Here is a 128,065-nt window from a genome sequence, read left to right on the forward strand (position 1 = left end):
GGATTAGGGATTGCCGTCAGCAGAGTTCCCACGTCCCAGAGCTCGTCCTTATTATCAGTAATTATCAGGTCATTCCGTGTGCTCTTAACCACCAGGTCCATTATTGTCCTGACCCCCAGGTCATAACAGTACAGGTGGCCCAAAGTACTAATGCATCTCAATAGAGGGATAAGAGAAGTTCTGAGACCATTTTTTTTTTCTTTGCAGTGTGTTTTGTCTCTCTTTTCCCCTTTACCTCTGGGTGGTTCAGGACACTGGTGTAAACATGGACATTCAAGGTCTGTCCTCTTGGATGGATAATCTCACTACAAGGATACAAAACATTCAAGATTTTGTGGTTCAGAATCCGATGTCAGAGCCTAGGATTCCAATTCCTGATTTGCTTTTTGGTGATAGATCTAAGTTCTTGAATTTCAAAAATAATTGTAAATAGTTTCTTGCCTTGAAACCTCGCTCCTCAGGTGACCCTGTTCAACAAGTAAAGATCATTATTTCTTTGTTACGTGGTGACCCTCAAGACTGGGCATTTTCCCTTGCGCCAGGAGATCCGGCATTGCGTGATGTTGATGCGTTTTTCCTGGCGCTTGGATTGCTTTATGACGAACCTAATTCAGTGGATCAGGCAGAGAAAATCTTGCTGGCTCTGTGTCAGGGTCAGGATGAAGCGGAGATATATTGTCAGAAGTTTAGAAAGTGGTCTGTGCTCACTCAGTGGAATAAATGTGCCCTGGCAGCAATCTTCAGAAAGGGTCTCTCTGAAGCCCTTAAGGATGTCATGGTCGGGTTTCCCATGCCTGCTGGTCTGAATGAGTCTATGTCCTTGGCCATTCAGATCGATCGACGCTTGCGTGAGCGTAAAGCTGTGCACCATTTGGCGGTACTATCTGAGCATGGGCCTGAGCCTATGCAATGTGATAGGACTTTGACCAGAGCTGAACGGCAAGAACACAGACGTCGGAATGGGCTGTGTTTTTACTGTGGTGATTCCACTCATGCTATCTCCGATTGTCCTAAGCGCACTAAGCGGTTCGCTAGGTCTGCCACCATTGGTACAGTACAGTCTAAATTTCTATTGTCTGTTACTCTGATTTGCTCTTTGTCATCCTATTCTGTTATGGCATTTGTGGATTCAGGCGCTGCCCTGAATTTGATGGACTTGGAGTATGCTAGGCGCTGTGGTTTTTTCTTGGAGCCCTTGCAGTATCCTATTCCATTGAGAGGAATTGATGCTACGCCTTTGGCCAAGAATAAGCCTCAGTATTGGACCCAATTGACCATGTGCATGGCTCCTGCACATCAGGAGAATATTCGCTTTCTGGTGTTGCATAATCTGCATGATGTGGTCGTTTTGGGGTTGCCATGGCTACAGCTTCATAATCCAGTATTGGACTGGAAATCTATGTCTGTGTCCAGCTGGGGTTGCCAGGGGGTACATGGTGATGTTCCATTTTTGTCTATTTCGACTTCCACTCCTTCTGAAGTTCCAGAGTTTTTCTCGGATTATCGGGATGTATTTGATGAGCCCAAAGCCAGTGCCCTACCTCCTCATAGGGATTGCGATTGTGCAATTGATTTGATTCCTGGTAGTAAGTTTCCTAAGGGCCGATTGTTCAATTTATCTGTGCCAGAACACGCCGCTATGCGGAGTTATATAAAGGAATTCTTGGAGAAAGGCCATATTCGCCCGTCGTCATCACCGTTAGGAGCAGGGTTCTTTTTTGTGGCCAAGAAGGATGGTTCTTTGAGACCTTGTATTGATTACCGCCTTCTTAATAAAATTACAGTCAAATTTCAATATCTTTTGCCGTTGCTGTCTGATTTGTTTGCTCGTATTAAAGGGGCTAGTTGGTTCACCAAGATAGATCTTCGAGGGGCGTATAATCTTGTGCGTATTAAACAAGGCAATGAATGGAAAACAGCATTTAATACGCCCGAGGGCCATTTTGAGTACCTGGTTATGCCATTCGGGCTTTCCAATGCTCCATCAGTATTTCAGTCCTTTATGCATGACATCTTCCGAGAGTACCTGGATAAATTCCTGATTGTGTATTTGGATGATATTTTGGTCTTTTCGGATGATTGGGAGTCTCATGTGAAGCAGGTCAGAATGGTGTTCCAGGTCCTTCCTGCGAATTCCTTGTTTGTGAAGGGGTCAAAGTGTCTCTTTGGAGTTCAGAAGGTTTCATTTTTGGGGTTCATTTTTTCCCCTTCTACTATCGAGATGGACCCTGTTAAAGTCCAGGCCATTTACGATTGGACTCAGCCGACATCTGTGAAGAGCCTGCAAAAGTTCCTGGGCTTTGCTTGTTTTTATCGGCGCTTCATTCCTAATTTTTCTACTGTTGCTAAACCGTTGACTGATTTGACCAAGAAGGGTGCTGATGTGGTCAATTGGTCTTCTGCGGCTGTAGAGGCTTTTCAGGAGTTGAAGCGTAGTTTTTCTTCTGCCCCTGTGTTGTGCCAGCCAGATGTTTCGCTTCCGTTTCAGGTTGAGGTTGATGCTTCTGAGATTGGAGCAGGGGCTGTTTTGTCGCAAAGAAGTTCTGATGGCTCGGTGATGAAGCCATGTGCTTTCTTTTCTATAAAGTTTTCGCCTGCTGAGCGTAACTATGATGTTGGTAATCGTGAATTGTTGGCCATGAAGTGGGCATTCGAGGAGTGGCGTCATTGGCTGGAAGGAGCCAAGCATCGCGTGGTGGTCTTGACAGATCACAAGAATTTGACTTATCTTGAGTCTGCCAAACGGTTGAATCCGAGACAGGCTCGATGGTCGTTATTTTTCTCCCGTTTTGATTTTGTGGTTTCGTACCTTCCGGGCTCTAAGAATGTGAAGGCTGATGCCCTGTCAAGGAGTTTTGTTCCTGACTCTCCGGGTGTTCCCGAGCCGGCGGGTATTCTCAAAGAAGGGGTAATTTTGTCTGCCATCTCCCCTGATTTGCGGCGGGTGCTGCAAAAATTTCAGGCTGATAGACCTGACCGTTGCCCAGCGGAGAAACTGTTTGTCCCTGATAGATGGACTGGTAGAGTTATCTCTGAGATTCATTGTTCAGTGTTGGCTGGGCATCCTGGAATCTTTGGTACCAGAGATTTGGTGGCTAGATCCTTCTGGTGGCCGTCTTTGTCGCGGGATGTGCGTTCTTTTGTGCAGTCCTGTGGGACTTGTGCTCGGGCTAAGCCCTGCTGTTCTCGTGCCAGTGGGTTGCTTTTGCCCTTGCCGGTCCCGAAGAGGCCCTGGACGCATATTTCTATGGATTTTATTTCGGATCTCCCCGTCTCTCAAAAGATGTCGGTCATTTGGGTGGTTTGTGATCGCTTTTCTAAGATGGTCCATTTGGTACCTTTGTCTAAATTGCCTTCCTCCTCTGATTTGGTGCCATTATTTTTCCAGCATGTGGTTCGTTTACATGGTATCCCGGAGAACATCGTTTCTGACAGAGGTTCCCAGTTTGTTTCAAGGTTTTGGCGATCCTTTTGTGCTAGGATGGGCATTGATTTGTCTTTTTCCTCGGCTTTCCATCCTCAGACAAATGGCCAAACCGAACGAACTAATCAAACTTTGGAAACATATCTGAGATGCTTTGTTTCTGCTGATCTGGATGATTGGGTGTCCTTTTTGCCGTTGGCTGAGTTCGCCCTTAATAATCGGGTCAGCTTGGCTACTTTGGTTTCGCCGTTTTTCTGCAATTCTGGTTTCCATCCTCGTTTCTCTTCAGGGCAGGTTGAGTCTTCAGACTGTCCTGGTGTAGATACTGTGGTGGATAGGTTACAGCAGATTTGGACTCATGTGGTGGACAATTTGACATTGTCCCAGGAGAAGGCGCAACGTTTCGCTAACCGCCGGCGCTGTATGGGTCCCCGACTTCGTGTTGGGGATTTGGTTTGGTTGTCGTCTCGTTATGTTCCTATGAAGGTTTCCTCTCCTAAGTTTAAGCTTCGTTTCATTGGTCCGTATAAGATTTCTGAGGTTATCAATCCTGTGTCATTTCGTTTGGCCCTTCCTGCTTCTTTTGCCATCCATAATGTGTTCCATAGGTCGTTATTGCGGAGATACGTGGCGCCTGTGGCTCCATCCGTTGATCCTCCTGCCCCGGTGTTAGTTGAGGGGGAGTTGGAGTATGTGGTGAAGATTTTGGATTCTCGTGTTTCGAGACGGAAACTCCAGTACCTGGTCAAGTGGAAGGGTTATGGTCAGGAAGATAATTCCTGGGTTTTTGCCTCTGATGTTCATGCTGCCGATCTGGTTCGTGCTTTTCATTTGGCTCATCCTGGTCGGCCTGGGGGCTCTGGTGAGGGTTCGGTGACCCCTCCTCAAGGGGGGGTACTGTTGTGAGTTCTGTTGTCGGGCTCCCTCCTGTGGTCATGAATGGTATTTCGGCTGGTTCTGTCCATGGACTTCCTCTGGTGGGTGTTTCTGAGTTTCCTTCCACAGGTGACGAGGTTAATTCGTTAGCTGCTGCTCTATTTAACTCCACTTAGATCTTTGCTCCATGCCACCTGTCAATGTTCCAGTATTGGTCTAGTTCACTCCTGGATCGTTCTTGTGACCTGTCTTCCCATCAGAAGCCAAGTTCCAGCTAGTATTTCTTTGGTTTGCTATTTTTCTGTCCAGCTTGCTATTTAATTTGTTGTCTTGCTTGCTGGAAGCTCTGGGACGCAGAGGGAGCGCCTCCGCACCGTGAGTCGGTGCGGAGGGTCTTTTTGCGCCCTCTGCGTGGTCTTTTTGTAGGTTTTTTGCTGACCGCAAAGTAACCTTTCCTATCCTCGGTCTGTTCAGTAAGTCGGGCCTCACTTAGCTAAATCTATTTCATCTCTGTGTTTGTATTTTCATCTTTACTCACAGTCATTATATGTGGGGGGCTGCCTTTTCCTTTGGGGAATTTCTCTGAGGCAAGGTAGGCTTTATTTTTCTATCTTCAGGGCTAGCTAGTTTCTTAGGCTGTGCCGAGTTGCATAGGGAGCGTTAGGCGCAATCCACGGCTATTTCTAGTGTGTTTGATAGGTTTAGGGATTGCGGTCAGCAGAGTTCCTGTTGTGAATTCTGTGGCTGAATTCACTCCTGTGGTCACAAGTGGTACTGCAGCTTCTGAGCTTCCTCCCTCAGGTGTTCTGGTGAGCTCGTTGGCTGCTTTGTTATTTAACTCCGCCTGATTCTGTCTTCCTTGCTCCTTGTCAATGTTCCAGTGTTGGATCTGAGCTTCTGGATCTTTCCTGTGGCCTGCTGCTCTGCTTAGATAAGTGCTTCTTTGCTTTTGTTGCTACTTTTTCTGTCCAGCTTGTCTATTCGTTTTGCTGGAAGCTCTGAGACGCAAAGGGTGTACCGCCGTGCCGTTAGTTCGGCACGGTGGGTCTTTTTGCCCCCTTTGCGTGGTTTTTTGCTTTAGGGTTTTTTGTAGACTGCAAAGTTCTCTTTGCTATCCTCGCTCTATCTAGAATATCGGGCCTCACTTTGCTGAATCTATTTCATCCCTACGTTTGTCTTTTCATCTTGCTAACAGTCATTATATGTGGGGGGCTGCCTTTTCCTTTGGGGTATTTCTCTGAGGCAAGTCAGGCTTGTTTTTCTATCTTCAGGCTAGTCAGCTCCTCAGGCTGTGCCGAGTTGCATAGGTAGTGTCAGGCGCAATCCACAGCTGCCTTTAGTTGTGTTTAGGATAGGTTCAGGTATTGCAGTCTACAGAGATTCCACGTCTCAGAGCTCGTTCTATTGTTTTTGGGTTATTGTCAGATCACTGTATGTGCTCTGATTGCTGGCACACTGTGTCACTGGATTGCCTACATAACAGTACAAGGAGCCAACCTAATGATTCTCAATAGAGGGAAAAAAGAAGTTCTGACATCATTTTTTTTTCTCAGCTCTGTGTTCAGTCTTTTTTTTCCCCTAGACATTTGGGTGTTTCAGGACACAGGTGTGGACATGGATATTCAGGGTCTGTGCTCTTCAATGGATAATCTCGTTATAAATGTACAAAAGATTCAAGATACTATTGATCAGAAATCTATGTTAGAACCAAGAATTCCTATTCCTGATTTGTTTTTTTGGTGATAGAACTAAGTTTCTTAATTTCAAAAATAATTGTAAGCTATTTCTGGCCTTGAAACCTCATTCTTCTGGTAATCCTATTCAACAGGTTTTGATTATTATTTCTTTTTTGCGCGGCGACCCTCAGGACTGGGCATTTTCTCTTGCGCCAGGAGACCCTGCATTGAGTAATGTCGATGCGTTTTTCCTGGCGCTCAGATTACTTTACGATGAGCCTAATTCAGTGGATCAGGCTGAGAAAAATTTGCTGGCTTTGTGCCAGGGTCAGGATGATATAGAAGTATATTGTCAGAAATTTAGGAAGTGGTCAGTACTCACTCTGTGGAATGAATCTGCGCTGGCAGCTTTGTTCAGAAAGGGTCTCTCTGAGGCTCTTAAGGATGTCATGGTGGGTTTTCCTATGCCTGCTGGTTTGAATGAGTCTATGTCTTTGGCCATTCAGATCGGTCGACGCTTGCGCGAGCGTAAATCTGTGCACCATTTGGCGGTATTGTCTAAGATTAAACCTGAGCCTATGCAGTGCGATAGGACTATGACTAGAGTTGAACGGCAGGAATACAGACGTCTGAATGGGCTGTGTTTCTACTGTGGTGATTCCACTCATGCTATTTCTGATTGTCCTAAGCGCACTAAGCGGTTCGATAGGTCTGCCGTCATTGGTACTGTACAATCCAAATTCCTTCTGTCCATTACCTTGATATGCTCTTTGTCATCGTATTCTGTCATGGCGTTTGTGGATTCAGGCGCTGCCCTGAATCTGATGGATTTGGATTATGCTAAACGTTGTGGGTTTTTCTTGGAGCCTTTGCGGTGTCCTATTCCGTTGAGAGGAATTGATGCTACACCTTTGGCCAAGAATAAACCTCAGTACTGGACCCAGCTGACCATGTGCATGGCTCCTGCACATCAGGAAGTTATTCGCTTTCTGGTGCTACATAATCTGCATGATGTGGTCGTGTTGGGGTTGCCATGGCTGCAAACCCATAATCCAGTATTGGATTGGAACTCTATGTCGGTATCCAGCTGGGGTTGTCAGGGGGTACATGGTGATGTCCCATTTTTGTCTATTTCGTCATCCACTCCTTCTGAGGTCCCAGAGTTATTGTCTGATTATCAGGATGTATTTGAAGAGCCCAAGTCCGATGCCCTACCTCCACATAGGGATTGTGATTGTGCTATCAATTTGATTCCTGGTAGTAAATTCCCTAAAGGTCGATTATTTAATTTATCCGTGCCCGAACACGCCGCTATGCGCAGTTATGTGAACGAATCCCTGGAGAAGGGACATATTCGCCCATCGTCATCACCACTGGGAGCAGGGTTCTTTTTTGTAGCCAAGAAGGATGGTTCGCTGAGACCGTGTATTGATTACCGCCTTCTTAATAAGATCACTGTTAAATTTCAGTATCCCTTGCCATTGTTATCTGACTTGTTTGCTCGGATTAAGGGGGCTAGTTGGTTCACTAAGATAGATCTTCGTGGTGCGTATAATCTGGTGAGAATCAGGCAAGGAGATGAATGGAAATCTGCATTTAATACGCCCGAGGGTCATTTTGAGTATCTAGTGATGCCTTTCGGACTTGCCAATGCTCCATCTGTGTTTCAGTCTTTTATGCATGACATCTTCCGTGACTATCTGGATAAATTCCTGATTGTTTACTTGGATGACATTTTGATCTTCTCAGATGATTGGGACTCTCATGTGAAGCAGGTCAGAATGGTTTTCCAGGTCCTGCGTGCTAATTCTTTGTTTGTGAAGGGATCAAAGTGTCTCTTCGGTGTGCAGAAGGTTTCATTTTTGGGGTTCATCTTTTCCCCTTCTACTATCGAGATGCATCCGGTTAAGGTCCAAGCCATCCAGGATTGGACTCAGCCGACATCTCTGAAAAGTCTGCAAAAATTCCTGGGCTTTGCTAATTTTTATCGTCGCTTCATCTGTAATTTTTCTAGCATTGCCAAACCATTGACCGATTTGACCAAGAAGGGTGCTGATTTGGTTAATTGGTCTTCTGCTGCTGTGGAAGCTTTTCAGGAGTTGAAGCATCGTTTTTGTTCTGCCCCTGTGTTGTGTCAACCAGATGTTTCTCTTCCGTTCCAGGTCGAGGTTGATGCTTCTGAGATTGGAGCAGGGGCGGTTTTGTCACAGAGAGGTTCTGGTTGCTCAGTGTTGAAACCATGTGCTTTCTTTTCCAGGAAGTTTTCGGCTGCTGAGCGTAATTATGATGTGGGCAACCGAGAGTTGCTGGCCATGAAGTGGGCATTCGAGGAATGGCGTCATTGGCTTGAAGGAGCTAAGCATCGCGTGGTGGTTTTGACTGATCATAAGAACCTTACTTATCTCGAGTCTGCCAAGCGCTTGAATCCTAGACAGGCCCGTTGGTCGTTATTTTTTGCCCGCTTCGATTTTGTACCTTCCGGGCTCTAAAAATGTGAAGGCGGATGCTCTGTCTAGGAGTTTTGTGCCCGACTCTTCGGGTTCATCTGAGCCGGCGAGTATCCTCAAGGAAGGAGTCATTGTGTCTGCCACCTCCCCTGATTTGCGGCGAGTGTTGCAAAAATTTCAGGCGAATAAACCTGATCGTTGTCCGGCGGAGAAACACCAGGGTTACTTACTGGTAACAGGTTTTTCCGGAACCCATGACGGCACACCTGAGAGAGGGGATCCGCCCAGCCAGGACAGGAAACCCTACTGAAAATAAAAGGGTGGTACCTCTCCCTCGCTTCAGTTGGTTTTCAGAGCATGAGAGGCCCTCCTGGTTAGTACACATGGCAATCCAACACCACATCATATTAACTAAAAAAGCACCCAAAACAATAGTGCACACCGAAAGGGTGATAAAGGGGGGGAATATACAGGTGCCGTCATGGGTTCCGGAAAAACCTGTTACCAGTAAGTAACCCTGGTGTTTTCCCTTCCCCCATGACGGCACACCTGAGAGACTTTTGTAGAATGAAACCTTAGGGAGGGACCACCGCTTGGAGTACCCTTCTACCAAAGGTTAGGTCAGCAGAGGAGGAAAGGTCTAGCCGGTAGTGCTTGAAAAAAGTTGAGGGTGAGGACCAGGTAGCGGCCTTGCAAATTTGATCAATTGATACCTCAGCCTTTTCCGCCCAGGAGGTAGCCATGGCTCTGGTAGAGTGAGCCTTGATGCCTTCAGGAACCGGAGTGCCACCCGCAGAGTAGGATAAACTAATGGCCTCCCTAATCCATCTAGCAATAGTACTTTTAGCTACCCCACACCCTCTTTTGCTACCCTGAAAGGCTATGAATAGGGTTTGGTCTTTCCTCCAATGACTAGTCATAGATATGTACTGTAACATAGATCTTCTCACATCTAGCATGTGGGACTTTTGTTCCCCTGGATTTTTGGGATTACTACAGAAAGATGGTAAGGTAATCTCTTGACTCTTATGGAACTTTTGAACCACCTTGGGGAGATAAGCCGGGTCCGGTCTTAGAACGATCCTGTCATCAAAAACCTGAGTATAAGGAGGGGATATTGACAGGGCTTGCAAATCACTTACCCTACGTGCCGATGTTAGGGCTACTAGAAGAACTGTTTTAAGGGTAAGTAATTTAGGTGATAACTCCTGTAAGGGCTCGAACGGGTGTTTAGTTAGAGCTTCTAAGACCATATTTAGATCCCAAGGAGGGATTTTTGGGATAACGACCGGCCGAGATCTACTGCAAGATTTTATGAATCGTGAAACCCATCTATTTGAGGCAAGATTACAGTTATACAGGGCCCCCAAGGCTGAAACCTGAACTTTAAGGGTGCTGGTTGCTAACCCAAGATGTAATCCTGCTTGCAGAAATTCTAGGATAGGACCCACTGGAGCCACCTCCCCCAATGGTTCACCCAGGAAGTCAAGAAATTTTTTCCATGTCCTACCATAGATTCTAGAAGTTATGGGTTTTCTGCTTTTCAACAGGGTGGAGATTAAACCTGGTGAGAATCCATGGCGACTTAGTAACGTCCTCTCAAATTCCAGGCTGCCAGATGGAAGCCCTTCACCTGAGAGTGGGTTACTGGGCCCTGGGTTAGTAGGTCCGGAATTTCTGGCAAAATCCATGGATCTGTTAACGACATCTGTCTTAGAAGGGAGAACCATGGTCTCCTTGGCCAAAATGGAGCTATGAGGATAATCCTCGCCTGATCCTCTCTGATCTTCCGGATCACAGCTGGGATCATCACTATCGGGGGGAATGCGTAGGCCAGAGAAAACTTCCAAGGTATTAGTAGGGCATCTACTGCGAAGGGATGTTCTCTTGGATTCAAGGAGCAGAATTTTCTGACTTTTTTGTTGTGAGAATTGGCAAACAAGTCTATTTCTGGTGAGCCCCAGGCTTGGACTATTTGCTGAAATATCTGGGGGTTTAAGGACCATTCCCCCTGTCTTAAGCCTCTGCGACTCAGGAAGTCTGCTTGAGTGCTTTCTATGCCCCTGATGTATAGTGCCGACAGAGATAACAGGTGTTGTTCCGCCAGTTGGAAGAGGAGTTTTGACGCATTCATGAGGCCTTTGGACCTCGTTCCTCCCTGATGATTGACATACGCCACCACTGCTCGATTGTCTGTTAGGATTCGAGTATGGCGACCCTGGAGTAAAGGGAGAAAATGTCTTAGGGCTTTCTCCACTGCCCATAGCTCTTTTTCGTTTGATCCATAGTTTTTTTCTCTTATGGACCAGGTACCTTGTACAGAGTGAGATCTCAGATGAGCTCCCCAACCTGTACCGCTTGCGTCGGTCGTGATGATGTCTATGACCGGAATTTTCCACTGGACCCCCTTTGTCAGGTGGTGTTCTACAGTCCACCAAGCTAGGGAATCCCTTACGCTCAGGGAGAGACATAGATTTCCTTCTAAATGCCCTCTTAACAGTCTTTGAGCTGAGAGAACTTCCCACTGTAGTTGTCTTAGGTGGAATTGTGCCCATTCTACTGCCGGTATACACGATGTTAATGAGCCTAGAAGGGACATCGCCTTTCTGAGAGTCATTGCGGGTTGACGTATTGCTGTACTGGTCAGGTTTATTATCTTGTCCACTTTGTTTTGTGGAAGGAGGCAGAGCTGACGCTCGGAGTCCAGTATTAACCCCAGGAAGGACTGTATTTTTACTGGCAGTAGTCTGGATTTGGGGATGTTTATTATCCAACCCAGCTCCATTAGAGTTGATGTTACCACTGATATTTGATGAGTGCAGTGGGACTCTGACCTCCCTATTACCAGGAAATCGTCCAGATATGGGACAATTACTACATCCCGGGACCGGAGGTATGACATCACTTCCACCATCACTTTGGTGAAAACTCTGGGGGCTGTAGACAGGCCGAATGGAAGAGCTGTATATTGAAAATGCTTTACCTGATTTTGAATATAGAGAGCTACCCTCAAGTATTTCCGATATTCCTGATGTATTGGTATATGGTAGTAAGCATCCTTTAAGTCTATTACTGCCATGAAGCAGTGCTGGAAGAGAAGTTTTATGGTCGTGTTTATAGACTCCATCTTGAAAGTGTAGTTCTCTATGGATTGGTTGAGCTTTCTTAGATTTATAATGGTTCTCCAAGAACCATCCGGTTTTTGGATCAAGAAGAGGGGGGAGTAAAACCCCTCTCCATCTTCCTGAACTGGGACCTCCTGAAGAACCTTTTTGTGGACAAGTCCCAAGATCTCGGTTTCTAGGGCAGATTGTTCCTGCTGAGACTTCCGTCGGGGAGTTATTATGAAGTTTCGTCTGGGAGGACAGACGAATTTTATTTTTAGGCCGTCTCTGATGATGTTCGTGACCCAGATACTGGGGGAGATATTTACCCAGGCCGGAAAGAAGAGGGAGAGTCTTCCTCCCACTTCTGGCGTAATGTCATTGGGGGGATTTTTTTGCCGATGTGGAGGGCCCTTTAAACATATAGCCCGATCCTCTTTTATCTCTAAAGTCCCAATTTTTCCTCTCCCCTGGGGGGCGACCTCTATTATATCTTCTCCTCCGAAAAAAAGTTTTTTTAGGATCTTTAGGGATGTTGGGAAAACCTTTCTTCTTATCTCCTGCATGTTCCAGGATGTCTTCAAGTTTTTTACCGAAGAGAAGTTGGCCGTCACATGGGATAGAACACAGTTTGTGTTTAGATGGCAAATCCCCCGGGCAACCTTTGAGCCAGAGGGCTCTTCTTGCCGCGTTGGTCAAACCCGCGGCTCTAGCTGTTAGTCTTGCGGAATCCGCAGAAGAGTCTGCCAAAAAAGCTGCTGCTCCTTGTAGCAAAGAAATATTTGCAAGGATGTCAGTTCTGGGTACTTTGTTTTTCAGTTGATCTTCTACCTGATGTAGCCAGACCATTAGGGCACGGGCCGTACATGTTCCCGCAATCGCCGGCTTAAGGCCCCCCGCTGAGGCTTCCCAGATGTGTCTCAGGAAACTATCTGCTTTTTTATGAAGCGGGTCTTTGAGAACAACAGAGTCCTCTAACGGAAGGGATGATTTTTTTAAACATTTGGCTACTGCCCCGTCAATCTTAGGGATTTTCTCCCAGGACTCAGAGTCTTTATCCTCAAAAGGATATCTCCTTTTGGATGAAGAGGGCAAGGAACCCATTTTTTCGGGCTTTTTCCACTCTTTGTCAATTAATGCTTTTATTTTTGCATTAACTGGAAACGTGCGTTTCCTTTTCTCTTCTAGGCCACCAAACATGACATCTTCTAGTGACCTAGGTGTCTTCTCCTCTTTAAGCCCCATTGCAGATCTAACTGCTTTGACCAGTTTATCTACGTCCTCAGTTGGGAAACATGGACGACCTCCTGAATCACTGTCCGAGGAGGAATCTGAAGACTGGACAGAGGCCGAGGAGGTAGAGGGAGACCGGGATGTTTTATGACTCCCCTGTCTCTGAGAGGCATCTGAGTCTGTGGACGCCTTACGGCTTCTCCTTCTTGGTTCGCTAAGGGCCAATTTTAAGGAGTCTTTTATTTCAGCCTGTATTATGGCTTTTAGGCTAGTGGCAAAATTAGGGGTCTCTTCTTGTATGGTTTTCGTAATGCAGTCAGCACAGAGATCCTTCTGCCACTGAACTGCAAGCGGGTTTCTACAAAGGGCACACTCTCGGTTCTTTGTTTTACCAACCGCTTTCCTGGACCCCTAGTGATCAAAACAGACAAAAATGGACCCTGTTACCAAAAGGGTTACATTCACGTAGATCACTCACCACCACCGACAATCAAGGGTACCGATTTTGGAGGCTGGACAGATGCACGTGAAGCGTCCCTCCTGGACGCCGACGAATCCTGCCGGACAGAGCGACTGCTGTTCCTACCACTTGAGCGGCTGCTCTTGGTATGCTGGTGGCTCGGCAAGGCATCTGGTGAGAGCTCCATTTGCTGCTGCTGTGAAGGCGGCTGCTGCTGCTGCTCCTGTTGTCCTACTTCCATGGTGAAGTTTATGGACATGAGCGCGTCTTCTGTGGTCTAACCCCCTTTTATGGGGGGACCACTGCACTCCCCGCCTCCTTCGGTGCCCAAATTAACCCCCTCCCACTCTCTGCCGTGCCGCCGGAGTTCCCTTTCACCGGCCGGCGTTCTCATCATGGGCGCCGCCATCTTGGATCCGGCGCCCGCCCCCGACGTCACGCGGGCACGCCCATTCCCAGCGTGCCTTGCGCGTGACGTCAGACGAGCGACCCGGGAGCGGCCACCGCACCTGGACGCCGGCAGAGAGGGGAGGGCGGCGTGGCAGCCATGGAAGGGAACACAGCCCTCTGACCATGCTGCTCAACGCCCGCTTGGACGCAGAGACCCGGAGGACCTGCGGACGGCGCTTCCAGACCCCCGAACCCGACGCACAGGCGCTGCCTGTTCTTCCACGCCGGGACGGGACCTGTGTAAGTGAACCGCCGTGTTCAGTAAGAGGGTCCCTGTCAGGACAGGAAACCCAACTGAAGCGAGGGAGAGGTACCGCCCTTTTATTTTCAGTAGGGTTTCCTGTTCTGGCTGGGCGGATCCCCTCTCTCAGGTGTGCCGTCATGGGGGAAGGGAAAACTGTTCGTCCCTGATAGGTGGACTAGTAAAGTTATCTCTGAACTTCATTGTTCGGTGTTGGCTGGTCATCCTGGAATCTTTGGTACCAGAGAGTTAGTGGCTAGATCCTTCTGGTGGCCATCTCTGTCACGGGATGTACGTACTTTTGTGCAGTCCTGTGGGATTTGTGCTAGGGCTAAGCCCTGCTGTTCACGTGCCAGTGGGTTGCTTTTGCCCTTGCCGGTCCCAAAGAGGCCTTGGACACATATTTCGATGGATTTCATTTCTGACCTTCCCGTTTCTCAAAAGATGTCAGTCATTTGGGTGGTCTGTGATCGCTTTTCTAAAATGGTCCATCTGGTGCCCTTGGTTAAATTGCCTTCCTCCTCTGATTTGGTGCCTTTGTTCTTCCAGCATGTGGTTCGTTTGCATGGCATTCCTGAGAATATTGTTTCTGACAGAGGTTCCCAGTTTGTTTCAAGATTTTGGCGAGCCTTTTGTGGTAGGATGGGCATTGACCTATCTTTTTCCTCGGCTTTCCATCCTCAGACTAATGGCCAGACCGAACGAACCAATCAGACCTTGGAAACATATCTGAGATGTTTTGTTTCTGCAGACCAGGATGATTGGGTGTCCTTTTTGCCGTTGGCTGAGTTCGCCCTTAATAATCGGGCCAGCTCGGCTACCTTGGTCTCTCCATTTTTCTGCAATTCTGGGTTCCATCCTCGTTTCTCTTCAGGACAGGTTGAGTCTTCGGACTGTCCTGGTGTGGATTCTGTGGTGGACAGGTTGCAGCAGATCTGGACTCAGGTAGTGGACAATTTGACCTTGTCCCAGGAGAAGGCTCAACTTTTCGCTAATCGCAGACGCCGTGTGGGTCCCCGACTTCGTGTTGGGGAACTGGTTTGGTTATCTTCTCGTCATATTCCTATGAAGGTTTCCTCTCCTAAATTTAAACCTCGTTTTATTGGTCCGTATAGGATTTCTGAGATTCTCAATCCTGTGTCTTTTCGTCTGACCCTCCCAGACTCCTTTTCCATACATAATGTATTCCATAGGTCGTTGTTGCGGAGATACGTGGCACCTATGGTTCCATCTGTTGAGCCTCCTGCCCCGGTTTTGGTGGAGGGGGAATTGGAGTATAGTGTGGAGAAAATTTTGGATTCTCATGCTTCTAGACGGAAACTCCAGTATCTGGTTAAATGGAAGGGCTATGCTCAGGAAGATAATTCCTGGGTTTTTGCCTCTGATGTCCATGCTCCAGATCTTGTTCGTGCCTTTCATGTGGCTCATCCTGGTCGGCCTGGGGGCTCTGGTGAGGGTTCGGTGACCCCTCCTCAAGGGGGGGGTACTGTTGTGAATTCTGTGGCTGAATTCACTCCTGTGGTCACAAGTGGTACTGCAGCTTCTGAGCTTCCTCCCTCAGGTGTTCTGGTGAGCTCGTTGGCTGCTTTGTTATTTAACTCCGCCTGATTCTGTCTTCCTTGCTCCTTGTCAATGTTCCAGTGTTGGATCTGAGCTTCTGGATCTTTCCTGTGGCCTGCTGCTCTGCTTAGATAAGTGCTTCTTTGCTTTTGTTGCTACTTTTTCTGTCCAGCTTGTCTATTCGTTTTGCTGGAAGCTCTGAGACGCAAAGGGTGTACCGCCGTGCCGTTAGTTCGGCACGGTGGGTCTTTTTGCCCCCTTTGCGTGGTTTTTTGCTTTAGGGTTTTTTGTAGACTGCAAAGTTCTCTTTGCTATCCTCGCTCTATCTAGAATATCGGGCCTCACTTTGCTGAATCTATTTCATCCCTACGTTTGTCTTTTCATCTTGCTAACAGTCATTATATGTGGGGGGCTGCCTTTTCCTTTGGGGTATTTCTCTGAGGCAAGTCAGGCTTGTATTTCTATCTTCAGGCTAGTCAGTTCATCAGGCTGTGCCGAGTTGCATAGGTAGTGATAGGCGCAATCCACTGCTGCTTATAGTTGTGTTTAGGATAGGTTCAGGTATTGCGGTCTACAGAGATTCCACGTCTCAGAGCTCGTTCTATTGTTTTTGGGTTATTGTCAGATCACTGTATGTGCTCTGATTGCTGGCACACTGTGTCACTGGATTGCCTTCATAACAAGTTCCCACGTCCCAGAGCTCGTCTGGGACTGGGAGAGCCGCCCCGGACTGGGAGAGCCGCCCCGGAGCCCCGGACTGGGAGAGCCGCCCCGGAGCCACGGACTGGGAGAGCCGCCCCGGACTGGGAGAGCCGCCCCGGAGCCCCGGACTGGGAGAGCCGCCATGGAGCCCCGGACTGGGAGAGCCGCCCCGGACTGGGAGAGCCGCCCCGGACTGGGAGAGCCGCCCCGGACTGGGAGAGCCGCCACGGACTGGGAGAGCCGCCACGGACTGGGAGAGCCGCCCCGGAGCCCAGGACTGGGAGAGCCGCCCCGGAGCCCAGGACTGGGAGAGCCGCCCCGGACTGGGAGAGCCGCCCCGGACTGGGAGAGCCGCCCCAGAGCCCCGGACTGGGAGAGCCGCCCCAGACTGGGAGAGCCGCCCCGGACTGGGAGAGCCGCCCCGGAGCCACGGACTGGGAGAGTCGCCACGGACTGGGAGAGCCGCCCCGGACTGGGAGAGCCGCCCCGGACTGGGAGAGCCGCCCCGGAGCCACGGACTGGGAGAGCCGCCCCGGAGCGGGAGAGCCGCCCCGGAGCCACGGACTGGGAGAGCCGCCCCGGACTGGGAGAGCCGCCCCGGAGCCACGGACTGGGAGAGCCGCCCCGGACTGGGAGAGCCGCCCCGGAGCCCCGGACTGGGAGAGCCGCCCCGGAGCCACGGACTGGGAGAGCCGCCCCGGAGCCACGGACTGGGAGAGCCGCCCTGGACTGGGAGAGCCGCCCCGGAGTGGGAGAGCCGCCCCGGAGCCACGGACTGGGAGAGCCGCCCCGGACTGGGAGAGCCGCCCCGGAGCCCCGGACTGGGAGAGCCGCCCCGGAGCCACGGACTGGGAGAGCCGCCCCGGACTGGGAGAGCCGCCCCGGAGCCACGGACTGGGAGTGCCGCCCCGGACTGGGAGAGCCGCCCCGGAGCCACGGACTGGGAGAGCCGCCCCGGACTGGGAGAGCCGCCCCGGAGCCCCGGACTGGGAGAGCCGCCCCGGACTGGGAGAGCCGCCCCGGAGCCACGGACTGGGAGAGCCGCCCCGGAGCCCCGGACTGGGAGAGCCGCCCCGGACTGGGAGAGCCGCCCCGGAGCCCCGGACTGGGAGAGCCGCCCCGGAGCCACGGACTGGGAGAGTCGCCCTGGACTGGGAGAGCCGCCCCGGAGCCCCGGACTGGGAGAGCCGCCCCGGAGCCACGGACTGGGAGAGCCGCCCCGGACTGGGAGAGCCGCCCCGAAGCCACGGACTGGGAGAGCCGCCCCGGACTGGGAGAGCCGCCCCGGAGCCCCGGACTGGGAGAGCCGCCCCGGAGCCCCGGACTGGGAGAGCCGCCCCGGACTGGGAGAGCCGCCCCGGACTGGGAGAGCCGCCCCGGAGCCCCGGACTGGGAGAGCCGCCCCGGACTGGGAGAGCCGCCCCGGAGCCACGGACTGGGAGAGCCGCCCCGGACTGGGAGAGCCGCCCCGGAGCCACGGACTGGGAGAGCCGCCCCGGACTGGGAGAGCCGCCCCGGAGCCACGGACTGGGAGAGCCGCCCCGGACTGGGAGAGCCGCCCCGGACTGGGAGAGCCGCCCCGGACTGGGAGAGCCGCCCCGGACTGGGAGAGCCGCCCCGGAGCCCCGGACTGGGAGAGCCGCCCCGGACTGGGAGAGCCGCCCCGGAGCCACGGACTGGGAGAGCCGCCCCGGACTGGGAGAGCCGCCCCGGAGCCACGGACTGGGAGAGCCGCCCCGGACTGGGAGAGCCGCCCCGGAGCCACGGACTGGGAGAGCCGCCCCGGACTGGGAGAGCCGCCCCGGAGCCCCGGACTGGGAGAGCCGCCCCGGACTGGGAGAGCCGCCCCGGAGCCACGGACTGGGAGAGCCGCCCCGGAGCCCCGGACTGGGAGAGCCGCCCCGGAGCCACGGACTGGGAGAGTCGCCCTGGACTGGGAGAGCCGCCCCGGAGCCACGGACTGGGAGAGCCGCCCCGGAGCCACGGACTGGGAGAGCCGCCCCGGACTGGGAGAGCCGCCCCGGAGCCCCGGACTGGGAGAGCCGCCCCGGACTGGGAGAGCCGCCCCGGACTGGGAGAGCCGCCCCGGACTGGGAGAGCCGCCCCGGACTGGGAGAGCCGCCCCGGAGCCACGGACTGGGAGAGCCGCCCCGGACTGGGAGAGCCGCCCCGGAGCCACGGACTGGGAGAGCCGCCCCGGACTGGGAGAGCCGCCCCGGAGCCACGGACTGGGAGAGCCGCCCCGGACTGGGAGAGCCGCCCCGGAGCCCCGGACTGGGAGAGCCGCCCCGGAGCGGGAGAGCCGCCCCGGAGCCACGGACTGGGAGAGCCGCCCCGGACTGGGAGAGCCGCCCCGGAGCCACGGACTGGGAGAGCCGCCCCGGACTGGGAGAGCCGCCCCGGAGCCACGGACTGGGAGAGCCGCCCTGGACTGGGAGAGCCGCCCCGGAGTGGGAGAGCCGCCCCGGAGCCACGGACTGGGAGAGCCGCCCCGGAGCCCCGGACTGGGAGAGCCGCCCGGACTGGGAGAGCCGCCCCGGAGCCACGGACTGGGAGAGCCGCCCCGGACTGGGAGAGCCGCCCCGGAGCCCAGGACTGGGAGAGCCGCCCCGGAGCCACGGACTGGGAGAGCCGCCCCGGACTGGGAGAGCCGCCCCGGAGCCCCGGACTGGGAGAGCCGCCCCGGACTGGGAGAGCCGCCCCGGAGCCACGGACTGGGAGAGCCGCCCCGGAGCCCCGGACTGGGAGAGCCGCCCCGGACTGGGAGAGCCGCCCCGGAGCCACGGACTGGGAGAGCCGCCCCGGACTGGGAGAGCCGCCCCGGAGCCACGGACTGGGAGAGCCGCCCCGGAGCCACGGACTGGGAGAGCCGCCCCGGACTGGGAGAGCCGCCACGGACTGGGAGAGCCGCCCCGGAGCCCAGGACTGGGAGAGCCGCCCCGGACTGGGAGAGCCGCCCCGGAGCCACGGACTGGGAGAGCCGCCCCGGACTGGGAGAGCCGCCCCAGAGCCCCGGACTGGGAGAGCCGCCCCGGACTGGGAGAGCCGCCCCGGAGCCACGGACTGGGAGAGTCGCCACGGACTGGGAGAGCCGCCCCGGACTGGGAGAGCCGCCCCGGAGCCACGGACTGGGAGAGTCGCCCTGGACTGGGAGAGCCGCCCCGGAGCCCAGGACTGGGAGAGCCGCCCCGGAGCCACGGACTGGGAGAGCCGCCCCGGACTGGGAGAGCCGCCCCGGAGCCACGGACTGGGAGAGTCGCCCCGGACTGGGAGAGCCGCCCCGGACTGGGAGAGCCGCCCCGGACTGGGAGAGCCGCCCCGGACTGGGAGAGCCGCCCCGGAGCCACGGACTGGGAGAGCCGCCCCGGAGCGGGAGAGCCGCCCCGGAGCCACGGACTGGAAGAGCCGCCCCGGACTGGGAGAGCCGCCCCGGAGCCACGGACTGGGAGAGCCGCCCCGGACTGGGAGAGCCGCCCCGGAGCCCCGGACTGGGAGAGCCGCCCCGGAGCCACGGACTGGGAGAGCCGCCCCGGAGCCACGGACTGGGAGAGCCGCCCTGGACTGGGAGAGCCGCCCCGGAGTGGGAGAGCCGCCCCGGACTGGGAGAGCCGCCCCGGAGCCACGGACTGGGAGAGCCGCCCCGGACTGGGAGAGCCGCCCCGGAGCCCCGGACTGGGAGAGCCGCCCGGACTGGGAGAGCCGCCCCGGAGCCACGGACTGGGAGAGCCGCCCCGGACTGGGAGAGCCGCCCCGGAGCCCAGGACTGGGAGAGCCGCCCCGGAGCCACGGACTGGGAGAGCCGCCCCGGACTGGGAGAGCCGCCCCGGAGCCACGGACTGGGAGAGCCGCCCCGGAGCCACGGACTGGGAGAGCCGCCCCGGACTGGGAGAGCCGCCCCGGAGCCCCGGACTGGGAGAGCCGCCCCGGACTGGGAGAGCCGCCCCGGAGCCACGGACTGGGAGAGCCGCCCCGGACTGGGAGAGCCGCCCCGGAGCCACGGACTGGGAGAGCCGCCCCGGAGCCACGGACTGGGAGAGCCGCCCCGGACTGGGAGAGCCGCCACGGACTGGGAGAGCCGCCCCGGAGCCCAGGACTGGGAGAGCCGCCCCGGACTGGGAGAGCCGCCCCGGAGCCACGGACTGGGAGAGCCGCCCCGGACTGGGAGAGCCGCCCCGGAGCCCCGGACTGGGAGAGCCGCCCCGGACTGGGAGAGCCGCCCCGGAGCCACGGACTGGGAGAGTCGCCACGGACTGGGAGAGCCGCCCCGGAGCCACGGACTGGGAGAGCCGCCCCGGAGCCCCGGACTGGGAGAGCCGCCCCGGAGCCCCGGACTGGGAGAGCCGCCCCGGAGCCACGGACTGGGAGAGCCGCCCCGGACTGGGAGAGCCGCCCCGGAGCCACGGACTGGGAGAGCCGCCCCGGACTGGGAGAGCCGCCCCGGAGCCCCGGACTGGGAGAGCCGCCCCGGACTGGGAGAGCCGCCCCGGACTGGGAGAGCCGCCCCGGACTGGGAGAGCCGCCCCGGAGCCCCGGACTGGGAAAGCCGCCCCGGACTGGGAGAGCCGCCCCGGACTGGGAGAGCCGCCCCGGAGCCACGGACTGGGAGAGCCGTCCCGGACTGGGAGAGCCGCCCCGGAGCCACGGACTGGGAGAGCCGCCCCGGAGCCCCGGACTGGGAGAGCCGCCCCGGACTGGGAGAGCCGCCCCGGACTGGGAGAGCCGCCCCGGAGCCCCGGACTGGGAGAGCCGCCCCGGACTGGGAGAGCCGCCCCGGAGCCACGGACTGGGAGAGCCGCCCCGGAGCGGGAGAGCCGCCCCGGAGCCACGGACTGGGAGAGCCGCCCCGGACTGGGAGAGCCGCCCCGGAGCCACGGACTGGGAGAGCCGCCCCGGAGCCACGGACTGGGAGAGCCGCCCTGGACTGGGAGAGCCGCCCCGGAGTGGGAGAGCCGCCCCGGAGCCACGGACTGGGAGAGCCGCCCCGGACTGGGAGAGCCGCCCCGGAGCCACGGACTGGGAGAGTCGCCACGGACTGGGAGAGCCGCCCCGGAGCCACGGACTGGGAGAGTCGCCACGGACTGGGAGAGCCGCCCCGGAGCCCCGGACTGGGAGAGCCGCCCCGGAGCCACGGACTGGGAGAGTCGCCACGGACTGGGAGAGCCGCCCCGGAGCCACGGACTGGGAGAGTCGCCACGGACTGGGAGAGCCGCCCCGGAGCCACGGACTGGGAGAGCCGCCCCGGACTGGGAGAGCCGCCCCGGAGCCACGGACTGGGAGAGCCGCCCCGGAGCCACGGACTGGGAGAGCCGCCCCGGAGCCACGGACTGGGAGAGCCGCCCCGGAGCCACGGACTGGGAGAGCCGCCCCGGAGCCACGGACTGGGAGAGCCGCCCCGGAGCCACGGACTGGGAGAGCCGCCCCGGAGCCACGGACTGGGAGAGCCGCCCCGGAGTGGGAGAGCCGCCCCGGAGCCCCGGACTGGGAGAGCCGCCCCGGAGCCACGGACTGGGAGAGCCGCCCCGGAGCCACGGACTGGGAGAGCCGCCCCGGAGTGGGAGAGCCGCCCCGGAGCCCCGGACTGGGAGAGCCGCCCCGGAGTGGGAGAGCCGCCCCGGAGCCCCGGACTGGGAGAGCCGCCCCGGAGCCCAGGACTGGGAGAGCCGCCCCGGAGCCCCGGACTGGGAGAGCCGCCCCGGAGCCACGGACTGGGAGAGCCGCCCCGGACTGGGAGAGCCGCCCCGGAGCCCCGGACTGGGAGAGCCGCCCCGGACTGGGAGAGCCGCCCCGGACTGGGAGAGCCGCCCCGGACTGGGAGAGCCGCCCCGGAGCCCCGGACTGGGAAAGCCGCCCCGGACTGGGAGAGCCGCCCCGGACTGGGAGAGCCGCCCCGGAGCCACGGACTGGGAGAGCCGTCCCGGACTGGGAGAGCCGCCCCGGAGCCACGGACTGGGAGAGCCGCCCCGGAGCCCCGGACTGGGAGAGCCGCCCCGGACTGGGAGAGCCGCCCCGGACTGGGAGAGCCGCCCCGGAGCCCCGGACTGGGAGAGCCGCCCCGGACTGGGAGAGCCGCCCCGGAGCCACGGACTGGGAGAGCCGCCCCGGAGCGGGAGAGCCGCCCCGGAGCCACGGACTGGGAGAGCCGCCCCGGACTGGGAGAGCCGCCCCGGAGCCACGGACTGGGAGAGCCGCCCCGGAGCCACGGACTGGGAGAGCCGCCCTGGACTGGGAGAGCCGCCCCGGAGTGGGAGAGCCGCCCCGGAGCCACGGACTGGGAGAGCCGCCCCGGACTGGGAGAGCCGCCCCGGAGCCACGGACTGGGAGAGTCGCCACGGACTGGGAGAGCCGCCCCGGAGCCACGGACTGGGAGAGTCGCCACGGACTGGGAGAGCCGCCCCGGAGCCCCGGACTGGGAGAGCCGCCCCGGAGCCACGGACTGGGAGAGTCGCCACGGACTGGGAGAGCCGCCCCGGAGCCACGGACTGGGAGAGTCGCCACGGACTGGGAGAGCCGCCCCGGAGCCACGGACTGGGAGAGCCGCCCCGGACTGGGAGAGCCGCCCCGGAGCCACGGACTGGGAGAGCCGCCCCGGAGCCACGGACTGGGAGAGCCGCCCCGGAGCCACGGACTGGGAGAGCCGCCCCGGAGCCACGGACTGGGAGAGCCGCCCCGGAGCCACGGACTGGGAGAGCCGCCCCGGAGCCACGGACTGGGAGAGCCGCCCCGGAGCCACGGACTGGGAGAGCCGCCCCGGAGCCACGGACTGGGAGAGCCGCCCCGGAGCCACGGACTGGGAGAGCCGCCCCGGAGTGGGAGAGCCGCCCCGGAGCCCCGGACTGGGAGAGCCGCCCCGGAGCCCAGGACTGGGAGAGCCGCCCCGGAGCCACGGACTGGGAGAGCCGCCCCGGAGCCACGGACTGGGAGAGCCGCCCCGGACTGGGAGAGCCGCCCCGGAGCCACGGACTGGGAGAGTCGCCCCGGAGCCACGGACTGGGAGAGCCGCCCCGGAGTGGGAGAGCCGCCCCGGAGCCCCGGACTGGGAGAGCCGCCCGGGAATGTGACTCGGAACATCCAAAACACGCACTGATCGGTTTCTAAAACCTTGCGCTCCGGTAATCCCCAGAAATGGCGGAACATCCGGGAACTGTGACTTTGAGGAGGGCGGGGATTCATAACTGAGGGGGCGGAGCATAAGATGTCATGTGGGCGGAGTCTCTAAACTCACGGGAAGTTGGAAACTTTTCTGCTGCTCTCTAATCTCCTGCCGGTGAGAAAGAGCAGAAGAGCCGGAACCAACCCGCACCGTGCACCCGGTATTACGCTCCTCCCCGCACCGTGCACCCGGTATTACCCTCCTCCCCGCACCGTGCCCCCGGTATTACCCTCCTCCCCGCACCGTGCACCCGGTATTACCCGGTATTACCCTCCTCCCCGCACCGTGCACCCGGTATTACCCTCCTCCCCGCACCGTGCACCCGGTATTACGCTCCTCTCCGCACCGTGCACCCGGTATTACCCTCCTCCCCGCACCGTGCACCCGGTATTACCCTCCTCTCCGCACCGTGCCCCCGGTATTACCCTCCTCCCCGCATTGTGCACCCGGTATTACCCTCCTCCCCGCATTGTGCACCCGGTATTACCCTCCTCCCCGCACCGTGCACCCGGTATTACCCTCCTCCCCGCATTGTGCACCCGGTATTACCCTCCTCCCCGCACCGTGCACCCGGTATTACCCTCCTCCCCGCACCGTGCACCCGGTATTACCCTCTTCCCCGCACCGTGCACCCGGTATTACCCTCCTCCCCGCACCGTGCACCCGGTATTACCCTCCTCCCCGCACCGTGCGCCCGGTATTACCCTCCTCCCCGCACCGTGCGCCCGGTATTACCCTCCTCCCCGCACCGTGCACCCGGTATTAGGCTCCTCCCCGCACCGTGCACCCGGTATTACCCTCCTCCCCGCACCGTGCACCCGGTATTACCCAGTATTACCCTCCTCCCCGCACCGTGCGCCCGGTATTACCCTCCTCCCCGCACCGTGCGCCCGGTATTACCCTCCTCCCCGCACCGTGCGCCCGGTATTACCCTCCTCCCCGCACCGTGCGCCCGGTATTACCCTCCTCCCCGCACCGTGCGCCCGGTATTACCCTCCTCCCCGCACCGTGCACCCAGTATTAGGCTCCTCCCCGCACCGTGCACCCGGTATTACCCTCCTCCCCGCACCGTGCACCCGGTATTACCCAGTATTGCCCTCCTCCCCGCACCGTGCGCCCGGTATTACCCTCCTCCCCGCACCGTGCGCCCGGTATTACCCTCCTCCCCGCACCGTGCGCCCGGTATTACCCTCCTCCCCGCACCGTGCGCCCGGTATTACCCTCCTCCCCGCACCGTGCGCCCGGTATTACCCTCCTCCCCGCACCGTGCGCCCGGTATTACCCTCCTCCCCGCACCGTGCGCCCGGTATTACCCTCCTCCCCGCATCGTGCACCCGGTATTACGCTCCTCTCCGCACCGTGCACCCGGCATTACCCTCCTCCCCGCACCGTGCACCCGGCATTACCCTCCTCCCCGCACCGTGCACCCGGTATTACCCTCCTCCCCGCACCGTGCACCCGGTATTACCCTCCTCCCCGCACAGTGCACCCGGTATTACCCTCCTCCCCGCACAGTGCCCCCGGTATTACCCTCCTCCCCGCACCGTGCACCCGGTATTACCCTCCTCCCCGCACCGTACACCCGGTATTACCCTCCTCCCCGCACCGTACACCCGGTATTACCCTCCTCCCCGCACCGTGCACCCGGTATTACCCTCCTCCCCGCACCGTGCACCCGGTATTACCCTCCGCCCCGCACCGTGCCCCCGGTATTACCCTCCTCCCCGCACCGTGCACCCGGTATTACCCTCCTCCCCGCACCGTGCACCCGGTATTGCCCTTCTCCCCGCACCGTGCGCCCGGTATTACGCTCCTCTCCGCACCGTGCGCCCGGTATTACCCTCCTCCCCGCACCGTGCGCCCGGTATTACCCTCCTCCCCGCACCGTGCGCCCGGTATTACCCTCCTCCCCGCACCGTGCGCCCGGTATTACCCTCCTCCCCGCACCGTGCGCCCGGTATTACCCTCCTCCCCGCACCGTGCGCCCGGTATTACCCTCCTCCCCGCACCGTGCGCCCGGTATTACCCTCCTCCCCGCACCGTGCGCCCGGTATTACCCTCCTCCCCGCACCGTGCGCCCGGTATTACCCTCCTCTCCGCACCGTGCGCCCGGTATTACCCTCCTCCCCGCACCGTGCACCCGGTATTACCCTCCTCCTCGCACCGTGCACCCGGTATTACCCTCCTCCCCGCACCGTGCGCCCGGTATTACCCTCCTCCCCGCACCGTGCACCCGGTATTACCCTCCTCCCCGCACTGTGCACCCGGTATTACCCGGTATTACCCTCCTCCCCGCACTGTGCACCCGGTATTACCCGGTATTACCCTCCTCCCCGCACAGTGCACCCGGTATTACGCTCCTCTCCGCACCGTGCACCCGGTATTACCCTCCTCCCCGCACCGTGCACCCGGTATTACCCTCCTCCCCGCACCGTGCACCCGGTATTACCCTCCTCCCCGCACCGTGCATCCGGTATTACCCTCCTCCCCGCACCGTGCACCCGGTATTACCCTCCTCCCCGCACCGTGCACCCGGTATTACCCTCCTCCCCGCACCGTGCACCCGGTATTACCCTCCTCCCCGCATTGTGCACCCGGTATTACCCTCCTCCCCGCACCGTGCATCCGGTATTACCCTCCTCCCCGCACCGTGCACCCGGTATTACCCTCCTCCCCGCACCGTGCACCCGGTATTACCCTCCTCCCCGCACCGTGCACCCGGTATTACTCTCCTCCCCGCACCGTGCACCCGGTATTACCCTCCTCCCCGCACCGTGCACCCGGTATTAGGCTCCTCCCCGCACCGTGCACCCGGTATTACCCTCCTCCCCGCACCGTGCACCCGGTATTGCCCTCCTCCCCGCACCGTGCACCCGGTATTACGCTCCTCTCCGCACCGTGCACCCGGTATTACCCTCCTCCCCGCACCGTGCACCCGGTATTGCCCTCCTCCCCGCACCGTGCACCCGGTATTACGCTCCTCTCCGCACCGTGCACCCGGTATTACCCTCCTCCCCGCACCGTGCACCCGGTATTAGGCTCCTCCCTGCACCGTGCACCCGGTATTACCCTCCTCCCCGCACCGTGCACCCGGTATTGCCCTCCTCCCCGCACCGTGCACCCGGTATTACGCTCCTCTCCGCACCGTGCACCCGGTATTACCCTCCTCCCCGCACCGTGCACCCGGTATTACCCTCCTCCCCGCACCGTGCACCCGGTATTAGGCTCCTCCCCGCACCGTGCACCCGGTATTACCCTCCTCCCCGCACCGTGCACCCGGTATTGCCCTCCTCCCCGCACCGTGCACCCGGTATTACCCTCCTCCCCGCACCGTGCACCCGGTATTACCCTCCTCCCCGCACCGTGCACCCGGTATTACGCTCCTCTCCGCACCGTGCACCCGGTATTACCCTCCTCCCCGCACCGTGCACCCGGTATTACCCTCCTCCCCGCACCGTGCACCCGGTATTACCCTCCTCCCCGCACCGTGCACCCGGTATTAGGCTCCTCCCCGCACCGTGCACCCGGTATTACCCTCCTCCCCGCACCTTGCACCCGGTATTAGGCTCCTCCCCGCACCGTGCACCCGGTATTAGGCTCCTCCCCGCACCGTGCACCCGGTATTACCCTCCTCCCCGCACCGTGCACCCGGTATTACCCTCCTCCCCGCACCGTGCACCCGGTATTGCCCTCCTCCCCGCACCGTGCACCCGGTATTACGCTCCTCTCCGCACCGTGCACCCGGTATTACCCTCCTCCCCGCACCGTGCACCCGGTATTGCCCTCCTCCCCGCACCGTGCACCCGGTATTACGCTCCTCTCCGCACCGTGCACCCGGTATTACCCTCCTCCCCGCACCGTGCACCCGGTATTAGGCTCCTCCCTGCACCGTGCACCCGGTATTACCCTCCTCCCCGCACCGTGCACCCGGTATTGCCCTCCTCCCCGCACCGTGCACCCGGTATTACGCTCCTCTCCGCACCGTGCACCCGGTATTACCCTCCTCCCCGCACCGTGCACCCGGTATTACCCTCCTCCCCGCACCGTGCACCCGGTATTAGGCTCCTCCCCGCACCGTGCACCCGGTATTACCCTCCTCCCCGCACCGTGCACCCGGTATTGCCCTCCTCCCCGCACCGTGCACCCGGTATTACCCTCCTCCCCGCACCGTGCACCCGGTATTACCCTCCTCCCCGCACCGTGCACCCGGTATTACGCTCCTCTCCGCACCGTGCACCCGGTATTACCCTCCTCCCCGCACCGTGCACCCGGTATTACCCTCCTCCCCGCACCGTGCACCCGGTATTACCCTCCTCCCCGCACCGTGCACCCGGTATTAGGCTCCTCCCCGCACCGTGCACCCGGTATTACCCTCCTCCCCGCACCTTGCACCCGGTATTAGGCTCCTCCCCGCACCGTGCACCCGGTATTAGGCTCCTCCCCGCACCGTGCACCCGGTATTAGGCTCTTCGCCCCGGTTGCCCCCTTCCCTGGCCCAGTCACCCCCCTTTCCGCCTGTATCGCCCCTATCTCCACTTTGGTTGCCTTTCTCTTCGCTTCGCCGCGGACGCCCCCGTCTCCGGTCAGCCCCCCTCTTTGCTCCGGTCACCCCCTCTTCTCCCCCCTTTCCGCCCCGGTCACCCCCCCTCTTCGCTCCGGTCACGTCCTCTTCTCCCCCCTGTGCGCCCCGGTCACCCCCCCTCTTCACTCCGGTCACCCCCTCTTCTCCCCCCTGTCCGCCCCGGTCACCCCCCCTCTTCGCTCCGGTCACCCCCTCTTCTCCCCCCTTTCCACTCCGGTCACCCCCTCTTCTCCCCCCTGTCCGCCCCGGTCACCCCCCTCTTCGCTCCGGTCACCCCCTCTTCTCCCCCCTTTCCGCCCCGGTCACCCCCCCTCTTCGCTCCGGTCACCCCCTCTTCTCCCCCCTTTCCGCCCCGGTCACCCCCCCTCTTCGCTCCGGTCACGTCCTCTTCTCCCCCCTGTGCGCCCCGGTCACCCCCCCTCTTTGCTCCGGTCACCCCCTCTTCTCCCCCCTTTCCGCCCCGGTCACCCCCCCTCTTCGCTCCGGTCACGTCCTCTTCTCCCCCCTGTGCGCCCCGGTCACCCCCCCTCTTCACTCCGGTCACCCACTCTTCTCCCCCCTGTGCGCCCCGGTCACCCCCCCTCTTCACTCCGGTCACCCCCTCTTCTCCCCCCTGTGCGCCCCGGTCACCCCCCCTCTTCACTCCGGTCACCCCCTCTTCTCCCCCCTGTGCGCCCCGGTCACCCCCCCTCTTCGCTCCGGTCACCCCCTCTTCTCCCCCCTGTCCGCCCCGGTCACCCCCCCTCTTCGCTCCAGTCACCTTCCTCTTCTCCCCCCTCTTCTCCACCCGGTCACACCCGTCTCTGGTCAGCCTCCAGCTTTCTTCCTCTTCGCCTCCCTCTTCACTCCGGTCACCCCCTCTTCTCCCCCCTGTCCGCCCCGGTCTCCCCCGTCTCCGGTCACCCCCCCTCTTCGCTCCAGTCACCTTCCTCTTCTCCACCCCGGTCACCCCCGTCTCCGGTCAGCCCCCATCTTTCTTCCTCTTCACTCCGGTCGCCCCCTCTTCTCCCCCCTGTCCGCCCCGGTCACCCCCTCTTCTCCCCCCTTTCCGCCCCGGTCACCCCCCCTCTTCACTCCGGTCACCCCCTCTTCTCCCCCCTGTCCGCCCCGGTCACCCCCTCTCTTCGCTCCGGTCACCCCCTCTTCTCCCCCCTGTCCGCCCCGGTCACCCCCTCTCTTCGCTCCGGTCACCCCCTCTTCTCCCCCCTGTCCGCCCCGGTCACCCCCCCTCTTCGCTCCGGTCACCCCCTCTTCTCCCCCCTGTCCGCCCCGGTCACCCCCCCTCTTCGCTCCGGTCACCCCCTCTTCTCCCCCCTTTCCGCCCCGGTCACCCCCCCTCTTCGCTCCGGTCACCCCCTCTTCTCCCCCCTTTCCGCCCCGGTCACCCCCCCTCTTCGCTCCGGTCACCCCCTCTTCTCCCCCCTTTCCACCCCGGTCACCCCCCCTCTTCGCTCCGGTCACGTCCTCTTCTCCCCCCTGTGCGCCCCGGTCACCCCCCGTCTCCGGTCAGCCCCCCTCTTCGCTCCAGTCACCTTCCTCTTCTCCCCCCTCTTCTCCACCTGGTCACCCCCGTCTCTGGTCAGCCTCCAGCTTTCTTCCTCTTCACTCCGGTCGCCCCCTCTTCTCCCCCCTGTCCGCCCCGGTCTCCCCCGTCTCCGGTCAGCCCCCATCTTTCTTCCTCTTCACTCCGGTCGCCCCCTCTTCTCCCCCCTGTCCACTCCGGTCACCTCCCGTCTCTGGTCAGCCCCCGTCTTCGCTCCAGTCACCTTCCTCTTCTCCACCCTTTCCGCCGCGGTCGCCCCCCGCCTCCGGTCAGCCTCCATCTTTCTTCCTCTTCGCTCCAGTCGCCCCCTCTTCTCCCCCCTGTCCACCCCGGTCACCCCCCGTCTCCGGTCAGCCCCCATCTTTCTTCCTCTTCACTCCGGTCGCCCCCTCTTCTCCCCCCTGTCCACTCCGGTCACCTCCCGTCTCTGGTCAGCCCCCGTCTTCGCTCCGGTCACCTTCCTCTTCTCCCCCCTTTCCGCCGCGGTCGCCCCCCGCCTCCGGTCAGCCTCCATCTTTCTTCCTCTTTGCTCCGGTCGCCCCCTCTTCTCCCCCCTGTCACCTCCCGTCTCTGGTCAGCCCCCGTCTTCGCTCCGGTCACCTTCCTCTTCTCCCCCCTTTCCGCCGCGGTCGGCCCCTGTCTCCGGTCAGCCCCCGTCTTCGCTCCGGTCACCTTCCTCTTCTCCCCCCTTTCCGCCGCGGTCGCCCCCTGTCTCCGGTCAGCCCCCAGCTTTCTTCCTCTTCGCTCCGGTCGCCCCCTCTTCTCCCCCCTGTCACCTCCCGTCTCCGGTCAGCCCCCGTCTTCGCTCCGGTCACCTTCCTCTTCTCCCCCCTTTCCGCCGCGGTCGCCCCCTGTCTCCGGTCAGCCCCCAGCTTTCTTCCTCTTCGCTCCGGTCGCCCCCTCTTCTCCCCCCTGTCACCTCCCGTCTCCGGTCAGCCCCCGTCTTCGCTCCGGTCACCTTCCTCTTCTCCCCCCTTTCCGCCGCGGTCGCCCCCCGCCTCCGGTCAGCCTCCATCTTTCTTCCTCTTTGCTCCGGTCGCCCCCTCTTCTCCCCCCTGTCACCTCCCGTCTCTGGTCAGCCCCCGTCTTCGCTCCGGTCACCTTCCTCTTCTCCCCCCTTTCCGCCGCGGTCGCCCCCCGCCTCCGGTCAGCCTCCATCTTTCTTCCTCTTCGCTCCAGTCGCCCCCTCTTCTCCCCCCTGTCCACTCCGGTCGCCCCCCGCCTCCGGTCAGCCTCCATCTTTCTTCCTCTTTGCTCCGGTCGCCCCCTCTTCTCCCCCCTGTCACCTCCCGTCTCTGGTCAGCCCCCGTCTTCGCTCCGGTCACCTTCCTCTTCTCCCCCCTTTCCGCCGCGGTCGCTCCCCGCCTCCGGTCAGCCTCCATCTTTCTTCCTCTTCGCTCCAGTCGCCCCCTCTTCTCCCCCCTGTCCACTCCGGTCGCCCCCCGCCTCCGGTCAGCCTCCATCTTTCTTCCTCTTTGCTCCGGTCGCCCCCTCTTCTCCCCCCTGTCACCTCCCGTCTCTGGTCAGCCCCCGTCTTCGCTCCGGTCACCTTCCTCTTCTCCCCCCTTTCCGCCGCGGTCGCCCCCTGCCTCCGGTCAGCCTCCATCTTTCTTCCTCTTTGCTCCGGTCGCCCCCTCTTCTCCCCCCTGTCACCTCCCGTCTCTGGTCAGCCCCCCTCTTCGCTCCGGTCACCTTCCTCTTCTCCCCCCTTTCCGCCGCGGTCGCCCCCCGCCTCCGGTCAGCCTCCATCTTTCTTCCTCTTTGCTCCGGTCGCCCCCTCTTCTCCCCCCTGTCACCTCCCGTCTCTGGTCAGCCCCCGTCTTCGCTCCGGTCACCTTCCTCTTCTCCCCCCTTTCCGCCGCGGTCGCCCCCTGTCTCCGGTCAGCCCCCAGCTTTCTTCCTCTTCGCTCCGGTCGCCCCCTCTTCTCCCCCCTGTCACCTCCCGTCTCTGGTCAGCCCCCGTCTTCGCTCCGGTCACCTTCCTCTTCTCCCCCCTTTCCGCCGCGGTCGCCCCCCGCCTCCGGTCAGCCTCCATCTTTCTTCCTCTTTGCTCCGGTCGCCCCCTCTTCTCCCCCCTGTCACCTCCCGTCTCTGGTCAGCCCCCGTCTTCGCTCCGGTCACCTTCCTCTTCTCCCCCCTTTCCGCCGCGGTCGCCCCCCGCCTCCGGTCAGCCTCCATCTTTCTTCCTCTTTGCTCCGGTCGCCCCCTCTTCTCCCCCCTGTCACCTCCCGTCTCTGGTCAGCCCCCGTCTTCGCTCCGGTCACCTTCCTCTTCTCCACCCTTTCCGCCGCGGTCGCCCCCCGCCTCCGGTCAGCCTCCATCTTTCTTCCTCTTCGCTCCAGTCGCCCCCTCTTCTCCCCCCTGTCCACTCCGGTCACCTCCCGTCTCCGGTCACCCCCCTCTTCGCTCCGGTCACCTTCCTCTTCTCCCCCGTCCGCCCCGGTCTCCCCCGTCTCCGGTCACCCCCCCTCTTCGCTCCGGTCACCTTCCTCTTCTCCCCCCTTTCCGCCGCGGTCGCCCCCCGCCTCCGGTCAGCCTCCATCTTTCTTCCTCTTCGCTCCAGTCGCCCCCTCTTCTCCCCCCTGTCCACTCCGGTCACCTCCCGTCTCCGGTCAGCCCCCGTCTTCGCTCCGGTCACCTTCCTCTTCTCCCCCCTGTCCGCCCCGGTCTCCCCCGTCTCCGGTCACCCCCCCTCTTCGCTCCGGTCACCTTCCTCTTCTCCCCCCTTTCCGCCGCGGTCGCCCCCCGCCTCCGGTCAGCCTCCATCTTTCTTCCTCTTCGCTCCGGTCGCCCCCTCTTCTCCCCCCTGTCACCTCCCGTCTCTGGTCAGCCCCCGTCTTCGCTCCGGTCACCTTCCTCTTCTCCCCCCTTTCCGCCGCGGTCGCCCCCCGCCTCCGGTCAGCCTCCATCTTTCTTCCTCTTCGCTCCAGTCGCCCCCTCTTCTCCCCCCTGTCCACTCCGGTCACCTCCCGTCTCCGGTTAGCCCCCGTCTTCGCTCCGGTCACCTTCCTCTTCTCCCCCCTGTCCGCCCCGGTCTCCCCCGTCTCCGGTCACCCCCCCTCTTCGCTCCGGTCACCTTCCTCTTCTCCCCCCTTTCCGCCGCGGTCGCCCCCCGCCTCCGGTCAGCCTCCATCTTTCTTCCTCTTCGCTCCGGTCGCCCCCTCTTCTCCCCCCTGTCACCTCCCGTCTCTGGTCAGCCCCCGTCTTCGCTCCGGTCACCTTCCTCTTCTCCCCCCTTTCCGCCGCGGTCGCCCCCCGTCTCCGGTCAGCCCCCAGCTTTCTTCCTCTTCGCTCCGGTCGCCCCCTCTTCTCCCCCCTGTCACCTCCCGTCTCTGGTCAGCCCCCCTCTTCGCTCCGGTCACCTTCCTCTTCTCCCCCCTTTCCGCCGCGGTCGCCCCCCGCCTCCGGTCAGCCCCCAGCTTTCTTCCTCTTCGCTCCGGTTGCCCCCTCTTCTCCCCCTCAGTCGCCCCTGCCTCGGGCCGGCTTCTTCGAGTAAGTGCTATTTTCTGTGACCGGTTACAGGATATCTGGACCTTCTACCCCTCCGGACGACTGTCGGCTGATGCCGGTTCTCCCGCCTGTACACAGAGGATGTGGCGCTGCTGGGATCTTTAGGACTGTCTATTCAGGGCCTTTCCGCTGTCTGAGGGGGTCCCGTGTCTCCCCCGGGCACCATGAGCCACAGCGGTGGTCTGAGTCCCAAGCCTGCGGACTCGCCTCTGCTGTTACAAAGCTCCGAGCTCCTCTGCAGTTTGGGAAGTTCTCAGCCTGAACGCATGCGACATCCAGACTCCTCAACCTCTTCACCAAAGAGCCTCCCTCCATCGCCCGTCCCCCAGAGTGTCGTTCCCCTGTCTCCCGGAGACTGGGAGAGTCGTGAGGAGCTCCGTCAGCGAGAGCTGGAGGAGGCCAGGGCACGAGCAGCTCAGATGGAGAAGACCATGCGCTGGTGGTCAGACTGCACCGCCAACTGGAGGGAGAAGTGGAGCAAAGTCAGAGCAGAGAGGAACAAGGCCAGGGAGGACGGGGGGCAGCTCCGCAACCGGCTGGAGGTCCTCAGCAAAGAGCTCAGTGCAATGAAACGAGAGCGGCAGGAAGCAGTCAGCGAGATGGAGCAGCTCCGCCGAGAGGTGGAGAGACTGCGCAGCCAGGAGCAGGAGGAACCGGTGCGGGATGTGGACACCGAGAAACCCCTAAAAATCAAGGTGAGACCCCTAACATGGTGCATGGACTGGGGGAATGTGAACGCTTCTCCTGTGGTCGCCTCCTCATGGCGGCTATGTCCGATGCATCCGTGGACGGCAGCCACCACAGGAGATCGACATGGAGGCATCTCATCAAGTCGTCTGTAACTCCTAGGAGATGGAGGTAGACCTGCGGCAAGAGGACTGTGAGCAACACAAAGGAGGCGCCCTTCGCAGCCCCAGATCCCAGCACTGGGAGAGCAGAGACCCCACCGATGACGAGGCTCCACGGATCACAGCGCTGAGGCTGCGACTGGACGAGAGTCAGAAGGTTCTGCTGAAGGAGAGAGAGTGAGTCACTGGGAAGGTGGATGTGCGCAGTTACGGTGGATGGGTGTGCGGCGGATGTATGTGCAGCAGATGTACAGTATGTAAGGATGTGTATGAGGCATTGGTGGATGGGTGTGTGGCGGTTGTATGTAAGGATGTGTGTGCGGCGGATGTATGTAAAGATGTGTGTGCGGCGGATGTGTGTGCGGTGGATGTATGTAAAGATGTGTGTGCGGCGGATGTATGTAAAGATGTGTGTGCGGCGGATGTGTGTAAAGATGTGTGTACGGCGGATGTGTGTAAAGATGTGTGTGCGGTGGATGTATGTGCAGCGGATGTATGTAAAGATGTGTGTACGGTGGATGTGTGTAAAGATGTGTGTGCGGTGGATGTATGTAAAGATGTATGTAAAGATGTGTGTGCGGCGGATGTATGTAAAGATGTGTGTGCGGCGGATGTATGTAAAGATGTGTGTGCGGCGGATGTGTGTAAAGATGTGTGTGCGGCGGATGTGTGTAAAGATGTGTGTGCGGCGGATGTGTGTAAAGATGTGTGTGCGGCGGATGTGTGTAAAGATGTGTGTGCGGCGGATGTGTGTAAAGATGTGTGTGCGGCGGATGTATGTAAAGATGTGTGTGCGGCGGATGTGTGTACGGTGGATGTATGTGCGGCGGATGTGTGTAAAGATGTGTGTGCGGCGGATGTGTGTAAAGATGTGTGTGCGGCGGATGTGTGTAAAGATGTGTGTGCGGCGGATGTGTGTAAAGATGTGTGTGCGGCGGATGTGTGTAAAGATGTGTGTGCGGCGGATGTGTGTACGGTGGATGTATGTGCGGCGGATGTGTGTAAAGATGTGTGTGCGGCGGATGTGTGTAAAGATGTGTGTGCGGCGGATGTGTGTAAAGATGTGTGTGCGGCGGATGTGTGTAAAGATGTGTGCGCGGCGGATGTGTGTAAAGATGTGTGTGCGGCGGATGTGTGTAAGGATGTGTGTGCGGCGGATGTGTGTAAAGATGTGTGTGTGGCGGATGTATGTAAGGATGTGTGTACGGTGGATGTATGTAAAGATGTGTGTGCGGCGGATGTGTGTAAGGATGTGTGTGCGGCGGATGTGTGTAAAGATGTGTGTGTGGCGGATGTATGTAAGGATGTGTGTACGGTGGATGTATGTAAAGATGTGTGTGCGGCGGATGTGTGTAAAGATGTGTGCGGCGGATGTATGTAAAGATGTGTGTGTGGCGGATGTATGTAAGGATGTGTGTGCGGCGGATGTGTGTAAAGATGTGTGTACGGTGGATGTATGTAAAGATGTGTGTGCGGCGGATGTGTGTAAAGATGTGTGTGCGGCGGATGTGTGTAAAGATGTGTGTGCGGCGGATGTGTGTAAAGATGTGTGTGCGGCGGATGTATGTAAAGATGTATGTGCGGCGGATGTATGTAAAGATGTGTGTGCGGCGGATGTGTGTGCGGCGGATGTGTGTAAAGATGTGTGTGCGGCGGATGTATGTAAGGATGTGTGTACGGTGGATGTATGTGCGGCGGATGTGTGTAAGGATGTGTGTGCGGCGGATGTATGTAAAGATGTGTGTGCGGCGGATGTATGTGCGGCGGATGTGTGTAAGGATGTGTGTGCGGCGGATGTGTGTAAAGATGTGTGTGCGGCGGATGTATGTAAAGATGTGTGTGCGGCGGATGTATGTGCGGCGGATGTGTGTAAGGATGTGTGTGCGGCGGATGTGTGTAAAGATGTGTGTGCGGCGGATGTGTGTACGGTGGATGTATGTGCGGCGGATGTGTGTAAGGATGTGTGTGCGGCGGATGTATGTAAGGATGTGTGTACGGTGGATGTATGTGTGGCGGATGTATGTAAAGATGTGTGTGCGGCGGATGTGTGTACGGTGGATGTATGTGCGGCGGATGTGTGTAAGGATGTGTGTGCGGCGGATGTGTGTAAAGATGTGTGTGTGGCGGATGTGTGTAAAGATGTGTGTGCGGCGGATGTATGTAAAGATGTGTGTGCGGTGGATGTATGTAAAGATGTGTGTGCGGCGGATGTGTGTAAAGATGTGTGTGCGGCGGATGTATGTAAGGATGTGTGTACGGTGGATGTATGTGCGGCGGATGTATGTAAAGATGTGTGTGCGGCGGATGTATGTAAAGATGTGTGTGCGGCGGATGTATGTAAAGATGTGTGTGCGGCAGATGTATGTAAGGATGTGTGTACGGTGGATGTATGTAAAGATGTGTGTGCGGCGGATGTGTGTAAAGATGTGTGTACGGCGGATGTATGTAAAGATGTGTGTACGGTGGATGGGTGTGCGGCGGATGTGTGTAAAGATGTGTGTACGGTGGATGTATGTAAAGATGTGTGTACGGTGGATGGGTGTGCGGCGGATGTATGTAAAGATGTTTGTGCAGCGGATGTGTGTAAAGATGGGTGTGCGGCGGATGTATGTAAAGATGTGTGTGCGGCGGATGTGTGTGCGGTGGATGTATGTAAAGATGTGTGTGCGGCGGATGTATGTAAAGATGTGTGTGCGGCGGATGTGTGTAAAGATGTGTGTACGGCGGATGTGTGTAAAGATGTGTGTGCGGCGGATGTATGTAAAGATGTGTGTACGGTGGATGTATGTAAAGATGTGTGTACGGCGGATGTATGTAAAGATGTGTGTACGGTGGATGTATGTAAAGATGTGTGTACGGTGGATGGGTGTGCGGCGGATGTATGTAAAGATGTTTGTGCAGCGGATGTGTGTAAAGATGGGTGTGCGGCGGATGTATGTAAAGATGTGTGTACGGTGGATGTATGTAAAGATGTGTGTACGGTGGATGTATGTAAAGATGTGTGTACGGTGGATGTATGTAAAGATGTGTGTGTGGCGGATGTATGTAAGGATGTGTGTACGGTGGATGTATGTAAAGATGTGTGTGCGGCGGATGTATGTAAAGATGTGTGTACGGCGGATGTATGTAAAGATGTGTGTACGGTGGATGTATGTAAAGATGTGTGTACGGCGGATGTATGTAAAGATGTGTGTGCGGCGGATGTATGTAAAGATGTGTGTACGGTGGATGTATGTAAAGATGTGTGTGCGGCGGATGTATGTAAAGATGTGTGTACGGTGGATGTATGTAAAGATGTGTGTGCGGCGGATGTATGTAAAGATGTGTGTACGGTGGATGTATGTAAAGATGTGTGTGCGGCGGATGTGTGTAAGGATGTGTGTACGGTGGATGTATGTAAAGATGTGTGTACGGTGGATGTATGTAAAGATGTGTGTACGGTGGATGTATGTAAAGATGTGTGTGCAGCGGATGTATGTAAAGATGTGTGTGCGGTGGATGTATGTAAAGATGTGTGTACGGTGGATGTATGTAAAGATGTGTGTACGGTGGATGGGTGTGCGGCGGATGTGTGTAAAGATGTGTGTACGGCGGATGTATGTAAAGATGTGTGTACGGTGGATGGGTGTGCGGCGGATGTATGTAAAGATGTTTGTGCAGCGGATGTGTGTAAAGATGGGTGTGCGGCGGATGTATGTAAAGATGTGTGTACGGTGGATGTATGTAAAGATGTGTGTACGGTGGATGTATGTAAAGATGTGTGTGTGGCGGATGTATGTAAGGATGTGTGTACGGTGGATGTATGTAAAGATGTGTGTGCGGCGGATGTGTGTGCGGCGGATGTGTGTAAAGATGTGTGTGCGGCGGATGTATGTAAGGATGTGTGTACGGTGGATGTATGTAAAGATGTGTGTGTGGCGGATGTATGTAAGGATGTGTGTACGGTGGATGTATGTAAAGATGTGTGTGCGGTGGATGTGTGTAAAGATGTGTGTGCGGCAGATGTATGTAAGGATGTGTGTACGGTGGATGTATGTAAAGATGTGTGTGCGGCAGATGTATGTAAAGATGTGTGTACGGTGGATGTATGTAAAGATGTGTGTGCGGCGGATGTGTGTAAGGATGTGTGTACGGTGGATGTATGTAAAGATGTGTGTACGGTGGATGGGTGTGCGGCGGATGTGTGTAAAGATGTGTGTACGGCGGATGTATGTAAAGATGTGTGTACGGTGGATGGGTGTGCGGCGGATGTGTGTAAAGATGTGTGTGTGGCGGATGTATGTAAAGATGTGTGTGTGGCGGATGTATGTAAGGATGTGTGTACGGTGGATGTATGTAAAGATGTGTGTGCGGCGGATGTGTGTAAGGATGTGTGTACGGTGGATGTATGTAAAGATGTGTGTGCGGTGGATGTGTGTAAGGATGTGTGTACGGTGGATGTATGTAAAGATGTCTGTGCGGCGGATGTATGTGTGGATGTGTGTACGGCGGATGTATGTAAAGATGTGTGTGCGGTGGATGTGTGTAAAGATGTGTGTGTGGCGGATGTATGTAAAGATGTGTGTACGGCGGATGTATGTAAAGATGTGTGTGCGGTGGATGTGTGTAAAGATGTGTGTGCGGCAGATGTATGTAAGGATGTGTGTACGGCGGATGTATGTAAAGATGTGTGTGCGGCAGATGTATGTAAGGATGTGTGTACGGTGGATGTATGTAAAGATGTGTGTGCGGCGGATGTATGTAAAGATGTGTGTGTGGCGGATGTATGTAAGGATGTGTGTACGGTGGATGTATGTAAAGATGTGTGTACGGTGGATGTGTGTAAAGATGTGTGTGCGGTGGATGTGTGTAAAGATGTGTGTGCGGCGGATGTATGTAAAGATGTGTGTGCGGCGGATGTGTGTACGGTGGATGTATGTGCGGCGGATGTGTGTAAAGATGGGTGTGCGGCGGATGTGTGTAAAGATGTGTGTGCGGCGGATGTGTGTAAGGATGTGTGTACGGTGGAAGTGTGTAAAGATGTGTGTGCGGTGGATGTGTGTAAAGATGTGTGTGCGGCGGATGTATGTAAAGATGTGTGTGCGGCGGATGTATGTAAAGATGTGTGTGCGGCGGATGTATGTAAAGATGTGTGTACGGCGGATGTGTGTAAAGATGTGTGTGCGGCGGATGTGTGTAAAGATGTGTGTGCGGCGGATGTGTGTAAAGATGTGTGTACGGCGGATGTATGTAAAGATGTGTGTACGGTGGATGTATGTAAAGATGTGTGTACGGCGGATGTATGTAAAGATGTGTGTACGGCGGATGTATGTAAAGATGTGTGTGCGGCGGATGTATGTAAAGATGTGTGTGCGGCGGATGTATGTAAAGATGTGTGTACGGCGGATGTATGTAAAGATGTGTGTACGGCGGATGTATGTAAAGATGTGTGTACGGCGGATGTATGTAAAGATGTGTGTGCGGCGGATGTGTGTGCGGCGGATGTGTGTAAAGATGTGTGTGCGGCGGATGTATGTAAGGATGTGTGTACGGTGGATGTATGTGCGGCGGATGTATGTAAAGATGTGTGTGCGGCGGATGTATGTAAAGATGTGTGTGCGGCGGATGTATGTAAGGATGTGTGTACGGTGGATGTATGTGCGGCGGATGTATGTAAAGATGTGTGTGCGGCGGATGTATGTAAGGATGTGTGTACGGTGGATGTATGTGCGGTGGATGTATGTAAAGATGTGTGTACGGTGGATGTATGTAAAGATGTGTGTACGGTGGATGTATGTAAAGATGTGTGTACGGTGGATGTATGTAAAGATGTGTGTGTGGCGGATGTATGTAAGGATGTGTGTACGGTGGATGTATGTAAAGATGTGTGTGCGGCGGATGTGTGTGCGGCGGATGTGTGTAAAGATGTGTGTGCGGCGGATGTATGTAAGGATGTGTGTACGGTGGATGTATGTAAAGATGTGTGTGTGGCGGATGTATGTAAGGATGTGTGTACGGTGGATGTATGTAAAGATGTGTGTGCGGTGGATGTGTGTAAAGATGTGTGTGCGGCAGATGTATGTAAGGATGTGTGTACGGTGGATGTATGTAAAGATGTGTGTGCGGCAGATGTATGTAAAGATGTGTGTACGGTGGATGTATGTAAAGATGTGTGTGCGGCGGATGTGTGTAAGGATGTGTGTACGGTGGATGTATGTAAAGATGTGTGTACGGTGGATGGGTGTGCGGCGGATGTGTGTAAAGATGTGTGTACGGCGGATGTATGTAAAGATGTGTGTACGGTGGATGGGTGTGCGGCGGATGTGTGTAAAGATGTGTGTGTGGCGGATGTATGTAAAGATGTGTGTGTGGCGGATGTATGTAAGGATGTGTGTACGGTGGATGTATGTAAAGATGTGTGTGCGGTGGATGTGTGTAAGGATGTGTGTACGGTGGATGTATGTAAAGATGTCTGTGCGGCGGATGTATGTGTGGATGTGTGTACGGCGGATGTATGTAAAGATGTGTGTGCGGTGGATGTATGTAAAGATGTGTGTGCGGTGGATGTGTGTAAAGATGTGTGTGCGGCGGATGTATGTAAAGATGTGTGTACGGCGGATGTATGTAAAGATGTGTGTGCGGTGGATGTGTGTAAAGATGTGTGTGCGGCAGATGTATGTAAGGATGTGTGTACGGCGGATGTATGTAAAGATGTGTGTGCGGCAGATGTATGTAAGGATGTGTGTACGGTGGATGTATGTAAAGATGTGTGTGCGGCGGATGTATGTAAAGATGTGTGTGTGGCGGATGTATGTAAGGATGTGTGTACGGTGGATGTATGTAAAGATGTGTGTACGGTGGATGTGTGTAAAGATGTGTGTGCGGTGGATGTGTGTAAAGATGTGTGTGCGGCGGATGTATGTAAAGATGTGTGTGCGGCGGATGTGTGTACGGTGGATGTATGTGCGGCGGATGTGTGTAAAGATGGGTGTGCGGCGGATGTGTGTAAAGATGTGTGTGCGGCGGATGTGTGTAAGGATGTGTGTACGGTGGAAGTGTGTAAAGATGTGTGTGCGGTGGATGTGTGTAAAGATGTGTGTGCGGCGGATGTATGTAAAGATGTGTGTGCGGCGGATGTATGTAAAGATGTGTGTGCGGCGGATGTATGTAAAGATGTGTGTACGGCGGATGTGTGTAAAGATGTGTGTGCGGCGGATGTGTGTAAAGATGTGTGTGCGGCGGATGTGTGTAAAGATGTGTGTACGGCGGATGTATGTAAAGATGTGTGTACGGTGGATGTATGTAAAGATGTGTGTACGGCGGATGTATGTAAAGATGTGTGTACGGCGGATGTATGTAAAGATGTGTGTGCGGCGGATGTATGTAAAGATGTGTGTGCGGCGGATGTATGTAAAGATGTGTGTACGGCGGATGTATGTAAAGATGTGTGTACGGCGGATGTATGTAAAGATGTGTGTACGGCGGATGTATGTAAAGATGTGTGTGCGGCGGATGTGTGTGCGGCGGATGTGTGTAAAGATGTGTGTGCGGCGGATGTATGTAAGGATGTGTGTACGGTGGATGTATGTGCGGCGGATGTATGTAAAGATGTGTGTGCGGCGGATGTATGTAAAGATGTGTGTGCGGCGGATGTATGTAAGGATGTGTGTACGGTGGATGTATGTGCGGCGGATGTATGTAAAGATGTGTGTGCGGCGGATGTGTGTAAAGATGTGTGTGCGGCGGATGTGTGTACGGTGGATGTATGTGCGGCGGATGTGTGTAAGGATGTGTGTGCGGCGGATGTGTGTAAAGATGTGTGTGCGGCGGATGTATGTAAAGATGTGTGTGCGGCGGATGTATGTAAGGATGTGTGTGCGGCGGATGTATGTAAAGATGTGTGTACGGCGGATGTATGTAAAGATGTGTGTACGGCGGATGTATGTAAAGATGTGTGTGCGGCGGATGTATGTAAAGATGTGTGTACGGCGGATGTATGTAAAGATGTGTGTACGGCGGATGTATGTAAAGATGTGTGTACGGCGGATGTATGTAAAGATGTGTGTACGGCGGATGTATGTAAAGATGTGTGTACGGTGGATGTATGTAAAGATGTGTGTGCGGCGGATGTATGTAAAGATGTGTGTACGGTGGATGTATGTAAAGATGTGTGTGCGGCGGATGTGTGTAAGGATGTGTGTACGGTGGATGTATGTAAAGATGTGTGTACGGTGGATGTATGTAAAGATGTGTGTGCAGCGGATGTATGTAAAGATGTGTGTGCGGTGGATGTATGTAAAGATGTGTGTACGGTGGATGTATGTAAAGATGTGTGTACGGTGGATGGGTGTGCGGCGGATGTGTGTAAAGATGTGTGTACGGCGGATGTATGTAAAGATGTGTGTACGGTGGATGGGTGTGCGGCGGATGTATGTAAAGATGTTTGTGCAGCGGATGTGTGTAAAGATGGGTGTGCGGCGGATGTATGTAAAGATGTGTGTACGGTGGATGTATGTAAAGATGTGTGTACGGTGGATGTATGTAAAGATGTGTGTACGGTGGATGTATGTAAAGATGTGTGTGTGGCGGATGTATGTAAGGATGTGTGTACGGTGGATGTATGTAAAGATGTGTGTGCGGCGGATGTATGTAAAGATGTGTGTACGGCGGATGTATGTAAAGATGTGTGTACGGTGGATGTATGTAAAGATGTGTGTACGGCGGATGTATGTAAAGATGTGTGTACGGTGGATGTATGTAAAGATGTGTGTGCGGCGGATGTATGTAAAGATGTGTGTACGGTGGATGTATGTAAAGATGTGTGTGCGGCGGATGTGTGTAAGGATGTGTGTACGGTGGATGTATGTAAAGATGTGTGTACGGTGGATGTATGTAAAGATGTGTGTACGGTGGATGTATGTAAAGATGTGTGTGCAGCGGATGTATGTAAAGATGTGTGTGCGGTGGATGTATGTAAAGATGTGTGTACGGTGGATGTATGTAAAGATGTGTGTACGGTGGATGTATGTAAAGATGTGTGTACGGTGGATGTATGTAAAGATGTGTGTGCAGCGGATGTATGTAAAGATGTGTGTGCGGTGGATGTATGTAAAGATGTGTGTACGGTGGATGTATGTAAAGATGTGTGTACGGTGGATGGGTGTGCGGCGGATGTGTGTAAAGATGTGTGTACGGCGGATGTATGTAAAGATGTGTGTACGGTGGATGGGTGTGCGGCGGATGTATGTAAAGATGTTTGTGCAGCGGATGTGTGTAAAGATGGGTGTGCGGCGGATGTATGTAAAGATGTGTGTACGGTGGATGTATGTAAAGATGTGTGTACGGTGGATGTATGTAAAGATGTGTGTGTGGCGGATGTGTGTGCGGCGGATGTGTGTAAAGATGTGTGTGCGGCGGATGTATGTAAGGATGTGTGTACGGTGGATGTATGTAAAGATGTGTGTGTGGCGGATGTATGTAAGGATGTGTGTACGGTGGATGTATGTAAAGATGTGTGTGCGGTGGATGTGTGTAAAGATGTGTGTGCGGCAGATGTATGTAAGGATGTGTGTACGGTGGATGTATGTAAAGATGTGTGTACGGTGGATGTATGTAAAGATGTGTGTGCGGCGGATGTGTGTGCGGCGGATGTGTGTAAAGATGTGTGTGCGGCGGATGTGTGTGCGGCGGATGTGTGTAAAGATGTGTGTGCGGCGGATGTATGTAAGGATGTGTGTACGGTGGATGTATGTAAAGATGTGTGTGCGGCAGATGTATGTAAAGATGTGTGTACGGTGGATGTATGTAAAGATGTGTGTGCGGCGGATGTGTGTAAGGATGTGTGTACGGTGGATGTATGTAAAGATGTGTGTACGGTGGATGGGTGTGCGGCGGATGTGTGTAAGGATGTGTGTACGGTGGATGTATGTAAAGATGTGTGTGCGGTGGATGTGTGTAAAGATGTGTGTGCGGCAGATGTATGTAAAGATGTGTGTACGGTGGATGTATGTAAAGATGTGTGTGCGGCGGATGTGTGTAAGGATGTGTGTACGGTGGATGTATGTAAAGATGTGTGTACGGTGGATGGGTGTGCGGCGGATGTGTGTAAGGATGTGTGTACGGCGGATGTATGTAAAGATGTGTGTACGGTGGATGGGTGTGCGGCGGATGTATGTAAAGATGTTTGTGCAGCGGATGTGTGTAAAGATGGGTGTGCGGCGGATGTATGTAAAGATGTGTGTGCGGCGGATGTGTGTACGGTGGATGTATGTAAAGATGTGTGTACGGTGGATGTATGTAAAGATGTGTGTACGGCGGATGTATGTAAAGATGTGTGTACGGTGGATGTATGTAAAGATGTGTGTGCGGCGGATGTGTGTGCGGCGGATGTATGTAAGGATGTGTGTACGGTGGATGTATGTGCGGCGGATGTATGTAAAGATGTGTGTGCGGCGGATGTATGTAAGGATGTGTGTACGGTGGATGTATGTGCGGCGGATGTATGTAAAGATGTGTGTGCGGCGGATGTGTGTAAAGATGTGTGTGCGGCGGATGTGTGTACGGTGGATGTATGTGCGGCGGATGTGTGTAAGGATGTGTGTGCGGCGGATGTGTGTAAAGATGTGTGTGCGGCGGATGTATGTAAAGATGTGTGTGCGGCGGATGTATGTAAGGATGTGTGTACGGCGGATGTATGTAAGGATGTGTGTGCGGCGGATGTGTGTAAAGATGTGTGTGCGGCGGATGTGTGTAAAGATGTGTGTGCGGCGGATGTGTGTAAAGATGTATGTGCGGCGGATGTATGTAAAGATGTGTGTACGGCGGATGTATGTAAAGATGTGTGTGCGGCGGATGTGTGTAAAGATGTGTGTGCGGCGGATGTGTGTAAAGATGTGTGTGCGGCGGATGTGTGTAAAGATGTGTGTGCGGCGGATGTATGTAAGAATGTGTGTACGGCGGATGCATGTAAAGATGTGTGTACGGCGGATGTATGTAAAGATGTGTGTGCGGCGGATGTATGTAAAGATGTGTGTACGGCGGATGTATGTAAAGATGTGTGTACGGCGGATGTATGTAAAGATGTGTGTGCGGCGGATGTATGTAAAGATGTGTGTACGGCGGATGTATGTAAAGATGTGTGTGCGGCGGATGTATGTAAAGATGTGTGTACGGTGGATGTGTGTAAGGATGTGTGTACGGTGGATGTATGTAAGGATGTGTGTACGGTGGATGTATGTGCGGCGGATGTATGTAAAGATGTGTGTGCGGCGGATGTATGTAAGGATGTGTGTACGGTGGATGTATGTGCGGCGGATGTGTGTAAAGATGTGTGTGCGGCGGATGTATGTAAGGATGTGTGGACGGTGGATGTATGTAAAGATGTGTGTACGGTGGATGTATGTAAAGATGTGTGTACGGTGGATGTATGTAAAGATGTGTGTGCGGCGGATGTGTGTGCGGCGGATGTGTGTAAAGATGTGTGTGCGGCGGATGTATGTAAAGATGTGTGTGCGGCGGATGTATGTAAAGATGTGTGTGCGGCGGATGTATGTAAGGATGTGTGTACGGTGGATGTATGTAAGGATGTGTGTACGGTGGATGTGTGTGCGGCGGATGTATGTAAAGATATGTGTACGGTGGATGTATGTGCGGCGGATGTGTGTAAGGATGTGTGTGCGGCGGATGTATGTAAAGATGTGTGTGCGGCGGATGTATGTAAGGATGTGTGTACGGTGGATGTATGTGCGGCGGATGTGTGTAAGGATGTGTGTGCGGCGGATGTGTGTAAAGATGTGTGTGCGGCGGATGTATGTAAAGATGTGTGTGCGGCGGATGTATGTAAGGATGTGTGTACGGCGGATGTATGTAAAGATGTGTGTACGGTGGATGTATGTAAAGATGTGTGTGCGGCGGATGTATGTAAGGATGTGTGTACGGCGGATGTATGTAAAGATGTGTGTGCGGCGGATGTATGTAAAGATGTGTGTACGGCGGATGTATGTAAAGATGTGTGTGCGGCGGATGTGTGTAAAGATGTGTGTGCGGCGGATGTATGTAAGGATGTGTGTACGGCGGATGTATGTAAAGATGTGTGTGCGGCAGATGTATGTAAGGATGTGTGTACGGTGGATGTATGTAAAGATGTGTGTACGGCGGATGTATGTAAAGATGTGTGTACGGCGGATGTATGTAAAGATGTGTGTACGGCGGATGTATGTAAAGATGTGTGTGCGGCGGATGTATGTAAAGATGTGTGTGCGGTGGATGTATGTAAAGATGTGTGTACGGTGGATGTATGTAAAGATGTGTGTACGGTGGATGTATGTAAAGATGTGTGTACGGTGGATGTATGTAAAGATGTGTGTGCAGCGGATGTATGTAAAGATGTGTGTGCGGTGGATGTATGTAAAGATGTGTGTACGGTGGATGTATGTAAAGATGTGTGTACGGTGGATGGGTGTGCGGCGGATGTGTGTAAAGATGTGTGTACGGCGGATGTATGTAAAGATGTGTGTACGGTGGATGGGTGTGCGGCGGATGTATGTAAAGATGTTTGTGCAGCGGATGTATGTAAAGATGGGTGTGCGGCGGATGTATGTAAAGATGTGTGTACGGTGGATGTATGTAAAGATGTGTGTACGGTGGATGTATGTAAAGATGTGTGTACGGCGGATGTATGTAAAGATGTGTGTACGGTGGATGTATGTAAAGATGTGTGTGCGGCGGATGTGTGTGCGGCGGATGTGTGTAAAGATGTGTGTGCGGCGGATGTATGTAAGGATGTGTGTACGGTGGATGTATGTAAAGATGTGTGTGTGGCGGATGTATGTAAGGATGTGTGTACGGTGGATGTATGTAAAGATGTGTGTGCGGTGGATGTGTGTAAAGATGTGTGTGCGGCAGATGTATGTAAGGATGTGTGTACGGTGGATGTATGTAAAGATGTGTGTGCGGCAGATGTATGTAAAGATGTGTGTACGGTGGATGTATGTAAAGATGTGTGTGCGGCGGATGTGTGTAAGGATGTGTGTACGGTGGATGTATGTAAAGATGTGTGTACGGTGGATGGGTGTGCGGCGGATGTGTGTAAAGATGTGTGTACGGCGGATGTATGTAAAGATGTGTGTACGGTGGATGGGTGTGCGGCGGATGTATGTAAAGATGTTTGTGCAGCGGATGTGTGTAAAGATGGGTGTGCGGCGGATGTATGTAAAGATGTGTGTGCGGCGGATGTGTGTACGGTGGATGTATGTAAAGATGTGTGTACGGTGGATGTATGTAAAGATGTGTGTACGGCGGATGTATGTAAAGATGTGTGTACGGTGGATGTATGTAAAGATGTGTGTGCGGCGGATGTGTGTGCGGCGGATGTGTGTAAAGATGTGTGTGGCGGATGTATGTAAGGATGTGTGTACGGTGGATGTATGTGCGGCGGATGTATGTAAAGATGTGTGTGCGGCGGATGTATGTAAAGATGTGTGTGCGGCGGATGTATGTAAGGATGTGTGTACGGTGGATGTATGTGCGGCGGATGTATGTAAAGATGTGTGTGCGGCGGATGTGTGTAAAGATGTGTGTGCGGCGGATGTGTGTACGGTGGATGTATGTGCGGCGGATGTGTGTAAGGATGTGTGTGCGGCGGATGTGTGTAAAGATGTGTGTGCGGCGGATGTATGTAAAGATGTGTGTGCGGCGGATGTATGTAAGGATGTGTGTACGGCGGATGTGTGTAAGGATGTGTGTGCGGCGGATGTGTGTAAAGATGTGTGTGCGGCGGATGTGTGTAAAGATGTGTGTGCGGCGGATGTGTGTAAAGATGTGTGTGCGGCGGATGTGTGTAAAGATGTATGTGCGGCGGATGTATGTAAAGATGTGTGTACGGCGGATGTATGTAAAGATGTGTGTGCGGCGGATGTGTGTAAAGATGTGTGTGCGGCGGATGTGTGTAAAGATGTGTGTGCGGCGGATGTGTGTAAAGATGTGTGTGCGGCGGATGTATGTAAGAATGTGTGTACGGCGGATGCATGTAAAGATGTGTGTACGGCGGATGTATGTAAAGATGTGTGTGCGGCGGATGTATGTAAAGATGTGTGTACGGCGGATGTATGTAAAGATGTGTGTGCGGCGGATGTATGTAAAGATGTGTGTGCGGCGGATGTATGTAAAGATGTGTGTGCGGCGGATGTATGTAAAGATGTGTGTACGGCGGATGTATGTAAAGATGTGTGTGCGGCGGATGTATGTAAAGATGTGTGTGCGGCGGATGTATGTAAAGATGTGTGTACGGTGGATGTGTGTAAGGATGTGTGTACGGTGGATGTATGTAAGGATGTGTGTACGGTGGATGTATGTGCGGCGGATGTATGTAAAGATGTGTGTGCGGCGGATGTATGTAAGGATGTGTGTACGGTGGATGTATGTGCGGCGGATGTGTGTAAAGATGTGTGTGCGGCGGATGTATGTAAGGATGTGTGGACGGTGGATGTATGTAAAGATGTGTGTACGGTGGATGTATGTAAAGATGTGTGTGCGGCGGATGTATGTAAAGATGTGTGTGCGGCAGATGTATGTAAGGATGTGTGTACGGCGGATGTATGTAAAGATGTGTGTACGGTGGATGTATGTAAAGATGTGTGTACGGTGGATGTATGTAAAGATGTGTGTGCGGCGGATGTGTGTGCGGCGGATGTGTGTAAAGATGTGTGTGCGGCGGATGTATGTAAAGATGTGTGTGCGGCGGATGTATGTAAAGATGTGTGTGCGGCGGATGTATGTAAGGATGTGTGTACGGTGGATGTATGTGCGGCGGATGTATGTAAAGATGTGTGTACGGTGGATGTATGTGCGGCGGATGTGTGTAAGGATGTGTGTGCGGCGGATGTATGTAAAGATGTGTGTGCGGCGGATGTATGTAAGGATGTGTGTACGGTGGATGTATGTGCGGCGGATGTGTGTAAGGATGTGTGTGCGGCGGATGTGTGTAAAGATGTGTGTGCGGCGGATGTATGTAAAGATGTGTGTGCGGCGGATGTATGTAAGGATGTGTGTACGGTGGATGTATGTAAAGATGTGTGTGCGGCGGATGTATGTAAAGATGTGTGTGCGGCGGATGTATGTAAAGATGTGTGTGCGGCGGATGTGTGTACGGTGGATGTATGTGCGGCGGATGTGTGTAAAGATGTGTGTGTGGCGGATGTGTGTAAAGATGTGTGTGCGGCGGATGTATGTAAGGATGTGTGTACGGTGGATGTATGTAAAGATGTGTGTGCGGCGGATGTGTGTAAGGATGTGTGTACGGTGGATGTATGTAAAGATGTGTGTGCGGTGGATGTGTGTAAGGATGTGTGTACGGTGGATGTATGTAAAGATGTCTGTGCGGCGGATGTATGTGTGGATGTGTGTACGGCGGATGTATGTAAAGATGTGTGTGCGGTGGATGTATGTAAAGATATGTGTACGGTGGATGTATGTGCGGCGGATGTGTGTAAGGATGTGTGTGCGGCGGATGTATGTAAAGATGTGTGTGCGGCGGATGTATGTAAGGATGTGTGTACGGTGGATGTATGTGCGGCGGATGTGTGTAAGGATGTGTGTGCGGCGGATGTGTGTAAAGATGTGTGTGCGGCGGATGTATGTAAAGATGTGTGTGCGGCGGATGTATGTAAGGATGTGTGTACGGCGGATGTATGTAAAGATGTGTGTGCGGCGGATGTATGTAAAGATGTGTGTACGGCGGATGTATGTAAAGATGTGTGTGCGGCGGATGTGTGTAAAGATGTGTGTGCGGCGGATGTATGTAAGGATGTGTGTACGGCGGATGTATGTAAAGATGTGTGTGCGGCAGATGTATGTAAGGATGTGTGTACGGTGGATGTATGTAAAGATGTGTGTACGGCGGATGTATGTAAAGATGTGTGTACGGCGGATGTATGTAAAGATGTGTGTACGGCGGATGTATGTAAAGATGTGTGTACGGCGGATGTATGTAAAGATGTGTGTGCGGCGGATGTATGTAAAGATGTGTGTGCGGTGGATGTATGTAAAGATGTGTGTACGGTGGATGTATGTAAAGATGTGTGTACGGTGGATGTATGTAAAGATGTGTGTACGGTGGATGTATGTAAAGATGTGTGTGCAGCGGATGTATGTAAAGATGTGTGTGCGGTGGATGTATGTAAAGATGTGTGTACGGTGGATGGGTGTGCGGCGGATGTGTGTAAAGATGTGTGTACGGCGGATGTATGTAAAGATGTGTGTACGGTGGATGGGTGTGCGGCGGATGTGTGTAAAGATGTGTGTACGGCGGATGTATGTAAAGATGTGTGTACGGTGGATGGGTGTGCGGCGGATGTATGTAAAGATGTTTGTGCAGCGGATGTATGTAAAGATGGGTGTGCGGCGGATGTATGTAAAGATGTGTGTACGGTGGATGTATGTAAAGATGTGTGTACGGTGGATGTATGTAAAGATGTGTGTACGGCGGATGTATGTAAAGATGTGTGTACGGTGGATGTATGTAAAGATGTGTGTGCGGCGGATGTGTGTGCGGCGGATGTGTGTAAAGATGTGTGTGCGGCGGATGTATGTAAGGATGTGTGTACGGTGGATGTATGTAAAGATGTGTGTGTGGCGGATGTATGTAAGGATGTGTGTACGGTGGATGTATGTAAAGATGTGTGTGCGGTGGATGTGTGTAAAGATGTGTGTGCGGCAGATGTATGTAAGGATGTGTGTACGGAGGATGTATGTAAAGATGTGTGTGCGGCAGATGTATGTAAAGATGTGTGTACGGTGGATGTATGTAAAGATGTGTGTGCGGCGGATGTGTGTAAGGATGTGTGTACGGTGGATGTATGTAAAGATGTGTGTACGGTGGATGGGTGTGCGGCGGATGTGTGTAAAGATGTGTGTACGGCGGATGTATGTAAAGATGTGTGTACGGTGGATGGGTGTGCGGCGGATGTATGTAAAGATGTTTGTGCAGCGGATGTGTGTAAAGATGGGTGTGCGGCGGATGTATGTAAAGATGTGTGTGCGGCGGATGTGTGTACGGTGGATGTATGTAAAGATGTGTGTACGGTGGATGTATGTAAAGATGTGTGTACGGCGGATGTATGTAAAGATGTGTGTACGGTGGATGTATGTAAAGATGTGTGTGCGGCGGATGTGTGTGCGGCGGATGTGTGTAAAGATGTGTGTGCGGCGGATGTATGTAAGGATGTGTGTACGGTGGATGTATGTGCGGCGGATGTATGTAAAGATGTGTGTGCGGCGGATGTATGTAAAGATGTGTGTGCGGCGGATGTATGTAAGGATGTGTGTACGGTGGATGTATGTGCGGCGGATGTATGTAAAGATGTGTGTGCGGCGGATGTGTGTAAAGATGTGTGTGCGGCGGATGTGTGTACGGTGGATGTATGTGCGGCGGATGTGTGTAAGGATGTGTGTGCGGCGGATGTGTGTAAAGATGTGTGTGCGGCGGATGTATGTAAAGATGTGTGTGCGGCGGATGTATGTAAGGATGTGTGTGCGGCGGATGTGTGTAAAGATGTGTGTGCGGCGGATGTGTGTAAAGATGTGTGTGCGGCGGATGTGTGTAAAGATGTGTGTGCGGCGGATGTGTGTAAAGATGTATGTGCGGCGGATGTATGTAAAGATGTGTGTGCGGCGGATGTATGTAAAGATGTGTGTGCGGCGGATGTGTGTAAAGATGTGTGTGCGGCGGATGTGTGTAAAGATGTGTGTGCGGCGGATGTGTGTAAAGATGTGTGTGCGGCGGATGTATGTAAGAATGTGTGTACGGCGGATGCATGTAAAGATGTGTGTACGGCGGATGTATGTAAAGATGTGTGTGCGGCGGATGTATGTAAAGATGTGTGTACGGCGGATGTATGTAAAGATGTGTGTGCGGCGGATGTATGTAAAGATGTGTGTGCGGCGGATGTATGTAAAGATGTGTGTACGGTGGATGTGTGTAAGGATGTGTGTACGGTGGATGTATGTAAGGATGTGTGTACGGTGGATGTATGTGCGGCGGATGTGTGTAAAGATGTGTGTGCGGCGGATGTATGTAAGGATGTGTGGACGGTGGATGTATGTAAAGATGTGTGTACGGTGGATGTATGTAAAGATGTGTGTGCGGCGGATGTATGTAAAGATGTGTGTGCGGCAGATGTATGTAAGGATGTGTGTACGGCGGATGTATGTAAAGATGTGTGTACGGTGGATGTATGTAAAGATGTGTGTACGGTGGATGTATGTAAAGATGTGTGTGCGGCGGATGTGTGTGCGGCGGATGTGTGTAAAGATGTGTGTGCGGCGGATGTATGTAAAGATGTGTGTGCGGCGGATGTATGTAAAGATGTGTGTGCGGCGGATGTATGTAAGGATGTGTGTACGGTGGATGTATGTGCGGCGGATGTATGTAAAGATGTGTGTACGGTGGATGTATGTGCGGCGGATGTGTGTAAGGATGTGTGTGCGGCGGATGTATGTAAAGATGTGTGTGCGGCGGATGTATGTAAGGATGTGTGTACGGTGGATGTATGTGCGGCGGATGTGTGTAAGGATGTGTGTGCGGCGGATGTGTGTAAAGATGTGTGTGCGGCGGATGTATGTAAAGATGTGTGTGCGGCGGATGTATGTAAGGATGTGTGTACGGTGGATGTATGTAAAGATGTGTGTGCGGCGGATGTATGTAAAGATGTGTGTGCGGCGGATGTATGTAAAGATGTGTGTGCGGCGGATGTGTGTACGGTGGATGTATGTGCGGCGGATGTGTGTAAAGATGTGTGTGTGGCGGATGTGTGTAAAGATGTGTGTGCGGCGGATGTATGTAAGGATGTGTGTACGGTGGATGTATGTAAAGATGTGTGTGCGGCGGATGTGTGTAAGGATGTGTGTACGGTGGATGTATGTAAAGATGTGTGTGCGGTGGATGTGTGTAAGGATGTGTGTACGGTGGATGTATGTAAAGATGTCTGTGCGGCGGATGTATGTGTGGATGTGTGTACGGCGGATGTATGTAAAGATGTGTGTGCGGTGGATGTATGTAAAGATGTGTGTACGGTGGATGTATGTAAAGATGTGTGTACGGCGGATGTATGTAAAGATGTGTGTACGGCGGATGTATGTAAAGATGTGTGTGCGGCGGATGTATGTAAAGATGTGTGTGCGGCGGATGTATGTAAAGATGTGTGTACGGCGGATGTATGTAAAGATGTGTGTACGGCGGATGTATGTAAAGATGTGTGTACGGCGGATGTATGTAAAGATGTGTGTACGGCGGATGTATGTAAAGATGTGTGTACGGTGGATGTATGTAAAGATGTGTGTGCGGCGGATGTGTGTAAGGATGTGTGTACGGTGGATGGGTGTGCGGCGGATGTGTGTAAAGATGTGTGTACGGCGGATGTATGTAAAGATGTGTGTACGGTGGATGTATGTAAAGATGTGTGTGCGGCGGATGTGTGTAAAGATGTGTGTGCGGCGGATGTGTGTAAAGATGTGTGTGCGGCGGATGTGTGTAAAGATGTGTGTGCGGCGGATGTGTGTAAAGATGTGTGTGCGGCGGATGTGTGTACGGTGGATGTGTGTGCGGCGGATGTGTGTAAAGATGTGTGTGCGGCGGATGTGTGTAAGGATGTGTGTACGGTGGATGTATGTAAAGATGTGTGTGCGGCGGATGTATGTGTGGATGTGTGTAAAGATGTGTGTGCGGCGGATGTATGTAAAGATGTGTGTACGGCGGATGGATGTATGTAAAGATGTGTGTGCGGCGGATGTATGTAAGGATGTGTGTACGGCGGATGTATGTAAAGATGTGTGTACGGTGGATGGGTGTAAAGATATGTGTGCGGCGGATGTGTGTAAAGATGTGTGTGCGGCGGATGTATGTAAGGATGTGTGTACGGTGGATGTATGTAAAGATGTGTGTACGGCGGATGTATGTAAAGATGTGTGTACGGTGGATGGGTGTGCGGCGGATGTGTGTAAAGATGTGTGTGCGGCGGATGTATGTAAAGATGTGTGTGCGGCGGATGTATGTAAGGATGTGTGTACGGTGGATGTATGTAAAGATGTGTGTGCGGCGGATGTGTGTAAGGATGTGTGTACGGTGGATGTATGTAAAGATGTGTGTGCGGCGGATGTGTGTAAGGATGTGTGTACGGTGGATGTATGTAAAGATGTGTGTGCGGTGGATGTATGTAAGGATGTGTGTACGGTGGATGTATGTAAAGATGTGTGTGTGGCGGATGTATGTAAGGATGTGTGTACGGTGGATGTATGTAAAGATGTGTGTGCGGCGGATGTATGTAAAGATGTGTGTGCGGCGGATGTATGTGCAGCAGATGTACAGTATGTAAGGATGTATGTAAAGATGTGTGTGCGGCGGATGTGTGTAAGGATGTGTGTACGGTGGATGTATGTAAAGATGTGTGTACGGTGGATGGGTGTGCGGCGGATGTGTGTAAAGATGTGTGTACGGCGGATGTATGTAAAGATGTTTGTGCAGCGGATGTGTGTAAAGATGGGTGTGCGGCGGATGTATGTAAAGATGTGTGTACGGTGGATGTATGTAAAGATGTGTGTACGGCGGATGTATGTAAAGATGTGTGTACGGCGGATGTATGTAAAGATGTGTGTGCGGCGGATGTATGTAAAGATGTGTGTGCGGCGGATGTATGTAAAGATGTGTGTGCGGCGGATGTATGTAAAGATGTGTGTACGGTGGATGTATGTAAAGATGTGTGTGCGGCGGATGTATGTAAAGATGTGTGTGCGGCAGATGTATGTAAGGATGTGTGTACGGCGGATGTATGTAAAGATGTGTGTACGGTGGATGTATGTAAAGATGTGTGTGCGGTGGATGTGTGTAAAGATGTGTGTGCGGCGGATGTATGTAAAGATGTGTGTGCGGCGGATGTATGTAAGGATGTGTGTACGGCGGATGTATGTAAAGATGTGTGTACGGTGGATGGGTGTAAAGATATGTGTGCGGCGGATGTGTGTAAAGATGTGTGTGCGGCGGATGTATGTAAGGATGTGTGTACGGTGGATGTATGTAAAGATGTGTGTACGGCGGATGTATGTAAAGATGTGTGTACGGTGGATGGGTGTGCGGCGGATGTGTGTAAAGATGTGTGTGCGGCGGATGTATGTAAAGATGTGTGTGCGGCGGATGTATGTAAGGATGTGTGTACGGTGGATGTATGTAAAGATGTGTGTGCGGCGGATGTGTGTAAGGATGTGTGTACGGTGGATGTATGTAAAGATGTGTGTGCGGCGGATGTGTGTAAGGATGTGTGTACGGTGGATGTATGTAAAGATGTGTGTGCGGTGGATGTATGTAAGGATGTGTGTACGGTGGATGTATGTAAAGATGTGTGTGTGGCGGATGTATGTAAGGATGTGTGTACGGTGGATGTATGTAAAGATGTGTGTGCGGCGGATGTATGTAAAGATGTGTGTGCGGCGGATGTATGTGCAGCAGATGTACAGTATGTAAGGATGTATGTAAAGATGTGTGTGCGGCGGATGTGTGTAAGGATGTGTGTACGGTGGATGTATGTAAAGATGTGTGTACGGTGGATGGGTGTGCGGCGGATGTGTGTAAAGATGTGTGTACGGCGGATGTATGTAAAGATGTGTGTACGGTGGATGGGTGTGCGGCGGATGTATGTAAAGATGTTTGTGCAGCGGATGTGTGTAAAGATGGGTGTGCGGCGGATGTATGTAAAGATGTGTGTGCGGCGGATGTGTGTAAAGATGTGTGTGCGGCGGATGTATGTAAAGATGTGTGTACGGTGGATGTATGTAAAGATGTGTGTGCGGCGGATGTGTGTAAAGATGTGTGTGCGGCGGATGTATGTAAGGATGTGTGTACGGTGGATGTGTGTAAGGATGTGTGTACGGTGGATGTATGTAAAGATGTGTGTACGGTGGATGGGTGTGCGGCGGATGTATGTAAAGATGTTTGTGCAGCGGATGTGTGTAAAGATGGGTGTACGGTGGATGTATGTAAAGATGTGTGTACGGCGGATGTATGTAAAGATGTGTGTACGGTGGATGTATGTAAAGATGTGTGTGCGGCGGATGTGTGTAAAGATGTGTGTACGGTGGATGGGTGTGCGGCGGATGTATGTAAAGATGTGTGTGCGGCGGATGTATGTAAAGATGTGTGTACGGTGGATGTATGTAAAGATGTGTGTACGGCGGATGTATGTAAAGATGTGTGTACGGTGGATGTATGTAAAGATGTGTGTGCGGCGGATGTGTGTACGGTGGATGTATGTGCGGCGGATGTGTGTAAGGATGTGTGTGCGGCGGATGTGTGTAAAGATGTGTGTGCGGCGGATGTGTGTAACGATGTGTGTACGGTGGATGTATGTAAAGATGTGTGTACGGTGGATGTATGTAAAGATGTGTGTACGGTGGATGGGTGTGCGGCGGATGTGTGTAAAGATGTGTGTACGGCGGATGTATGTAAAGATGTGTGTACGGTGGATGGGTGTGCGGCGGATGTATGTAAAGATGTTTGTGCAGCGGATGTGTGTAAAGATGGGTGTGCGGCGGATGTATGTAAAGATGTGTGTACGGTGGATGTATGTAAAGATGTGTGTACGGTGGATGTATGTAAAGATGTGTGTACGGCGGATGTATGTAAAGATGTGTGTACGGTGGATGTATGTAAAGATGTGTGTGCGGCGGATGTGTGTGCGGCGGATGTGTGTAAAGATGTGTGTGCGGCGGATGTATGTAAGGATGTGTGTACGGTGGATGTATGTGCGGCGGATGTATGTAAAGATGTGTGTGCGGCGGATGTATGTAAAGATGTGTGTGCGGCGGATGTATGTAAGGATGTGTGTACGGTGGATGTATGTGCGGCGGATGTATGTAAAGATGTGTGTGCGGCGGATGTATGTAAAGATGTGTGTGCGGCGGATGTGTGTACGGTGGATGTATGTGCGGCGGATGTGTGTAAGGATGTGTGTGCGGCGGATGTGTGTAAAGATGTGTGTGCGGCGGATGTATGTAAAGATGTGTGTGCGGCGGATGTATGTAAAGATGTGTGTGCGGCGGATGTATGTAAAGATGTGTGTACGGCGGATGTATGTAAGGATGTGTGTGCGGCGGATGTGTGTAAAGATGTGTGTAAAGATGTGTGTGCGGCGGATGTGTGTAAAGATGTGTGTGCGGCGGATGTGTGTAAAGATGTGTGTGCGGCGGATGTGTGTAAAGATGTGTGTGCGGCGGATGTATGTAAAGATGTATGTGCGGCGGATGTATGTAAAGATGTGTGTGCGGCGGATGTGTGTAAAGATGTGTGTGCGGCAGATGTATGTAAAGATGTGTGTGCGGCGGATGTGTGTAAAGATGTGTGTGCGGCGGATGTGTGTAAAGATGTGTGTGCGGCGGATGTATGTAAGGATGTGTGTACGGCGGATGCATGTAAAGATGTGTGTACGGTGGATGCATGTAAAGATGTGTGTGCGGTGGATGTGTGTAAAGATGTGTGTGCGGCGGATGTATGTAAAGATGTGTGTGCGGCAGATGTATGTAAGGATGTGTGTACGGCGGATGCATGTAAAGATGTGTGTGCGGTGGATGTATGTAAAGATGTGTGTGCGGCGGATGTATGTAAAGATGTGTGTGCGGCGGATGTATGTAAAGATGTGTGTACGGTGGATGTATGTGCGGCGGATGTGTGTAAGGATGTGTGTGCGGCGGATGTGTGTAAAGATGTGTGTACGGTGGATGTATGTAAAGATGTGTGTGCGGCGGATGTATGTAAGGATGTGTGTACGGTGGATGTATGTAAAGATGTGTGTGCGGCGGATGTGTGTAAAGATGTGTGTGCGGCGGATGTATGTAAAGATGTGTGTGCGGCGGATGTGTGTAAGGATGTGTGTGCGGCGGATGTGTGTAAGGATGTTTGTGCGGCGGATGTGTGTAAGGATGTGTGTACGGTGGATGTATAAAGATGTGTGTACGGTGGATGTATAAAGATGTGTGTGCGGCGGATGTATGTAAAGATGTGTGTGCGGCGGATGTATGTAAAGATGTGTGTACGGCGGATGTATGTAAAGATGTGTGTGCGGCAGATGTATGTAAAGATGTGTGTACGGTGGATGTATGTAAAGATGTGTGTGCGGCGGATGTGTGTGCGGCGGATGTGTGTAAAGATGTGTGTGCGGCGGATGTATGTAAGGATGTGTGTACGGTGGATGTATGTGCGGCGGATGTATGTAAAGATGTGTGTGCGGCGGATGTATGTAAGGATGTGTGTACGGTGGATGTATGTGCGGCGGATGTGTGTAAGGATGTGTGTGCGGCGGATGTGTGTAAAGATGTGTGTGCGGCGGATGTATGTAAAGATGTGTGTGCGGCGGATGTATGTACGGTGGATGTATGTGCGGCGGATGTGTGTAAGGATGTGTGTGCGGCGGATGTGTGTAAAGATGTGTGTGTGGCGGATGTGTGTGCGGCGGATGTATGTAAAGATGTGTGTGTGGCGGATGTATGTAAGGATGTGTGTACGGTGGATGTATGTAAAGATGTGTGTGCGGCGGATGTGTGTAAGGATGTGTGTACGGTGGATGTATGTAAAGATGTGTGTGCGGTGGATGTGTGTAAGGATGTGTGTACGGTGGATGTATGTAAAGATGTGTGTGCGGCGGATGTATGTGTGGATGTGTGTAAAGATGTGTGTGCGGCGGATGTATGTAAAGATGTGTGTACGGCGGATGGATGTGTGTAAAGATGTGTGTGCGGCAGATGTATGTAAGGATGTGTGTACGGTGGATGTATGTAAAGATGTGTGTGCGGCAGATGTGTGTAAGGATGTGTGTACGGTGGATGTATGTAAAGATGTGTGTGCGGCGGATGTGTGTAAGGATGTGTGTACGGTGGATGTATGTAAAGATGTGTGTGCGGTGGATGTGTGTAAGGATGTGTGTACGGTGGATGTATGTAAAGATGTGTGTGCGGCGGATGTATGTGTGGATGTGTGTAAAGATGTGTGTGCGGCGGATGTATGTAAAGATGTGTGTACGGCGGATGGATGTGTGTAAAGATGTGTGTGCGGCAGATGTATGTAAGGATGTGTGTACGGTGGATGTATGTAAAGATGTGTGTGCGGCGGATGTATGTAAGGATGTGTGTACGGTGGATGTATGTAAAGATGTGTGTGCGGCGGATGTGTGTAAGGATGTGTGTACGGTGGATGTATGTAAAGATGTGTGTGCGGCGGATGTATGTGTGGATGTGTGTAAAGATGTGTGTGCGGCGGATGTATGTAAAGATGTGTGTACGGCGGATGGATGTGTGTAAAGATGTGTGTGCGGCAGATGTATGTAAGGATGTGTGTACGGTGGATGTATGTAAAGATGTGTGTGCGGCGGATGTGTGTAAGGATGTGTGTACGGTGGATGTATGTAAAGATGTGTGTGCGGCGGATGTATGTAAAGATGTTTGTGCAGCGGATGTGTGTAAAGATGGGTGTGCGGCGGATGTATGTAAAGATGTGTGTGCGGCGGATGTGTGTAAAGATGTGTGTGCGGCGGATGTATGTAAAGATGTGTGTGCGGCGGATGTATGTAAAGATGTGTGTGCGGCGGATGTATGTAAAGATGTGTGTACGGTGGATGTATGTAAAGATGTGTGTGCGGCCGATGTGTGTGCGGCAGATGTGTGTAAAGATGTGTGTGCGGCGGATGTATGTAAGGATGTGTGTACGGTGGATGTATGTGCGGCGGATGTATGTAAAGATGTGTGTGCGGCAGATGTATGTAAGGATGTGTGTACGGTGGATGTATGTAAAGATGTGTGTGCGGCGGATGTGTGTAAGGATGTGTGTACGGTGGATGTATGTAAAGATGTGTGTACAGTGGATGTATGTGCGGCGGATGTGTGTAAGGATGTGTGTACGGTGGATGTATGTAAAGATGTGTGTGCGGTGGATGTGTGTAAAGATGTGTGTGCGGCGGATGTATGTAAAGATGTGTGTGCGGCGGATGTGTGTACGGTGGATGTATGTGCGGCGGATGTGTGTAAAGATGTGTGTGCGGCGGATGTGTGTAAGGATGTGTGTACGGCGGATGTGTGTAAAGATGTGTGTGCGGCAGATGTATGTAAAGATGTGTGTACGGCGGAAGTGTGTAAAGATGTGTGTGCGGTGGATGTGTGTAAAGATGTGTGTGCGGCGGATGTATGTAAAGATGTGTGTGCGGCGGATGTATGTAAAGATGTGTGTGCGGCGGATGTGTGTAAAGATGTGTGTGCGGCGGATGTGTGTAAAGATGTGTGTGCGGCAGATGTATGTAAGGATGTGTGTACGGTGGATGTATGTAAAGATGTGTGTGCGGTGGATGTGTGTAAAGATGTGTGTGCGGCAGATGTATGTAAGGATGTGTGTACGGCGGATGTATGTAAAGATGTGTGTACGGCGGATGTATGTAAAGATGTGTGTACGGTGGATGGGTGTAAAGATATGTGTGCGGCGGATGTGTGTAAAGATGTGTGTGCGGCGGATGTATGTAAAGATGTGTGTGCGGCGGATGTATGTAAAGATGTGTGTGCGGCGGATGTATGTAAAGATGTGTGTGCGGCGGATGTATGTAAAGATGTGTGTGCGGCGGATGTGTGTGCGGCGGATGTATGTAAGGATGTGTGTGCGGCGGATGTATGTAAAGATGTGTGTACGGTGGATGGGTGTGCGGCGGATGTGTGTAAAGATGTGTGTACGGCGGATGTATGTAAAGATGTGTGTACGGTGGATGGGTGTGCGGCGGATGTATGTAAAGTTGTTTGTGCAGCGGATGTGTGTAAAGATGGGTGTGCGGCGGATGTATGTAAAGATGTGTGTGCGGCGGATGTGTGTAAAGATGTGTGTGCGGCGGATGTGTGTAAAGATGTGTGTGCGGCGGATGTATGTAAAGATGTGTGTGCGGCGGATGTATGTAAAGATGTGTGTGCGGCGGATGTATGTAAAGATGTGTGTACGGTGGATGTATGTAAAGATGTGTGTGCGGCGGATGTGTGTGCGGCAGATGTGTGTAAAGATGTGTGTGCGGCGGATGTATGTAAGGATGTGTGTACGGTGGATGTATGTGCGGCGGATGTATGTAAAGATGTGTGTGCGGCGGATGTATGTAAAGATGTGTGTGCGGCAGATGTATGTAAGGATGTGTGTACGGCGGATGTATGTAAAGATGTGTGTGCGGTGGATGTATGTAAGGATGTGTGTACGGTGGATGTATGTAAAGATGTGTGTACGGTGGATGTATGTAAAGATGTGTGTACGGTGGATGTATGTAAAGATGTGTGTGCGGTGGATGTGTGTAAAGATGTGTGTGCGGCGGATGTATGTAAAGATGTGTGTGCGGCGGATGTGTGTACGGTGGATGTATGTGCGGCGGATGTGTGTAAAGATGTGTGTGCGGCGGATGTATGTAAAGATGTGTGTACGGTGGATGTATGTAAAGATGTGTGTGCGGCGGATGTGTGTGCGGCAGATGTGTGTAAAGATGTGTGTGCGGCGGATGTATGTAAGGATGTGTGTACGGTGGATGTATGTGCGGCGGATGTATGTAAAGATGTGTGTGCGGCGGATGTATGTAAAGATGTGTGTGCGGCAGATGTATGTAAGGATGTGTGTACGGCGGATGTATGTAAAGATGTGTGTGCGGCGGATGTGTGTAAGGATGTGTGTACGGTGGATGTATGTAAAGATGTGTGTGCGGTGGATGTGTGTAAAGATGTGTGTGCGGCGGATGTATGTAAAGATGTGTGTGCGGCGGATGTGTGTACGGTGGATGTATGTGCGGCGGATGTGTGTAAAGATGTGTGTGCGGCGGATGTGTGTAAAGATGTGTGTGCGGCGGATGTATGTAAAGATGTGTGTGCGGCGGATGTGTGTACGGTGGATGTATGTGCGGCGGATGTGTGTAAAGATGTGTGTGCGGCGGATGTATGTAAAGATGTGTGTACGGTGGATGTATGTAAAGATGTGTGTGCGGCGGATGTGTGTGCGGCAGATGTGTGTAAAGATGTGTGTGCGGCGGATGTATGTAAGGATGTGTGTACGGTGGATGTATGTGCGGCGGATGTATGTAAAGATGTGTGTGCGGCGGATGTATGTAAAGATGTGTGTGCGGCAGATGTATGTAAGGATGTGTGTACGGCGGATGTATGTAAAGATGTGTGTGCGGCGGATGTGTGTAAGGATGTGTGTACGGTGGATGTATGTAAAGATGTGTGTGCGGTGGATGTGTGTAAAGATGTGTGTGCGGCGGATGTATGTAAAGATGTGTGTGCGGCGGATGTGTGTACGGTGGATGTATGTGCGGCGGATGTGTGTAAAGATGTGTGTGCGGCGGATGTGTGTAAGGATGTGTGTACGGCGGAAGTGTGTAAAGATGTGTGTGCGGTGGATGTGTGTAAAGATGTGTGTACGGTGGATGTATGTGCGGCGGATGTATGTAAAGATGTGTGTGCGGCGGATGTATGTAAAGATGTGTGTGCGGCGGATGTATGTAAAGATGTGTGTGCGGCGGATGTGTGTAAAGATGTGTGTGCGGCGGATGTGTGTAAAGATGTGTGTGCGGCAGATGTATGTAAGGATGTGTGTACGGTGGATGTATGTAAAGATGTGTGTACGGTGGATGTGTGTGCGGCGGATGTATGTAAAGATGTGTGTGCGGCGGATGTGTGTAAAGATGTGTGTGCGGCGGATGTGTGTAAAGATGTGTGTACGGTGGATGTATGTGCGGCGGATGTATGTAAAGATGTGTGTGCGGCGGATGTATGTAAAGATGTGTGTGTGGCGGATGTATGTAAGGATGTGTGTACGGCGGATGTATGTAAAGATGTGTGTGCGGCGGATGTATGTAAGGATGTGTGTACGGTGGATGTGTGTAAAGATGTGTGTGCGGCGGATGTGTGTAAAGATGTGTGTGCGGCGGATGTGTGTAAAGATGTGTGTGCGGCGGATGTGTGTAAAGATGTGTGTGCGGCGGATGTGTGTAAAGATGTGTGTGCGGCGGATGTGTGTAAAGATGTGTGTGCGGCGGATGTGTGTAAAGATGTGTGTGCGGCGGATGTGTGTAAAGATGTGTGCGGCGGATGTGTGTAAAGATATGTGTGCGGCGGATGTATGTAAGGATGTGTGTACGGTGGATGTATGTGTGGATGTGTGTGCGGCGGATGTATGTGTGGATGTGTGTGCAGCGGATGTATGTAAAGATGTGTGCACGGCGGATGTATGTAAAGATGTGTGCACGGCGGATGTATGTAAAGATGTGTGCGCGGCGGATGTATGTAAAGATGTGTGCGCGGCGGATGTATGTAAAGATGTGTGCGCGGCGGATGTATGTAAAGATGTGTGTGCAGCGGATGTATGTAAAGATGTGTGTGCGGTGGATGTATGTGCAGCGGATGTATGTAAAGATGTGTGCGCGGCGGATGTATGTAAAGATGTGTGCGCGGCGGATGTATGTAAAGATGTGTGTGCAGCGGATGTATGTAAAGATGTGTGTGCGGTGGATGTATGTGCAGCGGATGTATGTAAAGATGTGTGTACGGTGGATGTATGTGCAGCGGATGTATGTAAAGATGTGTGTGCAGCGGATGTATGTAAGGATGTGTGTACGGCGGATGTATGTGCAGCGGATGTATGTAAGGATGTGTGTAAAGATGTGTGTGCGGCGGATGTATGTGCAGCGGATGTATGTAAAGATGTGTGTACGGTGGATGTATGTGCAGCGGATGTATGTAAAGATGTGTGTGCGGTGGATGTATGTGCAGCGGATGTATGTAAAGATGTGTGTACGGTGGATGTATGTGCAGCGGATGTATGTAAAGATGTGTGTGCAGCGGATGTATGTAAGGATGTGTGTACGGCGGATGTATGTGCAGCGGATGTATGTAAGGATGTGTGTAAAGATGTGTGTGCGGCGGATGTATGTAAGGATGTGTGTAAAGATGTGTGTGCAGCGGATGTATGTAAAGATATGTGTGCAGCGGATGTATGTAAAGATGTGTGTATGGCGGATGTATGTGCAGCGGATGTATGTAAGGATGTGTATGCGGCATTGGTGGATGGGTGTGCGGCGGATGCATGTGCGGTGGATGTATGTAAGTATGTATGTGCGGCGGATGTATGTGCGGCTTGGGTAGCTGTATATGCAGTAGCTATATGTTCAGTGGCTGTATGTGCGGCATGGGTGGCTGTGTGTGCAGTGGCTGCATGTGCAGTGGCTGTATGGGTGTGTGTGCAGCATGGGTGGATGTGTGTACAGGGGATGTATGTGCGGATGTATGTGCGGTGGCTGTATGTGTGGCGGATGTATGTAAGGATGTGTGTACGGTGGATGCATGTGCAGTGGCTGTATGGACAGCATGGGCGGATGTATGTGCAGTGGCTGTATGTCTGGATGTATGTGCGGCATGGGTGGATGTGTGTACAGGGGATGTATGTGCGGTGGCTGTATGGATGTATGTGCGGCATGGATGGATGTGTGTACAGGGGATGTATGTGCGGATGTATGTGCGGTGGCTGTATGGATGTATGTGCGGCATGGATGGATGTGTGTACAGGGGATGTATGTGCGGATGTATGTGCGGTGGCTGTATGTGTGGCGGATGTATGCAAGGATGTGTGTGCAGGGGATGTATGTGCAGTGGCTGTATGTGCAGTGGCTGTATGTCTGGATGTATATGCGGCATGGGTGGATGTGTGTACAGGGGATGTATGTGCGGGTGTATATGCGGTGGCTGTATGTGTGGCAGATTTGTTAGGCTGTGTGTGCGGCTGATGTATGTGCAGTGGCTATATGCTGCATGGGTGGATGTGTGTACAGGGGATGTATGTGCAGTGGCTGTATGTAAGGATGTGTGTTATGCGGATGTATGTGCGGCGGCTGTATGTGCGGCATGGGTGGATGTGCAGTGGATATATGTGCGGTGGCTGTATGTGTGGCGGATGTATGTAAGGATGTGTGTGCGGCGGATGTATGTGCATTGGCTGTATGTGCGGCATGGGTGGATGTGTGTGCAGTGGCTGTATGTGCGGCATGGGCGGATGTATGTGCGGTGGCTGTATGTGCGGATGTATGTGCAGTGGCTGTATGTGTGGATGTATGTGTGGCGGATGTATGTAAGGATGTATGTAAGGATGTGGGTGTGTGGCGGATGTATGTGCAGTGGCTGTATGTGCGGCATGGGTGGATGTGCAGTGGATATATGTGCGGTGGCTGTATGTGTGGCGGATGTATGTAAGGATGTGTGTGCGGCGGATGTATGTGCAGTGGCTGTATGTGCGGCATGGGTGGATGTGTGTGCAGTGGCTGTATGTGTGGATGTATGTGCAGTGGATGTATGTGTGGCGGATGTATGTAAGGATGTGGGTGTGTGGCGGATGTATGTAAGGATGTGGGTGTGTGGCGGATGTATGTGCGGTGGCTGTATGTGCGGATGTATGTGCAGTGGCTGTATGTGTGGCGGATGTATGTAAGGATGTGTGTACGGTGGATGTGTGTGCAGTGGCTGTATGTCCGGCATAGGTGGATGTGTGTGCAGTGGCTGTATGTCCGGCATAGGTGGATGTGTGTGCAGTGGCTGTATGTCCGGCATAGGTGGATGTGTGTGCAGTGGCTGTATGTGTGGATGTATGTGCAGTGGATGTATGTGTGGCGGATGTATGTAAGGATGTGGGTGTGTGGCGGATGTATGTGCAGTGGCTGTATGTGCGGCATGGGTGGATGTGCAGTGGATATATGTGCGGTGGCTGTATGTGTGGCGGATGTATGTAAGGATGTGTGTGCGGCGGATGTATGTGCAGTGGCTGTATGTGCGGCATGGGTGGATGTGTGTGCAGTGGCTGTATGTGTGGATGTATGTGCAGTGGATGTATGTGTGGCGGATGTATGTAAGGATGTATGTGCGGCGGATGTATGTGCAGTGGCTGTATGTGCGGCATAGGTGGATGTGTGTGCAGTGGCTGTATGTGCGGCATGGGTGGATGTGTGTGCAGTGGCTGTATGTGTGGATGTATGTGCAGTGGATGTATGTGTGGCGGATGTATGTAAGGATGTGGGTGTGTGGCGGATGTATGTGCAGTGGCTGTATGTGCGGCATGGGTGGATGTGCAGTGCATATATGTGCGGTGGCTGTATGTGTGGCGGATGTATGTAAGGATGTGTGTGCGGCGGATGTATGTGCAGTGGCTGTATGTGCGGCATGGGTGGATGTGTGTGCAGTGGCTGTATGTGTGGATGTGTGTGCAGTGGCTGTATGTGTGGATGTATGTGCAGTGGCTGTATGTGTGGATGTATGTGCAGTGGCTGTATGTGTGGCGGATGTATGTAAGGATGTGGGTGTGTGGCGGATGTATGTAAGGATGTGGGTGTGTGGCGGATGTATGTGCGGTGGCTGTATGTGCGGCATAGGCGGATGTATGTGCAGTGGCTGTATGTGCGGCATGGGCGGATGTATGTGCAGTGGCTGTATGTGCGGCATGGGTGGATGTGCAGTGCATATATGTGCGGTGGCTGTATGTGTGGCGGATGTATGTAAGGATGTGTGTGCGGCGGATGTATGTGCAGTGGCTGTATGTGCGGCATGGGTGGATGTGTGTGCAGTGGCTGTATGTGTGGATGTGTGTGCAGTGGCTGTATGTGTGGATGTATGTGCAGTGGCTGTATGTGTGGATGTATGTGCAGTGGCTGTATGTGTGGCGGATGTATGTAAGGATGTGGGTGTGTGGCGGATGTATGTGCGGTGGCTGTATGTGCGGCATAGGCGGATGTATGTGCAGTGGCTGTATGTGCGGCATGGGTGGATGTTTGTGCAGTGGCTGTATGTGCGGCATGGGCGGATGTATGTGCAGTGGCTGTATGTGCGGCATGGGCGGATGTATGTGCAGTGGCTGTATGTGCGGCATGGGTGGATGTTTGTGCAGTGGCTGTATGTGTGGATCTATGTGCAGTGGATGTATGTGTGGCTGATGTATGTAAGGATGTGGGTGTGTGGCGGATGTATGTAAGGATGTGGGTGTGTGGTGGATGTATGTGCAGTGGCTGTATGTGCGGCATTGGTGGATGTGCAGTGGCTGCATGTGCAGTGGATGTATGTGCAGCATGGGTGGATGTGTGTATGGCGGATGTATGTGCAGTGGATGTATGTGCGGCATGGGTGGATGTGTGTATGGCGGATGTATGTGCAGTGGCTGTATGTGCGGCATGGGTGGATGTTTGTGCAGTGGCTGTATGTGTGGATCTATGTGCAGTGGATGTATGTGTGGCTGATGTATGTAAGGATGTGGGTGTGTGGCGGATGTATGTAAGGATGTGGGTGTGTGGCGGATGTATGTGCAGTGGCTGTATGTGCGGCATTGGTGGATGTGCAGTGGCTGCATGTGCAGTGGATGTATGTGCAGTGGATGTATGTGCAGCATGGGTGGATGTGTGTATGGCGGATGTATGTGCAGTGGATGTATGTGCGGCATGGGTGGATGTGTGTATGGCGGATGTATGTGCAGTGGCTGTATGTGCGGCATGGGTGGATGTTTGTGCAGTGGCTGTATGTGCGGCATGGGCGGATGTATGTGCAGTGGCTGTATGTGTGGATCTATGTGCAGTGGATGTATGTAAGGATGTGGGTGTGTGGCGGATGTATGTAAGGATGTGGGTGTGTGGCGGATGTATGTGCGGATGTATGTGCAGTGGCTGTATGTGTGGATCTATGTGCAGTGGATGTATGTGTGGCGGATGTATGTAAGGATGTGGGTGTGTGGCGGATGTATGTGCAGTGGCTGTATGTGCGGCATTGGTGGATGTGCAGTGGATGTATGTGCAGTGGATGTATGTGCGGCATGGGTGGATGTGTGTATGGTGGATGTATGTGCAGTGGATGTATGTGCGGCATGGGTGGATATGTGTACAGAGGATGTATGTGCAGTGGCTGTATGTGCGGCATAGGTGGATGTATGTACAGTGGCTGTATGTGCGGCATGGGTGGATGTGTGTGCAGTGGCTGTATGTGTGGATGTATGTGCAGTGGATGTATGTGTGGCGGATGTATGTAAGGATGTGGGTGTGTGGCGGATGTATGTGCGGTGGCTGTATGTGCGGCATGGGCGGATGTATGTACAGTGGATGTATGTGCGGTGGATGTATCCTGGCCTTGGTGTCGGTGGCACGTTGCAGGTGACCAGGGCCGTGGTAATCATGTTTTCTGGGCTTGGTTTGCATAGTCCTTCCCTTCCTGGCCTGCTCTTATCTGTATCTCTGTCCCGGTGTAGAGACAGGAGATGTCTATGTATGAGATCCGACTTCTGGGTTATAAAGGTTCAGGGGGTATGTGTATGGATGATTGTCAGGCCCGGGACCCCCGCTGAGCAGATGGTGGTGGTCAGGCCCAGGACTGCTGCTGGGTGGATGATGGTCAGGACCGGGACCCCCGCTGAGCAGATGGTGGTGGTCAGGCCCAGGACTCCCGCTGGGTGGATGATGGTGATCAGGACTGGGACCCCTGCTGGGCAGATGATGGTGGTGTTCATTACCGGGACCCCTGCTGGGCGGATGATGATGGTCAGTGTTACGGATCCCACTCCGTGCTGCCACTAATTTGTCACGTATCCGCTCTCAGCACGTGACTTGGGGTTGTGCCTGCAAGGGTTAATCTATCTCCCCACTCTCAGTCCAGCATTCAACCTCTGTCCTATGCTGTAATGGGAGCATAAATCACACCGACCCAGGCCACACACCCGCTCATACACGCTGCCACCACTCAACGAATACACGGGTGATGAGTCTTGGAATTAATAATACTAATAATGTCTATCACTCATAAGGCTCACACACCTTAGGCTATGGATTCTTTAGAACATTCAAGGTTCAACTTGTTAAAGTTTTATGCTTTAATACAAAAGATTCAGTGCTTACAGTAAAGAAAAAAGGTATAAAAATTCAAAACAGTATAAAATAAACCAGGGCTGTGGAGTCGGTAAGCCACAGCTGCGACTCCGACTCCTGGATTTTATCAGGTTCCGACTCCTTCATAAATGGCCAATTCGTAACAATAAATTTACTGTTGTCAAATAATAACATCGTGCTTATTCAGTTTCTCACCATCATATAAGTAATCAGACCACTTAGAGCAAAAACTATATTTATTAGAATACAATTAGAATATAGCAAATAACTTTTATAAGCTTTTCTAAACTCTTGTAAGTAAATATGCAATAAACACTGTTATGCAGTTAATAAGAATAAATCTATAAATTTGTCCTCAGAAAAAGTATTGCGTCTGTCAGATCCTCCTTCATGGATGCCCTCAAATCTGATGTAATTATTCGGAGAGCAGAGAACGACCTCTCTACAGTAACTTGGGTTGGTGGCAAAGCAGTGACCACTCGGGAACATCTCTGACAATGTCGGGATACGGAGGAATCGCTTGTTGTTATTTTTGATGAACGGTCAAATTTCTCAATTTCTTCTAGTGCACATGAAAAATTCTGCTGAAATGTACTGGCTGTGTTCTTTGATGGGGATGACTCTTCTATGCGGGAACACTTTGCACAGTCCTTGTGATCCAAATATTTTTCGAAATTAAATTCTTCATCAGTTGATGAGGGTAATATCAGGATGGCGGTACTCAAAAGCAGCATCACTTGAATATGAATAGTGCAAGCACTTACTGCTACTCACTTGCCGGACTATTATCACACCAGTCATATAAAGATGATATGGGAGAGATGTGGAAACCACAAGAAAAACGACCATACGAAAAAGAACTATAAGCAATAAAGCATCTCTCCCATATCAGTTGATGAGGGTGAAGATGTGGCAGGACGACCAAATTCTTCTTGTTCCTCCTGACTGTTCTGCAGCCCTTTCATCCTTACTGCTATTCTTTTCCTTTAGTTAGCTGTTGATCATCTAGAAGAATCGGATGCATTGGGTCTACATAAACAGCTGCCAAAAGAATGTTAAATTTGTAATAGTAGCTCCTCTCTCCGTTTCATTGATTTAGCAATGCCACTTGCAATTAACCCTCCTCTTTGGGACAGGCGAAACATCAGGTTCTTCCACTCCTCTAAGAAAATACCTGGAGTTAAGTCCTCTGCTTGTCATTTTTTAGTCACTGTAAATCAAAGTTCAATTATGAAATATTAATACATTTTTTTTTAAAGCTGGAGTCGGTACATTTCTACCGACTCCAACCAAAACTAACTCCGACTCCATGACTGACTCCACAGCCCTGAAATAAACAGGAGATAACTTACAGAAATAGCTAACTTGTAGTCTGCTTCTGCTCCCTGGGGGGGGTGAGTGTAGTTGTGGAACACATCAGCTTCCCAGGCTGCCCCCATTATGTGAACAGGGTTCTAGGTATACAGGTCTAATTTATAGATTTACTCTGGAGGTCAGATTTCCAGACCAGACCCTCAGGTTAATATCATAATTTCTTGTTTTTGATTGGACCACGGCCGCTCCCCCAATGATTATATTATTTACTCTGAGATTCCCTGTGTAAAAGTTCCCACAGATAGATTGTGTCAGGCTGTAATTGACATCTGTCTTCCAAAGAGCTAGGAGATGTCAAATGTTCCCTTTCTTCTTGGTTCCCAGTACGACCTCCGGGTGAGATTGGAGACAGAAGTCTGCTGTCTCAGGAAAATACATATTAGCACCTGGGTGAGACCTGCAGACTTCTGGACAGATATATATATCTATATATAATATGTGTGTATCTACTATATAATTGTCTAAGGGTCACTTCCGTCTGTCCTTTGATCTGTCGCAGATATTTATTGGTCGCGGCCTCTGTCAGTCATGGAAATCCAAGTCGCTGATTGGTCGTGGCAAAACAGCCACGACAAAAAAGCGACGGGCACAGTCCGGAAGAAAATGGCCACTCCTTCCTCAGTCCGCATACTCCCCTCCGGTCATCACTCACACAGGGTTAATGGCAGCGTTGACCGCGGTGTAACGCACTCGGTTACCGCCGCTATTAACCCTGTGATCAACTTTTTACTATCCATGCTGCCTATGCAGGCTATTTTTTATTTAATTTTTTTTTTTTTCTTTTTAACAGGGATATGGTGCATACTACGTGACTGGGCAATATACTACGTGGCTGGGCAATATACTGCGTGGCTGGGCAATATACTACGTGGCTGGGCAATATACTACGTGGCTGGGCAATATACTACGTGGCTGGGCAATATACTACGTGGCTGGGCAATATACTACGTGGCTGGGCAATATACTACGTGGCTGGGCAATATACTACGTGGCTGGGCAATATACTACGTGGCTGGGCAATATACTACGTGGCTGGGCAATATACTACGTGGCTGGGCAATATACTACGTGGCTGGGCAATATACTACGTGACTGGGCAATATACTACGTGGCTGGGCAATATACTATGTGGCTGCTATATACATATTGTAGAATACCCGATGCGTTAATACAGGCCACGCAATCTATAACAGTGGCCACTCAGTATATGACACAGCCACGTACTATATAACAACCCACACAGTATATAACACAGGGCACGCAGTATACAACACTGCCCATGTAGTATATAGCAGTCACGTAGTATATAACAGTGCCCACGCAGTATATAACTGCGCACGGAGTATATCACACAGCCCACATAGTATATAACACTGCGTATGTAGTATATAGCAGCCACGCGGTATATAACAGCCCACGTAGTATACAGTAGTGTGGACACCATATCCCTGTTAAAAAAAAATAATTAAAATAAGAAACAGTTATATACTCACCCCCTAGGATCCACCAAAGCTCCGGTGATACGCGCGCGGCTGTCGCCATCTTCCGTTCACAGGGTGCATTGCGAAATTACCCAGATGACTTAGCGGTTTCACGGGACCGCTAAGTCTTCTGGGTAATTTCGCAATGCATCGCCGGGAACGGAAGATGGCGGCAGGCGTGAGCGGCTCGGTGGACTACGGAGGGTGAGTATAGCAGGTTTTTTTTAATTTTTAACATTAAATTTTTTTACTATTGATGCCGCATAGGCAGCGTCAATAGTAAAAGGTTGGGGACACAGGGTTAATAGTGGCGGTAATGGAGTGCGGTACCCGCGGCATAACGCGGTCCGTTACACCCGGCATTAATCCCGTGTGAGCGGTGACTGGAGGGGAGTATGCGGGCGACAGGCACTGACTGCGGGGAGTAAGGAGCGGTCATTTTCTTCCGGACTCTGCCCGTCACTGATATAGATATATATATATATATACATACATACATACACACACACATATTTCACCACAGTCAGGATGGGGACTCCCGCTGGACGGATGGTGTCATGCTCAGAACACTCTTTAGATGTCTGACTGATTTGTGTGGTTTGCTCTGACTTATGACCCCAGTGTCTCCTGTGACATTAATATAGAGACAAGATGTTGCTGCGTAAGACCATCGAGAGGATGGAGGCAGAGGTCAGCCATTGCAGGGAGAAATGCGAGGAGCTGAGCAAGTCCAGGCAGGAGGCAGTCACTCAGGTAAGAAACTGGCCAGTGCCTGGGGGAGGGGCTATATAAATGCATAGTGGGGTGTGGGCGGAGTCATCAGATTGGGGAGGTGCTATACCAGTGTATGGTTCTGATGTGGGTGGAGTCTTTGGATCATGGAGGGGTTCACAATTTATAGTCAGGACGCTATGATTGAGTGAATCCTGCACTGAGCAGTTGGTTGGACACGATGACCCTGACCACAGCACTTCATAGAATCCTAGAATGTTAGAGTTGGGAGGGGCCTCCGGGGTCATCTGATTGTGGGAGGGGCTATATAAGTATATTGTGACGATGTGGGCAGAGTAATTTCGGAGAAGGGCGGAGTCAATAGATGATAGAGGAGGGGCTATATATGTGGACCATAGGGACTGACCTGGGGAGGATTGCTTTAGTGATTAGCAGGACTCTGGCCATTAACCATGACTAGAGTTGAGTGAATTTCTTCGGACACGGTTCCGAATCCGATCGGCAGGGAATATTGTTTTTGCAATATTCGTCAAACACAGCTGAACTTCATTAGAATAGAGTAGAAATTACCAAATATGTTCCGAACTGATCAACAAACACACATTCGGCACGAAGAGGGTACAAATATGGCAAATTCAGATTTGGCGACCAAATCCTAACAAATTCGCTCAACTCTACCCATGAATGCCGGGCAGGAGGCCTGCGACCGGGTCCCACCTCTCGGCAGTCTCGGCTCTTCTCTTAGCCCAGCAGACACAGCGTTGTGTGTGTCACCCTGCAGTGATGATGTCCATTCCCGCCGGGCTAATAAGAGGAGCCGAGACTGCTTGGTGGAGAGACTAGGTCGCAGATCTCCTGCCTGTGGTCACTGGCAGGATGGTGGCTGGAGTGCTGCGAGTCAACTTTTCCCTCTCTAGAAGTGACCCCTGTTTGCAGCTCACCCTCCTCAGAGAGCGGCACCAGGACGAGTTGGGTCGGATTTCGGAAGATTTGCAGGATGAGCTCGGCGTCCGCTGCAGCATGGACAAGAAGCTGGCAGAGCTGCGGGCAGAGGTACGGGCAGAGTAAGACCACAACTGTCAGCCCTGTGTGCAGAGCCAGCGGCTTCATGTGCAGCTCTGTGTGCTCTGTGTAGATGGAGGGGCTGCAGGCAGAGAACGCCGAGGAGTGGGGCCGGCGAGAGAGGCTAGAGACAGAGAAGATCGGCCTGGAAAGGGACAACAAGAAGCTGCGGCTGCAGATCCAGGACCTGGAAGAGATCCTGACCCGTAAGAGGAGACAGGCGGCCAGCGCCCTGGACACTGACCTGAAGACCGTACAGGCCGAGCTCCTGGAGAAGAGCAAGGTGAGGGTGACGTGGTGTGTGGCGTCCTGGCACCGCCTACACATGTCTTGCCCACATGGGGAATCTCCACCCACAAACCCTTCCCTCATGGGAGTGCCCCGCCCCATCACGCCCCTCATACCACCTCACCTGGAGAGCTCGACATTCATCAGTCATCGGCGGGCTTCCTACTGCCGCCCTGTTTTAACTTTCATTCTGAATCCCAGGAATTGTCCGACCTGCGACATAATCATGCCAAGCTGAAGAAGCAGCACCATGAGAAATCAGCTGAACTCGCTCATTCCAGCCGCCGCGGAGAACAGCTGGAGGGTGAGGTGAAGAAACTGAGGCTCCGAGTGGAGGAACTGAAAAAGGAGCTTGGTCAGGCGGAGGACCAGGTGAGACCCTGAAATAAAGGGTCAGTTACTAAACTCCACCCTCAAAGCTGCAGCCCTGCCCCCGGTGATGACATCACTGATATAGTGACATGAGACCACACCCCTTATACTACATCACCAGCCTGTACATAGTGTAAGAGGAGGTCAGCCCCGCCCCGGTGATGACATCACTGATATAGTGACATGAGACCACACCCCTTATACTACATCACCAGCCTGTACATAGTGTAAGAGGATGTCAGCCCCGCCCCCGGTGATGACATCACTGATATAGTGACATGAGACCACACCCCTTATACTACGTCACCAGCCTGTACATAGTGTAAGAGGAGGTCAGCCCCACCCCCGGTGATGACATCACTGATATAGTGACATGAGACCACACCCCTTATACTACATCACCAGCCTGTACATAGTGTAAGAGGAGGTCAGCCCCGCCCCGGTGATGACATCACTGATATAGTGACATGAGACCACACCCCTTATACTACATCACCAGCCTGTACATAGTGTAAGAGGATGTCAGCCCCGCCCCCGGTGATGACATCACTGATATAGTGACATGAGACCACACCCCTTATACTACGTCACCAGCCTGTACATAGTGTAAGAGGAGGTCAGCCCCACCCCCGGTGATGACATCACTGATATAGTGACATGAGACCACACCCCTTATACTACATCACCAGCCTATACATAGTATAAGAGGAGGACAGCCCCGCCCCCGGTGATGACATCACTGATATAGTGACGAGACCACACCCCTTATACTACATCACCAGCCTGTACATAGTGGAAGAGGATGTCAGCCCCGCCCCAGTGATGACATCACTGATATAGTGACATGAGGCCACACCCCTTACACTATGTATAGGCTGGTGATGTAGTATAAGAGGATGTCAGCCCCGCCCCCGGTGATGACATCACTGATGTAGTATAAGGGGTGTGGTCTCATGTCACTATATCAGTGATGTCATCACCGGGGCGGGGCTGACCTCCTCTTACACTATGTACAGGCTGGTGATGTAGTATAAGGGGTGTGGTCTCATGTCACTATATCACCAGCCTGTACATAGTGTAAGAGGAGGTCAGCCCCGCCCCGGTGATGACATCACTGATATAGTGACATGAGACCACACCCCTTATACTACATCACCAGCCTGTACATAGTGTAAGAGGATGTCAGCCCCGCCCCCGGTGATGACATCACTGATATAGTGACATGAGGCCACACCCCTTATACTACATCACCAGCCTATACATAGTGTAAGAGGATGTCAGCCCCGCCCCCGGTGATGACATCACTGATAGTGACATGAGACCACACCCCTTATACTACATCACCAGCCTGTACATAGTGTAAGAGGAGGTCAGCCCCGCCCCCAGTGATGACATCACTGATAGTGACATGAGACCACACCCCTTATACTACATCACCAGCCTATACATAGTGTAAGAGGTCAGCCCCGCCCCTAGCGATGACATCACTGATATAGTGACATGAGGCCACACCCCTTATACTACATCACCAGCCTGTACATAGTGTAAGAGGATGTCAGCCCCGCCCCCGGTGATGACATCACTGATAGTGACATGAGACCACACCCCTTATACTACATCACCAGCCTATACATAGTGTAAGAGGTCAGCCCCGCCCCCGGTGATGACATCACTGATATAGTGACATGAGACCACACCCCTTATACTACATCACCAGCCTGTACATAGTGTAAGAGGAGGTCAGCCCCGCCCCCAGTGATGACATCACTGATAGTGACATGAGACCACACCCCTTATACTACATCACCAGCCTGTACATAGTGTAAGAGTATGTCAGCCCCGCCCCCGGTGATGACATCACTGATATAGTGACATGAGACCACACCCCTTATACTACGTCACCAGCCTATACATAGTGTAAGAGGTCAGCCCCGCCCCCAGTGATGACATCACTGATAGTGACATGAGACCACACCCCTTATACTACATCACCTCCTTCCTGAGCACCATGTATATAGTCAGGCTCCTCGGGGGTTGTCACCCACCTCTTCTTGCTGCCGATTGGTTGTCAGGGCCTCCATGCGTTCTCACTTGCTGGATTGACGGACGCAGTGGACTGAAGATTTTTGTTTTTTATTCCTTACAGTTGGACGAGATGCAGAATCAGATCCGAAAATTGCAGCGATCACTCGATGAACAGACGGAAATGAATGAAAACCTGCAGGTTCAAGTGGAGCATCTACAGTCCAGGTGCATGATGGGAAATGTCTACATATTTGTGGCCAGCACAGGCAAACAGCCTGTAGGCCCTTCATGTATCTTTACACACTATAGATTCCTCCTATATAGACCTCTCCTATATCCTCATATATAGACTCCTCCTAAATAGACCCGTCCTATATCATATATAGTTCCCTCCTGTATCCTCATAGACCACTCTTACATCCTCATATATAGACTCCTCCTAAATAGACCCCTCCTATATCCTCATATAGACTGCTATATAGTCCCCTTTTATATAGACCCCCTACATGTATTTGGAAGTCGCCTTGCTACACTGATCAGGAGAGCTTTAAACTAGAACAATGTGGGAAGGGAAGCATAAGGTCAGAAAAAGCCATACACCTGAGAAATACTATTGAGAACTCTGCTATTAGAAGTGGAAGGGAAGAACAAAGACAAAAAAATCTAAATAATAAAAATATTGAAGGAAGAGAAACCAATCACAAACTAAAATGTTTCTATACGAATGCACAAAGCATGGGCAACAAAGGAGAATTGGAACTACGAACGCAGGAGAAGAAATATGTCATTGGAATCATGGAAACTTGGTGGGACGATACACATGATTGGAATACAAGGCTAGAAGGATACAACTTATTTGTAAGAAACAGACTTGATAAATGAGGAGGAGGTATCACATTGTATGTTAGAAAAGCATATATCTGCACAGAGATCCAAGCTTCAGAGACTGGGAGTTCTGTGGAAACTGGGTAAGAATACAAGGACAGAACAACGGAAAGGACACCATTGTAGGCATTTACTACAGGCCGCCTGTACAAGCTGAAGATATGGATGAACTCTTTATGCATCAAATGGCCAAGTTCTCCAAAAAATATGACAGTTGTCATGGGAGATTTCAACTATCCAGACATTTGTTGGGAATCTCTCTCAGGCAAAACTAACAGGTCAAACAAATTCTTATCCTCTTAATAATAATAATAATTTTTATTTATATAGCGCCAACATATTCCGCAGCGCTTTACAAATTATAGAGGGGACTTGTACAGACAATAGACATTACAGCATAACAGAAATACAGTTCAAAACAGATACCAGGAGGAATGAGGGCCCTGCTCGCAAGCTTACAAACTATGGGGAAAAGGGGAGACACGAGAGGTGGATGGTAACAATTGCTTTAGTTATTCGGACCAGCTATAGTGTAAGGCTCAGGTGTTCATGTAAAGCTGCATGAACCAGTTACCTGCCTAAGTATGTAGCAGTACAGACACAGAGGGCTAATACTGCATAAAGTGTATGAGAACATGATGCGAGGAACCTTTTTTTTTTTTTTTATTATAAATAGGCCACACAGGGATCGTTAGGTTAATGCATTGAGGCGGTAGGCCAGTCTGAACAAATGAGTTTTTAGGGCACGCTTAAAACTGTGGGGATTGGGGATTAATCGTATTAACCTAGGTAGTGCATTCCAAAGAATCGGCGCAGCACGTGTAAAGTCTTGGAGACGGGAGTGGGAGGTTCTGATTATTGAGGATGCTAACCTGAGGTCATTAGCGGAGCGGAGGGCACGGGTAGGGTGGTAGACTGATACCAGGGAGGAGATGTAGGGTGGTGCTGAGCCATGGAGTGCTTTGTGGATGAGGGTAGTAGTTTTGTACTGGATTCTGGAGTGGATGGGTAGCCAGTGTAATGACTGGCACAAGGTAGAGGCATCGGTGTAACGGTTGGTGAGGAATATGATCCTGGCTGCAGCATTCAGGACAGATTGGAGCGGGGAGAGTTTTGCAAGAGGGAGACCGATTAGTAGAGAGTTACAATAGTCCAGACGAGAATGAATAAGTGAAACAGTAAGAGTTTTTGCAGAGTCGAAAGTAAGAAAAGGGCGAATTCTAGAAATGTTTTTGAGATGCAGGTAAGAAAAGCGAGCCAGTGATCGGATCCTCTTGCTGACAACTTTATCTTCCAAAAGGTAGGGGAGAAAACAAGGGGATCTGCTACCTTGGATCTAATCCTCATAAACAGGGAGGAAATGGTTGAGGAGGTAAAGGTGGCTGGGACCCTAGGAGATAGCAACCATGCTATTTTAGAATTTTGGATAACTAGAGGAGGAACACTTGTGAAGACTCAGACTTCAAGGCTAGATTTCAGAAAGGCAGATTTTAAAGGGACTCAGAGAATGAGAGAGATCCAATGAAAGATCAAATGTCCAGGAAGGATGGGAAATCTTGAAAAATGAGATTCTCAAAGCACAATCGTTAACAATTCCACAAAGAGGGAAGTGTTAGAATCTGTTTAGTTTGTGACTATCCGCCGTTTTCCCTGTGGAGTTCTGGCTGCTGGTCTTTTTCCTCCGGTGCTGGGTTTGTCTTGGGTCAGGTGTTTGTATCGCTCTTTATTAACCAGCACCTGCCTCCCAGTCCTTGCTGGACATCAGTGTTAATCAGCTGTGGTTCTGGTTTGGTGCTTTGCTTTGTCTTGTGTGTGCGTTATTTGTGCAGTGCTGGGACCTCTGGTTCTGCTAGCCTTAGTTTCTGTTTTCTGTTGGTTTCTGCAGCCTTCTCTTTGTTTTCTATTAGGAGGTGACCTGTTTTTTTTTATCCAGTCCTTATTCTTTTAGCGAACCCCTTCCCCTTATCTACAGGTCTTCACTTGAGATTAACCTAGGATCGTCGGTGGGTCTATTCGCAAGGAATGGGTCGCCCACTCCATCGTAGGGTTTCAGCCTAGTCATAGTGCAGGGTCAGTTTTCCCCCTTCTACCTTAGTCCTGTGTTGCAGATCCGTAACAGTTTGTCCAGCCAGAAAGAAGTGTAAAAAAAAAAAACACCCTCCCGGATTTCTGCAATATGAACAGCGTTCAAAATCTTGCTCAGCGTCTGCAAGGGTTAACGTTGGAAGTTGCCAGCTTACAACAGCATGCAATTGCCCTGGAATCCACTCTGAAGAACCTAAAGGTACCGTCACATTTAGCGACGCTGCAGAGATCTAGACAACGATGCCGATCGCTGCACCGTCGCTGTGTGGTCGCTGTAGAGCTGTCACACAGACAGCTCTCCAGCGACCAACGATTCAGAGGTCCCCGGGTAACCAGGGTAAACATCGGGTTACTAAGCGCAGGGCCGTAAAGCAGAGCGGTGACGTCACCGCTGTGCTCTGCTTTCCGGCTGGCCGGCGGTGACAGTGCAGGGAAGCAGAACACCGGGGGACGCGACAGACACCGGAATGTAAGTATGTAGTGTTTGTTTTATTTTTACATTTACACTGGTAACCAGGGTAAACATCGGGTTACTAAGCGCGGCCCTGCGCTTAGTAACCCGATGTTTACCCTGGTTACCAGTGAAGAAATCGCTGAATCAGCGTCACACACGCCGATTCAGCGATGTCAGCGGGAGATCCAGCGACCAAATAAAGTTCTGGACTTTCTGCTCCAACCAACAATGTCACAGCAGGATCCAGATCGCTGCTGCTTGTCAAACAACGATATCGCTATCCAGGACGCTGCAACGTCACGGATCGCTAGCGATATCGTTGTTAAGTTGTTCAGTGTGACGGTACCTTAAGATGGGTTTTCCTGAACGTTTTTCTGGTAAACGGCAAGAATTTTTTTCGTTTTAAAATGCAAGCCGCAAGTTTGGGCATTTTCATTGCGTCCGGATGACCCTTGTTTGATGCCAGTAGAAGCGTTTTTTTCGGCTATGGGGGTATTATATGATCCTGATCGGGTCACTACAGCCGAGGCAGAACTCAGGCGGCTGAAACAGGGTTCTGGGGACGCTGAGAGATATTGTACCCAGTTCAGACGTTGGTCTGCAGAGGTCATCTGGAATGATCCAGCACTCAAGAGTCAGTTTTTAGCAGGTTTGAATGACAGGATTAAAGATTTGCTCATTGCGTATCCTGCTACGCTTGAGGCTGCTATGCAATTAGCTATCTGGGTGGATAGAAGATTGAGAGGTAGACAGAATGAGGAGAAGGTTTCAATTTTGCTGGAGAGCCCCGTTGACTGTGGGGAGCCAATGCAACTTGGGGCGATGTCCTCTCGTTCCCAGGAAAGGCAGAGAAGATTCTCTGAGGGGCTATGCCTTTATTGTGGTAAGGTTGACCATTTTATTAAGCAATGTGGAGGACGCATAAACAAGGAAAAGAGGAAAAAAAGGTCAATCAGAATAACCCTCACTTTCACACTGCATTTTTACGGTCGGCAGGAGTTTATTTTTCTGATAGTTCTACCTGTCAAGGTCCTTCGATTGATTTTCAAGTGATGGTGGACTGTGGTTCTGCACTTAATTTGATTGATCATAATAATAATATAATAATCAACAATTTCTAGACAAGTATAAGATTGATTCTGTACCTTTATCATGCTTTTTTCCTGTAGTGGCGATTGATAACACCTCTAGAGCATGGGTGCGTTTCTCGAAAGGTCACTCACTGTGAATATGGAACACCAGGAATCTTTAGATTTGTTTATACTTGATAAATTGCCTTTTCCAGTTGTCCTGGGGTTACCCTAGTTAAAAATGCACAATCCTGTACTGGACTGGTCGTCAAGTACGATAAGATCCTGGGGTCAGGATTGTTATGGGAAATGTTGTGATATACTTATTGCTACTCTAAGTGAAAAATGAGCTACCTGAAGCCATTCAGGAATTCTGGAAAGCTTTTTCAGAAGTGGAGTCACAAGTTCTACCACCTCAGAGATTACGATTGCACTATTGAGTTCATCCCAGGTGCTACTCTCCCTAAGAGTCGTTTATTTAATCTGACGATTCCCGAGAGGGAGGCCTTATAAAGGAATACCTGCTGACTAGTCTTGCTGCTGGTTATACAAGACCCTCTAAGTCCCTGTGGCTGTGGGGTTCTTTTTTGTCAAAAAAGATGGGGGTCTTAGGCTGTGTCTGGATTTCAGGGAGATTAATAAAATCACTGTGCGCAATCCTTACCCCTTGCCGCTAATTCTGGATTTATTTAACCAATTAGTTGGAGCCAAGTGGTTCTCTAAGATCGATCTCCGTAGGGCATATAATTTGCTGCGGGTTAAAGAAGGTGATGAATGGAAGATGGCCTTGAATACCCCGGAAGGTCATTTTGAGTGTCTAGTTATGCCTTTCGGCCTTACAAATGCTCCGGCGTTCTTTCAAAATGTTCATTAACGACATCCTAAAGCCGTTGATCGGTAGGAGTGTGAGTGTTTATTCGGATGATATTTTGCTCTATTAGCCCCATCTTCAGTCGCATTGGCACATGCAGGGCACAAATCAGATTTTCTAAAGCTGACAATGAATTAAGGCTTGCAAGAGACGTCAAAAGCAGTAAAAAAGGATTTTGGGGATATGTCAAAAGTAAAAGAAAAGTCAAAAATGCTATAGGATTTTTACAGGATGAAAATGATGAAATGGTAAGAAAGGATGTTGAGAAGGCCGAACTTTTAAATTCCTGTTTTGCATCTGTTTTCTCTCAGAAAGGAAATGTAACATCAACTGGTTTTCACTGTCCTATTAAAGGAGTAGAAGAATTCAGGATAGCTATAAACAAAGATATTGATAAAAATAGGAACAGCACAAATCCTTTACTTATCTTCGGGTGCAAGGCCCCCAGGCAACCTGTCCACTGATTGTCCCAAGTCCATAAACTTCAAAAAAGCAGGCAGCACTCCATCTCCTTTGAAAACTGTGCAGGATTTATTAGGCCCACATGTCTGGGCAACATTTTGGCTCTAAATGAGCTTTTCTCAAGCAGACATGTGGGCCTAATAAATCCTGCACAGTTTTCAAAGGAGATGGAGTGCTGCCAGCTTTTTCGAAGTTTATAAACAAAGATGGTGAGGAAACAATTAGGCAACAAATGAATTCAAGTCTCCAGGTCCAGATTAATTACACCCCAGAGAACTGAAGGAGACAGCAGAAGTTTTTGAACCACTCCATAATCTTTGAAAATTATTGGAGAACAGGAGAAGTCCCAGAAGTCTGGAGAAGAGCAAATATCGTTCCTATCTTCAAAAAGGGAAAAAAAGGTGGACCAAGGGAATTATAGGCCAGTGAGTCTGACTTCCATACCAGGAAAGATTTTTGAACAAATTATTAAACAACATGTATGTAAGTACCTGGATAAGAATGAAGTGATTAAACAGTCGGCATGGGTTTGTAACTAAAGTCATGTCACATAGTAACATAGTAACATAGTTAGTAAGGCCGAAAAAAGACATTTGTCCATCCAGTTCAGCCTATATTCCATCATAATAAATCCCCAGATCTACGTCCTTCTACAGAACCTAATAATTGTATGATACAATATTGTTCTGCTCCAGGAAGACATCCAGGCCTCTCTTGAACCCCTCGACTGAGGTCGCCATCACCACCTCCTCAGGCAAGCAATTCCAGATTCTCACTGCCCTAACAGTAAAGAATCCTCTTCTATGTTGGTGGAAAAACCTTCTCTCCTCCAGACGCAAAGAATGCCCCCTTGTGCCCGTCACCTTCCTTGGTATAAACAGATCCTCAGCGAGATATTTGTATTGTCCCCTTATATACTTATACATGGTTATTAGATCGCCCCTCAGTCGTCTTTTTTCTAGACTAAATAATCCTAATTTCGCTAATCTATCTGGGTATTGTAGTTCTCCCATCCCCTTTATTAATTTTGTTGCCCTCCTTTGTACTCTCTCTAGTTCCATTATATCCTTCCTGAGCACCGGTGCCCAAAACTGGACACAGTACTCCATGTGCGGTCTAACTAGGGATTTGTACAGAGGCAGTATAATGCTCTCATCATGTGTATCCAGACCTCTTTTAATGCACCCCATGATCCTGTTTGCCTTGGCAGCTGCTGCCTGGCACTGGCTGCTCCAGGTAAGTTTATCATTAACTAGGATCCCCAAGTCCTTCTCCCTGTCAGATTTACCCAGTGGTTTCCCGTTCAGTGTGTAATGGTGATATTGATTCCCTCTTCCCATGTGTATAACCTTACATTTATCATTGTTAAACCTCATCTGCCACCTTTCAGCCCAAGTTTCCAACTTATCCAGATCCATCTGTAGCAGAATACTATCTTCTCTTGTATTAACTGCTTTACATAGTTTTGTATCATCTGCAAATATCGATATTTTACTGTGTAAACCTTCTACCAGATCATTAATGAATATGTTGAAGAGAACAGGTCCCAATACTGACCCCTGCGGTACCCCACTGGTCACAGCGACCCAGTTAGAGACTATACCATTTATAACCACCCTCTGCTTTCTATCACTAAGCCAGTTACTAACCCATTTACACACATTTTCCCCCAGACCAAGCATTCTCATTTTGTGTACCAACCTCTTGTGCGGCACGGTATCAAACGCTTTGGAAAAATCGAGATATACCACGTCCAATGACTCACCGTGGTCCAGTCTATAGCTTACCTCTTCATAAAAACTGATTAGATTGGTTTGACAGGAGCGATTTCTCATAAACCCATGCTGATATGGAGTTAAACAGTTATTCTCATTGAGATAATCCAGAATAACATCCCTCAGAAACCCTTCAAATATTTTACCAACAATAGAGGTTAGACTTACTGGCCTATAATTTCCAGGTTCACTTTTAGAGCCCTTTTTGAATATTGGCACCACATTTGCTATGCGCCAGTCCTGCGGAACAGACCCTGTCGCTATAGAGTCACTAAAAATAAGAAATAATGGTTTATCTATTACATTACTTAGTTCTCTTAGTACTCGTGGGTGTATGCCATCCGGACCCGGAGATTTATCTATTTTAATCTTATTTAGCCGGTTTCGCACCTCTTCTTGGGTTAGATTGGTGACCCTTAATATAGGGTTTTCATTGTTTCTTGGGATTTCACCTAGCATTTCATTTTCCACCGTGAATACCGTGGAGAAGAAGGTGTTTAATATGTTAGCTTTTTCCTCGTCATTTACAACCATTCTTTCCTCACTATTTTTTAAGGGGCCTACATTTTCAGTTTTTATTCTTTTACTATTGATATAGTTGAAGAACAGTTTGGGATTAGTTTTACTCTCCTTAGCAATGTGCTTCTCTGTTTCCTTTTTGGCAGCTTTAATTAGTTTTTTAGATAAAGTATTTTTCTCCCTATAGTTTTTTAGAGCTTCAATGGTGCCATCCTGCTTTAGTAGTGCAAATGCTTTCTTTTTACTGTTAATTGCCTGTCTTACTTCTTTGTTTAGCCACATTGGGTTTTTCCTATTTTTAGTCCTTTTATTCCCACAAGGTATAAACCGCTTACACTGCCTATTTAGGATGTTCTTAAACATTTCCCATTTATTATCTGTATTCTCATTTCTGAGGATATTGTCCCAGTCTACCAGATTAAGGGCATCTCTAAGCTGTTCAAACTTTGCCTTCCTAAAGTTCAATGTTTTTGTGACTCCCTGACAAGTCCCCCTAGTGAAAGACAGGTGAAACTGCACAATATTGTGGTCGCTATTTCCTAAATGCCCAACCATCTGCAGATTTGTTATTCTGTCAGGTCTATTAGATAGTATTAGGTCTAAAAGTGCTGCTCCTCTGGTTGGATTCTGCACCAATTGTGAAAGATAATTTTTCTTGGTTATTAGCAGAAACCTGTTGCCTTTATGGGTTTCACAGGTTTCTGTTTCCCAGTTAATATCCGGGTAGTTAAAGTCCCCCATAACCAGGACCTCATTATGGGTTGCAGCTTCATCTATCTGCTTTAGAAGTAGACTTTCCATGCTTTCTGTTATATTTGGGGGTTTGTAACAGACCCCAATGAGAATTTTGTTACCATTTTTCCCTCCATGAATTTCAACCCATATGGACTCGACATCCTCATTCCCTTCGCTAATATCCTCCCTTAAAGTGGACTTTAGACAAGACTTTACATAGAGACAAACCCCTCCTCCTCTCCGATTTTTACGATCCTTTCTAAACAGACTGTAACCCTGTAAGTTAACTGCCCAGTCATAGCTTTCATCTAACCATGTCTCGGTTATTCCCACTATGTCAAAGTTACCTGTAGATATTTCTGCTTCTAGTTCTTCCATCTTGTTTGTCAGGCTTCTGGCGTTTGCGAGCATGCAGTTTAGAGGATTTTGTTTTGTTCCAATCTCCTCACTGTGGATTGTTTTAGAAATGTTCTTACCTCCCTTCTGAGTATGTTTTCCTGGGTCGTCTTTGTTCGAGTCTAATGTTTTTCTTCCCGTCCCCTCTTCTTCTAGTTTAACGCCCTCCTGATGAGTGTAGCGAGTCTTCTGGCGAATGTGTGTTTCCCAGGTTTGTTGAGGTGTAGTCCGTCTCTGGCGAGGAGTCCATCATACCAGTAATTCACACCGTGGTCCAGGAATCCAAATCCTTGTTGTCTGCACCATCGTCTTAGCCAGTTGTTTGCATCAAGGATCCTGTTCCATCTCCTGGTGCCATGCCCGTCTACTGGAAGGATAGAAGAAAAAACTACCTGTGCATCCAGTTCCTTTACCTTCTTCCCCAACTCTTCAAAGTCCTTGCAGATTGTCGGTAGGTCCTTCCTTGCCGTGTCATTGGTGCCAACATGTATCAGAAGAAATGGGTGGACGTCCTTGGAGCTGAAGAGCTTTGGTATCCTATCGGTCACATCCTTGATCATCGCACCTGGAAGGCAGCATACTTCTCTTGCAGTTATGTCTGGTCTGCAGATGGCTGCTTCGGTGCCTCTCAGTAGTGAGTCTCCCACCACCACCACTCTTCGTTGCTTCTTGGCTGTACTTTTTGCTGTCACTTGTTGCTGTGTGCCCTTTTCTTTTTTGCTTGCTGGTATTGCTTCATTCTTAGGTGTGCCATCTTCATCCTCTACAAAGATTTGATATCGGTTCTTCAGTTGTGTGGTTGGTGATTTCTCCATGGTCTTCTTGCTTCTTTTGGTCACATGCTTCCACTCATCTGCTTTTGGAGGTTCTCTGACACTTTTTGCACCTTCTGTGACCAGTAGAGATGCTTCTGTTCTGTCTAGAAAGTCTTCATTCTCTTTGATGAGTTTCAAAGTTGCTATTCTTTCTTCCAGACCCCGCACCTTTTCTTCTAAAAGGGCCACTAGTCTACACTTCTGACAGGTGAAATTGGATTCTTCTTCTGGTCGATCTGTGAACATGTAGCACATGCTGCAGCTCACCATGTAGGTTGTCACATCTGCCATGTTGCTCCTAGATCCTGCTGACTTGCTGTGTGTTTTCCTTCTTGTGTAATCTACTCAGCCAAGCTCTCTTGCAATAATGTCCTACAGGCAAAAATTCACGCGCCGTAAGGCGCGCGGTTTGGTGATGCTTTCGAAGCAGCTGGTCCCGGCTGTACCCAACGATCTTCTAGCTTAGGGAGACTTCGCTTCTCCCAGAAGGCACCTGGAATATGCAAATTAGCCTCCTGAAGCTTGAATCCCTGGTTTGGTGATGCTTTCGAAGCAGCTGGTCCCGGCTGTACCCAACAATCTTCTAGCTTAGGGAGACTTCGCTTCTCCCAGAAGGCACCTGGAATATGCAAATTAGCCTCCTGAAGCTTGAATCCCTGGTTTGGTGATGCTTTCGAAGCAGCTGGTCCCGGCTGTACCCAACGATCTTCTAGCTTAGGGAGACTTCGCTTCTCCCAGAAGGCACCTGGAATATGCAAATTAGCCTCCTGAAGCTTGAATCCCTGGTTTGGTGATGCTTTCGAAGCAGCTGGTCCCGGCTGTACCCAACGATCTTCTAGCTTAGGGAGACTTCGCTTCTCCCAGAAGGCACCTGGAATATGCAAATTAGCCTCCTGAAGCTTGAATCCCTGGTTTCATGTCAGACTAACTTATTTTCCTTCTATGACAGAATCACTGACTGGGTGGATCAGGGAAATGCTGTAGATAGATCTTGACTTCAGCAAAGCATTTGACAAAGTATCTCACACAATCCTTATTGAAAAAATGACTAAGTATGGAATGGACAAGGCAACTGTTAGGTGGATTCATAACTGGCTTTGTGATCGGACCCAAATAGTGGACGTAAATGGCTGCACATCCAGTTGAAAGAATGTCTCTAGTGGGGTACCGCAGGGTTCTGCCCTGGGCCCTGTATTGTTCAACATCTTTATCAATCATTTAGATGACGAAATTGAGGGTACACTAATTAAATTTGCTATGACACAAAGCTAGGAGGGATAGCTAATACTAGAGAAGAGAGGATTCAAAAAGATATAAATAAACTGGAGCAGTGGGCAGCAACTAACAGAATGGTTTTTAACAAGGAAAAATGCAAAATACTACATCTGGGCAATAAAAATGAAAAAAGCATTTACAGAATGGGAGGAATAGGGCTAAGCAACAGCACATGTGAAAACTTGGGTATACTAATAGATCACAGACTGCACATGAGTCAACAGTGTGATGCAGCAGCAAAAAAGGCAAATGCTATTCTGGGATGTATTAACAGAAGCATACAGTCTAGATCACATGAAGTCATTATTGCCCTCTACTCCTCTTTGGTCAGACCTCATATGGAATACTGGGTCCAGTTTTGGGCACCACATTTTAAAAAAACACATCAACAAACTGGAGCAAGTTCAGAGAAGAGCGACCAGAATAGTGACCGGTCTGCAAACCCATGTCCTATGAGGAACAGTTACAGGATTTGTGAATGTTTGGCTGCAAAAAAAGACAGAGGAGACTTAATAGCTGTCTACAAATATCTGAGGGGCTGTCACAGTGTAGAAGGGTCATCTTTATTCTCATTTGCACAAGGAAAGACTAGAAGCAATGGGATGAAAATGAATGGGATGAGACAGATCAGATATTAGAAAAAACTTTTTGACAGTGAGGGTGATCAATGAGTGGAATAGGCGGCCAGGAGAGGTGGCGAGTTCTCCTTCAATGGAAGTTTTCAAACAGAGGCTGGACAGACACCTGTCAGATGATTTAGTGAATCCTGCTGTGAGCAGGGGGTTGGACCAGATGACCCAGGAGGTCCCTTCCAACTCTAACATTATATGATTCTATATCCTCCTATAAAGTCCCATCCTATATCCTCATATATAGACTCCTCCTAAATCCTCTATGAGGATATAGGAGGGTCTATATATGATAGGAGGAGTCTATACAGGAGGATTTAGGAGAAGTCTACATATGAGGATATAGGAGAGGTCCATATATGACCACTCTTGTATCCTCATACAGTATAGACCCCTCTCCTATATAGACTCATCCTGTATCCTCATATATAGACCCCTGCTATATAGACTTCTCCTATATAGACCCCTCCAATATCCTCATATATAGTCCCCTCCTGTATCCTCATATATAGACCCCTCCTATATCATATATAGACCCCTCCTATATCCTCATATATAGACCCCTCCTGTATCCTCATATATAGACCCCTGCTATATCTTTATATAGACCCCTGCTATATAGTCCCCTCCTGTATCCTTATATATAGACCCCTGCTATATCCTCATATATAGACCCCTCCTGTATCCTCATATATAGACCCCTCCTATATCATATACAGTCATGGCCAAAAGTATTGACACCCCTGCAATTCTGTCAGAGAATACTCATTTTCTTCCTGAAAATGATAGCAATCACAAATTATTTGTTATTATCTTCATTTAATTTGTCTTAAATGAATAAACAAAAAGAATTGTCCTAAAGCCAAATTGGATATAATTCCACACCAACCATAAAAAAGGGGGTGGACAAAAGTATTGGCACTGTTGGAAAAATCATGTGATGCTTCTGTAATTAATGTAATTAACAGCACCTGTAACTTACCTGTGGCGCCTAACAGGTGTTGGCAATAACTAAATCACACTTGCAGCCAGTTGACATGGATTAAAGTTGAATCAACCTCTGTCCTGTGTCCTTGTGTGACCACATTGAGCATGGAGGAAAGGAAGAATACCAAAGAACTGTCTGAGGACTTGAGAAACAAAATTGTGGGCAAGCATGAGCAATCTCAAGGCTACAAGTCCATCTCCAAAGACCTGAATGTTCCTGTGTCTACCGTGCGCAGTGTCACCAAGAAGTGTAAAGCCCATGGCACTGTGGCTAACCTCCCTAGATGTGGACGGAAAAGAAAAATTGACAAGAGATTTCAACGCAAGATTGTGCGGATGTTGGATAAAGAACCTCGACTAACATCCAAACAAGTTCAAGCCGCCCTGCAGTCCGAGGGTACAACAGTGTCAACCCGTACTATCCATCGGCGTCTGAATGAAAAGGGACTGTATGGTAGGAGACCCAGGAAGACCCCACTTCTTACCCCGAGACATAAAAAAGCCAGGCTGGAGTTTGCCAAAACTTACCTGAAAAAGCCTAAAATGTTTTGGAAGAATGTTCTCTGGTCAGATGAGACAAAAGTAGAGCTTTTTGGGCTAAGGCATCAACAGAGTTTACAGGAGAAAAAAAAAAAAAAGAGGCATTCAAAGAAAAGAACACAGTCCCTACAGTCAAACATGGCGGAGGTTCCCTGATGTTTTGGGGTTGCTTTGCTGCCTCTGGCACTGGACTGCTTGACCGTGTGCATGAATTATTAAGTCTGAAGACTACCAACAAATTTTGCAGCATAATGTAGGGCGCAGTGTGAGAAAGCTGGGTCTCCCTCAGAGGTCATGGGCCTTCCAGCAGGACAATGACCCAAAACACACTTCAAAAAGCACTAGAAAATGGTTTGAGAGAAAGCACTGGAGACTTCTAAGGTGGCCAGCAATGAGTCCAGAGCTGAATCCCATAGAACTGTGGAGAGATCTAAAAATGGCAGTTTGGAGAAGGCACCCTTCAAATATCAGGGACCTGGAGCAGTTTGCCAAAGAAGAATGGTCTAAAATTCCAGCAGAGCTTTGTAAGAAACTCACTGATGGTTACCGGAAGCGGTTGGTCGCAGTTATTTTGGCTGAAGGTTGTGCAACTAAGTATTAGGCCGAGGGTGCCAATACTTTTGTCTGGCCCATTTTTGGAGTTGTGTGAAATGATAATTTTTTTGCTTCATTCTCTTTTGTGTTTTTTCATTTAAGACAAATTAAATGAAGATAATAAAGAATTTATGATTGCAATCATTTTCAGGAAGAAACTGAGAATTATCTGACAGAATTTCAGGGGTGTCAATACTTTTGACCATGACTGTATAGACCCGCCCTATATCCCCAAAGATACATACATACATACATAGACTTCATCCATCCACTGAGGGGGTCAAATTCTGTATGGTCACGGCCCTGTTTTTCAGTAGTGGCCCTGGGGCTATTTAATAACTGTCATCCACAGGTTGCGGCGCCAGCAGAACCCTCCTCCCTTATTTGGGAAGCTACGCACCTCTCGGTTTGGCAATGATGACCCCGGGGAGACAGGAAGTGACCCCGATGAGGATGATCTTCAGATCCAAGTGCCATAGCATTGGCTGCCCCGAGTCTGAGGACTGAGGTCCGATCCACAGACGTGTTCATAGGGGCTGAGGAGCACCTGTGCTGCCAGTGTTTGACCACGGTATCCTCCACCTGCACCTTGTTTAATGTCCGTGATAAGCGGGTGGCCTACCGTTGGAGTGGGCTCCTATCATGCCCCAATTAATTGCCTTCCTATGACGCACAATGTGAATCACAGTCCTGGGCAGCCTCCAAGCTTTACATCCCCGGTCTTGCACACCCAGGCGCAAAATGACCACTGTCTATGCAGATGTCCATAGCCGGTACGCAGGACACCTGCACCATCAGCAGTAGCTGGACCTGGCTCTTCACAGCATTGATTCACCAAGGTCCCTTCATATCCACCTTATAAATCCATCTAGCTGGAACCGACCTTGTGACCGCTATATATTGGACTAAATGTATTTAAATAATATTATTGGACTATATACTCCCAGCAGAAATACATAAAACTGTAATGACTGTAGTCCCCTGACGGGTATATGATGCTCCACTACTCCCAACTAGAGAATATAAGGTATGGTGTAGTATCTGCATTATATACTGGCTCTATAATGGCCTGTAGCCCACCAGCAGGTATATACTGGCTCTATAATGGTCTGTAGCCCACCAGCATGTATATACTGGATCTATAATGGACTATAGCTGACCAGCAGGTATATACTAGATCTATAATGGACAATACCTGACCAGCATGTATATACTATATCTATAATGGTCTGTAGCCCACCAGCAGGTATATACTGGATCTGTAGTGGACTATAGCTGACCAGCAGGTATATACTAGATCTATAATGGGCTATAGCTGACCAGCAGGTATATACTAGATCTATAATGGACAATACCTGACCAGCATGTATATACTAGATCTATAATGGACCATAGCTGACCAGCAAGTATATACTAGATCTATAATGGACTATAGCTGACCAGCGGGTATATACTGGCTCTATAATGGTCTGTAGCCCACCAGCAGGTATATACTGGCTCTATAATGGTCTGTAGCCCAGCAGCGGGTATATACTGGCTCTATAATGGTCTGTAGCCCACCAGCATGTAAATACTGGATCTATAATGGACCATAGCTGACCAGCAGGTATATACTAGATCTATAATGGACTATAGCTGACCAGCGGGTATATACTGGATCTGTAATGGACCATAGCTGACCAGCAGGTATATACTAGATCTATAATGGACTATAGCTGACCAGCGGGTATATACTGGCTCTATAATGGTCTGTAGCCCACCAGCAGGTATATACTGGCTCTATAATGGTCTGTAGCCCACCAACATGTATATACTGGATCTATAATGGACTATAGCTGACCAGCAGGTATATACTAGATCTATAATGGACTATAGCTGACCAGCGGGTATATACTGGATCTGTAATGGACCATAGCTGACCAGCAGGTATATACTAGATCTATAATGGACTATAGCTGACCAGCGGGTATATACTGGCTCTATAATGGTCTGTAGCCCACCAGCAGGTATATACTGGCTCTATAATGGTCTGTAGCCCACCAGCATGTATATACCGGATCTATAATGGACTATAGCTGACCAGCAGGTATATACTAGATCTATAATGGACTATAGCTGACCAACAGGTATATACTAGATCTATAATGGACCATAGCTGACCAGCAGGTATATACTAGATCTATAATGGACTATAGCTGACCAGCAGGTATATACTAGATCTATAATGGACAATAGCTGACAAGCAGGTGTATACTAGATCTAGAATGGGCTATAGCTTACCAGCAGGTATATACTAGATCTATAATGGACAATAGCTGACCAGCAGGTATATACTAGATCTATAATGGACCATAGCTGACCAACAGGTATATACTAGATCTATAATGGACCATAGCTGACCAGCAGGTATATACTGGATCTATGATTGACTATAGCTGATCAGCAGGTATATACTAGATCTATAATGGACAATAGCTGACCAGCAGGTATATACTGGCTCTATAATGGTCTGTAGCCCACCAGCAGGTTTATACTGGTTCTGTAATGGGCTATAGCTGACCAGCAGGTATATCCTAGATCTATAATGGACTATAGCTGACCAGCAGGTATATACTAGATCTATAATGGACTATAGCTGACCAGCAGGTATATACTAGATCTATAATGGACCATAGCTGACCAGCAGGTATATACTAGATCTATAATGGACTATAGCTGACCAGCGGGTATATACTGGCTCTATAATGGTCTGTAGCCCACCAGCAGGTATATACTGGCTCTATAATGGTCTGTAGCCCACCAGCATGTATATACTGGATCTATAATGGACTATAGCTGACCAGCAGGTATATACTAGATCTATAATGGACTATAGCTGACCAGCGGGTATATACTGGATCTGTAATGGACCATAGCTGACCAGCAGGTATATCCTAGATCTATAATGGACTATAGCTGACCAGCAGGTATATACTAGATCTATAATGGACCATAGCTGACCAGCAGGTATATACTAGATCTATAATGGACTATAGCTGACCAGCGGGTATATACTGGCTCTATAATGGTCTGTAGCCCACCAGCAGGTATATACTGGCTCTATAATGGTCTGTAGCCCACCAGCATGTATATACTGGATCTATAATGGACTATAGCTGACCAGCAGGTATATACTAGATCTATAATGGACTATAGCTGACCAGCGGGTATATACTGGATCTGTAATGGACCATAGCTGACCAGCAGGTATATACTAGATCTATAATGGACTATAGCTGACCAGCGGGTATATACTGGCTCTATAATGGTCTGTAGCCCACCAGCAGGTATATACTGGCTCTATAATGGTCTGTAGCCCACCAACATGTATATACTGGATCTATAATGGACTATAGCTGACCAGCAGGTATATACCAAATCTATAATGGACTATAGCTGACCAGCGGGTATATACTGGATCTGTAATGGACCATAGCTGACCAGCAGGTATATACTAGATCTATAATGGACTATAGCTGACCAGCGGGTATATACTGGCTCTATAATGGTCTGTAGCCCACCAGCAGGTATATACTGGCTCTATAATGGTCTGTAGCCCACCAGCATGTATATACTGGATCTATAATGGACTATAGCTGACCAGCAGGTATATACTAGATCTATAATGGACTATAGCTGACCAGCAGGTACATACTAGATCTTTAATGGATTATAGCTGACCAGCAGGTATATACTGGATTTATAATGGATTACAGATGACCAGCAGGTATATTCTGGATCTATAATGGATTACAGATGACCAGCATGTATATACTGGATCTATAATGGACCATAGCTGACCAGCAGGTATATACTGGATCTATAATGCACAATAGCTAACCAGCAGGTATATCCTAAATCTATAATGGACTATAGCTGACCAGCAGGTACATACTAGATCTATAATGGACAATAGCTGACCAGCAGGTATATACTAGATCTATAATGGACTATAGCTGACCAGCAGGTATATACTGGATCTATAATGGATTACAGATGACCAGCAGGTATATACTAGATCTATAATGGATTACAGATGACCAGCAGGTATATACTGGATCTAAAATGGACTGTAGGTGACCAGCAGGTATATACTGGATCCATAATGGATTACAGATGACCAGCAGGTATATACTAGATCTATAATGGATTACAGATGACCAGCAGGTATATACTGGATCCATAATGGATTACAGATGACCAGCAGGTATATACTGGATCTATAATGGATTACAGATGACCAGCAGGTATATACTAGATCTATAATGGATTACAGATGACCAGCAGGTATATACTGGATCTATAATGGACTGTAGGTGACCAGCAGGTATATACTGGATCCATAATGGACTGTAGGTGACCAGCAGGTATATACTAGATCTATAATGGACAATAACTGACCAGCAGGTATATACTAGATCTATAATGGACTATAGCTGACCAGCAGGTATATACTGGATCTATAATGGATTACAGATGACCAGCAGGTATATACTAGATCTATAATGGATTACAGATGACCAGCAGGTATATACTGGATCTAAAATGGACTGTAGGTGACCAGCAGGTATATACTGGATCCATAATGGATTACAGATGACCAGCAGGTATATACTAGATCTATAATGCATTACAGATGACCAGCAGGTATATACTGGATCCATAATGGATTACAGATGACCAGCAGGTATATACTGGATCTATAATGGATTACAGATGACCAGCAGGTATATACTAGATCTATAATGGATTACAGATGACCAGCAGGTATATACTGGATCTATAATTGACTGTAGGTGACCAGCAGGTATATACTGGATCCATAATGGACTGTAGGTGACCAGCAGGTATATACTAGATCTATAATGGACTATAGCTGACCAGCAGGTATATACTGGATCCATAATGGACTGTAGGTGACCAGCAGGTATATACTAGATCTATAATGGACAATAACTGACCAGCAGGTATATACTAGATCTATAATGGACTATAGCTGACCAGCAGGTATATACTGGATCTATAATGGATTACAGATGACCAGCAGGTATATACTAGATCTATAATGGATTACAGATGACCAGCAGGTATATACTGGATCTAAAATGGACTGTAGGTGACCAGCAGGTATATACTGGATCCATAATGGATTACAGATGACCAGCAGGTATATACTAGATCTATAATGCATTACAGATGACCAGCAGGTATATACTGGATCCATAATGGATTACAGATGACCAGCAGGTATATACTGGATCTATAATGGATTACAGATGACCAGCAGGTATATACTAGATCTATAATGGATTACAGATGACCAGCAGGTATATACTGGATCTATAATTGACTGTAGGTGACCAGCAGGTATATACTGGATCCATAATGGACTGTAGGTGACCAGCAGGTATATACTAGATCTATAATGGACTATAGCTGACCAGCAGGTATATACTGGATCTATATTGGACCATAAACTAGTTTGTGAAATAAAAGCCAACCTTAATCTTCCTACTATAAACAGCTGCCTCTAATGAATGGTGCGAGGACCGTATGATGAGCTTAGAGAGCCGAGAGCTTGCCCCATGTCCCCGGGTGGCTGTGCATGGTGCTATATATATTTATTATCTATTTTTATATTTTTCGCTCTATATAAAAATAAACTTTTACATAAATGTAACGTGTGATTTATCTACATTTTGTCCTGCTGAGATTCAATATGGCTCTATTATCCGCTGCGAGTTACAGGTTTACTATGCTGACCTCCCATTATTTATAGTCACTCCTAGCTCTCCTATACCGGTTACAGGGTTACTATGCTGACCTCCCTTCCATTATTTATAGTCACTCCTAGCTCTCCTATACCGGTTACAGGTTTACTATGCTGACCTCCCTTCCATTATTTATAGTCACTCTTAGCTCTCTCCTGTGCCGGTTACAGGTTTACTATGCTGACCTCCCTTCCATTATTTATAGTCACTCCTAGCTCTCTCCTGTGCCGGTTACAGGTTTACTATGCTGACCTCCCTTCCATTATTTATAGTCACTCCTAGCTCTCCTATACCGGTTACAGGTTTACTATGCTGACCTCCCTTCCATTATTTATAGTCACTCCTAGCTCTCTCCTATACCGGTTACAGGTTTACTATGCTGACCTCCCTTCCATTATTTATAGTCACTCCTAGCTCTCCTCTGTGCCGGCTACAGGTTACTATGCTGACCTCCCTTCCATTATTTATAGTCACTCCTAGTTCTCTCCTATACCGGTTACAGGTTTACTATGCTGACCTCCCTTCCATTATTTATAGTCACTCTTAGCTCTCTCCTGTGCCGGTTACAGGTTTACTATGCTGACCTCCCTTCCATTATTTATAGTCACTCCTAGCTCTCTCCTATACCGGTTACAGGTTTACTATGCTGACCTCCCTTCCATTATTTATAGTCACTCCTAGCTCTCTCCTGTGCCGGTTAGAAGTTTACTATGCTGACCTCCCTTCTATTATTTATAGTCACTCTTAGCTCTCTCCTGTGTCGGTTACAGGTTTACTATGCTGACCTCCCTTCCATTATTTATAGTCACTACTAGCTCTCTCCTGTGCCGGTTACAGGTTTACTATGCTGACCTCCCTTCCATTATTTATAGTCACTCCTAGTTCTCTCCTATACCGGTTACAGGTTTACTATGCTGACCTCCCTTCCATCTATATATATAATTGTCTAAGAGTTTTTCCGTCCGTGGCTGACCTCCCTTCCATCTATATATATATAATTGTCTAAGGGTTTTTCCGTCTGTGTCTGTCTGTCTGTCTGTCTGTCTTGGAAATCCCACGTCTGATTGGTCGAGGCCGCCAGGCCTCGACCAATCAGCAACGGGCACAGCGACGATGATGTCATAAAGGACGTAGACATCTCACGTTTCTGATTCAGCGACGGGCACAGTATCGACGTAGATGTCATAATGGTTGCCATGGCGACGATGATGTCATAAAGGTTGCCTCGACCAATCAGCGACGGGCACAGTGTGCCGCGAATTCTGGAATCATCATTGTCCATATACTACGGGGACATGCATATTCTAGAATACCCGATGCGTTAGAATCGGGCCACAATCTAGTTATTTATAGTCACTCTTAGCTCTCCTGTGCCGGTTGCAGGGTTACTATGCTGACCTCCCTTCCATTATTTATAGTCACTCCTAGCTCTCTCCTATACCGGTTACAGGTTTACTATGCTGACCTCCCTTCCATTATTTATAGTCACTCCTAGCTCTCTCCTATACCGGTTACAGGTTTACTATGCTGACCTCCCTTCCATTATTTATAGTCACTCCTAGCTCTCTCCTATACCGGTTACAGGTTTACTATGCTGACCTCCCTTCCATTATTTATAGTCACTCCTAGCTCTCTCCTATACCGGTTACAGGTTTACTATGCTGACCTCCCTTCCATTATTTATAGTCACTCCTAGCTCTCTCCTATACCGGTTACAGGTTTACTATGCTGACCTCCCTTCCATTATTTATAGTCACTCCTAGCTCTCCTATACCAATTACAGGTTTACTATGCTGACCTCCCTTCCATTATTTATAGTCACTCCTAGCTCTCCTATACCGGTTACAGGTTTACTATGCAGACCTCCTTTCCATTATTTATAGTCACTCCTAGCTCTCTCCTATACCGGTTACAGGTTTACTATGCTGACCTCCCTTCCATTATTTATAGTCACTCCTAGCTCTCTCCTGTGCCGGTTACAGGTTTACTATGCTGACCTCCCTTCTATTATTTATAGTCACTCCTAGCTCTCTCCTGTGCCACTTACAGGTTTACTATGCTAACCTCCCTTCCATTATTTATAGTCACTACTAGCTCTCTCCTATACCGGTTACAGGTTTACTATGCTGACCTCCCTTCCATTATTTATAGTGACTCCTAGCTCTCTTCTATACCGGTTAGAGGTTTACTATGCTGACCTCCCTTCCATTATTTATAGTCACTCCTAGCTCTCTCCTATACCGGTTAGAGGTTTACTATGCTGACCTCCCTTCCATTATTTATAGTCACTCCTAGCTTTCTCCTGTGCCGGTTACAGGGTTACTATGCTGGCCTCCCTTCTATTTATAGTCACTCCTAGCTCTCTCCTGTGCCGGTTACAGGTTTACTATGCTGACCTCCCTTCCATTATCTATAGTCACTCCTAGCTTTCTCCTGTGCCGGTTACAGGTTTACTATGCTGACCTCCCTTCCATTATCTATAGTCACTCCTAGCTTTCTCCTGTGCCAGTTACAGGTTTACTATGCTGACCTCCCTTCCATTATTTATAGTCACTCCTAGCTCTCTCCTATACCGGTTAGAGGTTTACTATGCTGACCTCCCTTCCATTATTTATAGTCACTCCTAGCTCTCTCCTATACCGGTTAGAGGTTTACTATGCTGACCTCCCTTCCATTATTTATAGTCACCCCCTAGCTCTCTCCTGTGCCACTTACAGGTTTACTATGCTGACCTCCCTTCCATTATTTATAGTCATTCCTAGCTCTCTCCTGTGCCGGTTACAGGTTTACTATGCTGACCTCCCTTCCATTATTTATAGTCACTCTTAGCTCTCTCCTGTGCCGGTTACAGGTTTACTATGCTGACCTCCCTTCCATTATTTATAGTCACTCCTAGCTCTCTCCTGTGCCGGTTACAGGTTTACTATGCTGACCTCCCTTCCATTATTTATAGTCACTCCTAGCTCTCTCCTATACCGGTTAGAGGTTTACTATGCTGACCTCCCTTCCATTATTTATAGTCACCCCCTAGCTCTCTCCTGTGCCACTTACAGGTTTACTATGCTGACCTCCCTTCCATTATTTATAGTCACCCCCTAGCTCTCTCCTGTGCCACTTACAGGTTTACTATGCTGACCTCCCTTCCATTATTTATAGTCACTCCTAGCTCTCTCCTGTGCCGGTTACAGGTTTACTATGCTGACCTCCCTTCCATTATTTATAGTCACCCCCTAGCTCTCTCCTGTGCCACTTACAGGTTTACTATGCTGACCTCCCTTCCATTATTTATAGTCACTCCTAGCTCTCTCCTGTGCCGGTTACAGGTTTACTATGCTGACCTCCCTTCCATTATTTATAGTCACTCCTAGCTTTCTCATGTGTCGGTTACAGGTTTACTATGCTGACCTCCCTTCCATTATTTATAGTCACTCCTAGCTTTCTCCTGTGCCGGTTACAGGTTTACTATGCTGACCTCCCTTCTATTATTTATAGTCACTCCTAGCTCTCTCCTATACCGGTTACAGGTTTACTATGCTGACCTCCCTTCCATTATTTATAGTCACTCCTAGCTCTCTCCTGTGCCACTTACAGGTTTACTATGCTGACCTCCCTTCCATTATTTATAGTCACTCCTAGCTCTCTCCTGTGCCGGTTACAGGTTTACTATGCTGACCTCCCTTCCATTATTTATAGTCACTCCTAGCTCTCTCCTGTGCCGGCTATAGGTTTACTATGCTGACCTCCCTTCCATTTATAGTCACTCCTAGCTCTCCTCTGTGCCGGCTACAGGTTTACTATGCTGACCTCCCTTCCATTATTTATAGTCCCTCCTAGCTCTCTCCTGTGCCAGTTACAGGTTTACTATGCTGACCTCCCTTCCATTATTTATAGTCACTCCTAGCTCTCTCCTGTGTCGGTTACAGGTTTACTATGCTGACCTCCCTTCTATTATTTATAGTCACTCCTAGCTTTCTTTTGTGTCGGTTACAGGTTTACTATGCTGACCTCCCTTCCATTATTTATAGTCACTCCTAGCTTTCTCCTGTGCCGGAAACAGGTTTACTATGCTGACCTCCCTTCCATTATTTATAGTCACTCCTAGCTCTCTCCTATACCGGTTACAGGTTTACTATGCTGACCTCCCTTCCATTATTTATAGTCACTCTTAGCTCTCTCCTGTGCCGGTTACAGGTTTACTATGCTGACCTCTCTTCCATTATTTATAGTCACTCCTAGCTCTCTCCTGTGTCGGTTACAGGTTTACTATGCTGACCTCCCTTCCATTATTTATAGTCACTCCTAGCTCTCTCCTGTGCCGGTTACAGGTTTACTATGCTGACCTCCCTTCCATTATTTATAGTCACTCCTAGCTCTCTCCTGTGCCGGCTATAGGTTTACTAGGGGTTTGTCTCTATGTAAAGTCTTGTCTAAAGTCCACTTTAAGGGAGGATATTAGCGAAGGGAATGAGGATGTCGAGTCCATATGGGTTGAAATTCATGGAGGGAAAAATGGTAACAAAATTCTCATTGGGGTCTGTTACAAACCCCCAAATATAACAGAAAGCATGGAAAGTCTACTTCTAAAGCAGATAGATGAAGCTGCAACCCATAATGAGGTCCTGGTTATGGGGGACTTTAACTACCCGGATATTAACTGGGAAACAGAAACCTGTGAAACCCATAAAGGCAACAGGTTTCTGCTAATAACCAAGAAAAATTATCTTTCACAATTGGTGCAGAATCCAACCAGAGGAGCAGCACTTTTAGACCTAATACTATATAATAGACCTGACAGAATAACAAATCTGCAGGTGGTTGGGCATTTAGGAAATAGCGACCACAATATTGTGCAGTTTCACCTGTCTTTCACTAGGGGGACTTGTCAGGGAGTCACAAAAACATTGAACTTTAGGAAGGCAAAGTTTGAACAGCTTAGAGATGCCCTTAATCTGGTAGACTGGGACAATATCCTCAGAAATGAGAATACAGATAATAAATGGGAAATGTTTAAGAACATCCTAAATAGGCAGTGTAAGCGGTTTATACCTTGTGGGAATAAAAGGACTAGAAATAGGAAAAACCCAATGTGGCTAAACAAAGAAGTAAGACAGGCAATTAACAGTAAAAAGAAAGCGCACCATTGAAGCTCTAAAAAACTATAGGGAGAAAAATACTTTATCTAAAAAACTAATTAAAGCTGCCAAAAAGGAAACAGAGAAGCACATTGCTAAGGAGAGTAAAACTAATCCCAAACTGTTCTTCAACTATATCAATAGTAAAAGAATAAAAACTGAAAATGTAGGCCCCTTAAAAAATAGTGAGGAAAGAATGGTTGTAGATGACGAGGAAAAAGCTAACATATTAAACACCTTCTTCTCCACGGTATTCACGGTGGAAAATGAAATGCTAGGTGAAATCCCAAGAAACAATGAAAACCCTATATTAAGGGTCACCAATCTAACCCAAGAAGAGGTGCGAAACCGGCTAAATAAGATTAAAATAGATAAATCTCCGGGTCCGGATGGCATACACCCACGAGTACTAAGAGAACTAAGTAATGTAATAGATAAACCATTATTTCTTATTTTTAGTGACTATAGCGACAGGGTCTGTTCCGCAGGACTGGCGCATAGCAAATGTGGTGCCAATATTCAAAAAGGGCTCTAAAAGTGAACCTGGAAATTATAGGCCAGTAAGTCTAACCTCTATTGTTGGTAAAATATTTGAAGGGTTTCTGAGGGATGTTATTCTGGATTATCTCAATGAGAATAACTGTTTAACTCCATATCAGCATGGGTTTATGAGAAATCGCTCCTGTCAAACCAATCTAATCAGTTTTTATGAAGAGGTAAGCTATAGACTGGACCACGGTGAGTCATTGGACGTGGTATATCTCGATTTTTCCAAAGCGTTTGATACCGTGCCGCACAAGAGGTTGGTACACAAAATGAGAATGCTTGGTCTGGGGGAAAATGTGTGTAAATGGGTTAGTAACTGGCTTAGTGATAGAAAGCAGAGGGTGGTTATAAATGGTATAGTCTAACTGGGTCGCTGTGACAAGTGGGGTACCGCAGGGGTCAGTATTGGGACCTGTTCTCTTCAACATATTCATTAATGATCTGGTAGAAGGTTTACACAGTAAAATATCGATATTTGCAGATGATACAAAACTATGTAAAGCAGTTAATACAAGAGAAGATAGTATTCTGCTACAGATGGATCTGGATAAGTTGGAAACTTGGGCTGAAAGGTGGCAGATGAGGTTTAACAATGATAAATGTAAGGTTATACACATGGGAAGAGGGAATCAATATCACCATTACACACTGAACGGGAAACCACTGGGTAAATCTGACAGGGAGAAGGACTTGGGGATCCTAGTTAATGATAAACTTACCTGGAGCAGCCAGTGCCAGGCAGCAGCTGCCAAGGCAAACAGGATCATGGGGTGCATTAAAAGAGGTCTGGATACACATGATGAGAGCATTATACTGCCTCTGTACAAATCCCTAGTTAGACCGCAGATGGAGTACTGTGTCCAGTTTTGGGCACCGGTGCTCAGGAAGGATATAATGGAACTAGAGAGTACAAAGGAGGGCAACAAAATTAATAAAGGGGATGGGAGAACTACAATACCCAGATAGATTAGCGAAATTAGGATTATTTAGTCTAGAAAAAAGACGACTGAGGGGCGATCTAATAACCATGTATAAGTATATAAGGGGACAATACAAATATCTCGCTGAGGATCTGTTTATATCAAGGAAGGTGACGGGCACAAGGGGGCATTCTTTGCGTCTGGAGGAGAGAAGGTTTTTCCACCAACATAGAAGAGGATTCTTTACTGTTAGGGCAGTGAGAATCTGGAATTGCTTGCCTGAGGAGGTGGTGATGGCGAACTCAGTCGAGGGGTTCAAGAGAGGCCTGGATGTCTTCCTGGAGCAGAACAATATTGTATCATACAATTATTAGGTTCTGTAGAAGGACGTAGATCTGGGTATTTATTATGATGGAATATAGACTGAACTGGATGGACAAATGTCTTTTTTCGGCCTTACTAACTATGTTACTATGTTACTATGCTGACCTCCCTTCCATTTATAGTCACTCCTAGCTCTCCTCTGTGCCGGCTACAGGTTTAGTATGCCGACCTCCCTTCCATTATTTATAGTCACTCCTAGTTCTCTCCTGTGCCGGTTACAGGTTTACTATGCTGACCTCCCTTCTATTTTTTATAGTCACTCCTAGCTTTCTCCTGTGTCGGTTACAGGTTTACTATGCTGACCTCCCTTCCATTATTTATAGTCACTCCTAGCTTTCTCCTGTGCCGGTTACAGGTTTACTATGCTGACCTCCCTTCCATTATTTATAGTCACTCCTAGCTCTCTCCTATACCGCTTACAGATTTACTATGCTGACCTCCCTTCCATTATTTATAGTCACTCCTAGCTCTCTCCTGTGCCAGTTATAGGTTTACTATGCTGACCTCCCTTCCATTATTTATAGTCAATCCTAGCTCTCTCCTGTGTCGGTTACAGGTTTACTATGCTGACCTCCCTTCCATTATTTATAGTCACTCTTAGCTCTCTCCTGTGCCGGTTACAGGTTTACTATGCTGACCTCTCTTCCATTATTTATAGTCACTCCTAGCTCTCTCCTGTGTCGGTTACAGGTTTACTATGCTGACCTCCCTTCCATTATTTATAGTCACTCCTAGCTCTCTCCTGTGCCGGTTACATGTTTACTATGCTGACCTCCCTTCCATTATTTATAGTCACTCCTAGCTCTCTCCTGTGCCGGCTATAGGTTTACTATGCTGACCTCCCTTCCATTTATAGTCACTCCTAGCTCTCCTCTGTGCCGGCTACAGGTTTACTATGCTGACCTCCCTTCCATTATTTATAGTCACTCCTAGCTCTCTCCTGTGCCGGTTACAGGTTTACTATGCTGACCTCCCTTCTATTTTTTATAGTCACTCCTAGCTTTCTCCTGTGTCGGTTACAGGTTTACTATGCTGACCTCCCTTCCATTATTTATAGTCACTCCTAGCTTTCTCCTGTGCCGGTTACAGGTTTACTATGCTGACCTCCCTTCCATTATTTATAGTCACTCCTAGCTTTCTCCTGTGCCGGTTACAGGTTTACTATGCTGACCTCCCTTCCATTATTTATAGTCACTCCTAGCTCTCTCCTGTGCCAGTTATAGGTTTACTATGCTGACCTCCCTTCCATTATTTATAGTCAATCCTAGCTCTCTCCTGTGTCGGTTACAGGTTTACTATGCTGACCTCCCTTCCATTATTTATAGTCACTCCTAGCTCTCCCCTGTGCCGGTTACAGGTTTACTATGCTGACCTCCCTTCCATTATTTATAGTCACTACTAGCTCTCTCCTGTGTCGGTTACAGGTTTACTATGCTGACCTCCCTTCCATTATTTATAGTCACTCCTAGCTCTCTCCTGTGCCGCTTACAGGTTTACTATGCTGACCTCCCTTCCATTATTTATAGTCACTCCTAGCTCTCCTATACCGGTTACAGGTTTACTATGCTGACCTCCCTTCCATTATTTATAGTCACTCCTAGCTCTCCTATACCGGTTACAGGTTTACTATGCTGACCTCCTTTTCATTATTTATAGTCACTCTTAGCTCTCTCCTGTGCCGGTTACAGGTTTACTATGCTGACCTCCCTTCCATTATTTATAGTCACTCCTAGCTCTCTCCTGTGTCGGTTACAGGTTTACTATGCTGACCTCCCTTCCATTATTTATAGTCACTCCTAGCTCTCTCCTGTGCCTGTTACAGGTTTACTATTGTTACGTGTTACGGAACCACTCAGCACTCAGAATACGTTGTGCAGTGTTATGCATTTACAATTTGTTCCATGTGAGATGCATCAGCCCACAGGCTGCGCCCCTGGGCAGAGGGGACACGATACACCCTTCTGTCCTCCCCCCACCTTTGTAATTCCCACAGTAAATATCGGCAGGCTCCGGCCCCCTGCCGCTATTGTAATGTATGTCTGGCCTGCTGCTTTTTTATTGGCCTGCCCTCTGTATCTGTGTGATATATTCTGTGTCCTATGAATAAAGTGTTGTGAGACTGGAAATACGTGGAGAAGCAGTGATATTTTATATGCTCCCAGGTAACCAAGACATTCCAGCCAGCGTCCTTCATTCAGACTCCAGCCACAGCAGAGTAGACCTCCTGAAACACGGGGTGGTACTGAAAGATACCCCAGCTTGGTAGACCCCGTTACACTGGTGGCAGACAGCAGGATATGATACCCCTTCTACAGGAGGAAAGGAATGAATGGAAAACAACTACCAGAAGTTAAAGAGGACTACATTAAAAGATCTGGTGGAAGCCCGAGGGTTGATCGCCAGCAACAAAACAAGCGGATTTGATAGCCATCATGGAACACGACAGTGCAGCGCCCCCCAATGTGAACGTGGAGGAGACTGAATTCCAGAGGGAGGTAAAGAACAGACTGGCGTTCTATGGCCCAAACCCTGAAGTAGAGATCATTTGAGAGGTGATGGCTGATGTGAGTACTGATCTGAAGGAAAAGATGGCCGAGTGGACCAGGATAGAGCTAGCCAAGATGAAGATGGCAGAGCGGAGATAGGAGAGTCAGCGAGCAAGGGGAGCTCTGGCCTCCGACCAGGTACCTTCAACAGTAAGCCACAAAAAGATCCAGTATAATGCCTTCTGACAGTTTGGGGAGGCAGAGGAAGACATTGATGGCTTTCTGCAGGACTTTGAGCGGCAGTGTGCCCTTCATCAAGTGAAGCTGGAGGAAAGGGTTAAGATTTTGGCCAGCAAGCTGACAGGCCGGGCAGCGGACGCCTATCGCACAGTACCTGATGAGGACTGTATGGACTATGAGCGGATCAAAGAAGTGATCTTGGCCTGCTTTGCGCTGACACCAGAGGCATACTGCCAAAATTTCAGGGAGTTATAGATCCCTCGATGGGACATCCGGAATATATAATTCTTTTATCTCTAGCCTCGATCGGTGCCAATATATATCACCTTGAAAGAACAATAGAAGCTCAGGCTTTCTATGCCAGTTTTAACCAGTACCAAGTGGGAATGAGTGGGGTAGGGAGACATGTCTGACTGCAACATAGAGCTATATAAATTCGTGAGGGATGAGGGAACTTAGGGGTTTTGGGTTACACACTCAGAGTGGGAAAGGGGGGGGGGGGGGTCTTTTTAGGCCCAAAGATTGTGTCTGAAAGCCATGGAACTTTTAGGTAGACACTCAAACATGGCATATTCCCATTATTGTGACACCTGGTGTCGGACTGTGTGTATATATCCCAGGTGTCGGGGGAAAAGGTGTGCAGCCCCGATGTCAAGGGGGGCCGCGTGCGGCCTCGGGGGGCGGGGCGTGTGGAGCCCCGGGGGGCGGGGCGTGTGGAGCCCCGGGGGGCGGGGCGTGTGGAGCCCCGGGGGGCGGGGCGTGTGGAGCCCCGGGGGGCGGGGCGTGTGGAGCCCCGGGGGGCGGGGCGTGTGGAGCCCCGGGGGGCGGGGCGTGTGGAGCCCCGGTGTCGGGGGGTATATGTCTCCAGTGTCGGGGTGTGTGTAGCCCCAGTGTCGGGGTGTGGCCCCGGTGTCACGGTGTGTGTGTAGCCCCCGGGGTCGGGGTGTATGTAGCCCCGGGGTCGGGGTGTATGTAGCCCCGGGGTCGGGGTGTATGTAGCCCCGGGGTCGGGGTGTATGTAGCCCCGGGGTCAGGGGGTGTGTAGCCCCGGGGTCGGGGGGTATATGTCTCCGGTGTCGGTGCGTGTAGCCCCAGTGTCGGGGGTATATGTCTCCGGTGTCGGTGCGTGTAGCCCCGGGGGTATAGGTCTCCGGTGTCGGGGTGCGTGTAGCCCCGGGGTCGGGGGTATATGTCTCCGGTGTCGGGGGTGTGTAGCCCCGGGGTCGGGGGTATAGTTCTCCGGTGTCGGGGTGTGTGTAGCCCCGGGGTCGGGGGTATATGTCTCCGGTGTCGGGGTGTGTGTAGCCCCAGGGTCGGGGGTATATGTCTCCGGTGTCGGGGTGTGTGTAGCCCCGGGGTCGGGGGTATATGTCTCCGGTGTCGGGGTGTGTGGAGCCCCGGTGTCGGGGGGTATATGTCTCCAGTGTCGGGGTGTGTGTAGCCCCAGTGTCGGGGTGTGGCCCCGGTGTCACGGTGTGTGTGTAGCCCCCGGGGTCGGGGTGTATGTAGCCCCGGGGTCGGGGTGTATGTAGCCCCGGGGTCGGGGTGTATGTAGCCCCGGGGTCAGGGGGTGTGTAGCCCCGGTGTCGGGGGGTATATGTCTCCGGTGTCGGTGCGTGTAGCCCCAGTGTCGGGGGTATATGTCTCCGGTGTCGGTGCGTGTAGCCCCGGGGGTATAGGTCTCCGGTGTCGGGGTGCGTGTAGCCCCGGGGTCGGGGGTATATGTCTCCGGTGTCGGGGGTGTGTAGCCCCGGGGTCGGGGGTATAGGTCTCCGGTGTCGGGGTGTGTAGCCCCGGGGTCGGGGGTATAGGTCTCCGGTGTCGGGGTGTGTGTAGCCCCGGGGTCGGGGGTATATGTCTCCGGTGTCGGGGTGTGTGTAGCCCCGGGGTCGGGGGTATATGTCTCCGGTGTCGGGGTGTGTGTAGCCCCGGGGTCGGGGGTATATGTCTCCGGTGTCGGGGTGTGTGTAGCCCCGGGGTCGGGGGTATATGTCTCCGGTGTCGGGGCGTGTGTAGCCCCGGGGTCGGGGGTATATGTCTCCGGTGTCGGGGCGTGTGTAGCCCCGGGGTCGGGGGTATATGTCTCCGGTGTCGGGGCGTGTGGAGCCCCGGGGGGCGGGGCGTGTGGAGCCCCGGGGGGCGGGGCGTGTGGAGCCCCGGGGGGCGGGGCGTGTGGAGCCCCGGGGGGCGGGGCGTGTGGAGCCCCGGGGGGCGGGGCGTGTGGAGCCCCGGGGGGCGGGGCGTGTGGAGCCCCGGTGTCGGGGGGTATATGTCTCCAGTGTCGGGGTGTGTGTAGCCCCAGTGTCGGGGTGTGGCCCCGGTGTCACGGTGTGTGTGTAGCCCCCGGGGTCGGGGTGTATGTAGCCCCGGGGTCGGGGTGTATGTAGCCCCGGGGTCGGGGTGTATGTAGCCCCGGGGTCAGGGGGTGTGTAGCCCCGGTGTCGGGGGGTATATGTCTCCGGTGTCGGTGCGCGTAGCCCCAGTGTCGGGGGTATATGTCTCCGGTGTCGGTGCGTGTAGCCCCGGGGGTATAGGTCTCCGGTGTCGGGGTGCGTGTAGCCCCGGGGTCGGGGGTATATGTCTCCGGTGTCGGGGGTGTGTAGCCCCGAGGTCGGGGGTATAGATCTCCGGTGTCGGGGTGTGTAGCCCCGGGGTCGGGGGTATATGTCTCCGGTGTCGGGGTGTGTGTAGCCCCGGGGTCGGGGGTATATGTCTCCGGTGTCGGGGTGTGTGTAGCCCCGGGGTCGGGGGTATATGTCTCCGGTGTCGGTGCGTGTAGCCCCGGGGTCGGGGGTATATGTCTCCGGTGTCGGTGCGTGTAGCCCCGGGGTCGGGGGTATATGTCTCCGGTGTCGGTGCGTGTAGCCCCGGGGTCGGGGGTATATGTCTCCGGTGTCGGGGTGTGTGTAGCCCCGGGGTCGGGGGTATGTCTCCGGTGTCGGGGTGTGTGTAGCCCCGGGGTCGGGGGTATATGTCTCCGGTGTCGGGGTGCGTGTAGCCCCGGGATCGGGGGTATATGTCTCCGGTGTCGGGGTGCGTGTAGCCCCAGTGTCGGGGGTATATGTCTCCGGTGTCGGGGTGCGTGTAGCCCCAGTGTCGGGGGTATATGTCTCCGGTGTCGGGGTGCGTGTAGCCCCGGGGTCGGGGGTATATGTCTCCGGTGTCGGGGTGTGTGTAGCCCCGGGGTCGGGGGTATATGTCTCCGGTGTCGGTGTGTGTAGCCCCGGGGTCGGGGGTATATATCTCCGGTGTCGGTGTGTGTAGCCCCGGGGTCGGGGGTATATGTCTCCGGTGTCGGTGTGTGTAGCCCCGGGGTCGGGGGTATATGTCTCCGGTGTCGGTGTGTGTGTAGCCCCGGGGTCGGGGGTATATGTCTCCGGTGTCGGTGTGTAGCCCCGGGGTCGGGGGTATAGATCTCCGGTGTCGGGGTGTGTGTAGCCCCGGGGTCGGGGGTATAGTTCTCCGGTGTCGGGGGTGTGTAGCCCCGGGGTCATAGGTCTCCGGTGTCGGTGTGTGTAGCCCCGGGGTCGGGGGTATAGGTCTCCGGTGTCGGTGTGTGTAGCCCCGGGGTCGGGGGTTGTCACGATTCCCCTGACCGCTGTCACCAATGGGTCAGGATTCACACCGTGACCGTCACCCCTACGTCACGGATTGAGGTGACTTTAGGCCAACAGACGGCTATCACATGTGCAGGGGGGCTTATCTTAGTTATCCCTCCACTGCTAACAATGGGATGAAAAAACACACACAAGGCTATTGACCTCTTAGTTTACAGCAGGGGCTTATTCTAGGTATCCCACTGCTTTCAATATATCACAAACTGTAGGGATTTATGTATATCCCGCTTACAGTTCCACTTAACACTTGCAGCTCTCTGGCGCCCCCTTACTCTCAGGTCAGATTAGGTACTGCACCCTGGGTAATTAGTCGCCAGAAAGGCTGCCTGCTATGTACTGGCTATTGGGCACGCTGCAGCGACGCGATAACTACTCCCACTCAGGCAGGAACAATAATTATTAACGTCGCAGCCGCTACAACATAACCCAAAAGTCTGCACACTTCTCGCTGCCACCAGCTTCGATTAAACGGGTCCGAAGCTAACCCAACACAACAGTAACAGTAGCGTATTTCACTTCAGAAGACAGGGTAAGTTTAGAGCATGGATGAACGAACTAATATATAATAGTATATTCCATTGAAATTAATTAGGCAGTGCTTTATGAAAAATATTTTATAAAGAAGTTACAAAGGAGACAATTGCAAATATGTACAAGGGTAATTATAACATAAAGGGAATAAATGAGAAAAAGCAACACTTACAAGTTCAAAGCATGACAGGCATCCAGGCTAGTGGAGTTTCCATATATCCCAGTCCATGGGATGCTGCTGGCTTCAGGAGAGGACAAGAAGTCAGGAAGAAATCTAGCAGACACAGCTGGGGATGTGTGCAGCCAGTTATACTTTCAAGGCTGTGACATCACAGAAAGGCTGGCTTATCCAGACCCTCCTCTCTCTACATTCTGCCTAAACTTTAAACTATTCTCTCTGATTTCTATAACTTCACTACAAAACATGTCAGCGTCCTAAAAAACCCATCAATCATCTCGGATTAACGTGAGCATTCTAATGAGATCAAATATGTCCTAACTGGGATACATATTTACAGAGAAATCCCTACCTCTTTACCAGATGGAGTTAGAAACCCGAGTTTAAAGGGATGGGTACCTACACCGAGTGAGACTACGAATATATATTTTCGTATTTCTAGCTTAAATCGTTTGCCTAATATCTAACAAAAACTAAACAAAGAATCTTTCATGAATTTTTGGAGCCACTTTTCCTTATAGCTGAACAAGAGCTTACACAGGAAATGCTAGTCGTAAATTCCGTTCGGCAATAAAACCTCTCTTCCCCCATACTCTCAGAGAAGGACAGCCAGGAATTTGCAGCTACAAACTGTTACTCCAAGAAGGGGGGGCTTAGCCCACTCAGGCTAGCAAGAGAACTACTTATGATATTTCATACCATATCGTGACACCTCCCCCTTTTGGTGTGCGCTAGGGAGGCAGTACCCCACGGTAGGCCTCTATGGGCACCTCGGTAGGTTCACCCTGGCGGGAGAGTCCATCTGCATTCCCATGCGCTTTGCCCGTTTTATGTTCAATGGTGAAGTCAAACTGCTGAAGGGCAAGGCTCCAGCGTAGCAACCTGCCGTTGGTTCCACACATGGCGTTTAGCCAGCGAAGAGGGTTGTGGTCGGTCACCACAGTGAAAGTGTGACCATACAAGTAGGGCTGCAAGCGCTGCAGGGCCCAGACTATGGCCAGGCACTCCTTCTCGATTGTGGAGTAGGCCACTTCCCTCGGCAAAAGTTTCCGGCTCAGGTATAACACCTGGCTGAGCACAGCACCAAGGCCAAACTCGCTGGCGTCGGTCTGCACCAAGAACGGTCGACTGCTTTCAACACAGGGGCGTTGCACAGTGCGGTTTTCAACGCCTGGAAGGCCCCCTCACAGCCATCTGTCCAGTTGACAATGTGAGGTAGCTTCTTCCTGGTGAGGTCCGTCAAAGGTTTTGCCAGGCTACTATAGTGCTTTACGAAGCGCCTATAGTACCCTGCAGTGCCCAAGAAGGACATCACCTGTTTCTTGGTCACAGGAGTGGGCCAGTTCACGATCACTCCCACTTTGTCAGGCTCTGGCTTCAGGGTGTTCCCGCCTACCCGGTGCCCCAGGTAGTGAACCTCCCTCATGCCCATCTGACACTTTCCCGGCTTGATAGTCAGTCCTGCTTGGTGAATTCGCCTGAGCACCTCCTCGAGATGCTGCAGGTGTTCCTTCCAGGAGGGACTGAAGATGGCAATGTCATCCAAGTACGCCACGGCGTACGTCTCCAGTCCCTGAAGCAGGAGGTTGACCATCCGCTTGAAAGTGGCAGGGGCATTCTTCATGCCGAAGGGCATGACCGTGGACTCGTACAGTCCAAAGGGTGTGATAAAGGCGGACTTTTCCTGCGCCTCAGGGCTCAGGGGAATCTGCCAGTATCCTCGACTCAGATCCATTATTGTTAGGTAATCTGCGCCAGCTAACTTCTCAAGCAGCTCCTCCATGCGCGGCATTGGGTGCGCATCCGAGGCTGTGATGGCGTTGAGCCCCCTGTAGTCCACGCAGAACCGAGTGGTCCGGTCCTTCTTTGGCACGAGAACTACAGGTGATGCCCACGCGCTCTTTGACCGTCGAATCACCCCCAGCTGTAACATCTCATCGATCTCTTGGCGCATAGTCTGCTGCACCTGGTCAGAGATTCGATAGGGTGTTCGCCGTAGTGGGGCGTGATTCCCGGTGTCCACCTCGTGGACTGCTAACTCAGTCCTCCCAGGTCGGTTGGAGAACACGACCCGGAAAGGTTCCAGTGTAGTTTGCAACTGCACCCGCTGGGGTTCAGTTAACGAGGCGCTTACCTCCACATCCTCGATGGACCCATTGGCCTTGGCTTGGGCCAGCAAGTCCAGGAGGGTATCTTCCTCACCGTCTTCGGGCAAGCTGCAGACCGGTAGGACGAAAGGTTCACGTTCGTGATGAGCCTTCATCATGTTGACGTGAAAGGCCTTTCGCCTACCCCGAGCGTGGTCAAGCGTGACCACGTAAGTGACCGGGTTGAGCTGTTGGTGGACGACGTACGGGCCCTCCCAGGCTGCCTGAAGCTTATCCGTTGGTACCGGGACCAGCACCCACACCTTTTGACCCACGTGGTAGGTCCGCTCCCGGGTGTTCTGGTCGTACCAGTGCTTCTGATCAGCCTGAGCCTGCGTCATGTTGTCATGCACCAACTGCGTCAAGGTCTGCATCTTGTCACGGAAGCGCATGACATACTCCACTATGGACACTTCAGAAGGGTTCGGCTCCTCTTCCCAGAATTCTCTTACCAACCCAAGGGGTCCCCGGACTCGCCTGCCGTACAGGAGCTCGAAGGGTGAGAACCCCGTCGAGGCCTGCGGAACCTCTCGGTAAGCGAACAGCAGGTGTGGGAGGTACCGCTCCCAGTCGCGCCCTTGAGTCTCAACCAGCATGCGTAGCATCTGTTTGAGGGTACCATTGAAGCGTTCACACAAGCCATTGGTCTGTGGGTGATACGCACTCGATACCAGGTGCTTCACCTGCATTCTCTTAGAGAGCCTCCATTAGGCGAGACATAAATTGGGTCCCTTGATCAGTAAGCATTTCCCTGGGAAACCCTACACGTGAAAAGATGGCCAACAGGGCATCCGCCACCTTATCTGCCCTAGTTGACGACAGAGCTACTGCCTCTGGGTACCGGGTAGCGTAGTCTACCACAGTAAGGATATATTGCTTTCCAGAGCTGCTGGGGACGGCCAGCGGGCCCACAATGTCCACCGCGATCCTCTGGAAAGGCTCCTCTATCACTGGCAAAGGGATCAGGGGAGCCTTAAGAGCAGGCCCCGCCTTCCCCACCCTTTGACAAGTGATACAGGAGCGCAGTAGTTTGACACATCTGTCCCCATCTTAGGCCAATAGAAGTGTTGAGACAGCCGGGCCTTAGTTTTGCTGATCCCCAAGTGTCCAGCTAGCGGGATCTCATGGGCAATCCGCAACTCACCCCGGAATTGCTGCGGGACGACCAGCTGTCTTTCCCTCAACCACTCCTTTTGTGATTCTCCGGGTACTGTCTCCCGGTACAACCTTCCTTGTTCCCAGAACACCTTCTCCTTATCAGTCTCGGAGAAGGGCGTCTCGGCAAGTTGTCTCAAACTCTCTAGGCTCGCATCTGTGTGCAGAGCGGCCTGAAACTCCTGGCTAGGGGAAGCCAGAAGCGACGTCAGGGTCCCTTCCCCACGGGAACCCTCTTGGACCTGCTCTGGGTCCACCTCTGGTTCAGTCACAGTAATGACTGAGGAGGGTCCGGAAGGCCGACAGTTATCTGCGTTCCGGGCACTCTGACTGCGGGTGACAGCAGCTACGTAGGCTGTCTCCCCGGGGATTTCTACAGGCCCATCAGCCGATGCTGCTATGGGCTCTACCTCCCCATCCACCCCCAACACTCCAGGGGCAGTGCTACTTATGGGCCAGTTACCTTCCTCGGTGGCACTGGTCACTTTCATGGCGTCACCTTCCTCACGGTCCCCATGCATCTCCCCATTTCCTGTAGCACCGACACTTGCCCCTGTTAGGGGTTCCTCAGCCATCTCACTCCGCAGAGCGACGTGGCTGGGCACACCTGTACCTATGGACACATTAACCTTCACAGAAAAATCATCAGGTTCAGCTGGCACAGGTACAACATTTTCACCATCAATCCTAGGAAAAAAATGGTTAATAGATGCATCATTACAAGATAAAGCATGGTCAGGTAACACATGCGATTTCCCATCATCATCATCATCAGGGTTAACTTTACCCTTATTAGTAGATTGGGGAGGGGTGTCAGGGACGTAGTATGCAAACATCCTCCCCAAATCAGTTCCCAACAAAACATCAGTGGGCAAATTATCAGACAGCCCCACTTCCTTCACCCCGCTCCCAGCACCCCAATCAATAAAAACCCGAGCCATCGGTAAGGGACAGCTGATGCCCCCAATCCCAGTGACAGTTAGGGTTTTCCCCGGAATGATTTCTTCAGGGGCCGCCAGTTCGGGTCGGATGAGGGTTCGTTCAGCCCCGGTGTCCTTGAGGCCTGTAGCAACATGGCCCCCCACAGTAACGGGCTGTACGTTGTCACACACCCTCCCAACCACACCGCCCACCAAAAGAACTGCTGCATTAGGCCCTGGGGCCTTGGCTGGGGGGTTCTTCGGCCTGTCTGGACAGAAGGTACTGATATGCCCAGGCCGCTTGCAGGTGTGACACGTGCGAGGTTCGGTGGTAGGTCTGGTGCTGTTGGCCACAGGGCCAGGACCTCTGGTGTGCTAGCTGGCAGGGGTACTGGCGTTGGTTGCAGGCTTACCCCCTCTCCAGCTGGTAGTGACTGGCTTCCGCACTTCCGATCTACGGTTGGCCTCATAGGCATCGGCAATCTGCGCTGCTTTCGTCACGTCTTTGGGTTCTCTGTCCATCACGAACTGTCGCACCTCAGCTGGGCAAAGATGAAAGAACTGGTCTTTGATCATCAGGTCTCGCAGCTGCGCAAAGGTGGTCACTGACAGTCCTTGGGTCCACTGGTCAAAGTGGGTCCCCAGTCCATGCACCACATCACTAACTGTCGTGTGGGCCACGTTGGAGGGTCCGGAACTTTCTACGGTACACCTCGGGAGTAAGCTGGTACTTTGCTATCAGGGCCTGCTTGATGGCCTCATAGTCACCATCTTGTTCTTGAGGGAGGGCAGCAAACGCCTCCAGAGCTTTGCCTCTCAGCCCTGGTGTCAGGTATCGTGCCCATTCATCGGTAGGCAGTCGGTACTGTCTGCAGGCTTTCTCAAAGGCCCGCAGAAAAGTGTCCAAGTCCCCGTCCTTCTCCATAACAGGAAAGTGATCGGGCCGGGGCTTAGGTATCTGAGCGCTGCTGGGCTCACGGCTGGACTGGGACGACCCCTGCATTTGCAGTTGGGCTAACTGCAGCTGGTACTCCCGCTCCGCTTGCCGCTCGGCTCGCTGGGCCTCTCGCTCGGCTCGCTGGGCCTCTCGCTCGGCTCGCTCATGGTATTGCTGAATCAGCTGCCGACGTCCCTCTAGGTCATCTGCGGCGCATTGTTGCAGAGCCAGCTGCAGGAGGAGGTCTGCGCCCCCCTGGTTGCCAGTAGGGCCCGTATTCAGTGGTTGGACCTCTGCTGCAGTCTCATGTTCGCTGGTGCTGGCTTCTGCGGCCTCTGAGCTCTGAGATTGGTCTCGAGCGGCTTCCCACTGCACCAGATCTGCGACCAGTTGGGCTTTGTTTTTGCTTGCAAAGTCAATGTGCTGTGACTTGCATAAGGCGACAAGGGTGTCTCTGGTCTGCTGCTCATAGAAGGTTTCTCCCAGCACAACCATGGTTGCCAAATAAAAGATAGGATAGAAAAACGAAGAGAAAGGGAAGGGATAATTACCAGTACGCAATTGTCTCACAACTAAAAAGCACTGAGTTCGTTCTCCAAACTTATTTGCGCAGAGTCCTCGCAAGAACTTTCTGCAAGTTTTTAGTGAGAGGAATGATTACTCAAACCAAATCACTAATGCTCTAAAATATCCCACCGCCTTGCCACCAATTGTCACGATTCCCCTGACCGCTGTCACCAATGGGTCAGGATTCACACCGTGACCGTCACCCCTACGTCACGGATTGAGGTGACTTTAGGCCAACAGACGGCTATCACATGTGCAGGGGGGCTTATCTTAGTTATCCCTCCACTGCTAACAATGTGATGAAAAAACACACACAAGGCTATTGACCTCTTAGTTTACAGCAGGGGCTTATTCTAGGTATCCCACTGCTTTCAATATATCACAAACTGTAGGGATTTATGTATATCCCGCTTACAGTTCCACTTAACACTTGCAGCTCTCTGGCGCCCCCTTACTCTCAGGTCAGATTAGGTACTGCACCCTGGGTAATTAGTCGCCAGAAAGGCTGCCTGCTATGTACTGGCTATTGGGCACGCTGCAGCGACGCGATAACTACTCCCACTCAGGCAGGAACAATAATTATTAACGTCGCAGCCGCTACAACATAACCCAAAAGTCTGCACACTTCTCGCTGCCACCAGCTTCGATTAAACGGGTCCGAAGCTAACCCAACACAACAGTAACAGTAGCGTATTTCACTTCAGAAGACAGGGTAAGTTTAGAGCATGGATGAACGAACTAATATATAATAGTATATTCCATTGAAATTAATTAGGCAGTGCTTTATGAAAAATATTTTATAAAGAAGTTACAAAGGAGACAATTGCAAATATGTACAAGGGTAATTATAACAAAGGGAATAAATGAGAAAAAGCAACACTTACAAGTTCAAAGCATGACAGGCATCCAGGCTAGTGGAGTTTCCATATATCCCAGTCCATGGGATGCTGCTGGCTTCAGGAGAGGACAAGAAGTCAGGAAGAAATCTAGCAGAGACACAGCTGGGGATGTGTGCAGCCAGTTATACTTTCAAGGCTGTGACATCACAGAAAGGCTGGCTTATCCAGACCCTCCTCTCTCTACATTCTGCCTAAACTTTAAACTATTCTCTCTGATTTCTATAACTTCACTACAAAACATGTCAGCGTCCTAAAAAACCCATCAATCATCTCGGATTAACGTGAGCATTCTAATGAGATCAAATATGTCCTAACTGGGATACATATTTACAGAGAAATCCCTACCTCTTTACCAGATGGAGTTAGAAACCCGAGTTTAAAGGGATGGGTACCTACACCGAGTGAGACTACGAATATATATTTTCGTATTTCTAGCTTAAATCGTTTGCCTAATATCTAACAAAAACTAAACAAAGAATCTTTCATGAATTTTTGGAGCCACTTTTCCTTATAGCTGAACAAGAGCTTACACAGGAAATGCTAGTCGTAAATTCCGTTCGGCAATAAAACCTCTCTTCCCCCATACTCTCAGAGAAGGACAGCCAGGAATTTGCAGCTACAAACTGTTACTCCAAGAAGGGGGGGCTTAGCCCACTCAGGCTAGCAAGAGAACTACTTATGATATTTCATACCATATTGTGACAGGGGTATAGGTCTCCGGTGTCGGGGGTGTGTAGCCCCGGGGTCGGGGGTATATGTCTCCGGTGTCGGTGTGTGTAGCCCCGGGGTCGGGGGTATATGTCTCCGGTGTCGGTGTGTGTAGCCCCGGGGTCGGGGGTATATGTCTCCGGTGTCGGTGTGTGTAGCCCCGGGGTCGGGGGGTATATGTCTCCGGTGTCGGGGTGTGTAGCCCCGGGGTCGGGGGTATAGATCTCCGGTGTCGGGGTGTGTGTAGCCCCGGGGTCGGGGGTATATGTCTCCGATGTTGGTGTGTGTAGCCCCGGGGTCGGGGGTATAGTTCTCCGGTGTCGGTGTGTGTGTAGCCCCGGTGTCCGGGGGTATAGGTCTCCGGTGTCGGGGGTGTGTAGCCCCGGGGTCGGGGGTATATGTCTCCGGTGTCGGTGTGTGTAGCCCCGGGGTCGGGGGGTATAGGTCTCCGGTGTTGGTGCGTGTAGCCCCGGGGTCGGGGGTATAGATCTCCGGTGTCGGGGTGTGTGTAGCCCCGGGGTCGGGGGTATAGGTCTCCGGTGTCGGTGTGTGTGTAGCCCCGGTGTCCGGGGGTATAGGTCTCCGGTGTTGGTGCGTGTAGCCCCGGGGTCGGGGGTATAGGTCTCCGGTGTCGGGGGTGTGTAGCCCCGGGGTCGGGGGTATAGATCTCCGGTGTCGGGGGTGTGTGTAGCCCCGGGGTCGGTGCGTGTAGCCCCGGGGTCGGGGGGTATAGGTCTCCGGTGTCGGTGCGTGTAGCCCCGGGGTCGGGGGTATAGATCTCCGGTGTCGGGGGTGTGTATAGCCCCGGGGTCGGTGCGTGTAGCCCCGGGGTCGGGGGTATATGTCTCCGGTGTCGGTGCGTGTAGCCCCGGGGTCGGGGGTATAGATCTCCGGTGTTGGTGCGTGTAGCCCCGGGGTCGGGGGTATAGATCTCCGGTGTTGGTGCGTGTAGCCCCGGGGTCGGGGGTATAGTTCTCCGGTGTTGGTGCGTGTAGCCCCGGGGTCGGGGGTATAGGTCTCCGGTGTCGGGGGTGTGTAGCCCCGGGGTCGGGGGTATATGTCTCCGGTGTCGGGGGTGTGTGTAGCCCCGGGGTCGGTGCGTGTAGCCCCGGGGTCGGTTTCGCTCACATCTCCGGTTCCCGCCTTCAGTCGTCTGTGTGAATCTGACAGAAGCGCTCGAGGATGGAATAGTCCGCAGTAGACGGGGGCAGCTCACCCCTGGCTCGTGTAGTGGATTGCGCCGATCCTCCTCCTGTCCTACAAATACTGGATCTGTCCACTGGGTGTAAGAGGGGGAACCGGGCAGTGACAGGCGAGGAGCCGGGCGGAGGATGAGGAGAGCCGGGCCCGGGCAGCTGCGTCATGGCCTCCAGCACCACGGACATCGTCAGGCAGGGCTACGTGCGGATGAGGAGCCGAAAACTGGGGGTGGGTAAGAGGCATGACCCCCCGAGAAGGCAGCACCCCACTATACATATATATACTGCACCAGCACCCACTATACATATATACTGCACCAGCACCCACTATACATATATACACTGCACCAGCACCCACTATACATATATATACTGCACCAGCACCCACTATACATATATATACTGCACCAGCACCCCACTATACATATATATACTGCACCAGCACCCACTATACATATATACTGCACCAGCACCCCACTATACATATATATACTGCACCAGCACCCACTATACATATATATACTGCACCAGCACCCACTATACATATATACACTGCACCAGCACCCACTATACATATATATACTGCACCAGCACCCACTATACATATATATACTGCACCAGCACCCCACTATACATATATATACTGCACCAGCACCCACTATACATATATACTGCACCAGCACCCACTATACATATATACACTGCACCAGCACCCCACTATACATATATATACTGCACCAGCACCCACTATACATATATACTGCACCAGCACCCACTATACATATATACACTGCACCAGCACCCACTATACATATATACACTGCACCAGCACCCACTATACATATATATACTGCACCAGCACCCACTATACATATATACTGCACCAGCACCCACTATACATATATATACTGCACCAGCACCCACTATACATATATATACTGCATCAGCACCCACTATACATATATACTGCACCAGCACCCACTATACATATATACACTGCACCAGCACCCACTATACATATATATACTGCACCAGCACCCACTATACATATATATACTGCACCAGCACCCACTATACATATATATACACTGCACCAGCACCCACTATACATATATATACTGCACCAGCACCCACTATATATATATACACTGCACCAGCACCCACTATACATATATACACTGCACCAGCACCCCACTATACATATATATACTGCACCAGCACCCCACTATACATATATATATACTGCACCAGCACCCCACTATACATATATACACTGCACCAGCACCCCACTATACATATATATATATACTGCACCAGCACCCACTATACATATATACACTGCACCAGCACCCACTATACATATATACACTGCACCAGCACCCACTATACATATATACACTGCACCAGCACCCACTATACATATATATACTGCACCAGCACCCACTATACATATATACTGCACCAGCACCCACTATACATATATACTGCACCAGCACCCACTATACATATATACACTGCACCAGCACCCACTATACATATATACACTGCACCAGCACCCACTATACATATATATACTGCACCAGCACCCACTATACATATATACTGCACCAGCACCCACTATACATATATACACTGCACCAGCACCCACTATACATATATACACTGCACCAGCACCCCACTATACATATATATATACTGCACCAGCACCCCACTATACATATATACACTGCACCAGCACCCACTATACATATATACACTGCACCAGCACCCCACTATACATATATATATACTGCACCAGCACCCCACTATACATATATATACTGCACCAGCACCCACTATATATATATACACTGCACCAGCACCCACTATACATATATATATACTGCACCAGCACCCCACTATACATATATACACTGCACCAGCACCCCACTATACATATATACACTGCACCAGCACCCACTATACATATATACACTGCACCAGCACCCACTATACATATATACTGCACCAGCACCCACTATACATATATACACTGCACCAGCACCCACTATACATATATACACTGCACCAGCACCCACTATACATATATACACTGCACCAGCACCCCACTATACATATATATACTGCACCAGCACCCCACTATACATATATACACTGCACCAGCACCCACTATACATATATACACTGCACCAGCACCCCACTATACATATATATACTGCACCAGCACCCACTATACATATATACTGCACCAGCACCCACTATACATATATACACTGCACCAGCACCCACTATACATATATACACTGCACCAGCACCCCACTATACATATATATACTGCACCAGCACCCACTATACATATATACTGCACCAGCACCCACTATACATATATACACTGCACCAGCACCCACTATACATATATATACTGCACCAGCACCCACTATACATATATATACTGCACCAGCACCCACTATACATATATATACTGCATCAGCACCCACTATACATATATATACTGCACCAGCACCCACTATACATATATACACTGCACCAGCACCCACTATACATATATATACTGCACCAGCACCCACTATACATATATATACTGCACCAGCACCCACTATACATATATATACTGCACCAGCACCCACTATACATATATATACACTGCACCAGCACCCACTATACATATATACACTGCACCAGCACCCCACTATACATATATATACTGCACCAGCACCCCACTATACATATATATATACTGCACCAGCACCCCACTATACATATATATATACTGCACCAGCACCCCACTATACATATATACACTGCACCAGCACCCCACTATACATATATATATATACTGCACCAGCACCCACTATACATATATACACTGCACCAGCACCCACTATACATCTATACACTGCACCAGCACCCACTATACATATATATACTGCACCAGCACCCACTATACATATATACTGCACCAGCACCCACTATACATATATACACTGCACCAGCACCCACTATACATATATACACTGCACCAGCACCCACTATACATATATACACTGCACCAGCACCCACTATACATATATACACTGCACCAGCACCCACTATACATATATATACTGCACCAGCACCCACTATACATATATACTGCACCAGCACCCACTATACATATATACACTGCACCAGCACCCACTATACATATATACACTGCACCAGCACCCCACTATACATATATATATACTGCACCAGCACCCCACTATACATATATACACTGCACCAGCACCCCACTATACATATATACACTGCACCAGCACCCCACTATACATATATACACTGCACCAGCACCCACTATACATATATACACTGCACCAGCACCCACTATACATATATACACTGCACCAGCACCCACTATACATATATACTGCACCAGCACCCACTATACATATATACACTGCACCAGCACCCACTATACATATATACACTGCACCAGCACCCCACTATACATATATATACTGCACCAGCACCCCACTATACATATATACACTGCACCAGCACCCCACTATACATATATACACTGCACCAGCACCCACTATACATATATACACTGCACCAGCACCCCACTATACATATATACACTGCACCAGCACCCCACTATACATATATATATATACACTGCACCAGCACCCACTATACATATATACACTGCACCAGCACCCACTATACATATATACACTGCACCAGCACCCCACTATACATATATACACTGCACCAGCACCCCACTATACATATATATACTGCACCAGCACCCCACTATACATATATACACTGCACCAGCACCCACTATACATATATACACTGCACCAGCACCCCACTATACATATATACACTGCACCAGCACCCACTATACATATATATACTGCACCAGCACCCACTATACATATATACACTGCACCAGCACCCCACTATACATATATACACTGCACCAGCACCCACTATACATATATATACTGCACCAGCACCCACTATACATATATATACTGCACCAGCACCCCACTATACATATATACACTGCACCAGCACCCACTATACATATATACACTGCACCAGCACCCACTATACATATATACACTGCACCAGCACCCACTATACATATATATATATATATACACTGCACCAGCACCCACTATACATATATATATATACTGCACCAGCACCCCACTATACATATATACACTGCACCAGCACCCACTATACATATATATACACCACCAGCACCCACTATACATATATATACTGCACCAGCACCCACTATACATATATATACTGCACCAGCACCCACTATACATATATATATATACTGCACCAGCACCCCACTATACATATATACACTGCACCAGCACCCACTATACATATATACACTGCACCAGCACCCACTATACATATATATACTGCACCAGCACCCACTATACATATATACACTGCACCAGCACCCACTATACATATATATATATATATATATATACTGCACCAGCACCCCACTATACATATATACACTGCACCAGCACCCACTATACATATATACACTGCACCAGCACCCACTATACATATATATATATATATACTGCACCAGCACCCCACTATACATATATACACTGCACCAGCACCCACTATACATATATATACTGCACCAGCACCCACTATACATATATATACTGCACCAGCACCCACTATACATATATACACTGCACCAGCACCCACTATACATATATATATATATATACTGCACCAGCACCCCACTATACATATATACACTGCACCAGCACCCACTATACATATATACACTGCACCAGCACCCACTATACATATATACACTGCACCAGCACCCACTATACATATATATACTGCACCAGCACCCACTATACATATATACACTGCACCAGCACCCACTATACATATATACACTGCACCAGCACCCACTATACATATATATACTGCACCAGCACCCCACTATACATATATATACTGCACCAGCACCCCACTATACATACATATATACTGCACCAGCACCCACTATACATATATACACTGCACCAGCACCCACTATACATATATACACTGCACCAGCACCCACTATACATATATATACTGCACCAGCACCCACTATACATATATATACTGCACCAGCACCCCACTATACATATATACACTGCACCAGCACCCACTATACATATATACACTGCACCAGCACCCACTATACATATATACACTGCACCAGCACCCACTATACATATATATACTGCACCAGCACCCACTATACATATATATACTGCACCAGCACCCACTATACATACATATATACTGCACCAGCACCCCACTATACATACATACACTGCACCAGCACCCACTATACATATATACACTGCACCAGCACCCACTATACATACATATATACTGCACCAGCACCCCACTATACATACATACACTGCACCAGCACCCACTATACATATATACACTGCACCAGCACCCACTATACATATATACACTGCACCAGCACCCACTATACATATACTGCACCAGCACCCACTATACATATATATACTGCACCAGCACCCACTATACATATATATACTGCACCAGCACCCCACTATACATATATATACTGCACCAGCACCCACTATACATATATACACTGCACCAGCACCCCACTATACATATATATACTGCACCAGCACCCACTATACATATATACACTGCACCAGCACCCACTATACATATATATACTGCACCAGCACCCCACTATACATATATATACTGCACCAGCACCCACTATACATATATACACTGCACCAGCACCCACTATACATACATACACTGCACCAGCACCCACTATACATATATACACTGCACCAGCACCCACTATACATACATATATACTGCACCAGCACCCCACTATACATATATACTGCACCAGCACCCACTATACATATATACACTGCACCAGCACCCACTATACATATATACACTGCACCAGCACCCACTATACATATATATACTGCACCAGCACCCACTATACATATATACACTGCACCAGCACCCCACTATACATATATACACTGCACCAGCACCCCACTATACATATATACACTGCACCAGCACCCACTATACATATATACACTGCACCAGCACCCCACTATACATATATACACTGCACCAGCACCCACTATACATATATACTGCACCAGCACCCACTATACATATATACACTGCACCAGCACCCACTATACATATATATATACTGCACCAGCACCCACTATACATATATACACTGCACCAGCACCCACTATACATATATATACACTGCACCAGCACCCACTATACATATATATACTGCACCAGCACCCACTATACATATATATACTGCACCAGCACCCACTATACATATATACACTGCACCAGCACCCACTATACATATATATATATATACTGCACCAGCACCCCACTATACATATATACACTGCACCAGCACCCACTATACATATATACACTGCACCAGCACCCACTATACATATATATACTGCACCAGCACCCACTATACATATATATATACTGCACCAGCACCCACTATACATATATATACTGCACCAGCACCCACTATACATATATACACTGCACCAGCACCCACTATACATACATATATACTGCACCAGCACCCCACTATACATACATACACTGCACCAGCATCCACTATACATATATACACTGCACCAGCACCCACTATACATATATACACTGCACCAGCACCCACTATACATATATATACTGCACCAGCACCCCACTATACATATATATACTGCACCAGCACCCCACTATACATATATATACTGCACCAGCACCCACTATACATATATACACTGCACCAGCACCCCACTATACATATATATACTGCACCAGCACCCACTATACATATATACACTGCACCAGCACCCACTATACATATATATACTGCACCAGCACCCCACTATACATATATACTGCACCAGCACCCCACTATACATATATATACTGCACCAGCACCCACTATATATATATATATATATATATATACACTGCACCAGCACCCCACTATACATATACACTGCACCAGCACCCACTATACATATATATACTGCACCAGCACCCCACTATACATATATACACTGCACCAGCACCCCACTATACATATATATATACTGCACCAGCACCCCACTATACATATATATACTGCACCAGCACCCCACTATACATATATACACTGCACCAGCACCCACTATACATATATACACTGCACCAGCACCCCACTATACATATATACACTGCACCAGCACCCACTATACATATATATACTGCACCAGCACCCACTATACATATATACACTGCACCAGCACCCCACTATACATATATACACTGCACCAGCACCCACTATACATATATATACTGCACCAGCACCCACTATACATATATATACTGCACCAGCACCCCACTATACATATATACACTGCACCAGCACCCACTATACATATATATACTGCACCAGCACCCACTATACATATATATACTGCACCAGCACCCACTATACATATATACACTGCACCAGCACCCACTATACATATATACACTGCACCAGCACCCACTATACATATATATATATACACTGCACCAGCACCCACTATACATATATATATATATACTGCACCAGCACCCCACTATACATATATACACTGCACCAGCACCCACTATACATATATATACACTGCACCAGCACCCACTATACATATATATACTGCACCAGCACCAACTATACATATATATACTGCACCAGCACCCACTATACATATATATACTGCACCAGCACCCACTATACATATATATACACTGCACCAGCACCCACTATACATACATACACTGCACCAGCACCCACTATACATATATATACTGCACCAGCACCAACTATACATATATATACTGCACCAGCACCCACTATACATATATATACTGCACCAGCACCCACTATACATATATATACTGCACCAGCACCCACTATACATATATATACTGCACCAGCACCCACTATACATATATATACTGCACCAGCACCCACTATACATATATACACTGCACCAGCACCCACTATACATATATATATATATATATATATACTGCACCAGCACCCCACTATACATATATACACTGCACCAGCACCCACTATACATATATACACTGCACCAGCACCCACTATACATATATACACTGCACCAGCACCCACTATACATATATATACTGCACCAGCACCCACTATACATATATACACTGCACCAGCACCCACTATACATATATACACTGCACCAGCACCCACTATACATATATATACTGCACCAGCACCCCACTATACATATATATACTGCACCAGCACCCCACTATACATACATATATACTGCACCAGCACCCACTATACATATATACACTGCACCAGCACCCACTATACATATATACACTGCACCAGCACCCACTATACATATATACACTGCACCAGCACCCACTATACATATATATACTGCACCAGCACCCACTATACATATATATACTGCACCAGCACCCCACTATACATATATATACTGCACCAGCACCCCACTATACATATATACACTGCACCAGCACCCCACTATATATATATATACTGCACCAGCACCCACTATACATATATATACTGCACCAGCACCCACTATACATATATACACTGCACCAGCACCCACTATACATATATATACTGCACCAGCACCCCACTATACATATATACACTGCACCAGCACCCCACTATACATATATATACTGCACCAGCACCCACTATACATATATACACTGCACCAGCACCCCACTATACATATATACACTGCACCAGCACCCCACTATATATATATATACTGCACCAGCACCCACTATACATATATATACTGCACCAGCACCCCACTATACATATATATACTGCACCAGCACCCCACTATACATATATATACTGCACCAGCACCCACTATACATATATACACTGCACCAGCACCCCACTATATATATATATACTGCACCAGCACCCACTATACATATATATACTGCACCAGCACCCCACTATACATATATACACTGCACCAGCACCCCACTATACATATATATACTGCACCAGCACCCACTATACATATATACACTGCACCAGCACCCACTATACATATATACACTGCACCAGCACCCACTATACATATATACACTGCACCAGCACCCACTATACATATATATACTGCACCAGCACCCACTATACATATATATACTGCACCAGCACCCACTATACATACATATATACTGCACCAGCACCCCACTATACATACATACACTGCACCAGCACCCACTATACATATATACACTGCACCAGCACCCACTATACATACATATATACTGCACCAGCACCCCACTATACATACATACACTGCACCAGCACCCACTATACATATATACA

The 128,065-nt window shown here is 50.7% G+C and overlaps 2 protein-coding genes across 7 annotated transcripts in view; both read left to right on the forward strand.

Moving 5' to 3' along the window:
* Window positions 1-23,298: 23,298 nt before the first annotated feature.
* CCDC102A (coiled-coil domain containing 102A) lies at window positions 23,299-95,859 on the forward strand. 3 transcript variants are annotated; one of them, XM_069739622.1, is made up of 9 exons: window positions 23,299-23,437; window positions 32,971-33,653; window positions 33,808-33,983; window positions 72,219-72,327; window positions 73,243-73,359; window positions 73,442-73,651; window positions 73,858-74,028; window positions 76,175-76,278; window positions 90,498-95,859. In XM_069739622.1, exons 2-9 carry the CDS (start codon window positions 33,123-33,125, stop codon window positions 90,622-90,624), a joined length of 1,545 nt encoding a protein of 514 aa, XP_069595723.1. In that variant the 5' UTR covers window positions 23,299-23,437; window positions 32,971-33,122; the 3' UTR covers window positions 90,625-95,859. The 3 variants fall into 3 exon arrangements, with proteins under 3 accessions (XP_069595723.1, XP_069595720.1, XP_069595721.1); XM_069739619.1 differs by having other exon boundaries at window positions 23,366-23,483; XM_069739620.1 differs by having other exon boundaries at window positions 23,385-23,514.
* A 22,630-nt stretch (window positions 95,860-118,489) lies between these two features.
* Window positions 118,490-128,065, forward strand: part of DOK4 (docking protein 4) — a 40,093-nt gene continuing 30,517 nt past the window's right edge. For 2 of the 4 annotated variants that reach the window (XR_011315290.1, XR_011315291.1), the window contains exon 1: window positions 118,490-118,750. Coding sequence is in view for 1 of the 4 variants with exons in the window: in XM_069739617.1 (XP_069595718.1) it covers window positions 118,685-118,750 (66 nt within the window). In the remaining 3 variants the exon portion in view is untranslated. The remainder of the gene's footprint in view (window positions 118,751-128,065) is intronic. The other 2 variants (XM_069739617.1, XM_069739618.1) reach the window with 2 other exon arrangements.

The sequence above is a fragment of the Ranitomeya imitator genome, chromosome 9 (genome assembly GCF_032444005.1).
Source record: "Ranitomeya imitator isolate aRanImi1 chromosome 9, aRanImi1.pri, whole genome shotgun sequence".
NCBI lineage: Eukaryota > Metazoa > Chordata > Amphibia > Anura > Dendrobatidae > Ranitomeya > Ranitomeya imitator.

Coding starts and splice junctions, on each gene's coding strand:
- CCDC102A (XM_069739622.1), top strand. CDS start 33,123: ATGAGCCACAGCGGTGGTCTGAGTCCCAAGCCTGCGGACTCGCCTCTG. Junction 33,984..72,218: donor GTTCTGCTGAAGGAGAGAGA/GTGAGTCACTGG, acceptor ACATTAATATAG/AGACAAGATGTTGCTGCGTA. Junction 72,328..73,242: donor GGCAGGAGGCAGTCACTCAG/GTAAGAAACTGG, acceptor CCCTGTTTGCAG/CTCACCCTCCTCAGAGAGCG.